Source organism: Pagrus major, chromosome 17 (genome assembly GCF_040436345.1).
Source record: "Pagrus major chromosome 17, Pma_NU_1.0".
Taxonomy (NCBI): domain Eukaryota; kingdom Metazoa; phylum Chordata; class Actinopteri; order Spariformes; family Sparidae; genus Pagrus; species Pagrus major.
In genome coordinates this window covers 31,625,308-31,766,745 of record NC_133231.1, presented here as the reverse complement: position 1 = coordinate 31,766,745, position 141,438 = coordinate 31,625,308, and the positions used below count along the sequence as shown (strand labels likewise).

At 43.6% G+C, this 141,438-nt stretch overlaps 11 protein-coding genes across 12 annotated transcripts in view; 5 read left to right on the top strand and 6 right to left on the bottom strand.

Moving 5' to 3' along the window:
* Positions 1-3,240: 3,240 nt before the first annotated feature.
* On the bottom strand, positions 3,241-9,748 carry LOC141011542 (uncharacterized). The gene is made up of 8 exons (XM_073484707.1): positions 9,731-9,748; positions 9,155-9,604; positions 8,570-8,651; positions 7,535-7,912; positions 6,536-6,892; positions 5,985-6,071; positions 5,050-5,100; positions 3,241-3,796 (listed from the first exon to the last, which is right to left on the bottom strand). The coding sequence occupies exons 1-8, from the start codon at positions 9,746-9,748 to the stop codon at positions 3,765-3,767; spliced, it is 1,455 nt and encodes a 484-aa protein (XP_073340808.1). The 3' UTR covers positions 3,241-3,764.
* A 435-nt stretch (positions 9,749-10,183) lies between these two features.
* Positions 10,184-14,269, top strand: LOC141011541 (sialic acid-binding Ig-like lectin 15). The gene is made up of 5 exons (XM_073484706.1): positions 10,184-10,381; positions 10,444-10,617; positions 10,673-10,769; positions 12,562-12,954; positions 13,845-14,269. Exons 1-5 carry the CDS (start codon positions 10,184-10,186, stop codon positions 14,267-14,269), a joined length of 1,287 nt encoding a protein of 428 aa, XP_073340807.1.
* Positions 14,270-37,330: 23,061 nt separating this feature from the next.
* On the top strand, positions 37,331-88,830 carry LOC141011895 (sodium bicarbonate cotransporter 3-like). Of its 2 annotated transcripts, none has more exons than XM_073485236.1 (25): positions 37,331-37,458; positions 55,162-55,243; positions 56,854-56,994; positions 57,085-57,223; positions 57,935-58,095; positions 59,400-59,588; positions 65,341-65,459; positions 69,143-69,300; positions 69,457-69,544; positions 70,715-70,861; positions 70,982-71,085; positions 72,201-72,375; positions 72,451-72,584; positions 80,558-80,803; positions 80,976-81,081; positions 82,164-82,325; positions 83,062-83,175; positions 84,468-84,629; positions 84,710-84,961; positions 85,419-85,487; positions 86,550-86,723; positions 86,813-86,944; positions 87,019-87,098; positions 87,233-87,340; positions 87,974-88,830. In XM_073485236.1, the coding sequence occupies exons 1-25, from the start codon at positions 37,414-37,416 to the stop codon at positions 88,053-88,055; spliced, it is 3,369 nt and encodes a 1,122-aa protein (XP_073341337.1). In that variant the 5' UTR covers positions 37,331-37,413; the 3' UTR covers positions 88,056-88,830. The 2 variants fall into 2 exon arrangements, with proteins under 2 accessions (XP_073341337.1, XP_073341336.1); XM_073485235.1 differs by lacking the exon at positions 37,331-37,458 and adding an exon at positions 49,414-49,676.
* LOC141011896 (complement C1q tumor necrosis factor-related protein 4-like) lies at positions 74,818-79,441 on the bottom strand. The gene is made up of 8 exons (XM_073485237.1): positions 79,288-79,441; positions 78,648-78,698; positions 77,747-77,875; positions 76,810-77,089; positions 76,593-76,681; positions 76,325-76,375; positions 75,615-75,743; positions 74,818-75,163 (listed from the first exon to the last, which is right to left on the bottom strand). The coding sequence occupies exons 1-8, from the start codon at positions 79,424-79,426 to the stop codon at positions 74,880-74,882; spliced, it is 1,152 nt and encodes a 383-aa protein (XP_073341338.1). The 5' UTR covers positions 79,427-79,441; the 3' UTR covers positions 74,818-74,879.
* Positions 88,831-89,254: 424 nt separating the features above from the next.
* On the bottom strand, positions 89,255-95,794 carry LOC141012350 (ectonucleotide pyrophosphatase/phosphodiesterase family member 7). Its single transcript, XM_073485812.1, has 5 exons — positions 95,551-95,794; positions 93,752-93,897; positions 91,754-92,377; positions 90,578-90,833; positions 89,255-89,766 (listed from the first exon to the last, which is right to left on the bottom strand). The coding sequence occupies exons 1-5, from the start codon at positions 95,792-95,794 to the stop codon at positions 89,693-89,695; spliced, it is 1,344 nt and encodes a 447-aa protein (XP_073341913.1). The 3' UTR covers positions 89,255-89,692.
* A 1,170-nt stretch (positions 95,795-96,964) lies between these two features.
* On the top strand, positions 96,965-99,287 carry mrps12 (mitochondrial ribosomal protein S12). The gene is made up of 3 exons (XM_073486108.1): positions 96,965-97,135; positions 98,149-98,199; positions 98,830-99,287. The coding sequence occupies exons 2-3, from the start codon at positions 98,151-98,153 to the stop codon at positions 99,210-99,212; spliced, it is 432 nt and encodes a 143-aa protein (XP_073342209.1). The 5' UTR covers positions 96,965-97,135; positions 98,149-98,150; the 3' UTR covers positions 99,213-99,287.
* Positions 99,288-101,009: 1,722 nt separating this feature from the next.
* On the top strand, positions 101,010-108,401 carry LOC141011437 (uncharacterized). The gene is made up of 10 exons (XM_073484596.1): positions 101,010-101,156; positions 101,985-102,126; positions 102,231-102,342; positions 103,151-103,836; positions 104,024-104,341; positions 104,556-104,685; positions 105,010-105,311; positions 105,981-106,070; positions 106,178-106,361; positions 106,873-108,401. The coding sequence occupies exons 3-10, from the start codon at positions 102,279-102,281 to the stop codon at positions 107,490-107,492; spliced, it is 2,394 nt and encodes a 797-aa protein (XP_073340697.1). The 5' UTR covers positions 101,010-101,156; positions 101,985-102,126; positions 102,231-102,278; the 3' UTR covers positions 107,493-108,401.
* Positions 108,402-111,956: 3,555 nt separating this feature from the next.
* tmem116 (transmembrane protein 116) lies at positions 111,957-123,161 on the top strand. The gene is made up of 11 exons (XM_073485727.1): positions 111,957-112,214; positions 114,684-114,730; positions 115,423-115,486; positions 116,390-116,521; positions 118,792-118,896; positions 119,792-119,841; positions 119,936-120,019; positions 120,132-120,267; positions 120,689-120,833; positions 120,924-121,003; positions 121,260-123,161. Exons 1-11 carry the CDS (start codon positions 112,113-112,115, stop codon positions 121,428-121,430), a joined length of 1,116 nt encoding a protein of 371 aa, XP_073341828.1. The 5' UTR covers positions 111,957-112,112; the 3' UTR covers positions 121,431-123,161.
* A 2,201-nt stretch (positions 123,162-125,362) lies between these two features.
* On the bottom strand, positions 125,363-127,541 carry LOC141011734 (uncharacterized). The gene is made up of 4 exons (XM_073484994.1): positions 127,406-127,541; positions 127,045-127,189; positions 125,632-125,740; positions 125,363-125,543 (listed from the first exon to the last, which is right to left on the bottom strand). The coding sequence occupies exons 1-4, from the start codon at positions 127,482-127,484 to the stop codon at positions 125,418-125,420; spliced, it is 459 nt and encodes a 152-aa protein (XP_073341095.1). The 5' UTR covers positions 127,485-127,541; the 3' UTR covers positions 125,363-125,417.
* A 2,441-nt stretch (positions 127,542-129,982) lies between these two features.
* On the bottom strand, positions 129,983-130,861 carry LOC141011733 (uncharacterized). Its single transcript, XM_073484993.1, has 4 exons — positions 130,650-130,861; positions 130,441-130,561; positions 130,265-130,373; positions 129,983-130,162 (listed from the first exon to the last, which is right to left on the bottom strand). Exons 1-4 carry the CDS (start codon positions 130,726-130,728, stop codon positions 130,037-130,039), a joined length of 435 nt encoding a protein of 144 aa, XP_073341094.1. The 5' UTR covers positions 130,729-130,861; the 3' UTR covers positions 129,983-130,036.
* A 6,406-nt stretch (positions 130,862-137,267) lies between these two features.
* The window catches only part of LOC141011540 (gamma-aminobutyric acid type B receptor subunit 2-like), an 11,651-nt gene continuing 7,480 nt past the window's right edge, over positions 137,268-141,438 (bottom strand). The window contains exons 14-19 of the mRNA XM_073484705.1: positions 140,893-141,000; positions 140,304-140,531; positions 139,240-139,353; positions 139,102-139,151; positions 138,636-138,674; positions 137,268-137,499 (exon numbers count right to left, since the gene is read on the bottom strand). Of these exons, the coding sequence (XP_073340806.1) occupies positions 137,307-137,499; positions 138,636-138,674; positions 139,102-139,151; positions 139,240-139,353; positions 140,304-140,531; positions 140,893-141,000 (732 nt within the window). The 3' untranslated portion in view covers positions 137,268-137,306. The remainder of the gene's footprint in view (positions 137,500-138,635; positions 138,675-139,101; positions 139,152-139,239; positions 139,354-140,303; positions 140,532-140,892; positions 141,001-141,438) is intronic.

The window sequence follows — 141,438 nt, the reverse complement described above, 5'->3', positions numbered from 1 at the left end:
CCATTTTCTGGAGCTTCACAGTAAAACAGAGTTGCAGCATTCTGCTAAACAACTGAAGCAGCTGGAGATGATTTAAAACGGGACGCCCTTCTTTAGGCTAACAAGTAAGACTCCACTGATCAACCACGGGGCCAAGTTAAACCCCAATTAGCTTGTTGGCTAATGCTAGCACAGAATTAAAATGAGCAAAAGTAATTCAAACACCCAAACTAACCCTCGATGTGCGGTCGAGCTCGTGCACCCACTTCAGACAGTGCTAACACTGTTAGCTCAGCAGCTACAGTGAAGACTTCATCTTAATAAATGATGTAAACATCATCTCCTCAGGTCAGGTTGATCTCTGTGATCACAGCAGACGAGCTGATGGAGACATCTGATGTTTAAATCATCTCCAGCTGCTTCAGCTGTTCAGCAGAACGCTGCAACTCTGTTTTACTGTGAAGCTCCAGAAATGTTCTGTGGACTACGAGACTTCACCTGACTTTATATCATCAGGAGGAGATGATGACTGAGCCTGACTTTATATCATCAGGAGGAGATGATGGCTGAGCCTGACTTTATATCATCAGGAGGAGATGATGGCTGAGCCTGACTTTATATCATCAGGAGGAGATGATGGCTGAGCCTGACTTTATATCATCAGGAGGAGATGATGACTGAGCCTGACTTTATATCATCAGGAGGAGATGATGGCTGAGCCTGACTTTATATCATCAGGAGGAGATGATGGCTGAGCCTGACTTTATATCATCAGGAGGAGATGATGGCTGAGCCTGACTTTATATCATCAGGAGGAGATGATGACTGAGCCTGACTTTATATCATCAGGAGGAGATGATGACTGAGCCTGACTTTATATCATCAGGAGGAGATGATGGCTGAGCCTGACTTTATATCATCAGGAGGAGATGATGGCTGAGCCTGACTTTATATCATCAGGAGGAGATGATGACTGAGCCTGACTTTATATCATCAGGAGGAGATGATGGCTGAGCCTGACTTTATATCATCAGGAGGAGATGATGGCTGAGCCTGACTTTATATCATCAGGAGGAGATGATGACTGAGCCTGACTTTATATCATCAGGAGGAGATGATGGCTGAGCCTGACTTTATATCATCAGGAGGAGATGATGACTGAGCCTGACTTTATATCATCAGGAGGAGATGATGGCTGAGCCTGACTTTATATCATCAGGAGGAGATGATGACTGAGCCTGACTTTATATCATCAGGAGGAGATGATGACTGAGCCTGACTTTATATCATCAGGAGGAGATGATGGCTGAGCCTGACTTTATATCATCAGGAGGAGATGATGGCTGAGCCTGACTTTATATCATCAGGAGGAGATGATGGCTGAGCCTGACTTTATATCATCAGGAGGAGATGATGACTGAGCCTGACTTTATATCATCAGGAGGAGATGATGACTGAGCCTGACTTTATATCATCAGGAGGAGATGATGGCTGAGCCTGACTTTATATCATCAGGAGGAGATGATGGGCTGAGCCTGACTTTATATCATCAGGAGGAGATGATGACTGAGCCTGATTTTATATCATCAGGAGGAGATGATGGCTGAGCCTGACTTTATATCATCAGGAGGAGATGATGGCTGAGCCTGACTTTATATCATCAGGAGGAGATGATGGCTGAGCCTGACTTTATATCATCAGGAGGAGATGATGGCTGAGCCTGACTTTATATCATCAGGAGGAGATGATGACTGAGCCTGACTTTATATCATCAGGAGGAGATGATGGCTGAGCCTGACTTTATATCATCAGGAGGAGATGATGACTGAGCCTGACTTTATATCATCAGGAGGAGATGATGGCTGAGCCTGACTTTATATCATCAGGAGGAGACGATGACTGAGCCTGACTTTATATCATCAGGAGGAGATGATGGCTGAGCCTGACTTTATATCATCAGGAGGAGATGATGGCTGAGCCTGACTTTATATCATCAGGAGGAGATGATGGCTGAGTTTATATTTTTAGGTGAACTGTTCCTTTAATAGTAAACTTTGTATAAAATATATCAGTTATTGGCGTTCAAACTTGAACCTCTGTAAAATAAACGCCTTAAGAAATCAAACTAAATGTAACAGTTTTCTGTAAACAGACACCCACTGAGTGTTTCATGATTCACCACACACAGTAAATCATCACGCATCATCTCCCGTTTCACTGAGCACCTCTTCAGGATCAGGAACAGACAGAAGTGAAGGCGAGTCTCTTGTTCTGATGAAAGGCTCAGTGGCCCTGACCATAAACCCAGAACAGACGAACGGGGGCCGAGCTGTCCACACGTGAATCCACCTTTAACCCATAAATGTAGATTTAATTAACTGAAGACGATCTTCTTCTCTTTAGTCACAGCACTGGAGACCAGTCCTGTGGTGTGATGGACAAACTGGGAACAAACCAGTGGACAGATGCTCTGATATCACTGGAGGTTAAGCTGACCTCTGGCTCCCCCTGCTGGGACATGAATACACACAGCAGGTAAAATCATAAAACCATAAAGACAAACAGGAAGTTAAAGTCTGTTTTGATTCGTTTGCTTTTAAGACAAAAGAGGGGAACAGAAAAATAAGTGCTGCTAAGGGCCGAACATTCAGACAGAACCAGTGGATTAAAGAGCATCAGTCCATTTTATATGTTGGTCAGATTGAAGTCTTCAGGACAAAGTCAGCTTCTCCAGTTTATTTCGTGTCGTCCTCTGACGGCAGGTTGGCCCGCAGTGACACCGTGTGATGACTTTCTTTCTTGCAAGCTTCATAAAGACTTGATAAAGATGTGTGATCTGGACCATGAGGCTGACGGGACAGTGATCAGCTTCTACTGTGAAACTGTCACTCATTTCTTCGGTCACCTCTCTAACATGGATTTCTGTCTCCAAAGACGTCTTATCGCTCGTACAAGATGACACTTAATGAAGAGGAAAGGAAATTATTATAATTGCTATTGTTGGTGATAAGGAGCCCAAACTCTTTATCACCTGGACGTACCTGCAAGATTTATGACATCACAACTAGTTTAGAGCCAATCACGGTCCAGTATGAAACGTACACAGGTGTGATGTGGAAACGTGAAGCCTCCAGGTCACAAACACAGACTGAACTTTACAGGGAAACTTTAAAAATCAACATTTACATTTCTGAAGATTCAGAGGTGAGATGTGAAAGACACAAATCAATATTCACAGCAGATCATTTTAGAGAGGATCTTTAATAACAGATGAGCTACAAGTGATGAACATCAGAACAAAAACAATAAAATAGGCAACAAATCCAAAATGAAACCAAACACGTTTCACAGCTGTAAAATCTTTGTCTTCAACTGCCACTGAACTGAACATCTGAATCTACTGAAACACAATAAAACATTCAGCACTGCTCCTGCTTCTTTCTAATAAATCATGTCGTTAGCACATCAGACGACACAAAGCTGACAGAAAATACAACAGTTATATTTTTACAGCGTCCACATGACCTGATGATGAAGGACTTTCTTAGTTGTTCCTGAAAAATAAAGAATAACAGACACCAGCTGATAAATCAGCGTCACTATATAAGACCTGCACGCCTTCATACATGTTATATAATCTCTATGAATCAATATCTGCAAACAATCTGACACAAGAAGATTCAAATAAAGACGAGATGTGTCAATGAACAGTGTCGATCTTTAACCTCCACTCGCTGACGGCTGCAGACAACTCAGAAGAAACAGATGATTTTTCGTACCTCTCTCTACTGAATGTTCACGAGAGAATAGACGACACCTGAAATAAAAAGAAGTTTATTAAAATAATAACAAATCTATTTTCTACAGGACCGAAACACAAAGACAGCTGGAATGAGATCAAACCCGTCACCTGTGGTTCCTCTGAAACATGAAGCCTTGTAACGTAACGACTCACAGGAAGTGAGCGGGACAAACTGTTTATGATCTGTTGTAGTTTTGATTCAGAGATTTGGGGAATTGAACTACACACTGGAGAGAAAGCTTTAAACGCTGGCTGTTGAATCTAAATCATATCCAACACTGACTGTAATAACGTTGAGCTGGTTGAACAGTCAGGACGGCAGCTCAGCCTCCAGGATGATGTGAGCTCAGCACGTTTCTGTAAAACCTCAGAGAAGTTGCAGCTTTACGTTTGTTTAGGCTCAGTTTTCTAATATCTCTCCTCACTCTGTGTTCATGCTCCTGTCAGGGTCAGAAAACATCATGGTTTGTTGGCCACGGACACGGACGGAGATGTGATATAAAAATAGTTGGTGTTGACGCCACAGAAGCGTCAAAGTGTCTCCGACTGTCTTTAAAAATATCCAGCGGTGTGACTCAAACTGTGGCCGCCTGTTTGTCACCTTGTTGGCTGTAATAACTCCACCGTCTCCTCCACCTGCTGATGCCACAGGTGGCTGATAATCATATAATGTGAACGTGATGTGACACGTTTGGTCCAGATGTGTCTGTGGTTTACAGACAGATCAAGTCCTGGAGGCTGAGCTGCTGATTCAGGCTTCATTTGTAATAATTTGGTGTGAGGACGTGATCAGCTGTGCAGAGCGTCATCATCCTGGAATAATGTGTGACAGAATAATACAGATGCAACTTATGATTATTTTCATTATCAGAAACAATTGATTTAATTTCACAGTTGAAGATTTCATCACACAGTCTGAGGTGACGTCTTCAAATGTCCGACAACAGACAAGCTGAAGGTCTGAGACACCAGAGATGGTCAATTAGTTTGCTGTTAATTCGTTTTCAGTTGATCAGATGGGGAACATTTTAATTTAATTTAATTTTAATTTGTTATACTATACCTCTAAATGAATCAATCATAATCAGGCTTCACAGTTCATGTGGCTGCTATGAAAAGATTTTAGCTCTGAGAACAAAATGGTTTCACTTCCTTTAATGACCCACAGAACAGGAAGTGGGACCAACGCTGTCGTCCATCTTGCAGCTCTCTGCTCTGTGTTACTCTGTGTGACCCGACCTGCTCAGTGAGTGCAGCTGTGAACTCACCTGCCTCCTCCAGGTGTGGAGAGTCGGAGCTTCTCAAACTCTCATGTTGAGCTGTGAAGAAAGAAAAGAGCCTGTGATGAAACCTGAGGCTGCTCACAGACCAGCTGCTGCCTCTCCTGTCTCTTTTCAGAGCGAGTCTGTGTCACCGAGCGGCTCGCTGATTTAAATCTGGACCGAAGGAGAAGTCAGATTATTGTGAACAGCAGCTTTTTGTTTAATGCCTTTTTTCTACAGGTGGGAAGTAACAGAGTACAACTACTTAGTTACTGTCCTTCAGTAGATGTCTCAGGTATCTGTACTGTACCTGAGTATCTCTGAGACTTTCCCTCTCTACATCTGAACACAAACATCTACTGACTCTACCTTTAACTTTAATAGTCTTTGAGTTATATTAATATGACGTGAGCTTCAGTCAGCTTTGACCACAGATGTCGCCTCTGGTCTGTGAGGAAATCTCTATCAGAATGGATTAAAACTATAAATAACTAAAAGTAGGGTGGCTCAATAAGTAAAGTCAGTCTGGTAATAGATTACTACTTCTATAAATGTAGTTAAAAGTAGAGTTTGGAGCAAAGAAATACAAGAAGTGTGATTTGACCGGTTGTTTCCAGAACAGCTGAAATGTTTTTTCATTCATTTAAAGACTTTAAAGTTTCTGTTCATAAGAAAGTTCATATTCAGTCTCATTCCCAACTCGCTCAGCACTGAAGCTTTGGGACCGCAGGACGCTCGGTCGTCACATTAAAGCGTCAGTATGTGACGAGCTGGGAATGAGACGTAAAAGTCGAGTTTAACTGGAGACCGGCAGCTGTTCACACCTCCCACCCTGACTCTGTTTCACACTGAACATGAAGCAGCAGATCCCTCAAAGTGAAGAGCAGGGGACAGTTTCATCAAGGCTCAGTTGAGACAGTATCTTGGAGATGAGGACTTACTGTTCAGACTGCCCGCAGTGTAAACCAGCTGAAGCTCACCGTCGCCCCCAGATGGAGAGTTGAAGCTCTGCAGTCGATGATTTTCTACTTCAACATGAAAACAGACACAAGAAGGAGTTTTTACAGCTGAGCGGAGTTTATTTATCTGTGGGGCTGGGAAGTAACTTAGTACTGGACTCAAGTACAATTATGAGATATGTGAGTATTTCATACATGCACCGACCAATCAGATGACCCCTTCATCGACACCATCCTTCATGTTTAAATGTGTGGATTTAAATTAATTTGAAGTTATGACCAATAATAATAACAGTGAATGTTACTGACTGATGTGTGACTGGCTCAGGTTCAGGTGCAGAGAGGACGACCTGGTCTCAGAGGGACAAACATCAATGTCTTTGGAAAAATGGAAAACAATTCTTCTCCAGCCGAGAAGGTCGAACACGATGAGGTCATAATAAAAACAAAACCAGCTGTTCTTCCTTTTGAAGGTTGAATCTGGTAATTAATCTCAGTGCTCCCTCCTGTGATGGTCACACTGAGCAGCTCACCTCGTCTTCTCCGGCAGCAGATGACCCCGGCACACAGCAGCAGCAGGACGAGGAGGCCACACACGGTCAGAGTTACGACCAGACTGTTACGGGTTGGAAAGCTCCTCTCCGCTCCACCCAGCACGCTCTCCACCCTGCAGGTGAACACCTCCCCCTCCACGTACGGCACCGAGCTCAGCAGCCTGTCCTGGCTCACCCGGCTGGTGTAGACATGTTCTGTCAACAGGCCTCTGGAAGCTGACAGCCAGGTGATGTTGGGCAGCGGGTGGCCCTCCACCTCACACTGCAGCCTGCGGGGGGCGCTGCCTGAGCTGTGGCTCGGCTCGGCCACAGAGAGGCTCAGGATCTGAGGTTTCACTGAGAAATCATCAGGGACAAAACTCAGTGTGTGATGAGACAGACGAGCAGAATCTGGGACGTAACGTTCAACATTTGTGAAGATATAATCTGATATTTCTACTTTTTTTCTGTGTTTACGTCTAAAACTACCGAACAGATTTCCACCAAACTCAGATGGAGGATGAGTCTCGGCCCAGAATAGTCCACATTTTAACTTTCAGTGCAGAAACAGATAAACAGACTGTGCCAGCAGATTATTACGACCCGGTCGTAGTAATTATTACTACTGCAAAGGAAGAAGTATAAAGAGATAAAGTCCGTACAGGGAGGAGGTCGGGGGGACAGTTGGGTCCAACACGTACAGAACTGTCACATACGTACGTAACTAAAGTTACATAAGTAATGTGGGTATTTTAACCAAAGCTAATATTTTGAGTGCTGAACCAAACTCAAGCATCAGAGTCGAACGGTACGACGGAGGTCCAGTCACCTGTCACCTGTAGGTTGCAACCTCGTGTTGTTTTGGGGACGTATCGATGTTTTACATTATTCTTTACTCTGGAAACGGCTGAAGAATTGTTATTTCAGTTGGAACCAGAACACAATGAACCCAGAGGAGATCCAGACGCTCTGAAACTGAAACAACTCTTCAGATCTTACCTGTCACAAGAAGATGTGTCTCTTTTTCGTAATACTGCGTCCAGCCATCCAGCTCCACTCGGCAGAAGTACTTCCCGGTATCAGTCACGTGTACCTTCCTCATGAGGAGTGACAGATCTCCCTGTCGAGGATCTCCCTTCAGGGAGTGTTTTAATCCAGAACCAGAACAGTCTTTGAGATCCTCCATGGAGTCATTTCTTACTGAACACTTGAAGAACGGGTAAGCGTCTGTTTCTCTAGCGAGCCATTTGACAGTGATCGGTCCGGAGTAGAGCTGCTGTCTGGGATGTGTGAAGGAGCAGCTGAGGACGGCGTCCTCTCCTCTGGAGACAGTGACGCCCGGAGAGACCTTCATATCCCAGGAATCTGAGAGAGACCCTGAAGAGGAGGATCATCAGGATGAGTTCATGACAGATCAGAGTTATTTAGCTCATTTTCTAAACGTCGTAGTCTCATACTGGGGGTGGGCGGATCGATCCAAATATCAATAGTATCGATACCAAGGTGAGTATTGGTATTGGATCGATACTAGCGTGATGAGATCGATATTTTTGTTGAAGTTTCTCTTCTATAAGTTCAGCAAATCACTCTCCACGTCTCACTCCGCTCACTCAGGTTCACTATTCACTAGTAATTTTAGCAGAGTGATTAAACTATTATCATATATTCAGACAGTTGAAATAAATCTTAATTGTTTTACTGGAACTCAAAAATATAAACTTATATTAAGATCTATAGCCTCAAACCTGAAGTATGAATATGGCAGAATATAACAACCCTTTTGTGTGTCTGCTGAGGGAACATTAGTTTTCCTATTTATGCTACATGCAGAGTTTCAAGTAAAAAGTATCGGTATCGGCAATACTGGCCCTGTAATTACTTGGTATCGGATCGATACCAAAATTTGCAGTATCGCCCTCCCCTACCTCATACTGTCCTGCTGTCGACTGTAAAGTGAGACTGTCTCTCTGTCGGTTCACTAACAAACCAGATGTTACACTTCAGTCAGTGTCTCGTCAGAAGAAATGATCTTACCTGTGATGATCGCCGACAGAATGAGACAGAAAGACTCGGTCTGCTGCCACATCCTGAGGCCGAAGTCCTGCAGCTCCACAGACTGAACCAGCAAACACAGGAAGTCTTGTGAGAGGAAGTCATGAGAAACTGGAAATGTCCAGTTACTCCGACAGAAGTGAGAGAAGGTTTTGAAAGAGGCTACGCTGACTAACAGGGAGGGTTAGTTTTTGTTTCTCACTTTCGTTTGTATTTTCCTTCCAGTGTTTCATGTTGAACTTGTGAGTTTGGTGGTAAAACACTTGACAGCACGACACCAGCAGATTTGAACTCAGCTGTCTTACATGAATGTGAGAGAAACAGACTCCTCCTGCTGCTCTGTAATCCACACAATCACAATCACAATCCTTTTATTGTCATTGCACAAGTGTACAACGAAATTTTAGCAGCATCCGAGTATTTCACACATAAATTAAAGTAAAAGTACAAGTAAGTAAAAAAATACTGCACATTGTTCTTGGGTAGTGTGTGTGTGTGTGTGTGTGTGTGTGTGTGTGTGTGTGTGTGTGTGTGTGTGTATGTGTGTGTGTGTGTATGTGTCAGTGCAGTGATGGCCTGTGGGAAGAAGCTGTTCCTGAGTCTGGTTGTTCTGGTTCTGATGGACCTGTAGCGCCTGCCAGAGGGCAACAGGTGGAGCAGGTGATGTGCAGGATGCCGCTGCCTCAGCTCTGCTCTGCGGAGGCAGCGGGATGAGTAGATGTCTTTGAGGGGAGGGGGGGGCAACCGATGATCCTCGGTGCTGTCCTGACCCCTCTGGACTCTTCCTGTCTGCCTGGTGCAGTGGGAGAACCACACCGAGATGCAGCAGGTCAAGATGCATTCGATGGTCGAGCGGTAGAAAGTCACCAGCAGCTTCTCGCAGACGTTTCTTCTCCTGAGCACTCTCAGGAAGTGCAGACGCTGCTGTGCCTTCCTGATGACAGCTGAGGTGTCTGCAGACCAGGAAACGTTTGCAGAGATCACGTTGCCCAGGAAGGTGAAGGTCAGAGAATCAGACTGTGACGTTAACGGTCACAGTCGCTGTTTCAGATCCATTTTACTCACATGAATTATGTCAGCAGGCTTCAGGCTGTGAACAAACGCATCATCTGTTTAGAAGATGGTTGATTGTCTCTGATCCACCGCAGCAGCAGAGCTCATGGTTTCACTCTCGTCTGTGTGTTGACTCCCACTGGTTCTGCTGTTGTGTATCTGCTCCAGCAGTCTGGACTCAGACAGGAAGTCACACGGAAACAACAACATAACATCTGGTTCATTTTATAATAAATCACTGCGTGTTGACGCAGCACAACAATCTCAAAAAGAGACGAATAGAAAGACGTCTTCTGATCCTTCGGGTGGGAACACTTTTTGTTGTTGTGTTAATAACACACCTGTAACTGCGGTCGCACCTGATTCTGTAATTACTGTGGGAACTCCTCGGTCTCACAACTCCAGCTGTCCGGCGGTGCTGCACTCAACACGCAGCTGGTGAAAAGATGAAGAGTTGAACATTTAACTGTTGTGTGACACATTAAAGTCTTTTTGACTGGCAGGCCCAGTCTGTCAGCACTTCAGCCGGCATCAGTACAAATAATGGCGCTCCACAGGGATGCGTCCTCAGCCCCGTCCTCTACACCCTGTTCACCTACGACTGTGGCCAGTCTGGTGTCATGGTGTGAGGACAACAACCTCACCCTCAACACGGACAAGACGAAGGAGATGATAGTGGACATGAGGAAGAAGAGGAGACCTCATCGGCCACTGTACCTCCGGGAGCTTGAAGTAGAGCGGGTGAGCAGCTTCAAATACCTCACATCAGTGAAGACCTCACCTGGTCACTCAACACCACACAGCTGGTAAAGAGGGCTCAACAGCAGCTGTATTTTCTGAGGAGGCTGAGGAAGTTTGGCATGTGGCCTGAGATCCTCAGCAACTTCTACAGCTGCATTGTTGAGAGCATCGTGAGCGGCTGTATCACTGTGTGGTACGGCAGCACTACTGCTGTGGACCGCAAACGCCTGCAGAGAGTGAGCGGTAAAGACTGCTGAGAAGATCCCCAGGACTCCACTGGCCTCTCTGCAGAGCATCTACCACCACCGAGTCCACAGGAGAGCCGCCTCCACCCTCAGGGACCCCACCCACCCCCAGCACTGTCCACACTTCCACCCTCAGGCCGGAGGTACAGACGTGTTCAATCCAACACCACCAGACCAAAGAGCTCTTTCTTCCCCTCAGACTCATAAACACACGCTGCCTTTTAAAAGAGCTTTATTTTCTGTATTTCTGTTGTATATATTTCTTCTTACATTGTTGCCACTCTGCGGACGGCAAAGGAAGAATTTCATGGTACAGGACGTTTCCTCACTTCACTGTGCATCCGATGATCAACACTGTGACTCTTAAAGCTGTGAAACGTCTGTTTGCTGGGATCAGAAGAGGCCTCGTTCAGTCCAACTCGACAGACACAAATAGACATGAGGGAACTAAAACAAGCTGGAAACACACACGCACACACACACACACACACACACACACACACACACACAGTGCAGTGAAGTACTGAGTCACACGAATGACACACACACACACACACACACACACACACACACACACAGATACATTCACCTCGCTGAATTGTTTCTTCAGCAGTCTCATCATGGACGTCCGGCTGGTCTGCAGCACGTTGAGTCTGCTGTTACCTGTGATAGGAGGTGAGCTCACACACACACACACACACACACACACACACACACACACACACACACACACACACACACACACACTGAAATAGCCTTAAAGTTACACTTGTTTTTAATACATCAATTAAAATCCATTCAAACGTGTTAAATATCAAACATAACTGTTGATATTGTTAAACTAATGAACAGAATAAGTCATCAGATCGTTGTTGGTTTTCAGACTGTGTTCATGTGATCATAAAATGGAGTGAGTTATACAGTGAGTTATAATCAGATCTGCTGCTGAGGTGCAGAGAAAAGTCCAGTTTGAGGATGTTAAAGATGAATAAAATGATCCTTTATTAGTCTCTTAACGAGGACACTTCTGTACTTAAGTAGAAATGTTTGGTACAAATACTTTTACTCCATTTCATCTCATTTCAGCCACATCAGCTTTAGTTACCAGTTACTTCTTCCTGTCCAGTGTAAACCCTGTATCTCCAGGTGTTGGTGTTGAATGTCTGTGATTAACTGAAGGATGAAGTCTGAGGTGTTAATGATTCACACCTACCAACAGTCCAGTAGATCTCCTCAGCTGTGACATAATCCATAACTGTGACCATTAAAGTGACGTCCACTGAAAGTGTCTTTGTCTCTGACAGGCTGAGGTCGTTAGTCTGAGAGTCTGAAAAAAGAAAAGAGACCTTTTTTTAATTGCTCTGAAGTCTTGTGACATGTGAGCAGTTGCAGTTGTTGCCTCATCTGGACGACTTTGGAAATAAAGTCTTACTGTTCGTTGTCTCTCCGACTCTGACTCACATTTCCACCATCGTCTTCCTGCAGCAACTCACCTCTGGCAAGACTTCAGAGCCAGACTTCTGCTTGAACGAGACAAAAAGCTCATTTCTGTGATGTTGTCAGACTTCAGCCTGTTAGTGATAAAATCACTTTTAGCGGACGTAACTTTATTGTTCACAGTTGCCCAAAAGGATAATGTTGTGCTTTAGCTGCCAGCTGAGGAGATCAACTGGACTGATCCAAAACGGTTGGTGAATATGAATCACGAACACACTCTAACATGTAAAAATAGAGCCCAGGGTGTAAAACACTGGAATCCCCCTTTAAGCTAAATAAACTCTTTAAAAACCCTGTTGGATTATCTGGACAATGCATCGTCACAGACATCAGAAACACTGACAGGGAACATTTTACTGAAACATCAGTACTTTTACTTTTCACACAAAAATAAATTAAAGCAAAGTTGTGAATTTAAACAATGCGGCTCTCCTTCAGCAGCTCTCGGCTCCGGAGATGACGGCTGGTCCACGACGGTGCAGCCGGAGGTACGAGCCATCGAGGGCTACCCGGTGGTGCTGCCCTGCACCTTCAGCCACCCGCAGCACTCCCAGCATACCTCCCTGCAGGTGCTGTGGCGTCTGGGCCACGGCCAGGGAGCCACCGTCCTGTACCGCTGCTCCAGCCGAGTCGGAGCCCCCACCTGCGAGCCGGGGCCCCAACAGGACCAGCGCTACCGGCTGGAGGGCAACCCGAGGGAGCACGACCTGTCGCTGCGCATCAACAGCGCCACCCTGCAGGACAACGGACGCTACTACTGCCGGGTGGAGGTTCAGGGGCGAGAACACGTCAGCTTCGAGGACAAGATGGGAACCAGACTGAGAGTGGAGGGTACGATTACACAGACAGAAATGACTAAAGCTGCGTTCACACTGAGGCTTCATGTATGTGGGAGGATTAAAGGTGCAACATGTGACAATCTTTGTTGACAACATTCAAAAACTAAAACTATCAACAGAATGTGAAGAAATAACAGTTTGATGATATAACATCTGTTTTAATGCAGAGATATCTACTGAAGCTAGCATGCTAACCAGCTAGCCACGGCTCATCACGGTCCAAGGCTACTGTGCTAAACACCAACAATCCTTCTACTGCTCCGAGCTCTCAGTCCAGACCGCTAGCTGCCCAGCTAACTGAGCTAACTCCCTAATGGCAACTACAGTTAGCGGTTACTCTGGTCACTTGCTGCCCCTCATTGGTTTGGAGTGTTAATTGGGGTCAATTCTTACATATTGCACCTTTAAAAGGCTGACCAACAGAATGAAGAAGAGGACTTACAGACAGATTTCAGCTTGTTTCTAACAGCGGTAAATTCATCTTTTCTCTGAAACATGTGTTTTATAGCAACGCCCTCCACAGTTTCTCAGCGCAACACTCTGTCTTAAAGGTGAAATATGTAAGAATTGGCCACCTGTTGAAATTCATACTCCAAACACAGCTGCTAACTGCTCATCTACTACTCATCCACTCACTGGTCCGTCTTTACACAGGTTCAGGTGTCATTAACTTGTGTTTGTCACAGAGATTATTTTCTGCATTAATCCAAATCCATTACAAATTTGCCGTTGTGCAGAGGGAACCGGGGCGATGCTAACTTCTGCATTAGCCAACAAATATATGAAAGTGAAATTGAGAGAATTAAAGTCACTGATGCATGAAAGTTACCACCGGGGGGCGACTGAGGCGTTTCCTCATGTGATTTCCTGTCTGTGCTGCAGCTCCTCCAAAGATTCTGGCTCTGTCGGTGGAGGGCAGTGAGCAGTCCGGGTACAGAGCCGTGTGTCGGGTCCAGGGCTCCCCGCTGCCGGACGTCCAGTGGCTCGGCCCGGACGACCTACTGGAGGGTTCTCCCGTTGGTCCCATGGCTCAGGGCTCGGTGGCTCAATACCACACCGTCAGCCAGCTGAGAGACGTGGAGCCGGGGCATCAGTACACCTGCAGCGCCTCCAATCCGCTGGGCAAAGAGGCGTCCACGCTGTACGTCCTGACCCCCCAACCACCGCTGTCAGTGACGGCGGCCTCGCCTCCTCTGCTGCTCCTCCTGTCTGTGTCTCTGGGTGCAAAGGTCCTCCTGCTGGTGGGGGTGGGCGTGTGGATGGTGCAGGGTGGAGCTCTGCAGGGAGTCAGCTGCTGGTGGAAGTAATTCTGAAATCATTTATTTCAAGTTCTGCTGTACAAACATTTAAAAATGGTTAATAACACTATAATATAGTTGTATGCAGATTGAAGTGTTTATTAATATATTTATTAACAACAACACGTCCCCTTGTGGACACATGTAAGTGCAGACTGCTGTATAAACAGATATTAAATCATAATTTATGAAAACACTGTTGCAAATATTGAACATTAAACATTTAACATGACCTTAAATCTGCTTACAACTACATCACACGGTGTTATTTACTGTTTATATATGTTTAAATAATTACCTTTACATTATTATCATTATTATTATTATTATTACCATGTTTATTATTAACAACGACCTGAAAGCTGTTTCAGAGGCTTTATTGTCCTGATGAACATCCAATAAAGTCCTGACGAAAACTTTGAAAACATTTCATTTCTTAAATTATTATTATAAAGATGTTTAATCAAAACAAATACTGTCTTTTGGAGAGACCAGTGTCATGAAGAATAAACGATTATGCAATTAGAAATGATTATAGAGTTTCTTCAGGAGCCACTACAGAGACTGTAGCGTTGCTTTGATTTACATGTTAAGTTTCCTGAGAAGAAAAGTTCAGAAGAAGAAATGTTGAGTTTAAAAGTTATTGGCTGCTTCAGTTATTGTAGCTATGAACATATAGGTGATCTCAGGATCTCAACTCACTTCATGAAACCAGAAACCAGAAGTTAGACTTTACACACAGTAAATATTTATTCCTAAAACATTTGGGACAGTTTCACTGCACTGGAATATGATAATAATAATATAATAATGTCATTTCATTCTTCACATTAAATTACTTGCTTTCAGCATGTTGAGCTGACCAGCTGTGTGTGGATTAAAAGTCTAACAAGAGCACTGAAATTAACTGGAATTAATAATTGAATAATATTGAAAAATAAATGATTATAAAAATGATTCACGAATTATGTCTGTAAATTGAAGCTTCTGTCTTAACACATTAAAAAACTTGAAACTCGTAAATGCTTAAAGCTGCGACAAGGAGCTTCATTTTGTGTTGATTCTGGCGCCTCCTGTGGACAAAAGCGGTGTTGAATCTGTAACAACAGTGGTGCAGATTTTGTTTTCGACTGTGTGATATGTCTGATGAAAGCAGCACAAATACAGATATTAATAATGTAATGTTTAAATGTTTGTTGAATCGGAGGGAATAAAAACACAACAACACTCCAGTTTCACACATAATTTAATGGTTCCTTCAGTTACATGAAACATTAAACTGAGTTTGTTGTATCACATTAATTTAAAGCTATTTTATAGATGTTCAAGCAGCTGTCGAGTAAAGACCTCAAAAATAATGCATATCAACAATCAGTTCATATCTACCACATTGAGGAACAACGCTGCCCGCAAAACCAAGAAGCATTAAGAAGCATTAAGAAGCATTAAGAAGCCTGGGTCTAAATATCCAGTTTAGATTGAGTCAAGACCAGAGTCTGACTTTGTGACATTTATTTAAACATATAAAATAGTATTATGTCATATAAATGTATAACTATAATGTATAAAGCTACAAAACACAGCTAAAAACAGGTTGTTGAAGACAAGCTGGCTGGTGAGCATCAGCTAGCCTTGGTTAAAGTTAGCTTATATTTTCCTTTTCTTCTAGTGTTGTTTCCTGAAACTGAAAAAAACTAAACAATTAACATTTGTCAAACATTTTAGCAATTACATTTCGTTATCCAATATAAAATGAAGCAGTTAATAAATCCAATCATGACATTTATTAATGAATAGCCCTTCCAAATGATTACTAGCCTAGCCTAGCCTAGCTTTAGCAAAGGAGCTCTTAGCATCAGGCCCCTCAAGGTTTGAAGATTCTTTCCAACAACCTAAAGACTTATTTGAGGCACAGTTTGGAAAAATCTTGACATTTACAATTCAGCTAACCAGTTTTAGACCTTTAAACCAATCTCAACTATTATTACTATTATCGGAGCACAAGCAAGCTAACTTGTGTGCTAGCTCCTGGTCAATGGACTCTCACATAGTTTCTGGGGTGACGGGGATGTTAAATCTGGTCACGGACAAACCTCATCAAACTACATGGCTAACAAAACTTTTCTGAAGGCGCGTTGCAACTGCAGCAACATCTTTTAAGCACCTTGTTTTTCGTTCCCACAGACAAACAGACCACACAACACATATACGTTTAACAGGAAACCGAAGAGTTGACCGAGGTTCATCCGGATACCAAGCTTGCTTAACTATTATAACTATCATTGGAGTACTGCTGTAGCTAGCTAGCTCAATAGGATCTCACATTGATTAGTTTCTGGGGTGATGGACGTTAAATCTGGTGTTACATTTCTTTTTAATTAGGAATGAGTACACGAACAAACCTCATCAGACCACATGGCTAACAAAACTTCCAGTGACCTTCAGGTTTCTGAACATTAGCTAACAATTGCTAACAACATGGCTGAACTCATTCCTCATTCTTTTTGGGCTTCTTGATATTTTCCATATATGGTTCTAGACTGTAATATTACTGAAATAACTTTAAAATGTTATTCTAATAATCTTATTATCAGAGAAAGAATTAGTAAATGCAAAATATTGGCACGAGGACATTGTAACCTGAGGGCACCACTTCATGTTTGCCTGCCTGGTTTTTGATGAGTTTTGTTCGTGTTTCCCATCCCGTCACTCTGCCGGACCGTCCCACTATATGGGTAAGAAGACGGGACCTTTGTAGCAGACAGGATGGGCTTTCTTGCAGCAGTCCTCGTCGCTCCAGGCAAACCTTCTGCTGCTTTCCAGACTCATGATAGCACACTGGCCTTCATGCTCTGTGCCAGGCTCGCCCTCTCCCCAGTTGGTTTCATTGGTCGGATCCTTGCTCAGCCAGTACCACTCCCCAGTCTGTGAGCTCCGACGCATGCCAAACCACACTTGCCACAGGCTGTCGTCCTTGGCCTGGATAATTTTGTCGTAGATATAGCTCTGGAGTTGTGCTGTGGGGAAGCTCACCAGCTCCAAGTTGTTGTCGCTGCAATACTTCAAGGATTCTCGCCAGCCGCCTGCCACTTCTCCAATTTTTAGGACCTCTGGAGACACGATGCAACCCCTGAAATCTTTTCAGATGAAACAGAACAGAAACAAACTGAAGTTAGAGCATTATTGATCAGAAACCAGTCACTTATAAACCTTTTTGTGCTGATGGAATTACAACAATTGGCCAACAGCTTGGCAGCTTAAATAGCTCATTTTGTCCAAAAAGACGGCATTACTCTTCAGTGGTAGTGCTCTACCTCCCTGTGTCCTCATTGGTCGTGAGGAACGTTACTGCTTACCTAACTTACTTTGCCTTCTCCGACTGAAATAAAGGACTTGTTGTTCCAGATATACAAATAATTTTGTGAAGTAGATCTGCTGCCTGACAGAGGTACAACCTCAACTATGGGGAGCTGGTTTTAGTGCTAAAACGTTGTGTGAAATATTCATAAACCAAAAACTCAGGAGTTTAAAAGTTAAGACAAACACACTCCTTATCATTCCCCTGCTCTGTAAAACTCAAACTGAAGGTGGAGGTCCTACCTGGGCTTTTACTGATGATGGGTGCTGGGTTCCCAAACAGAGCACCTTTCCTAATTCCCACAAAGTACACCGCCATTTTGGAGGTGCCAGTGTGCCAGATGACGTTCTTTCCCAAGGCCAGAGCAACAGCTGTCGAGACAAAGTCCGTCCCGACCAGCTGCTGCCACTCTGGACTCTCCAAAGGAAGACTTCCAACACGAACCCCATCAGTGAAATCCTTATGGACCAGGATCACGGCAAAGTTCTCAACGTCTTGGATGGAGTTAATTATGAAGCAAGAACCGAAGTCTTTCTCAGGGATCAGAGAGAAGAGTGCGCCTGGACGGTAGAGGACGGCTGTGCCAGCTGTCTCGACCACCGGTGAGTTTGGATTATAGGATATTACCTGGTTGGATCCGCTCTCTGACAGAAGCACACTTGTTTTGCCTTCAGCGTTCTTGGCCAGAAAAGGAGGGATGTAGAACTTGAACCGCTCGTCTTCAGCCGGAGGCAGCGAGGTGTACAGCTGCCCGCAGGTGCAGTTCTCCCTGATGGCGCATGAGTGACCGAAAAGAACCGCCACCGGCTCGTCGGCTTTCACAACTTGCGATGCATCTTCTGTTGTTACCGAGACCTGAGCGATCTGCAGGGGCTGAAGTGAAAACTCCTCGGGCTCTGCATGTTTAACAGTTATCTTGTTGTTTATGTCAGTATTAATGATAATGAGTTTGAATGGGCCTCTTTCAGTTACAGTGCGTGTTACCATATTTGTGGGGTGAGTGGTTCCTTCAATCACGGGTACCGGCGGGACGAGGTACTCTGTGCCCAGTTTGTCATCAGGTATTAAGAGTGTAGTCTGCACACTATCTTTTTTAAGGTAGACGACATGGACAGTGATTAAGTTGTCGCCGATGATTTGGACAGTTTTGGTAGATAAATCTGAGCTCATGAGCTCCAGTGTTGCCACAGGTGCGTATTCCCAAGTCTCTCCAGCACCCAGAGTCCTTGTTGGTTGGTTGGAATAGACTTTGATTTTGACCTCGGTGTTCGGAAACAAGGCAGTGATTCTGATCTTGTTTTCTGCTGCATCAGGATGATAAAAGGCAATGTTCTCTGGAAAAGCAACAATGAATTTCAGACCGGTGCTGTTTTCAGATGGAGTGACTGTGGATTCTGGGAAAAGAAAAACCTTCAGTCAGTTACCCAATAAAGATATTTCCTTCATCACAAGAACGGATATTCACACATTTTACCGAGATGATACTTAAAAAGTACATTATCTGCACTGGATACTCGTCAGTTGAGGTACCTATTAAATACTTGGTGCTTTAATGAAGGTACAGCAGAATTAAACACTATTGAAGACGATAAAATTATGTGGATAATTACTGGGAATATTTGAGGAGAGTAGACACAACGTTAAGACCACTGACAGGTGAATTTAATAACATTCATCACTTCGGTACAATGCAATGATCTGCTGGAAAACCTTCGACCCGACACAGTTGCAGACCAAGTAGACGCCCTCATGGCAGCAGCACTCCCTGATGGCAGTGCTGCCCCCAGCAGGACAAAGCTCCCTGCAACACCACAAAAACTGGCCAAAGTCCTCAAGGTGTCGACCTGGCCTCCAAATCCCAAGATCCCAATACAAGAAAATATCTGCTGGATGTGCTGGAAGAAGGAATCCAGGGAGGCCACACCTCGTAAGCCACAGGACTCAAAGGGTCCACCACCAACGGCCTGGTGCCAGAGACACCAGACACCTCCAGACTCCTGTTTCCATGTGTTGACGGATCAGAGCCGAGTCTCGACTCATCAGACTCATTCCACAACATCCAGTTGTTGCTCAGTTGGGTTGGGATCTTGGGAACTTGGAGGCCAAGTTGACACTTTGAGCTTTTTCCATGTTCCTTCTGGACACTCTTGAGCAGTTTTTGTTGTGTCATTGTCCTGCTGCAATCAAGAAGTGATGGCAGTGGCCTTTACGTCTGCCAGTCTGGCTCTACTCCGTTTGTTTTGGCACATCAGCCCAGCGCGGCGGGGATTTGCATCTCCAATACAACAGGGCTGCCTGCCTGAAGGTGAGTCTTTAACTGACAACGCTCTTGTCTTGAGTAGTGTCAACGAAGCGGCTGTAAACACTCTGCCTCCCAGCAGCAGTATCAAAGAAAGCTCCATTAATTCAGAGGCAAACACATTTCATTTCCTGTAAATAATAACAATAAACAATAAATAAACAATAAAACTCCTCCGTTATTAAGTTGTTAAAAAGCTTTTATTGTTAAGCATCGAAATCAGGAATGTTTCACCAATGAGTGAAATGCAGCAGATATATGAAAGGATGAACAGGGACACTGGAGATAAACGAAAAAACTTCTTTCTCTCAGGCTTCACAGCAAAATCACGAGTTGAGGCTCGTCAGCAGTAGAAAGGCCCGTCTGCTCTGCAGCTGTGTTTGAGTGGTGGTGCATAAATACCAGGTCTCAAAGTTTCCTGTCGTAACCTTGATTGTAATCAATGTTAATCACCTGTTAGTCCTTTTAGTGTTCCGGCTCATCGGTGTATAACTGTGAGTATTTGTGTAAGATTTGGGAAATTTGTGGCAACAACACTGTAATTATGGTTTGAAGTATTGTAAAAACAGGAACGTTTGAGAAGACGTAACTGTCAAATGTTCTTTCTTGTAAAATTATTCAAATGATTTGCAAAATACTTGCCAATCAATATTCTGTGAATCGACTCACTGATTAATCGACTAATCATTTCAGCTGTACACCACTTTGATTTATAGCAAAACATATTTTATAAACTCTTCCTATGTAACTACAGCTGTCTGAGGACTGTAGCAGAGTAAAACATCCTATATTTCTCCTCTGACATGCAGCAGAAAGAAGGATGAAATGTAAAGACTCAAATAAAGTACGAGTACCTCACGTGAAACACTTGAGTAAATGTACTTAGTTACTCTCCTCCTGGGTGTTTTACCTGCGTTCAGAGCTGCCAGCAGGAGCAGCAGCAGCTCAGGACACATGATGGCACCAGGATCAGCAGCGATGAGTCCGTCAGGATGAAGCCAGTGAAACCTGGAAACAACAGACGGGTTAAACAGAGATGTGTCAAGTCAAGACCATCGATGTTACTTTATACTTGTACTCATTCATCTGACAGCTTTAGTTACTTGTTACTTTTCAGATTACCCTTTTCACCCCCTTCCTCTCCTGGTTACTGCAGTCCCACCTGCAGAATCCTGTCAAGGTGTTTTAATAATGATATTATTGTCCAATTTATCTAATCTGTTCAAAAAGTATGACAGTGATTTGAATTTGCATTACAATTATTGATAATCATTGAAGTAAATGTGATAAAACAAAAAGCAAATATGTTTATTAAAGCTTATTTATTTCTTAATTTCTTCTCAATCAAAAAAATACTTTTAAACAGTGAAATCCTGACGGACTCAAGAAACTGAACTGAAAACTACAAATGAACACAGACGAGTCGAGTCTGAAGTCGTGGCTCAAATCAGCTCCAGTCTCAGGTGAAAATACTCCACTACAGGTAAAAGTACTGCGTTTAAAACCTTACTGAAGTAAAAGTACTGTCAAAATGTACTTCAAGTATGAAAAGTTCAAGTACTGATGCTTCAGTGTCTTTTATTAATATTCCTGCAACATCAACACATCTGGACATCAAACGCTTAAAAGTAACTAGTAACTAAAGCTGTCAGACAAATGAAGTGGAGATGTGGTGGAGTGGAAGAATAAAATACCTTGAACTTGTCCAAAAGTAGATTAACTGAGTAAATGTACTTAGTTACACGCCCCAGTCCTGATCAGATACAAACAGTCAAACTGAGTCGTGTTCTGGTGTTTGAGGTGAAGTCTTACCTGCTCGTCAGTCACCAGCAGCCGACTGTTTCCTTCTTCTTCTCCCCTTCAGACGTGGAAACAAACATTTGTCAGTCAAACACGAAGTGATTTGAAAGAAGTTTGCATGAGACTCACGTCAGCGCTCACGAGGAGGCTGAAGGCTTAAACATGTGCTGCCTGAAGGAGGAGGAAGCCCAGTAACAGGAGGCAGAGGTGGAGGAGGTGGAGGAGGTGGAGGAGGTGCTAGCAGCAGCAGGAGTGAATATTAGTGTATTAATAGTGACGTTACTAAAGGTCAGGAGACTCTGAGGTTCTGAGGTTCTGATGTTCTGATGTTCTGACCTGCTGCAGGTTGTTTGTTTGTCTCTGATCTGACCTGGAGTCAGTTTGACAGTCAAATCAGCTCGAGCTTCGCAGACTCTGACCTCGTGTCCTCTGATGGACTGAAACTGCCAGGATCAAAAATACATGAATAAACTAGAATGGCAGACAGTAGAGTGCATACCTCCACCACGGTCCAGTTACCTTAATCCACTTCAAATTTGACTCCATACTCCAGATTGTTTTCATCCAGATCCATGAATTATTTGACTCATGACTCATGTATCTCACAACGACAGAGGACATGAGAAACCATCCATGAATCTGTTCCTTTGACTGGATACGATATGATACGACACGATACGATACGATACGATACGACACGATACGATACGATACGATACGATACGATACGATACGATACGACGTTATCAATCCTGAGGGGAAAATCTTGTGCCAGAGTTTGCTCAGAAATTTCAGTAAGAAACGAATAAAAAATAAAACAGAACAAATTAATAAAAGAGACTTGAAAAGGAGTAAATGTTGACATTAAATAGAATAACAATAAAAAACAGCGACATTTAGAAAAATAAGTAAACCAGAATAAAACACAATTATGTGTCAGCTCCACCTGTTTGTTGTCGTTTCAGACACAAGATGGCGCCACAGACTCTGAATCAGTTTCACTCCGTCTGTGGACAAAACCTGAAAATGATCACTTATTATCAGAATTTATCATAAAACATATTAATAATAGAGAAATGTGGTATTTTCTCCTCTAGTGGTAACTGGCCAATAGTATGTGGACACCTGGATGTTGTGCCGATCCGGTCTGCTGGTTCCCTCCATCACTGCTGTTCAGTCACAGTCGCTGGTCCAGTTCATCAAAACACCTCGGGGACATGTTTTAGGTCATTCTGAGGAAAGTGGGACATTTTTAGTGAGGACACTTTCTGACAGACATGTTGGGGGACTGGGGACAGTTTTATAAAGTGAGGACAGTTTTATATAATTAGGACACTTCTGGAAAGTTTAGACATTTTTTTCAAAAGTGCACTAAAAACCAGTTTGTCTTCAGAGTTGACTTTTCAATAAATATTTTCAGTCTAACTCACATTTAATGTGAATAAATCAAATAACTGGATGTGATTTATCAAAACAGAGAATAAGTCATGTGAAATGTTTAATACTTAATAATAAATACTTTATGTTTATAGATGTATTTACTGAATAAACACACAAGCTTTATGCATAAAAAACAACGGTGTTTTTTGTGCAGCGACGTTATTTTATGAGACAAAATGTGACCAGAAACAAACAGCGAGCAGTGAAAGTACAGATATGGTATTAAAATATTACCCAAACTCCAATAATATAATATCAAACAGTGTTTATACAGTGTTTGAATGCTCACCCATATGAAAAGTACTCGAGTAAAAGTAGTAAAGTATCAGATATTAACTGTAACTGACCCATATATTTACACGTATGTATAAACTGTATACTGTGAGTCAGCTGATCATCACAATCACTGTTTTATCTGATTGATGATAAAATAGATTCATATGAAGATGCTCTGATGCAGCATGTAATCTGTAAAGTAACTAGTAACTAGAGTTATCAAATAAATGTAGTGGAGTAAAAAGTACAATATTTGCCTCCAAACTGTGGAGTGGAAGAATAAAGAAGTAGAAAATGGAAATACTCAAGTGAAGTACAAGTACCTCAGAATTGTACTTGCAAAAGAGTATAGCAGTGTCTACATACTTTTAGCCATTAATAACCTCGTTACTGTCGAGCAGAAGAGACGAGGTTTCTGGGTTTCTGGGCACTTACACACACACACACACACACACACACACACACACACACACACACACACACACACACACACATTGTCCTATTTCTATTATTGCTCTGACAGTCAGTTAGATAACAGTTACACAACTACACTCAGCAGAATGAACAGGGTTTCAGTGTGTGTGTGTGTGTGTGTGTGTGTGTGTGTGTGTGTGTGTGTGTGTGTGTGTGTGTTTTGTAATATCAGGACATTTTTTGACATTTTAGTGACTCTTTGTATTTTTGGATTAAGGTTGAATTCCAGGTAGGAGCTGAGAATTCTGGGTAAATATAGAATTTCAGATGACCGTGTGTGAGTGAGTGTGTGTGTGAGTGTGTGTGAGTGAGTGTGTGTGAGTGTGTGTATGTGTGTGAGTGAGTGTGTGTATGTGTGTGAGTGTGTGTGAGTGTGTGTGTGTGAGTGCGCGTGTGTGTGTGTGTGAGTGCGTGTGTGTGAGTGTGTGAGTGTGTGTGTGTGTGTGAGTGTGTGTGTGTGTGTGTGTGTGTGTGTGTGTGTGTGAGTGTGCGTGTTTGTGTGAGTGTGTGTGTGTGTGTGAGTGTGTGTGTGCGTGTGTTTGTGTGTGTGAGATTATTGTCTCTAAACACACTGATCACGTGCGTGTGTGTGTGTCTATATATATCCGCACACTGAATGTGTGTGTGTGTCTTAATCTTTAATCTGGCTCTAGATTAGATTTTGCAGAAGGTCTCTAACAATTACATCATTGTGTATCTTTAGCTCCGCCTCCTGGTGACATCACACATAATGAGGACAGACACACACACACACACACACACACACACACTTCATCTCTCTCCAGCAGCAGCAGCAGCATCATGGCGACCTTCGTCTCAGTGAGTACAAGAAAATGTGATTTTGTTTAAAGCTCTTCATGTGATTGATCCTGTGATTGATCCTGTGATTGATCCTGTGATTGATCCTGTGATTGATCCTGTGATTGATCAGTGGTTTTATTGGTGATAGCTGCTTTAATAACTGTTGATCTGTAGCGACATCATCAACGTTTCTATGAGTTTATATGTCGAGTTTCACAAGTTAAATTAAATTAAATGCAAGAAAACTTTCAGAAAATGTTAATGAATATATTTCACACTTTTACCTGCCTTCACTGGTGGAAAGTAACTAAGTACATTTACCCAAGTACTGTACTTAAGTATAATTTTAGGGGGGTTATTTCATACTTGTACTTCATTACATCTGAGAGTGTATGTTGTACATTTTATAAAATACGATGCATTTTAGATGAATTATTAAAGATGAAACTACTCAACAGTATAAAAAATACTTAAATGAGCTGAAAATTAAATCAGATACAACATGAAGAGAAACTCACAGTAATAATACTTAAATTAATCTAGTAATATAATATCACACAGTGTGTCATACTTTGGTCAAAGTGAAAGTCACTCATATGAAGAGTACTCGAGTAAAAGTATCTGATATTAAAAGTACAAAAAAAAAGTAAAAGATACACATATTTACATGTATGTTTGTATATTTTGCTGATGAAATTAATTTAAAAATGTTCTACTTTGGCTCTGATGTAATCTGTAAAGTAACTAGTAACTAAAGTTATGTATTAAAAGTAGCCGAGTACAAGTATAAAGTAGCAGAAAATGGAGATACGCAAGTAAAGTACAAATACCTAAAAACTGCACTTAAGCAAAGTACTTGAGTAAATGTACTTAGTTACATTCCATCACAGATATCACACGTACATTCTGCTGATTACTTTTACTTTAGCTACATTTTGCTGCTAATACTTCTGTACTTTTACTTGTAGTGGAGTATTTTTAACTTAAAGTAGTTTTACTCTTGAACACTTCTGGTTTAAAGTTCTCCGTCCATAATGTGAATCTGTTCAGATGATTTATTTCATGGTGTAATATAATTATATGAGTCATTTATGTTTGTAATTTAAGAGAATACTTTTACATTAAATGCAGTTTTTCTCCATAAACTGTATTTGATAAAACTACAGACTGTTGTTGAGTCAAAACAAAGATAAAAACATATGAATTATTATTTAGTGAGGACTCTGAATGATTTGGTTAAAGATTTAAAGACAAACTGAAGCCTGACAGTCAGCGAGGCTCCTCACAGCTGCTCCTGTTAACGAGGTGGGCGTCTAATTAAAGCAGAAGTAGGTCTGTGTCCGTGCCGGGCCCCCGGGGGACCGACCCAGACACCCGGCTCCATTTAGATCTGACGTCCTGAAGGACTGAAGCTGCTTCATCTGTCCGTCTGTCCTCGTGTTTATATTGAACACAGAAGTCACTTTGTTAGGGACTATTTTCAGCGGCGGATGAATCCACACACAAACTATCAGCAGACTTCTCTTTAATTAGACAAACAGGGAGAGTTCGCATTGTTAGCATGCTAAATGTTAGTGCCGCAGACATCATTTAGCATGCATGCATATGTAAGGGCACTCCCACACTCTGCAAGGACACACTTAGAAACGCCTGCAGCTCCTCCAGTTAGCTGAAGTGAAGAAGCCTCCAGAACAAGTCCAGTTGACTGCAGAACTTAGAGGTACCAGGACCTGGATGACTGAGAACCTTCATCAACATAGAAGAGAGTTGTTAAGATTAACGTGAGCGTGTTTACTGCGTGTTAATATGATGTAGTACAGGAGGTTTACTGAAGACAACATGACCTCTGGCTCAGTTTGTCTCCATTATTCATTTACAGTTCAGTTCCCTGACATGTAATGAGCATCACAACCTCATGGGGGCGCTACAGTCATGTGTAGACGTCTCATCCAGAGACTAGAGGAGAGAGCAGCAGGTCACAGACTGAACACCGCAGTTTACTTTAATATACATTTACTGCATATGAACTGTCTTCTTCTTCTTCTCCTCCTTCTTCTTCTCCCTCTTCTCCTCCTCCTCAGCTGGCGACGTGTCATCACTGTCCCCTGGTGTCGTCTCGTCGTGGTCTGGTCTACAGAGATTCTCTGTCGGTTCTGTCCAGGAACCTGAGAGCCCCCGGGGGCCTCCATCGACCCCCCATCACCGGGCAGCAGAGCCTCGGCCACAACAAACACCGCTGCAGACTCACCAGGTAACACACACACACACACACACACACACACACACACAGATGTAGTAATAGTTACAGTATTAGTAGTAATATTCACAGTATTAGTACACAGTTGTGTAGTTTTTCAGCAGTTACGTCACTTCCGGTCTGGACATGAACCAGGTTTAACCCCTTCAACACCGCCGCTCTCTCTCCTCTCTGCCTCACAGAGCTAAACTCCCAGAATCCATTGCTCTGGCTCGCTCCAGGCCGGCAGGCAGCATGAAGCACCTGGTCCTCGCTCACCTGAGGAAGCTGCTGACGACAGGCCCCGCCCAGCAGAGGAGCCTCCACCTGCTCGTCTGACACCTCCTCCACCCGGCTGCAGGAGAGCAGGCCGTGATGATGATGATGATGATGATGATGATGATGATGATGATGATGGTGATGATGATGATGGTGATGAGGTGCTGGACCAGCAGAGGGCGCCGCGGTGCCTCAGACAGACAGAGTGTTTCCTGTCTGCAGACTGAGGAGCTGAAACTGATCCTGGATCAGATGTGACTCAGAGCTCATCAGCCGACATCACGCTGGCAGAAGTACTCAGATCTTTTACTTTAGTAAAAGTAGTGATAGCACACTGTAAAAAATACTCAATTACAAGTTAAAGTACAAAAGTAATATCAGCTAAATGTAGAATGTGTCAGTGTTACATGGTGACGTCGTTGATGCTGACGTGTTCCAGCAGCTGGAGATGATTATAAACACATTAGTAAGCAGAAAATCAGCTTCATTTTATAAACTGATTCATTTAGAAAGTAACTAAAGCTGTCAGAGTAATGTAATGGAGTAAAAAGTACAACATTCATCACAGAAATGTAGTGAAGTAGAAGTGTGTCAAAACTGTGCTTAAATACAGTACTCGAGTACATGTACTTAGTTACATTCCCTCATGTGAACGTGGACATCAGACCGGACGAGAGTCTCACACCATGTTTGTGTTTCTGAGGGACGAGTGTGTTACAGTTATAACTAATAAATACTCTGATTACTCTGATGATCGTCGTGTATCTCAGCTTTGGTTTATTTCACCTCCACAGATCGATTTGAAACATTTTCTTTTTAGATCTTTTAACACAAAACAACCTGGGATGAAGATGAACTCTCGCTTCTCATCAGAACCAGAATCAAGTTTCCACATATGAGGCCTTTGTCCTGGTGTAAATGTAGCGGCGTGGAAGTAATGTAGCAGAAAATAATCAAGTTGAGTATAAGAACCTCAAAATTGTACTTAAGTACAGTACTTGAGTAATAAAGGTCACAATAAGCATAATGAGAGATCTCTATGAGGTGAACAGAGTTTATTATTAATATTATTATTGTAGTTACATCTTGATTTCTTTTTATCAATCATTGATCACTTTGGTCCTCCTGCTGACGAGTCTGTAACGAGGTGAGCGATCAATAAAGTTTTATCTCAAAGAAAAACAAACACAGAAAAAGATTCATAAATATAAGCAGAAAATTGTTTCTACCAATGAAATGAAATTGTTTTCCGCATGTCGAAAAAATATGAGAAGAAAGAAAGAAAGAAAGAAAGATTCAGATCAGGATCTTAGAAAATGGATCACCTGAAATTGTCCCTCAGGGCTTCTGTACATTACTTTATTTTAACATTTAAATGATAGTTCACTGTAAAACCGTTAGCTTCACATGTAACTGTGTTTTCATCAGTGATCAATAAAACAGCCGGACTGAACCACAGCTGCAGTAACGGGTCGGTCAGAAGCAGACAGCTCACACTGGATCAGGCCGGACGCTGCCACAGAGACTGAATCCTCTACAGGTGGGCAGACTCAGGTGTGACTCAGGTGTGACACATGAGGGAGGGGCAGGTAATCACACAGGAAGTGAGGTGACCTGAGACAAGACAACATGTGAGCAACAAAGTAAAACAGGAAACACCAGACAGGAAGCAGGAGAACAGAGAGCGCTGAGCTCGCTCAACGAGCTGGACTGACAGAACCAGTGAGGATGAAGAATCTGTGAGCTGTGCAAGAACTTATGAGCCAACATGTTTATTAATGTAAAGATTCATAAAGAAAACGTCTGACTGAATTAATCAAGCAGAATTAATGTCGGCAGCGTCGTAACACAACAGCTCAACTAAACTTTATGTTCAGAAAACTCATATCTGTTGTTTCAGACACGGTTTATTGTTTTGTTTGTGTTTATTAGAAGTCAAATTTCCATCATTTGTTGAATATTGATTTTTTGACATAAACTCAGTGTACAAAAAAGTCCTTTAGATCAAAAAATCAATTAAAGAAAGAACATGTTTGCATCAAGGACTTAAAGAGTTAAAGCACATATTGTCCCTCAAATATAAATTAAGAGGCTCATTAAAACTTAATGATAATAATAATAATAATAATAATAATAATAATAATAATAATAATTATAATTATAATAACAACGTATATGCATATCCTGCCATACACAAGTATAAAGGACATTATACACAGTCCTAACAGCGATTTAAAATAAAACGAGCTCTGCCGTCTGTATTGTGTTGAACATAATGATTCTGAAAGGAAAGAAGCTAAAACATGATGAAAGTGTGAAACAGTTAAGATCAAAATGAAGAATGAATCAGTTAAAAAGTGTTTGTAGAAGCTGAGGTGGAGACAGTTGAAGTATCATGATGACGATGTGAGCAGACCATCAGGGTTTTATTCAGTGTCTCCATGTGGAGGGACAGTTTCCTTCACGTCTCCAGGAGAGACTAGAATCAACCAAAGAGACGAAGAACAATAAAAACATAAATCTGGAGGAAACTCACTGTGAAACTACAGAGAGGTTCAAGGTGACGGTCTGCAGCACCACTCTGCTGATACGCTGCTGAAGAAGAAGAAAGAAACCGTCGGCAGAAACTTCACTTTTATTAATGTGAAGAGAAAAACTCAGCAGGATGTGAAGAGACTGAAGTCAAGTTCAAACTGACAGAGTTCATGTGAAGCTGAGGTGAAGGCAGGTCTTCATCTGCTGCACTTTGTCTTCAGCTCCGGATTCTTCAGCTCCGATGTAAAGAAACAAAGTTCTGTTCGGCTCATTCGTGGTCTTTGACCGCCATCTACTGGTACTATAACGGTACTGCACCAAAGTCTGAGCGTAGAAACCAGAACATGATAAACATGATGTGTCCGCTGTGAAGTCTGTGGCTCAGAGGACTGTGTGTGAACCACAGGGTTGCTGGTTTGATTCTCAGCTCCTCCTCTACATGTGTGGAGGTTTCTACAAGCGTTACTTTATTTTTTTCTAAAAAGCCTTTTTCTTCTGTGACTTGACCAAAGATCCCTGCAACCAGCTCAGTGGGTTAAAACTCTGAGGTGAACTTTTAGTATACAAGTGATCGTGAGTTCGATTCCCTCCCTGAGCAGTCGTGTTGCACCGACAGTAACGTGCGGCTCACACAGGTGTGTCAGTTATCACTTAATGAGTGCAACACAATGTTGGTTTAATGCTAACTGACTTCTCAGAGCTGCACCTGAACCACATGTCCGTCAGTCTGTCTGAAGAGTTTTCATTGGTTGACTTGTTTTAGTACTTTGTTTGATGAATCACTGAGCAGGTCGGTGTTGTCGTTGTTACACAGATCTTTAGTCTTTGAGCTCCCTCTGGTGGTATTTCAGCTGTTCTGCACCAGCGTCTCTTTCTAGAAACCAGAACATGCTGGGTTAATGGAGCAGCTGTGGCTCAGTGGCACATCAGCTGGACTACTGTTCTTAAAGTTGCTGGTTCAAATCCTCCAACAATTCTCTAAGCAGTAATGTTGTTGAGAATTACACTATATTAACCACATTTTTGTTGCACTACTCACCCGTGGCTGTGACATGTTAATATATTGAGTAGATTATTTTATAACAGTCACATGATGTCTGCTGATCAGCACTGATATGTTCTAACAGCTGTGAGATCAATGATTAACGTTGTTTATCGAACACACTCGAACACGGGGGACAGCCCTCCACTCCGAAACACCGCTGGTCCGACTTGCAACTTCAAATTACTTCCCAATAGGGTCAGGGTCAGGGTCAGGGTCAGGGTCAGGGTTAGGGTCAGAGTTAGGGTAAGGGTCAGGGTTAGGGTCAGGGTCAGGGTCAGGGTCAGGGTCAGGGTCAGGGTCAGGGTTAGGGTCAGGGTTAGGGTCAGGGTCAGGGTCAGGGTCAGGGTTAGGGTTAGGGTAAGGGTCAGAGTCAGGGTCAGAGTCAGGGTCAGGGTCAGGGTCAGGGTCAGGGGTTCCCCAATAGCCTTTTCGGAATAGCGGGGTCTTTAGAAAAAAAGGGAAACCCCGCCATTACGAAGAATGGAAGTCTATTTTCGGAGCAGCGGGGTTTCGGAAAGGCGGGGTGTAACCCGAACACGTTGTGAAGCAAAAACTGAAATGACATGTTCCAGCCTTTCAGAAAGAAAACATTTCTATTAAACTGCTGAAAGTTAACATGGAGTGTGTGACCTGCAGCTCAACTGGAGAGGAACTCTGGAATTGAACCAACAACTTTGCTTTCAGCAGGTAACAGACAGCAGCACTGAGCCACAGCCTCCACAGGGTGGTGCTGATGTTCATTCATGTTCTGGTTTCTACTCACAGACTTTGGTGCAGTACTGGTGTAGTACCAGTAGAGGGCAGTCAAAAACCCCAACTGAGCTGAACAGAACTTTGGTGCTTGTGAACGTAATGTGTGTGAAGTTGGACCCACTGTCGGAGTGAACGGAAACATCAGAACGAGTCGACACATGAAACAAAGAGCGTCTACCTCCGCCTGAGAGACGCTGATCACATGTGAACAGGAACATGAAGGTTTCCTGCAGCTGTGTGCTCCAGTCAGTCAGCTGGTGTCTCAATAAACAGACACAGTGAACACCTGTGAGACACAGTCTGCTCAGAGCCGGGCCCAAACAGCACCAGAGGACCAGGTGGGGATTGAACTCACAACCTCTTGCATCCTAAAAAGGAGCATTAAAACCTGATGTGTTACCACTGAGCTATTTACTAGAAGATCTTTGGACTGTTCAGCTTCACACTACATGAATAAAGTGTGACCCTTCAGAATAAAGTTCTGGAGCTGTGACCCTTCAGAATAAAGTTCTGGAGCTGTGACCCTTCAGAATAAAGTTCTGGAGCTGTGGTGTTTTCAGAGCAGCTGAGCAGGAGAACATGAAGCCCGTCGGACTCTGAGTCTGAACTTTAGTTTGTGTTTGAGTCTCTCAAGACATTTTCACATGTTTGTCTCTTTGTGAAGATTTGTGTCGGACTGATGCTGAATGTTGTGTGTTGTGAGTTCTCAGAAGTGTTGTGTGTCCTCAGCAGGAGGAAAGTGTTGTGTGTCCTCAGAAGTGTTGTGTGTCCTCAGCAGGAGGAAAGTGTTGTGTGTCTTCAGCAGGAGGAAAGTGTTGCGTGTCCTCAGAAATGTTGTGTGTCCTCAGCAGGAGGAAAGTGTTGTGTGTCTTCAGCAGGAGGAAAGTGTTGTGTGTCCTCAGCAGGAGGAAAGTGTTGTGTGTCCTCAGAAGTGTTGTGTGTCTTCAGCAGGAGGAAAGTGTTGTGTGTCTTCAGCAGGAGGAAAGTGTTGTGTGTCCTCAGCAGGAGGAAAGTGTTGTGAGTCCTCAGCAGTGTTGTGAGTCCTCAGCAGTGTGTTGTAGAGATAAAGTGTAACAGCTGTTCACAGTCACACTGATTCCTCTCGTCTTCACCTTCCTCCTTCAGTCTCGTCGTCTTCGTCTCTCTGCTTGTCGGCTGCCTTCAGCGCTGAAGATGGTCCAGTGGTTTAAGACGCCGCCCGGTGACGTGGAGACGCCGGATCGAACCTCGCCTCAGACGACTACAGGTAGGACACAAATGTGTGTCTGTGTGTTGTGTATGTGTTCAAAACAAAAACCCACAAAAAACTTAAAAACTTCAACTTGCGTCTAAAACTTGCGTCTAAAACTTGCGTCCGTTGCGTTCGCTGTTGGAATTTGCGTCGTGGAGCGACTGTGACAGAGTGGACCTGGGAGGAAAGAGTGAAGGTAAGTCCGGTGGAGCGAGCTAGCTTGATAAAAGCTAGCTAGCAAGACTGGTTTCGTTATTTACTTTATTTTAGTTTGAACTTGACTTCAGTCTGTCGCGTGTCAATGAGACGAACATGAAGTCTTCGAACATCAACTTTTCTCACTTCAGACGTTTTGATAAAGGTCGTACTGAATCATCATGTGACAAATTATTTTTAAAAATAAAACATCTACAGAGTCTCTATTGTCTCAAAAAACATTATTATGATGTGAATTAATAATTTCAAAATGTTTGTCCATGTTTGCATTTTAAGAGACAAAACGCTCGTGGCTGCATGTTGATGCTTATTTGGTTCTCATGGAGATAAATCTGCACGACTAAGCAGCTCAGACAGGAAACAAAGGGTGGTGAGTGTTTTGAAGCTGCTCAGGTGTCACATCAGCACAGGTCTCATGAAGTCTCTCGCTGGCAGCGTGTCGGACTCTCGGCTGTCCTCACGTCGGTGCTGTGGACCGAACAGTCAACAGGATGATGTTATGTAACTCACAGGAGGTCAAAGGTCGTCTGGAATATTAATTGAAAAGCCGTGTGAGGCCTCGACTCCTGCTGACACCTTTAATCTGCTCAGTTAATGAAAAGCAGACAGAGTGAAGCTGCTTTTACCTGCAGGTCAGCAGGTACACACACACACACACACACACACACACACACACACACACTTCATTACCTGGTAATTATGAGATATAAAATATTATTGTCAATTATAATAACAACTTTTTTATGGTTATTTTAGACAAAGACAGAGTAAATAATTCTGTTCTCGTGATTAAACGTCCCGTGTGAAGGATTTAGTGACATCTAGTGGTGAGCTGGCAGATTGAAACCAACTGAACACCCCTCGCCTCATCCTCCATCATACGGTGGCCACTAACAATGTCAAAAACAAGAGAAGAAGAAGATTGTGATGATGATGAAGAACGTAGAATAAGAGGAGGAGTAGGAGGATAAAGAAAAGGAAGAAGGAGAACAACAACAACAACAACAAAAGGAAAGGAGGAAGAGTAAGGAGAAGAAGAAGAAAAAGGAGAAGAAGAAGAAGAGTATAAAAACATCCTGATACAGACTGAACCTGGACCCGGCTCATACAGACTGAACCTGGACCCGGCTCATACAGACTGAACCTGGACCCGGCTCATACAGACTGAACCTGGACCCGGCTCATAGAGACTCAGACGGTACCCAGAGGCTCCGGAGCTGCTTTGTGGGAGCAACAAAGACTTCAGTGTAATGAAATAATCTGTCAGGATTACGGCCGACAGGAGCAACAGGAGGGAAACGCAGCACAAACATGAAGCTGCTGATCTCAGATAAGCTCTTCAAAAGGTCGCTGCCCTGTGAAACTGTGTCAGAGCTCATTCAAACATGATTTAGTCCTTTTTCAACAATCATAATTTTGTTTTCCATCGTCGGCTGAAACACCTCAGGGGTTCCCACAGGACGCGGTGCATTCAAGGCCTGTCTGAAAAATTACTTCCCTGCTCTCCAGGCTGGTTTTCATAGAAACATTAACACAATATTCATCTTTTACAAAATGTCTGTATTTGTTTGATTTTCCTTCAGTTTGTCTCGTCTGCGTCATCACGTCCACAAAGCCTTTCACAGTACTGTACTGTATTGTGTTAATGTGACTATAATTCATATTTTCAGAGCTTTATTGTGAGTTTGATCTCATTGTTAATTTGTTCAGACACAACTTTACTGCTCTGGCTCACGCTCAGCGCTCTCATAGCTTCGTTTCAGAATAAAAGCTGTAAAAATTCACCGACTGATGAGCAGCAAACAGCAGACGGACACAGTCAGAGACCAGCTGGTGAACATGGTGGAGCGTTCAGCAGCTAAACACAGATATTTCCCTCAGGAGCTGCTGGAGACCAGAAACACCTGACTTCCCATCAGCATGGCGGAGATAATGACTGAGTTCACAGTTGTAGGTGAACTGTTCCTTTAATTTCGTGGTCTCATCTTGTTTCTGCTGAAAAGATGAACATAGAGTAACTTAACGTCCACTGTGAATCTCGTCTCTGCTGACCTCCAGTGGTTGAACTCCTCACCTGGCTGCTGTGATGGGCAGGTGTACTCCAGGATGCTGTGACATCACTGGTGGGTGTGGTCAGAGATGACGGGTCACGGGTCAGCAGACGGTTTGTGATGTGGAAACTTCACTGAAAAATATTTCTCACTGTGAGATGTTTGTGTTCTGAGCAGCTCTGTCGTTGTAGTTCAACAGGTTTTCTCTTTATTGTGCTATAACAGCGTCCATGAACACAACTCTCACTGATTTCAGTCCTCATGTTGCTCTGCACTTTCTCTTTTCTTCTACATCCCTGGAGACTTTGTTAATGTAGCTGTGACTCACTGTGGACACATTAATAAGCTCTGCAGGAAATACATGCATTTAACATTGTGCTCAATATGATAATCTATACGAGTGGTTCTCAACTAAACAACAAGTAACAAGTTTGTTTTTTTTAATTTATTATATCATCACTTTGTACACATGAATTTTCCAGCACAAAGACAAATCCAGTACCCTATAAAGTCCTTTAAGTCTTTAGAGAAAGAAAAGTGAACACTATAAAGATGATCTTTAGGTAACACAGGTATGAGAACAGGTTTCTCCTGGAGATGTTGGCTTGATTGTAGCCACTGTGGCAGTGATATAGATAAAAATAACTTGACTTGACAATAAACTTGAAGAGCACAAAATCTTCAGAAATCCCAAAACTTTCCGGCTGTAATGATCTGCAGACAAGGTGCAGTTAAAGAGCCGCTCACTGGTGATTTTAAAGAAAACTGAATGTTTGTCCTCCTGCAGTACCAGCAGAACTTCGACCCACAGAACACATCAGGGTTCATGATCCAGGTATTTACTGCAAATTCTTGACAGAACATAATTTCCTTTTTCTGGGAAAATCCTTGCATGTGTGTTCTGGTGTGGTGCTGAAGACTGAAGACACCTTCTCCAAACGTGATTAACACAACCACCAAGTCATATATTTATGTGACCAGCTGTCAACTACAATGAATACCACACATTTATTTAAAGGAGCAGTCTGTAGTTTAGTTGAAGAAATGTTAATGAGCAGAGAAAGATCCTCATTGGCTGATTTTTTTTCTGTCTAAACAAACTAAATAAACAAACTCTCTTTGTTTTTATGACTGAATAAACTGAATAAACAAACTGACCTTAAAGGACAACACACTTTATACTGTTTTACTTTGTTTATATGTGGCGGACCCTGCCACCTCTCTAGCTTTAAACAGTGTTCTGGGACCTTATGTTCCTCTGAGAACAGCTTGTTTATTCACTGATGGAGAAAATGCATATTTTTGTATTATTAACTCATTAATGTTGTAGAAATTAAAGTTCAGAGTTTGAATTTCTTATTTAAAACTGCATATTGTCCTTTAAACTTAGTTAATTTAGTCACTTGGTTATTTAAAGAAAATAATCTTTCCTCTTTAAAATTATTAAAATGTTCTTGGTGATGTGAAACAATCTTAGGATTTAAGGATTCAAAGGTTTATTTACATATTGCCCATCATTCACCATCTTTGTTTCTTCATAACTGGTTTATTACTGATAATTAACAACAGTTACAGTAGAAAAAGGAAAATGAATACATATTATTCTTTTCTTTTTTCTTTCTCTGCTTTTATTTTGTAGCAGCATTTCAATCTCAGTTTTTTTTTTTGACGCAGTTTGATAGTTTTTAGTTTTTTAGGACACGTTTGTAGCTTCCTACCTCTCCTGCAAAAACTCTGTAACAACTGCATTTAAAAAGAAAAAGAATTTCCCCTTGTGGGATTAAAAATAGTACAATTAAATTAAACAATTAAATTAAATTATTTTTTTAATACGAAAACAATTAGACACGTTATCCTAAAATTAACTAAATGTAGGGACCACATACACAAACTATTTGTGCAGTGAGGTACAATGAGCAGAGACTGAGGGAGAGAAAACTTCTTATTTGAGAATACGAATTTGGAAAAATAAATATGACGGATAAAAAATGTCAAAATGTAAAATGTACATAGGTTTTATATTATTAATATTATAATTATCATTATATTTATAAAGAAATAAACACATGTGGGGCTACAGCGCTCAGCAGTCGCGCGGACACTGAAAAAACTCCCATGCTTAGTTACCGGCATAGCCCCGCCCCCTTACACTTTCCCGCTCGAGGATTGGTGGAAGTAGCAACATCGCTGCCATGTCAACGGGGAAGTGAGCTGTCAATCAAGAAGAGGCGGGCTGTATATATTCCGGGCAGTTGTGAAGTCGCGGCGGACGGAGCCGAGCAGCAGCGGCCGGTAGCTCCCTGATGAAGGATCACCTGCCCGCGGACACAAGGACGAGCTCTCACAACGCTTTCTGGAAATGGAGGACGACAATACCGAGCAGATGAGACCGCTGCTCACATCTGTAAGTCCACACTTTCCTCCCCAGTGAAGCTGTTAGCCGGCGGCTAGCGGCTCCTCAGAGGCTGAGAACCACCTCAGAACCGAGCTGAGGAGAAACCGGAGGCTTCCTGCCGACGCGGTGTCGGACGGCGGAGAAACACAAGACGCTGTAGTTGTTGTGGGAAATGTTCGGGGACGGATGAGTTCTCCGCCCGGCTGGAAAGAGCCGCGAGGAGGCGACTGCTTTTGTTTTTAAGAGACCACGCTTATGCCAGGAAGTGAAGTAACGATGCTTTCCCGTTTCTATGAAGAAGTGAACCTCACAGAACCCCTTTAAAAAACATGGTGATTCTCGGTTCTGATGCTCTCGACACATCTGTGTGAGTTCTGAAATACTTTGAAAAGTCAATTTGGACTCTTAAGCAGCTGCCCTTACATTCGGCATGAATCACATCCACCCAGCAGAAGTCTATTAGATATTATTTCAGCTCTTTTTGTTCGCATTGAAAACATTCATCTGACACTCTGCCTCATTCGTGCAGTTGCGGCGAATAGCTTGGCCGAAGTTAAATGCATGTTTTTTATTTAAGTCCGGGCTCATTGAACTCTTGTTTACACGCCGAACACAAGATGAGTCTGTCATTAATCACAACAACTTATTTTAGTTGTTGTATAATGCACCCAGCCTTGTCGGTAAGCATAAATGCGTAAAATTAGCAAGTTAACTAACGGAGTTTGGTTTGGACTGTCAGAACCATCACTTGTTTCTCCTGTGTCAGTGGTTGGTAAGAGCAGTGTTCAAGCAGACGCCCAAGGCTTGAGCTGCTTCATCATTAAACGCGTGTTTGAGGGAGGTAGTACATCTCAAGTTTGAAAGTCCCCTAAACAGTTAGCAGAGCACGTGCAGATGAGTGTGTTGTGACGGGATGGAGTGAGTCACCTCATCATCCTTTGCCTGGAGGAGAGTGAGCAGGGAAAAGCTGGGGTGAGGCTGATGGCCGGTGCAAGGGCCCTTGAGCAAGGCACAGAAACAAAAGCTGTTCTGATGATGCTGGCTGAGAGGTTCCTCACTGTCCTGCAGGATGCTCCTGTTACCATGGAGACCAGACATGAGTCACTGTTGTTCAATGAAAAAACTGGGATCAGATTTATTGATAACTTTACTGCCGACTGTCTCTGTGATGCTGCTTTTCATCCTCAGGATCAAACCGAAAGCTTGTTTCAATCAGTTTTCGACTTAGAATCGAAATCGTTCACTGGTTAAAAAGACAAATGTCTCATCAGCTGTTACTAATTATTAATTAATGTTAATTACAGAACTCAACATTTGTGAGGGAAGCAGCTCCACTCTGTAACATCACTGTTTCTGTAGTTTAAAAACTCCAGCAGAGTGAGACGTCTCTTTAATAGATGATCTCACATCAGTGTCTGGAGTCATTTTAACTACTTTGATTTACATTCATATCAGATCAATAATTTAAAGTCACAAACGTGTTGGTTTTGAATCTGGACCTACAGCAGTGGATCAAGAAGCTTGTAAAGAATGAGTTGTGCCAGAGTCGGGAGTCAATACGTCAGATAATCAATATTCAGGTCAATACACCTGATCAGACCCAGTATCAGAACAGACTCGATAGTAAAGGACTTTCAGTGAAATCGTAGTCAAACAAAACTCGATCATGACATCAGCAGAAATAATAATATCGTTATCTAAAGTTTCTATCAATACAAGTTCGAGCAGCAATGATCAGTCGAGCGAATGAAAATGAATCGCCTATTCTGACGATTCGACAATCAACGAATCATTTTAGACATTAAAAACAAACATCAAACATTTTCTGCCTCCAGTTTGTGAGGATTTTCTGCTTTTCTTCATCATTTCTGACAGTAGATGAAGTCTTTGTGTTTTGGCCTGTTGGTTGGACAAAAGAAGACATTTGCAGATGTCACTTCAGGCTCTGGGAAACTGTGATGAACATTAAACATTTTTTTTGGGTCATTTTAACGACTAAATTGATTAAACAGTTAATCTACAGTGAAAATAATCATTGCAGCCCTTCTATACATGTATGAAAGGGCCAATTTTTGCGGCTGGTGCCAATATAAGATTCTGATATCGATATATCGGCAGATATACGTCGATATACATACAACATAGAGGCAGATACATAAATATCAGTCGGCTGTAATGCTGGGGCTGCAGCTAACAATTATTTTTATTGTTGATTAATCTGTTAATTATCTTCAAATAACACAAAATAATGACTTCATTTTAAAAGCAGAGCTCCATCTGTTGCTGTTCAGACAGAATCCAGCCACACTGAACAACTAAAATGTGATTATATCAGCTTGTATGGAAGGTCTACGTGTATTAATGAAAAACAATTTCTCATACCAGTATTTTGGATTTTATTTTTGATGTATTTGACAAGCAAGTATTTGTAATTTGTGATAAATCATTATCATCCCCAAAGATTTTCAGTTTACTGTCATAGAGGAGTAAATATTCACATTAAACAGGCTGAGATCTGAGGAGATGTTTTCCCTTCAGAAATGACTCAAAATGATTAATCAGACGTATTCAGCCTGTGATGAGAGAACTTTATTTGGGAAGCACTTCTCTAGTTTGTACCTGTGTGTACCTGTGTGTACTGGTACTGTGTGTACCTGTGTGTACTGGTACTGTGTGTACCTGTGTGTACTGGTGCTGTGTGTACCTGTGTGTACTGGTGCTGTGTGTACCTGTGTGTACCTGTGTGTACTGGTACTGTGTGTACCTGTGTGTACTGGTATTGTGTGTACCTGTGTGTACTGGTGCCGTGTGTACCTGTGTGTACTGGTGCCGTGTGTACCTGTGTGTACTGGTACTGTGTGTACCTGTGTGTACTGGTACTGTGTGTACTGGTGCTGTGTGTACCTGTGTATACCTGTGTGTACTGGTACTGTGTATACCTGTGTGTACTGGTACTGTGTATACCTGTGTGTACTGGTACTGTGTGTACTGTGTATACCTGTGTGTACTGGTACTGTGTGTACCTGTGTGTACTGGTACTGTGTGTACCTGTGTGTACTGGTACTGTGTGTACCTGTGTGTACTGGTACTGTGTGTACCTGTGTGTACTGGTGCTGTGTGTACCTGTGTGTACTGGTGCTGTGTGTACCTGTGTGTACTGGTACTGTGTGTACCTGTGTGTACTGGTACTGTGTGTACCTGTGTGTACTGGTACTGTGTGTACCTGTGTGTACTGGTGCTGTGTGTACCTGTGTGTACTGGTGCTGTGTGTACCTGTGTGTACTGGTACTGTGTGTACCTGTGTGTACTGGTGCTCTGTGTACCTGTGTGTACTGGTGCTCTGTGTACCTGTGTGTACCTGTGTGTACTGGTGCTGTGTGTACCTGTGTGTACTGGTGCTGTGTGTACTGGTGCTGTGTGTACTGGTGCTGTGTGTACCTGTGTGTACCTGTGTGTACTGGTACTGGTGCTGTGTGTACCTGTGTGTACTGGTACTGTACTGTGTTCAGCAGAACAGCACTGAGCTCTCAGCTTGCTGAATGTGACTCTGCCTGTTTGTTGGTGTTGTTGCTGGTCTGCAGTCGCTCTTTATCACTAGCAGATGTGTTTTTGTAAGCGGGCAGGATTCCTCTGTAACACCGCTCACTTCCTGTGTGTAGTCGCTCCATGGAAACTGAGGTGCAGCTTTTCACTCTCTCCATTCAAATGAGCCTCGGCTCAGAACAATGTGAGCTGTGTGAAGCTGTGAAGCAGACACAGCGGCCGAGCGGCCCTGATGGAGCAGCTTATTGTTTGGTGCAGATGGAGGCGGAAGTGGCCGCTCTCTGAAGGCTTTCAGCTCCACAATAATACAGCGTTTATTAGGCTGTTTGATCAGAGCTGCAGTGTGAGGTCAGACGGGTCAGGACAGGTGGTCCGCAACTCAACAGGGTCTGAGGTCCGTCAAAGTCATTTACAGTGAGTGTCATAAAATCCTGCTTTCAAAGATTTCAAACATTTAAAGAGACAACAAGGTCTCAGTTCATCAGGTCTATTAATCTAAAACATATAGTAATGTCCTTTAAAAAAATGAATTATTATCATGTCTGTGCAGAGTGACATGAAACTGTGTCAAAGTTTTTCTTGTATAACTACATTTGTTTAACACACCTATGATCTACAGCCTGTTGTTTTGTGACATTATGTGGAAACCTGACTGGTTTTAAGTGTCATGCTGCCAAACTATCATGAACACAGAGACATTAGATACACAATGACAGAGGAACCCAACACAGGAGCTTTGTTTCCAACAAAACAATGGGTTTAAGTTATCAGGGTGGCATTTTGGATTCACACAGAATCACCAGGGGGATGTTCAAGAAGATCAATATCTGCAAAAGGTTAAAATTACTTTATTACATCTGCAGAGGTGGTTCAGTTTTCACCTGTGTCCCTTCGTTTATAGATTAGTTGGTTTGTCAGCATGATTACACAAAAAACACTGAACAGATTACCTCCTCCACTTGGATGGATGATGGGTCTCAGTCCAGAGCAGCAGTTATTGGTGACAGTTTCTACTTTTTCCAATGAGTTCGGTGTTTTAGATTGCTGCACAAATTCGATTTTTCAAGGATTTTTGGTGAAGCGTGAATAAAAATGTGATTTGTTGTCAAATCATGTTTTGAGATTAAAAGTATAAAAGATAATAATAAAGCTAATAAAAGAAATAACCTTATTTATGTCTTTTTATTTGTTTGAATCAACCGATGTGGCTATTTCAGGACCGACTGGAAATCAAGGAGACCGATAACAGATATTGTGGATATTCATTTGCAGTAAAAGTAAAAATACACTGTTCTCAAGTTCAGTTTTGAGGTTCTTTACTCGAGTATTTCCTTTTTCTGCTACTTCATTCTTCCTCTCCACTACTTTTGCTGGATGTATTTACTAACTAGGTATTTTGCAGATTTATATTCTTTAGTGTTTAAAGGCTATTGATTGTGACATGTTACCAGTCAGATAGCGTAGGATGTTGCATCAGAGCTAAAATTGGACTTTTTAAAATGTGTTTATTTTATCAGCAATCTTTTCCAATAATCAGAAAAATGTAGATTATCAGCCCGACACTCTCTCCCTGATCAGAAGCATGTGGACATACGGGGTTTTCACTGGCTACTGAAAAGTAACTGGTAACTAAATCTGTAGTGGAGTACAAGTATAATGTTACTCCTGCTGTGTCAGGGCAGGCTCTGTAGGCTTTCATTCTGTCGCGATGGTTTCTGGGTGAAGATCAGGTGTTCATCATGATAATCACTCACCTGTCTGATCCCACCCACAGCGTTTAAATGACAGCTGGTCTATGGAGACTGAAATAATGAGGAATGTGCTTTTTGTCAGAAAGCCTAAAATCACACTCACAGCTGCAAGTGTGTACAGTGTGTACAGTGTGTACTGGGTGTACAGTGTGTACTGGGTGTACAGTGTGTACTGGGTGTACTGTGTGTACAGTGTGTACTGGGTGTACAGTGTGTACTGTGTGTACTGTGTGTACAGGTTAGTGTTGTTGTGGCGTCCCAGGTGACTGGTGCTGACGTCAGTGGACTCGTCCTCTGGCGGCCCGACGCTCTCTGGTGGGCTGTTAGTCTGGATCCTGTCAGGATGGAGATGCAGTCTGCAGGGGACAGAAGAAGAAGAAGAAGAAGAGACTCATTATGTACGTGGAGGCGTCACACTGGGCGTGTTCACATCATCTGTGTGGTGGTGACCAAACAAAGTGAAAAGATGTCCGTCCTCAGCAGGCCTCCCACATTCATCATGCTAACCTGCCCTGACACAAATTGTTCATCAATCAGTATTTATTGAACAAAGACTGAGGTCAATTTTCATGTTTTTTTAGTGTCGTGTTATGATTTTTTGGAATATTTGTTAAATAAGAAATGATCCAATTGCTCATGCAACTGCAGTTTTGTCTGAAAAAATAGACTTTCCCTTGTTTTTACTGGCGCCTGGAAATAACCGGGACGCCACCGGATATCTCACTGTTTCAGGCGTTATTATCACCAAGCTCTGGTAAAACGTGTGCAGCAGTCTTTTCCACATGAGGTCAGTGTAAATCTGTGCTGTGATATGCTACAGTACACACAAACAGCTGATCTTCAAATAATTGAATAATCACAGAGTAGTTCCCAGTGACGATACCACAAATAGCATTTCTGCATTAAATGCTCGTACCATGTTTCATTTGACTCAGATAAATGGATCATAACAAGACCACAGTGTGTTTATAGATGTGAAGCAACAAACTCATACATCTAATTATTAGTCGATTACTCCAGTCGAAAAAAGTTAGTTGCCAACTGTTTTGACAGTCATTTGATCGTTTCAGTGAATTTTCAAACAACAATGTGAAACATTTTTTGGTTCCAGCTTTTTAAACGTGACGATTTGCTGCCTTTCTTTGACGTTTCTGACAGAAAATGAAGCGTCTTTGTGTTTTGGTCTGTTGGTTGGACAACAGAAGACATCTGAAGACGTCACTTTGGGCTCCGAGAAATCGTGACAAGCGTTTTTCACATATTTTTTTGTCATTTTATACACTCTTATTAATCACTAATAAAAAAACAATCTTTTACTGCAGCCCTTCTCATGAGTATCTGATCGGTACTGAGCATGTGCAGCTCTCAACAAAGATCAGAAGGAAGTAAAGAGGCTCACTCTTTGGTTACGTCCATCATCAGCTCTGGAAAACGTATTCTATATAAACCCTTATTATTGAACCCTAAGAAGGCCGTAACAGTGATACTGGTGTGTGTGTGTGTGTGTGTGTGTGTGTGCGTGTGTGTGCGTGTGTTACACTGGTCTGTTTGATGCATTGCTATGGATTATTCAGGATATTTTCTGCGTCTCTTCATTCAACCAGTCTCTGTGCTGAATCAGTTTTGTTAAAGTGTCGTGTTTAGTTTGAATTATCTGCAAATTTGTGCAGCTCTGATAAGCAGCTGAAGCCAAACAGTGAAGACAAACAGAGAAATCAGGACAAACAGAACAAAAATGACAAAAGAAAACCAAAACATGAGCAGAGAGGAAACAGACCGAGGGGTTTTTAACACTCCGTGACTGACCGCTGCCTCCAGGGACAGTAAAGCATTAAAGTGTCGGACATCTTTGTTAAAGACATCCACACCAGCAGGAGGAGCTGCACAGCGACAGCCAGCTGAGTGTTCATGGATCACACAGTTAATGGAGACAGAAATCAGCATGTCATGTAGCTCACTTCATACGTTTAGATCAAGACGCTGATCTGACATCATTTGTCAATTTTTCTGTTTTAGTCTTCAAAGTGTTTCAGCACAAAACGTTCTGCTCGACATCATAGAAGATTAACTAGAGGTAAATAAAATATAGCATAAACTTTAAGTAATTTTTTTAAACAACTTTTAAATTAACCACCAAATATTTGAATAATAGATCAATCGTTTTGAGTGAATATTTCCTGGTTTCTTTCCTCCTCTCTGACAGGTTCAGACATCGTACAGTTTTAGAAAGTAATGATCTTTCGATACTTTTGACGACTTTACTTCATGTTGTGACAATCTGAGCAGAGAATATTGAACAAAGAATATTTTGTTGAAAACGTCTTCGCAGCTTTAATATCAAACACAGACACAGTTTAAACTGAGTGCTGAGAGCCCGCCGCTGCGTCCTGATTGGTTAATCTCACAGCCAGTAAGTCTATTATCGACCAGTGGCTTGTGTGTGTGTGTGTGTGTGTGAGTGTGTGAGTGTGTGAGTGTGTGAGTGTGAGTGTGTGTGTGTGTGTGTTGTTGGCTGGTGTGAATTTTCCCACAGTTCCCGGGTCAGTAAACACTGCAGCAGTCCAGATGTGGTTTCTGCTCTCAGCTGGTTCTCCTAATATGGGAGCAACAGAGCCGACTGTCTCTGCTCCCCGGGGGGGCCTGAGAGCACAGCTGATATTATTGTAACCTGTGTGTGTGTGTGTGTGTGTGTGTGTGTGTGTGTGTGTGTGTGTGTGTGTGTGTGTGTGTGTTCGTGATATTTCAGTAACAGTCAGTTCTTATAGTATATATATATATAGAAGTTTAGCAGATATGTTGTCCAGTATGTGCCAATATTTTTATTTAATGGAATATAAAACAGAAAAGATGGTAGGTGGGTCGTAATTATCTAATTATCAGACCGATTATCAGGCTCATATTCAGAGTTTGATTATCGGTATCGGTGATTTTTCTCTCAGATTGCTGATAAAATAAACTCATTTAAAAAATGCTACTTTGGCTCTGATACAGCGTCCTCGCCCATCATCTGATTGGTCACACATCACAATTAATAATCTTAATCTGCAAAGTAACTAGTAACTAGATTTATTGGAGAGGAAGTAAAAAGTAGCAGAAATAGAAATACTAAAGTAAAGTAGCTGAAAATTGTCCTTTTTTAATTCCACCACCTCGAAACTTGGACACAGTTACATTTTTACTGTAAATGAACATCGGCCCCACATATCTGTTTTCAGTCTCCTTGATTTCTAATAATCAGTATCAGCCCTGAAAAAGCCGGATCGCTCGACCCCTAGTGTATGAATTCTAGTTTAAAACATTCAAATGAGTTTGTTTGTTTATGTGATTAAATGTTGTCCTGATACACTGATGATTTATTTGTTGCTGACAACTGTTGGTCTGTCGTGTTTTGTCCTTTTAGTCAGTTTATGTAGCAGAGCAGCGGTAACTATTATTATTATTATTATTATTAAAGTCTATTTAATTGTGATTAACGCTCAGATTTTTTTCTAAAACTAAGATAATTTCATAGCACATTATGTAAATGATTGTAAGCAAGAAATAGTAGTAAAAACATGTCTGTCTTCATTTAAATCACATGAAACCACTGCAGCAGTGATCACCTCAGCTGATTCACAGTACCCCTCTCACTCTCAGGCGCACCGGTGCGTTCAATGAAAATGTTGAGCCGGTTGCATGTGCGACCAAAAGAGAGTAAAAACAGTGTAATGACAGTGTCGGCACATTTTAAATTTTCAGCAGAAAATCAGATGATCTGTGTTTTTTAGAGACTGAAGTAATTAAGTAACTGCAGTAAGTCTCGCTGCTCTGCCACCGCTCTGCTGTAGGTGAACGTCGTCACAGCTTCACAGCGCTTCATGACTGCTCCAGAGACTCGTGTTTGGACAGTTTAACGCACTTCCTCCCAGTCTAATCACATCTACAAGCATGTTGATCAGGCTCAGAGTCAGAAATAAGAGTAACGTGAGCTAAAGATGATTCTCAAACTTCAGAACCAAATGTTGGGTAGCTGGGTTTACTGTAGTCAGCCATCACGGATACAGATTGATTATAATTGGTGTCTTTGTGGTTGTTTTAAATGTTCATCATCATACAGAAGGAGGTCACCACCACCGACACTGCTGTGTGTTGTGAGGTGTGAGTACACACTTAACTTCCTCCATCAGCCCACACTCTGCTCAGTTTCTCTGCTGTGGGTTTAGTGAACGCGTCGTCACTTTGAGGTTTGACTCTTGTTCTTTTCTTTTCTCAGCTGCACAGATTACTGTTGTTGTTCTGGAGTTTATTTGCCTGAAATCCCCCAAACTGGAGTCAGAGCTCTGCACATATTATCAAGTTATTATCATATTAACAAGTTCTGAACCTTCAAATTCCAACTGATTCCTCTTTTTTTGCCGCAGTGACATTTTAACTGAACCTCATCCTGTTACACTGAAGTCTGCAGAGCTCTTGCACAAATCCTTTCTCCTCCTGCAGAGTGTGTGTGTGTGTGTGTGTGTGTGTGTGTGTGTGTGTGTGTGTGTGTGTGTGTGTGTGGGTGTGGGTGTGGGTGTGTGTGTTTCAGTGTGTGTACAGTATACACAGTAATATGAACCTTACTGTTGTACAAGTTTGATGTATATTTTCAGACGAGCTGCCGTGTTTCTAAGTTTTCTTTTTTCTTTTTGATATATTTTCAGTTTTGATCGTTTTGCTCAGGTTTTGGTCTCCTCCACCTCCTGAGGGAAATGTGTGTCTCTTTAGCTGCTGGACGCTCCGCTGTGTTCACCAGCTCGTCTCTAGTCTCAGTCTGTCTGCTGTTTGCTGCTCAGGTCGTGTACACTGGCTTTTACAGCTTTTATTCTGAAAATGTCGCTATGAGAGCGCTGTGAGTGAAGCAGAACAGTGAAGTTGTGTCCAGACAGATTAACATTTAGCTGAAGCTCATTATAAAGTAGGCGTGTTGTGAGTCTTCATATCCTAAACTTTTGATTTCAAGGTCATGATGATTCTTTTCAGCGCTGACGGCCATTGTACGATTATCAAGTCTTTTAAAAGGCAGGATACATGGTGTCAACTGTGATTTAACCACCATATTATCGGGAATTTCAAATGTATATAATTTACTGCAATATTAACAGCAATATTTCACAGTCTGGTTGAACACAAAACCACAAAGAAGAGTCACTGGATGTCAGAGGGATTCTTTACAACAGCATCTTGCCTTTCCTCCAGGATGAGAATCTCTTTGCAGCGTGTTTTTATTTTTGGACATGTGGATAAAAGCTGATTATAGAAATCAGAGCTCATTTTGACTGATATTCGATCTGTAAAGCTGCTGGGAGCTGCAGATTCAGCTAACAATTCACAGTCTTCACAGTTTACACATCATCATTTCATATATTATTAAAAGATCAGAGGCTGACAGAGAACTGGAGCAGGGACCTCGACTAGATATATATTTAAACAACTGTTTTGCATATTAAACTTGGCCTACAATGATATGTAGGTAACTGGAGATAATTCCCTGAATATTTTCAGGTCCTCTCTTCTTTGCTCTTACTGTTAGCTGCTAAGTTGGCAGCAGTAGTATCTTGGCTAATGTTAGCACGTTAGCTTTACCCTGTGCAACATCTCCGGTGGTTTCTGAGGTGGAGGTTCTGTCAGAGACTTGATAAGTTACAAAACGATCCACTGTGGCCCACAGGAATGTCCGTACAGTACAGATAATAATACAGAAAACTGGCCAATATGTGTCAATAACATGCAGTGAGCTGAATAGTTGGCTGGTACAGTGATTTAGTATAATGTCATTAGCTTGCTCACGATGGAGGAATCATGGGTGGCCTATCAACAACAAGTTGACAAGTTTATCTTTGCTGATACCATTTTGGATTCATGTTAATGTTTTTGTAGAAACATGAAAATGAAACTTTCAAAATGTCACCGGGGTGGAAGACCAGGTGATAAAGTTATTATTATTATACAGGTTGTTATATACATGAGGCGCTGCAGAAATGAAGATGTTGATTGGACGTCCTCAGCAGATGTCCTCTCAGCAGACGTCCTCTCAGCAGAACTCTGGTCCTGAATATCTGTCAGATGACATTTAAAGTTTTGTCTGTTCCTGTTATGAGTCGAGGTCTGTTAGTTGTCAGAGGGTGTGTGTGTGTGTGTGTGTGTGTGTGCGTGTGTGTGTGTGTGTCTCTCTCTCTGAAGACAGTCGGCTGCTGTCTCGTCTTGTGTAACGCTCTCTGTGCTCATGTTGTGGCTTGTTGTTGTTTCTTATTAGAATTCCTCAGCTGAAGTTAATCGAGAGGCTTCCAGAGTATTTCACAGTGAAGTGGAAACTATTTCTTGTTTTTATCGTTTCCAGATGTAAAACTCCAAACTGCATACTTTAAAATGTTGAAACAAGCAGAGGCAGAGGATCGCAGACAGCTTCAGTCATTACTGTGTCACGCTGCAGACCGTCGTGCTCTTGACTTGTGAGTTACTGTCTCACTCAGGTCTGAAGTGTGTTCAGTCTGACCTGCTCTGGTTTTAATGTTCATCCACATTTCTGAGCAGGAACGCGTCGCCCGGCCCCGCCTCCTGTGTTTTCTCTTTTTTTCTTGCTGTGTTTGCAGACTTCCAGGCTCGCTGCTCGCTCTGACAGACGCTCAGTGAAGCAACACGCTGGGCTATAAATACACGAATCATACAGTCTCTGGCTGTATTTGCATACTGAACCTGGACGACTGGCAGACCTGGACGTTTCTGTTGATAGTGGGTCTGTGTTTGAGCTGCACAGCTGCTCGCTGTTTCACCACTTTCTCTCTCTTGTTTTGGACGTTTTCTGTTTCTGGACTCTGAGGAGAGTTGATTTGAGTCGACTGTGCATTGGTCGGAGCAGCTATGGCAGACTTTTGGGGAGGTATTGCCAGTCAGAGGGTGGCCAGAGCGATGTCACTGGTATGTATGAAAACACACTTTTTGTCTCATGTGATCAGAGTGTGGTCGGGGCGTAACACTAAGACTGAAACTAACTCGATTCTTGATAAACCCCCTCAGTTGTTTGGTCTTGTTGATCAGTGTTTCGTCCTCAAATGTTTTGTTCTGTCCAAAACCCAAAGATCCTCAGTTTACTGTCAGAGACGAGGAAAGAAACCAGAAAATATTGACATTTAACGGGCTGACAGCAGAGAATTTGGACTTTTCTTTTCTTTAAAGAAGAATAGATTGATTATCAAAATAGCTTGAGATTAATTTAATAGTAGACACTCAGATCTGATGAGAGCAGTTTTAAGCAGAACATGACTGACATGTTGTCCCTCATCATGACACATGAGGAAATCAGACAGTTAGACAGGAAGAGAGCTCGATGACAATGACGGCTGAGCCCTCCAGTGCCTCCACACACACAGTCACAGCTGTCAATATGATGAAAATATATTAATGCAGACATGATTTTTAAAATCCCAGAGCTGAGGGTGACGCCCCCGAATGTTCAGTTTACTGTCACAGAAGACCAAGAAAACCACCAGATATCATTTCATCTGTCGGTTTCACAGTCCGTACAGACCATCGACTCTGCAGACCTGCAGCAGGTGTCACAGTGTATGTGAGAATAATCATGAATGTACGAATCATAATCATTTTACTGCATTGACACTGTTTTTAGTAAACTTACAGACTTTCACTGAAGTAACATTGATTACTATTAGATTAATCAATAATCAATTAAATAAAAGTCCAAATGTTCTGACTTCAGGTTCTTAAATATGAATATTTTGAATATATTGTTTCTTTAGCAGTAAACTGAAGATCTTTGGGTTGAGGACAAAACAAGACATTTGAGGACGAAACACTGATCGACATTTTTCACATTTTGATGTCGTTTTACAGACTAAACAATACAATTGATTTAATCAAGAAAATAATCAACAGATTAATCAACAATGACTGGTCAACTGGTTGCTGCCCTCATGTTCGTCATCTTTTTTTATGAACTTCATGACGTTCAGACCAAACAACTATTCAAATAATTAAGAAAATAATCAGCTGATTCATCAGTAAGAGTGTTTCTACAGCTTAGTATTTAAGGATCTGAGTTCTTCTTCCACCGCTGAAGGGAAGTCAGTTGTGGTTAAATTATTTTAAGGCCACATGACTCGAAACTCTTCCAAGTACACATCATAAAGAGAGAGAACAGGCTGAACAGAACCAGCCGATCCGCTCCAGACGTTTCCTCCTTCTGAATGTGAAGACTGTAAATCTGAAAGCTGATCTTTGACTCGGAATCATCACCAGATTTTATTTTTAGACTCTTTAAACTGAATGTCAGCACCACGTTATCTCTGCTGCTCTGTTCCTTCTCCACTCACTGTCTCGCTCTCAGTAAACCATCTGACAACTCGCTGGAAAAGTAACAATACCAACCTCTGGAAATACTCTATTACATGTCAGAGTGCAGATACACAGTCTGTGATACGATTCAGGGACGATGCATTTTAAGATCAGGACGGTCCGGTGTAATTCTTCACATTATCTTAATATATGTCACTCCTCTCCATTATACATTAAATTAAAACTTTAAGTGGCAACACTGAGGACTCTCAGGTCTGTTCTGAAGTATATCTGACGCACTTCATTACAGAACAGACAATCCAAAATATGTTTGTGATTTTTAAGGCACAGGAAAAACTGGGAGACAAAGACACTTTAGGTTTGACTGTGGACTGTAAAAAGACAGAGCGCTCTGAAAGAATATGCTGGCCGCTGCTGCTTTTCTCCTCATCGAAAACCATTGAAAAATGTATGTGGAGACAGGCTCTTAATTTATATCGTCTGTGTAAATGACAATATTGGCTGACAGATGGATCTCACAATCTTTTTTTACTCCCCATCATCGGCATCAGCCTCAAATATCCAGCATCGTTCGGGCTCTACCAACGAGACTCTCGTCCGCTCACTTTGCCCTTTAACATTAAACGAGGGTGTCGTCATTGTGCAGAAATTAGCAGCTACGCTTCACTCAACAGATATTTTACAACAACTTTAACATCGGCTGCTTCATATTACATTTAGATCAGTCCGGGTCTGTGTATCCATGAACTCACATCTTTAATGTTGAAGTCGATTCCCTGCTCCCGTTTACAGCCAAAACAACTGTCAGTGTTTGACTGGCCGTCAGGTGGAGTTTCAGTTTCTGCTGCTGTTCTGTCAACAGACTGAACTACAAATCAAATCACACATCAGTTTGATTTGTTTTATTAGTCATCGAATCCCAACGATCAAATAATCACATGTTGTCTGTTTGGTCCGACACCTTCACCGACAGCTTTGACCGTTCCTGTCGTCCTATTGGTTCCCAAACAGGGCTGTGTGTTGGTGTTAGCATGTTAGCATCTGTCCGATTAGCACAAACATTTTTGACTTTCACACAAAAGTGATAAGAATAAATAAAGCAGAAGAAGAAGCAGCTCAGAGATCGAGTTTAAATACAAGGAGGGGTTTCAGATGAGAGGAGGAGCAGCCAGTTCAGACCGGAGCTCATTGTGTCTGTAGTTGCACACAGACAGACACGCACAGACAGACAGACACACACACACACACACACACACACACACACACACACACACACACACACACACACACAGACCAACGCCACTGACCAGAGCAGCTCACATTATGATCATTATGCCAACACAACAGTAAAGTTTGACAATCTTGGAGTGTAAAACGAAGCGTGTGTGCTGCTGAACTCAGATCAGTTCACACTCTGCTCACTACATACTGCAGAAGAAGTGAAGCGCATGCAGCGGAGGGATCAATCCTCCACTTCCTGTTGGTCAGCGCGGCGTTTGGTTGGTATGATAACAGATGTTGTGATGACAGGAAGGAAGGAATGTGTGTCCAACACAGTGTGAAATCTACATTTGAACTGGATGAACCGGAAGGATCCGTCACTCACAGCTCACATCAACACTGCGGTCATCACACATTGATGACATCATCAGAACGCGGTGGGCGGAGCTTCCTGTCGGGGTGAGACGGAGGTCACCAGGCAGAGATGAGCTGGACGTCCGACATGTTCTGGACAGTTTGATCTCCTTCTGATGAGACGCAGTTAACATCCAGCAGAGCAGGAAGTGTTCGGACCCTTTACTTAAAGGAACAGTTCACCCAACAGTGTAAACCCCGTCATCATCTCCTCCATCCATGTTAATAATTATAATACTGAATACTCAAAGACTCTTAACAAAGAGCAACAACAAAACAAAGACAACAATGCAAAGATGAAATAGTCCATGAGAAGGAGGATGAGCACAGAGTTTGTTAGTGATGGTAGGCAGTGTTGAAGAGGTGTGTTTAGGGACTTCTTGAAGGTGGACAGTGAGGGGGAGTGTCTGATGTGTTTTGGGAGGGTGGGAGCAGCAGTGGAGAAGACCCTGTCGTACCAGAAGCCTCCTGTGGTCATCATTGTTGTCTTTAACAACACTCAGTAAGTGTCTGAGAACTGATGATGTGAATTGTTGAAGGTTTGAAAGTGGAATTGGGTCTCATTGGTGCTGATATGACTGTAGTGGTTCATCGGCCTGAGCTCTCTGATGGCGTGTTGTGTGCTTCATAATGCTTCACACATTTTCAGTAGGAGACAGGTGAGGACCGCAGTCTAACTGCACTCCTTCAGAAAACAGCGGCTCAGTCCTGTGAGTTGAATATTTGGAAAAGGTGTTTTCAATTCTCATTAACTCATTTTGAAAACAGCAAAATTACCCCAAGAAAACGTAAAAACTGATGTGAAATCAAGATTTATTTATTGGTTTATTGTTTTTAATGCTGCTGTTTCCGTCCACCTTTTCTAAACCTTTTCCGAGTGCACATTAAAACACATTGATGGAAACACGGCTCCTGACCTGCTGGACAGAAAGACGTCGTCTGGATGGCAGCACGTGCGTTTGACAGTTACCCATCATGCCTTGGGAACGAACACACCCCCATACCCAGTGGTGGAATATAACTAATATAACTAACTTTAGTACAACTTTCTATTTTCTGCTACTTTATACTTTCACATTTTGGAGGAAAATATTCTACTTTTTACTCCACTACATTTATCTCATCGCTTTAGTTACTAGTTACCTTGCAGATTACAGATCAGAGCAGAGTTGTTTATATTTTAATACATTTTTACAATTGGATTAAACAACAACGAAAAATAAAATGCTTGACCCAAAGTATACAGTATATACATACATGTAATATATGTATCTTTCCGTGTACTTTTGATACTTAACTATATTTAATATCAGATACTTTCATACTTTTACTCGAGTACTATTCATATGAGTGACTTTCACTTTTACCAAAGTAATATTTTAACACAATATCTTTACTTTTATTCCAGTATGACTTTTGATTACTTTTAACAACAATACTCCACTCTACCATCACAAACACTGATCTGAACTTTGAGCTGGTGACAGTGTTATCGTCTCTTCTCTAAATTATTGATCTGGTATTGGTGCTGTTTTAATGTTTATTTGTCACCGAGGCGTTGTGTCAGTCCTGAAGCTCCACCAGCTGATCGACTCTGCAGGGAAGAACAAACTGTTTAGAGTGGAGCTGTTTCTTTAAGCCTTCCCCTGTGTGTGTGTGTGTGTGTGTGTGTGTGTGTCTGTCTGTCTGTGTGTGTTCTGTCAGCATGCTGCTGTACAAACAGACAGCAGGCTGTGAGCTCAGAGTTACCACAAGCGTGGAGCTGCACTTCCTGTGTGTGTGTGTGTGTGTGAGTGTGAGTGTGTGTGATCATCTCTACTCGATCACGTTTATTTGATTTAAGTTTTCCTCCTGTCGTCTCTCGGTCGTTCTGCCCCTGCTGACGGTCCTGATGTCCAGCTGTCGGAGCACTTCCTGTTGCCATCAGCAGTGACAGTGTGATGAGTCGTGGCGGTCCCACCGGCTGTGGGCGGAGCCTGATAGTAGTGTGTGCAGTGGGCAGCAGCTGCAGAGTGTAGGGACATTAACAGTTTAATGAAGGAGGATTATTACATTACGCCTTTTTATCCAAAGTGGCACACTGGGATCAACCCTGTGATTACTTCCTGTATTGGGTTGTTTTATGTCTTTATTACCAGGTGGAGCTGGACCTCTAATAACCAGCTGTAACACGACAACAAGAGAACTTTTCTTCTCTTGGTTAGAAGCAGAGAACAGCAGAGTGACTGTGGGAAACTTTAAATATCACACTTTTGTATCGATACTGTAAAGAATGAGTTTTGAGACCATTTTCAAATAATCAGAATGGATATGTGACGAAAATCAGTATTTGCCAGAATACTTCTCCTAAATGTCTTTATGTGGTCACGTCAGAAGAGAAGTTGATGTTGCATGATGATGATGATGATGATGATGATGATGATGACGATGATGATGATGATGTGTGTTGCTGCAGGGGAACGATGAGGAGGCGGTGTTGGACCAGGGGAAGACCAGCTCCACCCTCTACACCAACTTTGAAAAAGAAGAACTGGAGAGTGAGTCTGCTGTTTACACACACACACACACACACACACACACACACACACACACACACACACACACACTGTAACAGCTGAGCCTGTGTCTGTATTTACAGTCAAACAGAATGAATCAGAGCTTGTATTTATACACAGTCAAAAGTATGAAGAGCGTGCAGGTGAGTGTGTGGGACAGATGATATATTACATTATTATATTAACAACATTAAACAGCTTTATTTAATATTAAATGCAGGACGATTATCTTTGTGCTGAGAGCCTGCAGCCTCTTAATAAGACTGTCAGCTTGGTTTCATTAAAGTTCACCTGCAGCAGGTAACACAGTTACAGGTGCGTGACTGCTCCTGTGGTGGGAGAGGAGCAGGGAGGATCAGGGAGGAGCAGGGAGGATCAGGGAGGAGCAGAGAGGAGCAGAGAGGAGCAGGGAGGAGCAGAGAGTGGTGAGAGAGGAGCAGGGAGGATCAGGGAGGAGCAGAGAGGAGCAGAGAGGAGCAGAGAGTGGTGGGAGAGGAGCAGGGAGGGGCAGAGAGGAGCAGAGAGGAACAGAGAGGAGCAGAGAGGAGCAGAGAGTGGTGAGAGAGGAGCAGGGAGGATCAGGGAGGAGCAGAGAGGAGCAGAGAGTGGTGGGAGAGGAGCAGGGAGGAGCAGAGAGTGGTGAGAGAGGATCAGGGAGGAGCAGAGAGGAACAGAGAGGAGCAGGGAGGAGCAGAGAGGAGCAGGGAGGAGCAGAGAGGAACAGAGAGGAGCAGGGAGGAGCAGAGAGTGGTGAGAGAGGAGCAGGGAGGAGCAGAGTGATGGCTGTCAGACAGAGATTAACAGAAACACTGTACTTCTATTGGAGATGAAACAAAAAGATAATATCTCAGAAACTATAATTATTACATTGTTCCAATAAGTTGTAGATTGTTAAGTAATATTTTGTTCATGTTCCTACATTTAGAAATCTTTTCGATCAATATGGTCTGTGTTTATTTATTAAAATGTTATGAAGAAAGGTCTTTATTATTTAATTAATACTCGATATAACTTTTATAATTATATTTTTGTATTGACTTACAACCTTGTAGCTCAGGTTGAACAGATTTCAGAGTTTAAAGGATAAATGAAGGCAGGATATATAAATTGACTCAATTCAATTCAGAAAACTTTATTTGTCCCCGGGGGCAATTCAAGGTAAGGCATGTGGAGCAGTTGAACACAACACTTAACAGATATACAACACAACACAGAACAGTCAGCTAGTTAAAATAAAAATACAAAAATATAAAAGGTTTAAATAGAATAAAGGGATATAAGCAGTGTCTACATACATGTTTACAGTGAAATACAATTAAATTTTGGTAACAGATTATTAAACTAACTTCATGTCGGTGATTATCAAACAAAACTAAATTTGACTGTGAAGGTGAGAAAATCAGTAGAATCAGGAATATTAACAGTGATTCTTCTTTGTTGGTGATGTTTTTCCATTTTTTAAGAACTTTCAGCTGTTGTTCTCACTTTGGACAAAATGTCTTCCACATGAACGTCACATAATGATGATATCAGAGCGGATGGTGGTGGACGCTCCTGTTCGGCTGTTTGCTGACTGTGTTTCCCTCCGTCAGGTCACAGAGCGGTGTACGTCGGCGTTCACGTTCCTCTGGGTCGACAGAGTCGAAGGCGTCACCGTCACCGGGGACACCGACATCACCGGAAACGACGGGACCGCTCAGACCGGGAGGACGGACGAGAGTCCCCCACATACGGTCCGTCCAGACTCAGAGACAGTTTTTAATCACGCACACACTCCTGGATATCACATTAATAATCTGATGAAGAGTTTGTTGTCGCTGCAGACACGCCGTCTCAGAGGGTCCAGTTCATCCTCGGGACGGAGGACGGAGACGAGGAGCACATCTCCCACGATCTGTTCACAGAGCTGGATGAGATCACCTTCAGAGACGGAGACTTCCAGGAGTGGAAGGAGACGGCCAGGTGAGGACCAGTCTTTGTTTTCTTTTAATGATTTGAAAACTTTCTTTATCATATTTTTCTCAGTTTTATCTGATGGAGTCTTTATAATAAGCCACCTGATGCAGACTAACACACCTGCACGTTGTTCTCATTCTTTGTACAGGATACACCTTTGTTTATTCAGGATTTATCATCTGAGCCCTGAGGATGTTAGATCTTCCTGCAGGACTCTTTGCTCACAAATCCTCTGGATTTATTTTACACCTGTGAGGCTGAACTGGATTTTCACAGTCATGTTTGCTTTTTATCTTTTCATGCCGGGATTGTTTCAGACCACGAGTCAAACTGAGCTGAGGAGGAGAAACTTGATCCTAACTCTGAAACAAACATTATAGATTTCTGTGCAGCAGTCAGTCAGACTGAAGTTATTTAAAGGAACAGTTCACCCAAACAGTAAAACTCAGCCATCATCTCCTCCTGATGATATAAAGTCAGGCTCAGTCATCATCTCCTCCTGATGATATAAAGTCAGGCTCAGCCATCATCTCCTCCTGATGATATAAAGTCAGGCTCAGTCATCATCTCCTCCTGATGATATCTGAAGTGGGTGCATGCTAACACTTTTTGCTTAGCAGCTACAGTGAAGATTTCATCTTAAGAAAGGCTGTAAATAACATTTGTCAAATCAATATGGGACATATGTTGAGTTAAATCTCTCTCTGTTGTCTTCAGGTGGCTGAAGTTCGAGGAGGACGTAGAAGACGGAGGTGAACGTTGGAGTAAACCGTACGTGGCCACGCTGTCCCTTCACAGTCTGTTTGAGCTGCGCTCCTGCATCCTGAACGGCACCGTGCTGCTCGACATGAGGGCCAGCACCATCGATGAGATCGCAGGTCAGCAGGTTAACCAACGCTGAGCAGACGTGTGATCATGTTTTAGTGATGGTGTAGCTACTACTGACTGGAGGTCATGACATTAACATGGATGATTTATAGAGCTTCAACATGATGCATTGACAGGAAATACAACATGGAACATGATAATGAAAATTTGAAGGATGGGACCAAATTTAAAAGACAGTAGTGTTAAAACATGAATTTGTAGGTATTTAAAGTCTTTGTTGTATCTCAGAGAGAGCTATTTTGGAGAGAGCCTTGGAACAAAAATTAGAAAAATGTAGTTTTTCTAAAGCTACAGTGTGAGCTGTGTCAGAAAGATGAAGAGAAAACCTCCTGTCTCGTTTTTTAATATCAGAATAATCACAAAGCAAAACCTTTTGAACACGTGGAGAAGGGATGCAAACTTTTAGTAATTTCTGTAATCGATAGTCGGCTGCCTTAACGATCGATTATCGATTAATCATTAATAATATATGAAATATGTTGGATCTTTTTCCATTAGCAAACTGTTTAAAGCACTGACCTGATCTATGTTTGACGTAAATCAGTCGGCTACATGAGGAGATAAAAGAACAGATGAAGTGAACATGTAGTTACTGGAACAACAAACTAGATTACACAATATAATGACTTAATTTTCATCACGGAGCTTCTGTCAGTCGCAATCCTTCCAATACTGAAGCCACTGAATGGCTCAATCGATTAATGATCAATCATTAACATCCCTACTGTGGATCGACGGGTGCTCAGAACACAGACCTCCACCACTCTCCTCTTCACTTCACGGGGAAATTTAATAACAGCGTTTCGGTTCACAGATTTCTGTCGAGTCATATTTTAAGATTTGAAACGATCTGATGTGAGTCTGTGAACTGAAACCAGAGTTTTTGAAGTCCTGCTGCTGTTGTGATTACTTTTGTTAGACCACATGGTGATCGTTAAACACTTAGTTTGACATGTCAGGGTAGCTGAGCTTAGTTTAGTAATCTGAATAAAAATGATTATTGTTTAATGGTTTTACACAACGTGGCCTGTTTGACGCATGTTAAATGAAAGAGGACTGAGGACTGAGTCTTGGGGAACTCCACACATCATGTTGGTCTGAGTGGGTGTGAAGCTTCTGATTGAAACTCAAAAGTTCCTTCTCTGCAGGTTTCGTGTGAACCAGGTAACAGTTCTCAGTTCCACCACAGCAGATGAACCTGGATGATCCAGCATGTAGCTACAGACTGTTGCTGGTTTGTGTTTGATGGAACAAGTCTGTCAGCTCACCTCACATCGTCTCTCCTCACATGCAGACATGGTGATTGACAGCATGCTGGCGTCAGGTCAGCTGGAGGAGGACAGTCGGGAGAAGGTGAGGGAGGCCATGTTGAGGCGTCACCACCATCAGAACGAGAAGAAGCTGAGCAACCGGATCCCGCTGGTTCGATCCTTCGCCGACATAGGCAAGAAACACTCCGACCCCCATTTACTGGAACGCAACGGTGAGACCACAGAGCTCTTGTCATTCTGAAATTCACTTCTGAAATCTTCATCTGCAGATCTTCAGGAAGGTTTGGTTCTAATGTCCAGGTTCTGATTAATCACACAGATTTCATCCTGACGCAGAAAAAGAGGATACGTGTCTAAATTGGAAAGAAAAGCAATTTTATAATCATGACCTTTGAATGATGATGACAGAAAACTGTGGTTCTGTGTAAAACAAGACAGTTCAGTCCTCAGATAGCAACATGATGAAGTTGGTGTTATATCACTGAAGGTTCAGTGACTCTACAAGAAACTTGAGTTTGTCTCAGATTCCTACACACTGTCATCAGAGGCTCTGAATAACAAAAAGTTATCATGAGCTGTGTAACTAACTGAAGCTGGTTCAGCAGGAAAGAAATTTCCTTTAGATCAAACAAGATGAATAATGATTCTGAGCTTAGATGACTTTTGAAACTGTGTTATTCAGTCTTGTCTATAAAATCTGATCATTTTTTAGTTTTCTTAACACCACGAGCTGTTATCATGTCGAGATGTTTCATCTCTGTGGCTTTAACTCTGGTAACACGAGAGGCGTCTTTGCCAGCTGTTTTCATAAACCTGATCTGACCATCATCCAGGTGAAGCTCCTGGACCAGCTGGTGGTTCTCCCCCTGAGTTCTCCTCTTTCTGAGAGTCTCACTGATCCACACAGAGTTCTCCGTGTCCAGAGACGGAGCGAGTGCCCTCCACCCGTGCAGTCTTTTATAAAGATGTTGTTTATTCATGAGGTGGCAAACTATCTGCTAACAAGAAACCTAAGCTAGGTACAGGTTGATTCAATCGTTGCCTTGCAATAATTATAATAATTTAAACAACGCACAGAACTGCTCTTTTTAAAAACTGTATAGACTCCAACAAAAAAGGTGACTGATGACTGGAGGTATGTTTTCTGAGCTTATACATCCCAACACAAGTAGATAGAAAAAGTGTGATGTGAAAGTCTGTGAGATGGAACCACATAATTCTCAGGTCATGATGTTTGTATATTATGTTTCTGTGATTTTGATAAATCTCCTCTCAGATTTGAATGTTTCCTGTTGAATCAAAGCGTCTCACGTTGATGTGAGTTCTGCTGCTCTGTCTTTGAGAACTCCTTCAGTGTGTTTGGTTTCAGAGTTCACCTGGCCTGATTGGTTGAGGTAACAGAGTGACAAGACGACTGGTCTCTGATTGGTGGATGGCATCGTGTCGGCATGGTAACGCTGTTGTCATCTAGGACAGTCGTGTTTCTGTAGACTGACGTGTGATGTGACGGTCTGTGATTAGTTTTAATGACGCTGCTGCATGAGTGTGTCTCAGTTTGATGAGTTCCTGAACAAGAACTAATGTGACATGAAAAGTTACTAATTAATAATATAGTTTAATATTAGCTGGCAGTGTGGAGGCCTGTCTGTTGTCCTCAGCAGTCGTCTGGTCTGTTTCTGACCCGTCAGCACTAACCTGAACCGCCTGCCAAGTCAGCGAGCTAATAACCAGCTAACACCGCTGTTGAGTCGGTGTTTTAATATCCGGACTCATAAATCCTGTTTGTGAGTTTGAATTCTGCCGATGTACCCTGAAGCTCCGTCGTGTTGAAACCTGCAGAGAGCAGATATGAATCCAGACCATCCTGTGTGTGTGTGTGTGTGTGTGTGTGTGTGTGTGTGTGTGTGTGTGTGTGTGTGTGTGTGTGTGTGTGTGTGTGTGTGTGTGTGTGTGTGTGTGTGTGTGTGTGTGTGTGTGTGTGTGTGTGTGTGTGTGATATGTATTACATGTCTACCTGCACATCTGGCAGATGTTTGTGAACACAGTCTGTTCATTGAACCAGTAACCACAACATCACCAGACTCCCTTAACAAATGTAGTGATTTTAAGAGTTTTTCCATGACCAGAAACTTAACAAACGTAGTGAAACTCTGTCTCTGACAGATTCTGAATCATTGTCTCCTTCTTGTAAATTCAGCATTAAATGAAAACAGTAAGTTGTGTGTTTCCTTGTAAAAAGTGTCAGTTTGTGGCAGCATGGCTGCACCAGCCTGTCTGCTTCTGTGTCTAAAGTGCTAAAGTCTGACCTGCCAACATTTAGCAGCTGTTTGAACACACTGTTTACACTGATTTCACCATTTACACTCAATTTATGAAAGAAGAAACATTTTATTGATCTAAACATGTCACATTTTACAGATACACTAAACAGTCACCAGTATAGGCGACTTCTTTGTCCCCAGACTCCCTTAACAAATGTGCCAGTTTAGTGAGTTGTTGAGTTGGAGACACTTTATAAACTGTGTGAAACTCTGTCTCTGACTGATTCTGACTTATTTGTTCCTTCTTGTAAATTCAGCAAATGTTCTACATGAACTTCTTTCTGTCTTTGTGTAGAAACATGGAGTCTGTTTGTCTCAGTGATGGACGGGTTTGTTTCATACAGAGCAGGTAGTGACATCACATCACAGGTGTCACTCAGACGCAGGTTAATGCAGCTGTGATTCAGAGCTGATCACTGTGATCGATCACTCAGAGCTGATGGTGGTATCAGGTCTGATCAGGTTCTCAGTTACAAAATCTTCTCTGCTCTTTCTGATCAAACTCTGAGGTCATTTAAAACAGTGTCTCTGTTACAAACATATCTTTGACTTTTCTTGACAGACATGTATTTCTTGTTGCTAATCAGCTGACATGATGGTGTATCCATGACGACATATCAGCGCGGCTCTAATACATACGTGTTCTTATATGATTGACACGATCCATCGGTCTGATTGTCTGATGTGTCTTCAGTTTGCACGCCGACTTTAAAACCAGCATGAGCATCGTTCACTCGTCCAGCTGCTGTTTCTGTCCTTTCACCTTCTTCTTCTCCTCTTCCTCCTCTCCAGGGGAGGGTCTGTCCTCCTCTCACCTCTCCCCCCTGCATCGCTCCTTCAGTGACACCTCCACCCCTCCTTCCTCCCCTCGTATCTCCTACATGTCTGGACGCCTCCTCCCCAGCCCCGCCTCCTCGCCTCAGACCACTCCCACTCCGTTCCGACGTGGCCGCCTCCTGTCCGAGCCCTGCCCTCCCAGCCCCACCCCCTCCCTCCTCGAGGTTCCCCCGTCGGGCCACGCCTCCTCTGGCGCTCCACGCCGCTGCTCTGCTCCGGGGGGGCTGTGGGGAGGAGCAGGGATCCCCCAGGTGGTGGTTTACCCCCCAGAGGAGGAGGAGGAGGAGGAAGAGGAGGAAGAGGAAGTGCTCAGGACGGAGGACACACAGGAGGATCCTCACAGTCACTCAGGCAAATATGAGTCAGCACGACTCGGCATGGTGTGGCTTCATACTAAACACTAATCTGTTGTTCATAACGTAAAACAACAAACAACAACAACTCCCAGGAGACACTCTGCTCTCTGACAGAAAGCCTTTTTAAATCATGATGTAACGATGGTCAGGGCTCAGAAATCGTTTGGCCCAACCCTACTGAGAACAATATTTGTGCTTCTGGTTCGGTGGATTCTGTCTTTGTTCATCTTTTCCAGCACTTGTTTGAATAATGACCATCCTGAGTTAGTTAAATCGTCCACAGACCGGTTCTGTTCTGTTACCGCCGTGTTTCTGTCGCTCCTGGACGTCACATGATGTTCTCTCACAGTGAGGATCAGTCGTTTCGGATCGAGGTGGTCGCATGAGGCATTTTTATTCTGATTGGGATGTCACTGTGAGCATTAGTGAAATATTAGGGTCCATGTTAACACAACTAGTCTGGACAAACTAAAGAGCCTGTTATTGTCCGTCTGCGACTAATCAAGTCTTTACTAACTAAATCTGATGTTTTTAAGTGTCTGTGTTGTTCTACAGAGACGGGCCTCTTCAGATGTGCCAGTTTGTCCCAGTTTTACCTGACAGGACAAATTATTAGACAATAGACTAAGATTAAAAATACGATGTCTTTACATCTCGTCACATGGACACACTCAAACACTGCTCGCTGTGAAATGAAACCAGTCGTCAGGTTTGGACCTCCTGAAACTGAAACTTTGAGTCAATGATGCAAAAGAATTACAAATAAAATGAAGAAAAAGCTGATCGTCATCATCAACGGCCTCTCTGATCGCTACAGCAGAACTTTAATGAGCGACTGTGAAGTGAAGAAAAACATGCAGGAACACATGAGTGCTAATGAACTACCTTCTGTCACCGTTGGTGGCAGCGAGCGGGTCTCTGCTCCGGATCAGGAGGCAGGTTTTACGTTAGTTCCAGCTGACCGTCTCTCACCTTCAGAGGTGAAATAAAGTTGTCGAGCAGAGCTGACACATCATCATCTGGCTCGTTGTTATTGAGTTACAGCTGTTAATGAGCTGAAGCTGACGAGTTTTAAAGTCCAAATAAACAGGAAGCAGTGAGTGTGACGACTGATGAAGCAGAGCGACCTGCTGACGGGCGGCTGCAGAGAGAAAATCAAACTGACGAAAGAAAAACGATTATTATGATGTAAGTGTTTTCTACAGAATGACGACATCATCAGCGTTCTGATTGGCTCCCTATAAAACTCACTTTCACTGCGCTGCTCTGTCGAAATCTCCTGGAAGATGGAGGCTGACTGTCTGCTCACGTCTCCACCATAGCGTCCGGTGCTGCTGGTCGTTGTTACTCTGAGGTCAACAGAAATGATCCAGTTGTCTTTTTTGCAGCTGCACCAACAATAATAATATACTTTTATACGTGTTTATGCCAGTTTTTTAAGCGGGTGTCTGTTGCCAGGAGACGAGTCTACCTTTCTGTTTATTTTCGTCATCACGAACACGCTGGAAAACAGCAGAAAGCAGCAGTTCATAGATGTCATCAGCAAACATCCAGAGGACGGTTCACTTGTTTTAAGAAGTCTCAATCAACAAAATTCTGAATGAGACACATGGTATTGTCTGGAGCTGATGATGGGAGTAGTAAAGAGTGAGACATCTCGCTTCTTTCTCATCTCTGTTGAGATCCGCACATGCTCAGTACAGATCAGGCAGCTGGGCAGTGACATGGACGCCTCTGAAGATTTAATGGTGGTTACTTTTTAATATCTTTTAACAGAGACGGATTTAAAAGTATTTACCTGCCAGCATCCTGAACATGAAACGAGTCACGGATGTTGTGTTTCCGTCACAGCTGGTCGGAGCTGCAGCCGGTAGACACCTGTGATGATTGAACACATTAAAGACAAAAGACGGATGTTGGTGGGTGTTAGTGGGCTTTTTGTCCAGCGTCAGAGTCGTATAACAGGACGCTAAAGTGGAAAGTGTATAATTTCTACTGAACAGTTCAGAACCACATGAAGTCACAGTTACAGCGACTTTAACATCAGGTTTGGATATCGAGACTGTTGGACTGTAACAGGACACGAGGTGTGTGTGTGTGTGTGTGTGTGTGTGTGTGTGTGTGTGTGTGTGTGTGTGTGTGTGTGTGTGTGTGTGTGTGTGTGTGTGTGTGTGTGTGTGTGTGTGTGTGTGTGTGTGTGTGTGTGTGTGTGTGTGTGGTTCACGTGTTCAGCAGTCATGTGCTTTAAATCAGCAGCTTCAGCTCCACACTTTATAAATTCACTCAAACAAAGTGACAGTTGACCTGAGACGGCAGCAGGTGGTTCGTGGCCCGGAGGATGACTCGCGCTTCATGCCTGAAGACGCCTTCAGGATTCAGTCAGAAAAACGGATTCAGATCAGCTCGCAGCTTCTCCCGTTCCTTTTACAAACATCTTTCCATGTCTTCAGGTCTGCTGGCGTCCCCTCACTCGGCTCCAGGAAACCTCGACAACAGCAAGAACAGCGAGAGTCGTGTCAACGGCGGCAACGGCAGCAGCCGGGAGAACAGCACCGTGGACTTCAGTAAGGTAACGAGCGCTCATAACTCCTGCTGTGTACGATCCTCGGGTTTTTAAACATCCAGGAAGACGCGTTTGAGTAACGTAGTGAGTCTGAAGGTTGATTTAACAGTTTGGAAACAATTTATTTAGTTTATTAAAGTTTATTACAATGACGATTCTTCTGTCATCATCATGTAAAGTGAAGACGTGAGATGTTGTCTAACATGATTTTGAGTTTTCAGTTTAACCGGCCACAGCATGCAGAAATAATTAGTCTATCAGCGATCAGCCTTTCAAACAGAAATGATAAGTCGGCAACCATTTTTAAAATCAATAAATCATTAATTTTTAAAGTCTTCATGATTGTAGCTTCTTAAATGTGAACATTTTCCTGCTTTTCCTTGTCTAACATGTCAGTCGACTGAATGTCTTTGGATTTGGTATTTAAAGACGTCCTGCTGTTTTTTCATCATGAGTCCTTTTCTCAGGAACTCTTTGAGGAAATTTGCCACAAACGTCATCGTGGGCTCAAAGATGAGCTGATTTAGATTTGGAGGTCAAAGGTCACTGTGACCTCACACACTTTGACCGTAACTCAAGAATTCATGTGCTAAATTTCACACAAATGTCAAATAATTACATTTTATATCATAACTCAGGAACAGACGGCAGACACACTGACAGACACACACCGACAGACACTGACAGACACACTGACAGACACACACCGACAGACACTGACAGACACACTGACAGACACACACTGACAGACACTAACAGACACACTGACAGACACACTGACAGACACTGACAGACACTGACAGACACTGACAGACACACTGACAGACACACTGACAGACACTGACAGACACTGACAGACACTGACAGACACACTAACAGACACACTGACAGACACTGACAGACACTGACAGACACACTAACAGACACACTGACAGACACACTGACAGACACACTGACAGACACACTAACAGACACACAGACAGACACACCGACAGACACACCGACAGACACACCGACAGACACACCGACAGACACACCGACAGACACACTGACAGACACACTGACAGACACTAACAGACACACCGACAGACACACCGACAGACACACTGACAGACACTAACAGACACACCGACAGACACACTGACAGACACACCGACAGACACTAACAGACACACCGACAGACACACTGACAGACACTAACAGACACACCGACAGACACACAGCAGCAGTCTGATGTTGATCTTCAGGTGACTGTCTTTGCTCCATGTGACGAAGCTCTCTCTCAGTCCTCTGTACTCGTCTGTAAAAACAAGTCTTCGCTTCATGTATCAGTCCACACGGACATGGAGGTAAATTACAAACTGGTTGATGGCACTCGTACAGCAGCATGGTGGTAATACTAGTTTATCATCCTCCATCTTCTGCAGCCGGTGAGTCACTGCAGCAGTAAACGTAGCAGATTGACAGGATCACACTTTGCTGAAGGCTCTTCAACATCAGTCTCATTGAAGCACGAGATGACGTTCAGTCTTCTAACTAACACGATGTCACATCAGAATGATTATGGAATATGAAACAGTCATTTTATAACCAGGAGTCTCCATCTGGTTGAAAACCTGACCACGAGCATCGCTGTGGTTCCTGCAGCCACTTCCTCCGCTGGAGGTCGATCAGAACCAAATCTTTTTCAAAAAATCGAGTATTGAACAGTTACCATATGACATCAGGCTTTAACAGACAGACACGGAGGACTTAGTTTCTAAGAAGTACGCCAGCTTTCAGGTTTAAACTGGGAGAAAATGATGAGCCAAAGGATCTGAATTAAGCTGCATGTCGTCTTTAACAGTTGTTAACTGGTGCAACACCATAAATGTGTGGTCTCCCCTCAGAGTCCAGCACTCAGCGATGGTAGTTTGGCTGAACGAGCGAGCGACGGTAATATCGTCTGTCTCATTATTTGGCCTGGACATTATCATGATGGGCCCAATCCTCAGAAACAGAAACACTTTAATATTTCACATCATTTCACAATGAGCTGAAGTTACAGAACACAAAACATCCAATAAACTGAGTCATGTCAGAGTTCTGTAATTGGTCCGTGTGAACCTGATGCAGCCAATCAGAAGCTGTGTTTGTGTTTTGGAGGGATGACTCGTTTGTTTCTCAGCAGGACTGCGACTGCGTTTGTTTGCTGCCGGCGGCCGGCAGAAAGCCCGCTGTAAGTCTGTTCACCTGTCACTCACCGGCTGTCGACCAATCAGTGGCCTGTGTTGTGGTGATGCGCTGTGTCCTCGCTGTTTGTGTCGTTCAGTGAAGTCGGTGTGGCGCTGACTCTGCTGTGTTGTTTCAGTGTTTTGTGGTGAAGAGTTGGACTCCCGTTGTCTTGATTTAGTTTGAATGTTGGTGTTGAATCAAGATGTCTTCATTGATGCTGTAGCAGAGAGATGTGGGATTTTAGGGCAGACATCAGAACAATATATCAGCTGTTAACAAAATAATTTCACCACATGATCCATTTAGTCGCTGTCCTTGAGCTTTTGATCGTATGACATGATGATGATGGAGAAGACGTCCTTAATGTGCCCAAATACATCAGTTTAAGACCTTCATGGTCCGTCTTCACTGCTCAGATCTCATGTTAAAACTTCTCCAGTCCAGAGTTTTTGTATGACTTCAGTGTTGGTAAGAATAATGTTAAACCCCACACCTCCAAATGAGGCAGAACATGTTTTTACATTTTGTTAGCGTTCATCAAAAAGTGTAGCCGGATCAGCTCTGATCAAACTGTCTAAACTCGGCAGTGCTGATAAACTATAAACCCAGATTCTGTGACTAAACTGTCTTCAGAAACATATTTCAGTGTAGTTTAGCTGCGACGGAGGAAGATCATGAGCAGGAATTGGCGGCTATTCTGTTTCTGCACTGAGAAGTATGAGTAGAGCTTAAAAAGAGCTCATGTTTTGATTCTCACCTGTGAAGCACCTTCTCACTCTGGTTTGATAGGTGCTGTTGAGATGAAGATTACTAGCTTCATCTGCTGAGGAAGATCATGTGATGTGATCGAAAGCTACAGAACAGCTTCTAAAAGGATCTTCTCCATCAAAGGTCCCACATGATGCTGATTTCCAGATTCATACTTTTATTTAGGGTCTCTACTGGACAATGTTTACATGCTTTAGTGCTCAAAAACATTATTGCTACACTGTCCTTTACTGCAACACCTGTTCAGCCTGTGTGAAAAGCCCCCTCTCCTCTGATTGGTCAGCTCTCACAGGCCTGAGCAGGCACTGAGGGCGGAGACTGTATACTTGTGACATCACAACGTTAACCAAGTCATGACGGCTCGTTTAAAGGCCGTTTCTGAATACAGACTGTGTATTTCTCTGTGGATTAAGTGTATTTATACACATCCACCTGCTTTATAATGAAACAAGACAGGACATCTCACTTTGTACAATATGGGACCTTTAAAATAATGTGTGTCAAGGATCAGCTGATAATCACTTAAACTGAGACTCTGGGATCAGATCAGAGGAAACTCAACCTGCTGCTGTTACCTGAGAACAATGACTCACCTGAGCTGTGACAAGAGGATTTAACTGCTGCTAGCGCCCCCTACAGGCTGCAGTGTTCATGGTGAGGCTATGTGTGTGTGTGTGTGTGTGTGTGTGTGTGTGTGTGTGTGTCAGGTGGACATGAACTTCATGAAGAAGATCCCTCCTGGTGCTGAGGCCTCAAACGTCCTTGTGGGTGAAGTCGACTTCCTGGAGCGCCCGATCATCGCCTTCGTCCGACTCGCCCCCGCCATGCTGCTGACGGGCCTCACTGAGGTCCCAGTGCCCACCAGGTGAGCAACACACACACACACACACACACACACACGTTTGTGGATGATTAGTGATTCTCCTGGTTTTACTTTAACAGTAACCGTTTTAGGACTCGACATCTGACCAGTCTGAGTGGATTTGTTGCTGACTGTCTTCATGTTTTCTTGTCCGTCCAGGTTTCTCTTCCTGCTGCTCGGTCCGTTTGGAAAAGGTCCGCAGTACCATGAGATCGGACGCTCCATGGCCACTCTGATGACAGACGAGGTGAGACGACAGAGGGATCAGTTAAACCACAACACAAACAGGGACGCTAAGTTACTCATTAAAAAACAAACAGAGCCGGAGCTGAAGGTTTAATGTGATGACTTCACCGAGATAACGTGTTAGAAGTCTCAGTCAGATGCTGTTGGGGACAAAACACAAGTCAAATAAAGAATTACAGAAGTAACTGGATTTCAGCTCCTCTGCAGCTCGTTACAGCAGGAAAAGTGAAGATGAATCCACTTTTTAATCCTAAAAGTTTAAAAAACAAACTCTGTGCTCTCCTCGACTCCGGGTGTTTATTCCTCCTGAGCTGTCTGCAGGTTAACGCTAACAGAGCCGCTCGTTAATCCAAAACACGTCTGTTAGTTCAGTTAACCACAGAGAAAGACAGATTATGTTCTGATATGTGTATTAACATTTCTCCAGAAGGCACCAAACACAAACATGTCAGAGAGATGAAGATCAGTGATGAATTATCTGAGGTGAGGCTGAGCAGACGGCTCACAGCTACCTGTCACTCAGGGAGGCCACGCCCCTAATAATTCATAACTTTAAGCTTCATTATAATTGAAACCATTGAGTTGGATAAAAGTTGTCATGAAGGGATAAATTATCTACAGAAACCAGCTGTAAACGTTTATTTCTGCTGTAAAGTCGGACGTTTTAACACGGACTCGCTGTTAGAGCCTCATGTGGCCGTTAGAGGAACTGCAGTTTTTGGTACTTCTGTCTTGGCTTCATTTTTGAGCCTCGGACTTTGTCGTTTAATTGTGACGTATGTAAGAACTGTGACATTTCCACACCTCTAGGTGCTGTGGAGCACAGTCAGAAGAAACACGTCATTTAAAGGGGACCTGCAGTAAATTTACACATCAGAGTTTCATCAGTACTCTTTAAATAAACATGTGAAACACATGAAATGGTAAAAGTAGAATTTCAGCCAGGAAACACATGCAGGCAGTAACAGGCAGTAAGAGATCAGCAGGGTCCAGTCGGCCTGGTGTTGGCAGAGCTCCCTGTAATTTGCCCGGTCATCCTTTGTCGTTTTTGACATATAATTAATAATTATTTTGGTGCCATTTCAATACTTTATTTTCAACATCTTTGCATACATGACAGTGTTGCTGTGCAGGTTTCCAGGTGAGCTGCAGCTTCTTCTCTCTCTGGTAGATTTTCCACGATGTTGCCTACAAGGCGAAGGACAGGAACGACCTGCTGTCAGGGATCGATGAGTTCCTGGATCAGGTCACGGTGCTTCCTCCGGGTGAGTGGGACCCCAGCATCCGCATCGAGCCCCCGAAGAGCGTCCCGTCTCAGGTGAGCCCGCCACTCCTCCAGCAACACGAGACCTCCTCCTGTCAGACAGCGAGGATCTCTGATGCTTGTCCTGTCTGACCTGAGTTCAGCTCCGTGTCTTCGTCCTCTGTCCGTCTGCAGGAAAAGAGGAAAATGCCGTCCATGCCGAATGGCTCCGCCCATGGCTCTGACACCGTCAAGGAGGCGGAGCATCAGGCGGGACCGGAGCTGCAGAGGACGGGGAGGTCAGTCTGCAAACTGTCTTACTTTACAGGACTGTGAGAGGATGGCACGTATACAAGAGCAGCAACAACCCCGACAGACCAGAGCGACAGACTCTCCTGTACCTACTTTAGATGTTCCTCCTCTATTTTAGCCGTCAGCATCAACTGTCAGACATCAGTAGATTCAGGAGAGCCTGAAGTTTCAGTCCGGCTCTTTTAAAATCCCAATTTTCTTATTTGCTTTGCCTGAGAATCCATTTATTTACCAGAATTTAAAAGAAACTGCGTTCAAAATGTGTTTGTTTTACTGTGAGCGCAGACACAACCTCGGGAACTTGGATGTTTTAGACTTCATGATTTTCTGTCTACAGCTGAACTTTCCTCACAAGTTACAGACATTAATGATGATATTGTCTTCAGTGTTCTTCAGTGAAAAAAGGTGTAATCCTACATTTCATCCTTTGACCGTGTAGATGTTTCCAGAAAGGTTCAGAGAGTGAAAAAGAAAGTTTAGTAGATTTAAGCAATATTGTATTTTTTCAGAGAAACGTTTGATCCACTGAACACGAACAGGAGAAGTAGCTCGGCTACAACCAGAGTGAGAAACTATGTTGGATCCTGACGAATCAGTGCTGCAGAACATGATGATGTAATCACGTTCACTACAGAAACTCCACTTCACATGAGTTTTTAAAGCATATGCAGAATATTAGCAGTTTATAAGGTACTAAACGTTTTAGAGGAATAGTTATTATGAGCCACCAGCAGCTGTCTGCGTCTTTAAGGGTTAATTAAAAACATTTTATCAATTGTTGAAGTCATTTATCAATAAAAACACGGCTCACCCTCGGGTTGAAGCTTCTCTAATCATTATTAACTCACTTTGTAAACTGACGCTGAGCTGTGTTCAGGGAAATAATGACTCTGACTTCAGCTAATGTGTCAGGTATCAGAAAGATATTCAGGTTACTGAAACCAGAAAATGTTCACATTTAAGAAGCTGGAATCAGATTTATGACTTTATGACTCAAACTGATTCATTGATCCGGGTGAGAAATTGAAGGTTTCTGTGTCAGTTGTTCTGAATAAAAACAGAGAGTCATGATTGAGGAGAGAGTGGGTCCTCTGTCCGTCAGGATCTTTGGCGGTTTGGTGAACGACATTCGGAGGAAAGCTCCCTTCGTGTGGAGTGACATCAGAGACGCCGTCAACCTGCAGTGTTTGGCGTCCGTCCTCTTCCTGTACTGCGCCTGCATGTCGCCCGTCATCACGTTCGGAGGTCTGCTGGGAGAAGCCACCAAAGGAAACATAGTGAGCAGCAGCTGACGGATGATGATCCTCCTGAAGGTGCGACATGAACTAACCCGTCTTCTCTCTCTCTGGTAGAGTGCCATCGAGTCTCTGTTCGGGGCGTCTCTGACGGGCGTGGCCTACTCTCTGTTTGCTGGTCAGCCTCTCACCATCCTGGGCAGCACCGGTCCGGTTCTGGTCTTCGAGAAGATCCTCTTCAAGTTCTGCAGGTGAGTCTGGTTGTTTGACTCGTTACCCATAAATCCCTGGTAGCGGAGCCGCCGGTGCTCTCTGGCTGGTGTTTAAACTCACTCTGTCCTCGTCAGCTGTGATCTGAAGTGACCTGAGATGTTCTGGTCCAGATGTTTGCTCACTTTTATTTTGTCTACATTTGTGTGCTTCAGCATCTCGTTCGTCCGGTCGTCGACCTGCACAGGCTGCCACGTGTCCGGTTTTTATTCAGGTTCTGTATTTGACATCTAACAGCAGTAAATGTACACAGTGTGAAGTACTTTTACTGCTGATACTGAAACCCCACTCCTAGCGTTAGCAACATGCTACAGCTAGCAGCCTGGCTACTGTCCAAAACAGAAACCAACCACAAGAATCTCGGTCTAGAAACCTGATCTGAGTGCTGTGAACAGTCAGTAAAACAGCCGGTTGTATTAATCAGTCGGCAGGTTTTGGAGAAAGAACGGTGTTTTTGAAGCGTCTCAGGTCTCGGTGGTGAGAGGAGACGCATATCAACAGGGGAACTGACTTTGACACAACACCGGAGCGTGTCCATCAGTGAACGTCCGTCTGTTCACTCGTTTCAGCTCGGTTTCTATCTCTCTCCCTCTTCACCTCCTTCACGTCCTCCATCAGGCTCCACAGTTATTCACGTTGTTGCACTGTTACCTGGAGATGGTGACCGGGCAGAACGATGACAGACGCTTCCTTTATGTCATAATCAGACAGCCTGGTGTCAGACTGAAGATCATGTGTAATACGTGGATGGTGTCACTTCTCTGCAGACATCACACTGTGACCTCACACTGTGACCTCACACTGTGACATCACACTGTGACATCAGAAGAGAAGTGAGAAGTTAAATTAAAAACATCGTCTCTTGACAGTTTAAGTTGCGACACTACAGGTGAAAATACTTTTATGCTCTGGTCAGTTTTGGGATTTTGCTTCTGTAACTTCTTTCAGACTGGTGGACAGAAAACATTCAAAATCCACATTTAGGTGTTTATTGTAGTTCAGATCTCTTTATCCACATTAGCGTGTTTTTAATTGTATGTATCATTTGCATATTTAAGCATAAAATATCTGAAACTATATTTTTTATTGTAAGTAATCAGCTGAGGAAGTTTCATGTTGATCTATTAGTTTAATATTTGACCTCGTCCTCTGCACTGACTCCTTTAGATACACTTTTGAATGCAGGATTTTTAATGGAGTAATCGAGTATTTAATGGAGTAATGGAGTATTTTTACATCATTGTGTTGGTACTTTTATTTGAGTACAGAACCAGAATTCTTCTTCCACAGTCAGTCAGTGTCACTGCTGCTGTGTTGAGCTGTGACGCCCCCTGCAGGAATTAAAACGATAACCTCGGTGATGTCATTAATGTCCTCGATAATGAGATTGTGTGTTTTTTTTAAATGTAGTTAAGAGCTGAAAACAAACATGGAGGCTGTGTTATTCTGCGTGGAGCCAAAGAGGTCTGAGATTATCCAGATTTCTGGGTTTTGGATCAGCGCTGTAATTGGCTTCAGACGGATTGTGTTTTCTATTGTTTGACTCTTTTTGTCTGAGGATTAAAAATGTTTTTTATAATAACAAAATGTTTTGTAACACATAAAACCCTTATTTTTTAACCTACTCCATTTCCCACTAGATTATATCACACTGTTATACTTTATCTGCTCTTAAAAACTCAAAAATTTCCAGGAAAGTACGTCAGAGAGACGTCAGCGCCTGCAGTTATTATTTATATAACATATGACATAATGTGGAGGCAGCATCAGAAAGATCAGAATTACACAGTTAATGATGATTTCCAAACATCTAAATCTGTTACCAGCTCATTTAAAGTACAAAATATCAAAGATTTTATCAAATCTGCAGATTTTTCTTGACTTTTATAAACACAGTAATCAGATTCATAGATTCATGTATCGGTCACAGGTCACAGTACTGCAGTACTTTTACTCCATGAAGCTTAGAATACTGCAGTACTTTCACTCCATGAAGCTTAGAATACTGCAGTACTTTCACTCCATGAAGGTAAGAATACTGCAGTACTTTTACTACTGATATCTGACCCACATTTCTTTATACTCGGGAGGATTATGAATGCAGGACTTGTAATGGAGTATTTTAAGAAAATGATGTGTGGAACTGAACTGTCTGAAGACGTGAGCTCTGCTCTGCTGGGTGTCTGTCAAAGTGTCTAAAATGACACAGACGTGTCGAGTTTCATTTGTTTTATTCAAAACAAACATGCAGGTGAACGTTCAGGACATGTTGGTCCTCACATGGGGAACAGCAGGAAGCCGCTGAAGGTGCTGTGGTGGTTGCTGTTGTCCCAGATCTGAGTGTTTTGCCACAGCTTCAGGGAGAGCCTGTCGCCCGCCTCCAGCAGCAGGGCGGCGCCGTTGGACGCCGTGTCGCTGCCCTCGCCGGACGGCTGCTCATGGGCGATCAGCTGGATCTCGGTGTTGTTTTTGTAAAGAACGGCGCTCATGGGGAAGTCGGTGGGGCCGTTGGCTGTGAAGCGGATGTAGTAGACTCCACGAACAGGTGCTGTGAACACACCTGGAGGAGGAAGGGTCAGTAAACATACGGCAGGTGAGAGGGGACAAAATAAGTAAAGCACAAAGAAAAAGGCATCTGGCTAATATTTTAGCTGGGGCTGCACCGGTGGTCAAAATATGATCAAAATTACAATGTGGCAACATCCAGATCACAGGAGCTGCTCTGTTGTTTTAATACAAGCAAAATGTGGAGTAGAGTGTATACCTCTGCTAAGGCCCAATTCAAGCCTGTCATCATTAAATGTCCACAGTTTAATTATAAAGCTCTTCATGTGTTAAAAACGGTTAGCGGTTGCTAACAAGTGTCTGAATGAGACTACAGAGGTTGTCGGGGACATTAAACGTCCTCACAGCGAACACGGAGACTCAGTGTAAATCTAATATTTACATATGATCTACATGAACAGGTGTTACAGGCTGCAGAAACATGTTGGACGGTGTGTGTCACTGACCTGTCTCAGAGTTGTACGTCTGTCCGATGTTGGTCAGGACGTCTTTGTAGATGAGATTTTTACTTCCTGATGTCGTCTTCTGGAGGCCGTTACCTCCCAGAGACACTGAGAAGGCCACCTTCGGCACCTCTGAAGGAAAAATCAATGAGAGCAAATATTCACAGAGATCAACCAGGGACATGGTTTGGATTCTGTGTCCAGGTGTCAAAACTGTTTTTACATTAGTGGATCAAACAAATGAACTCACTCTTAAATGTAAATGTTTATACTTTACATTCACCTTCATCTCCCTCAAAGACAGATTCATTAATTAATGAAACTTAAACTGTCTGCATGCAGAGAAAGCAGGCTGTTGTACGTGTTGGGTCCCTTTTCAGGATTTGACTGAAGTCTGACTGAATGGATTGGGTCTGTTCAACTCATTAACAAAAATACACAGAGTAAAACAGTAGTTGCATTTATGGTATTATAGTAAGAACTAATATCCACAAGAGGGCGCTCCTCCCCCACAGGTAAACCCAGTTGATGGCACCAGAAAAGGCTCAGAGGAGCTCATTGTGTGCCTGAGTGCAGCCCTCTGATGACTCATTCATCCTAACGGCGTCTGTGTCGTCAGTGTCGGCTGGAACAGGTTTGTCTCTGTTAAGCTGCCACCACACTTGAATGAACATTAAGAGGGAAAATGACGGGACTGTGATGGAAACACTGACCTCTCATCACCTTCAGCTCCTGCTCTGTGGCCTCCAGTCTCTGTTTGACACCTGCAAACATAGAGACACAGAACCACCATCAGCTGATCGATCAGCACCACAGTCACGTTTTATCAGATTCTACTGGGAAACAACGTGACCTTCATTTAATCCTTCATGTCTTATATTTATCGTTATCTACATCAGTAATGAGAGCTCTGTGATGCTCGCACATTAACACAGATATGTTCAGAGGCAGTCCTCAGGTCCAGTTCACGTTTAGTCTTACTCAGATTTTCTGTCTGAAGCTGCTTCAGTGAGTCCTGAAGGTTCTTCAGCTGGACTTCTTCACTTTCCTCTGTGGGAGGCTCGTCCACCCTTTAACACAAAGAGACAGACAAAGTCCATCTTCAGGACTCACTGTGGACTTTCACGTGTGATGCATGTTGCTGTTGAAGGTGCTGTGGTGGTTGTTAGTAGTAGTATTAGTATCAGCAGTAGCTCACATGGAGAGGAGCAGGAAGCCGCTGAAGGTGCTGTGGTGGTTGCTGTTGTCCCAGATCTGAGTGTTGTGCCACAGCACCATCTTCAGCTGGTCGCCCGCCTCCAGCATCAGGGCGGCACCGTTGGACGCCGTGTCGCTGCCCTCACCGGACGGCTGCTCGTGGGCGATCAGCTGGATCTCAGCGTTGTTTTTGTAAAGAACGGCGCTCATGGGGAAGTCGGTGGGGCCGTTGGCTGTGAAGCGGATGTAGTAGACTCCACGGATCGGTGCTGTGAACACACCTGGAGGGAAGAGGAGGAGTGATGAGGAGCTGAGGGTGAAACATGAAACATAATGGAGTCATCGTTCTCTTACTGAATCTACCATTACCATGACCGAGACAGGTCAAGAGACGCTACTGATACTTCACATACGTCATTAACTGTTTCATCCACAGGTGTTTCTTCACATTTGTGTAGTATTATTATTAAAGGAGGCATCTCGTTAGCCTGTCTTCTCTTTAATGACAGGCCGGTGTTATAGCTCCTCCTGCTGTTTATCTCCAGCAACACCGGCCAAATTTCTGGAAACTGATTAGATTTTACACTAAATGTAAGTTGAGACACTTCAGCTGAAAGGACTTTATTTCATTCACTGATCAGTTTTAAGATTTTGGACTATTTTGCTTCCATAACGTGTCCTTCTTTCAGATTAGTGGACAGAAAATGTCCAAAATGTTTATTTCAGTTCAGATTTCTGTTCTGGACATTCATGCTAATGTGTGCATATTTAATTGCATGGCCTCATTTGCATATTTAACATAAAATACCAGAAACCTTGTAATTAAAAATAATAATAATTGTCTTAATGTGAGTAATAAACTGAGAAGCATCTCGGTGAGATTATATATTCACCTGTAGCGTCTCCCCTTTAATGGACACTTGATTATAGGGTCTCACCTGTCTCAGCGTTGTAAGCCCCGCCCACGTTGGTCAGGACGTCCCTGTAGACGAGGTCTTTGTTGCCGGTGGTCGTCTTCACGAGGCCGTTTCCACCCAGTGAGGCCGCGAACGCAATTTTAGGTGTTTCTGTACGAAAGAAAAGAAAAAGTCTAATCCTGTCACCGGAAGTGTTTGTGAGAACTTCGCTTAAAGGAGCAGCTGGAGAATTTTAATATTTACAGTATTAATGAGGTAATGATACTAACTTTGAATAAACAAGCTGATCTCAGAGGAAAATAAGGTCTCAGAACACTGTTTGAAGCTAGAGAGGTGGCAGGGTCCGCCACATGTAAACACAGTAAAACAGTATAAACTGTGTTGTCCTTTAAGGTCAGTTTGTTTATTCAGTTTATTCAGTCATAAAAACAAAGAGAGTTTGTTTGTTTAGTTTGTTTAGGCAGAAAAAAAATCAGCCAATGAGGATCTTTCTCTGCTCATTAACATTTCTTCAGCTAAGCTACAGACTGCTCCTTTAAAGTGCATCAGAGTCATGTAAAGTATCTGAGGCTGCGTCACATTAACGTTTAATTATGAAACATGTTTGAGATTAAAAACTTTGAGTTGTTGTTTATAATCAGCATACAAACATTTAATAACTGCTTTATGACACAATAACGCCATTTTTAACTGTTTGAGCTACAACATGCATCAACAATTATAACTTCTCCCATGAAGACATATTATATATATATATATATATATATATATTATTATTATTATTATTTATTTATATATATATATATATATATATATATATATATATATATATATATATATATATATATATATATTATTATGTATACATAATTATATTATTATTATAATTATCTGTGTTTTAAACATTACGTTCTGTATTTACCTTTCACTCTCTTCAGCTCCTTCTCAGCTGCATCCAGACGCTCTGTCATCGCTGAAAACAATTAAAGAGAAGTACTGTTGAAACTATCGTGAACAGTCATTGAGCCGCACACAGTCCAGTTATTTCAGGTGATATTTGTGGATTCCTGCAGTAAAAGTCTGATTCATAGGCGAGATTACGTGGAGGTTCATGTCTCTTGATGGACATGAAACGCTCCTGTTTGAATCATCAGAACAAAAGATGAACAACTGAGTTGGAAAACATCTGTGTCCTTCTCAGTCAACACTGGCCGACCAGCAGACAGCAGTTTCTCTCAGAAAGTTTTCCGCTTTCTAAGAAACAAAATGATGTTTTTTCTGATGGAAATAGTTTCTGTCAGCTACAAATCTGAAGTTGCAGAATAAAGAGCGTCAGTAACTTTTCTGTATGAAAGAAGTCGTAGTCCACAAAACATTCCTGGAGCTTCACAGTAAAACAGCGTTGCAGCGTTCAGCAGACGAGCTGTTTGGAGACGTCTGATGTTTTAGAACAAGTCTCAGCTGCTTCAGTTGGTCCTTTAAAACCTTCAGACTTTGTCTGTCGATGTGACAGGTCTGTCTGAAACACTCAGAGGTCGTCCAGGTGTGAGTGGAGACCTTACCTCGTCTCTCGGCCTTCAGCTCCTCCAGATCGGCCTGCACCCGCTTCAGGTCGGCCTGGCTGTCGACGGGCTGAGCCGAACCGAACCGAGCCAGGCAGGCCAGGGCCAACAGCAGCAGGACGGGGAGACACCGAGACATGATGAGGGACAGGAAGAGGACAGAGAGGCTGCTGGTTTTTATAGGGAGCCTCTGTGTGGTCGATGGCCTCAGTCTGTCCTGAGTCAGTGTTGACTCTGTACATCAGTGTTGACTCTGTACATCAGTGTAGACTCTGTACATCAGTGTAGACTCTGTACATCAGTGTAGACTCTGTACATCAGTGTAGACTCTGTACATCAGTGTAGACTGAAAACACTGATTACTGCTCCTGCAGACTGAAGCAGCTCAGATGAAGTAAAAGTAAATCTGCACCGTCGACTCTGATCTCAGAACAGTCTGTTTATTCTCTCCTGTGTGAAATAGTTTCTACTCCAACAGAGGAGGTTAAATAAAAGGTGACGAACAGCTGAGCTATGATTGAATGTACTGATTGGATTTCTAATCTTGTTGACTGGTTCTTTGATCAGATCAATCCTGATTGTTTGGACTGTTTTGTATTGAGTTCAGAGAACATTTCAACACGTGAGAGCTTTGCTTCATTTGTTTTTGTTTTTGTGTTAATAGTTGTGCACAGGAAGTGTTGTTAGTGTTGTGAAACGATACAGAGCTCCAGTCTGATTTCTCTGTTTTATAGAACATAACTTTACGTTCTCAAACATTTTCAGTGTCTGGAGCAACTTTTATGTCACAGCGACAGTTAAAACTGAAGTGAAATTAATGTCTGAGACAATCGAAGAGCTGACGGATGGTTTTGAAAGGATCAGCAGAGATAACAGTGTGTTTGTTACTGGTGTTAAAGATGTAATATGTTAAATGTTTGCATATATTTAGAGTTGTGGATTTCTGTGGTTTGAATATTGTTGGAAACATTTGGCATGATGTGAGAACACATCATGCCAAATGTTTCCTCGAGGTAGCGGTGAGTTTCATCTGGTCGTCAGAGTGTGAGGAAGGCAGTCGAAACATAACGTGAAGAAAACTTTAAACCACCTCGTCTGAGTCACAGAGAGAGATTTAATCAGCAGTGGAGGTTATTTAACAATGAAGACAACAACTCCCATGATCCCACGCTGTTTATGTCCTTTTTTTGTCTACAGTGGCCGACATGACATCCTGTGCATTTAAAACATTTTAAAACCAGACGTATGTTCCCGTCCTGTCTGTCCTCAGTGACTACGGTCTGTCCTACCTGTCCCTGCGGACCAGTATCGGCCTCTGGACGGCCTTCCTCTGCCTTGTGCTGGTCGCCACCGACGCCAGCTCTCTCGTCTGCTACATCACGCGCTTCACCGAGGAGGCCTTCGCCTCCCTCATCTGCATCATCTTCATCTACGAGGCTCTGGAGAAGCTGGTGCACCTGGGGGAGGTTTACCCCATCAACATGCACAACCAGCTGGACAACCTCACCTTCTACACGTAAGGCCCGACCAGCAGCGCCATGTGTTTCTCTGACTAACTGCTGCAGACTTTGTTTTCTAGCAGCTTCTCTGAAGGTCAGGGGCTCGTTCAAAAGCTTCAGTGACTCATTCGAACTTTAAAGTCGTGTTGTTTCATAGTGTACCCGCCTCGTGTTGCTGCTCTGCTGCAGGTGTCAGTGTTCTCCACCCACCAACGCCTCCGCTGAAGTCCAACAGATGTGGAGCAAGCAGAACCTGACGTCAGAAAACATCCAGTGGGACCAGCTGAGTGTGAAGGTCTGACATGAACCCTTCATCACACACACACACACACACACACACACACACAGCTCAAACACACTGTGTGTTCATGTGGAGGCTCGACTCACACAGTTCATTATGTCAGTGACGATATCAATTCAGTTTTTATCACAACCGGCTAACGTTAGTGTTGGTGAATACATGCGACAGCAACATAAGGAGCTAACGTTAGTGTTGGTGAATACATGCGACAGCAACATAAGGAGCTACGTTAGCTACGTTGACCACATAATGCAGAGTAATAATACATTTCCCCAACAAAACAAACAAGCTCATTCCCTGTCCAGCAGAGACACAGCTACCATGGCGTCCGTCTTCAGGTCTTCACTGCTTCAGTTGTCGCCATCGCTGAAAAGCTTCTCCGATGTTGACTCTCGTTTAACTTCTCGCGCTGTCTAACTTATTTCTTGGCAGCCTTCTCGAGTTCAGTCTCTCTTTTCCTTCTTTGTTCAGCAGTGTGAGCTGCTGTCGGCACCGCTGGTGATGAGAAGTGTGGCTGTAGTTTCTCTGCCGTTCTCGTCGTAAACAGTCCGTCACAGCTCCAGTGTAGAAAGCCGGTCACGTGCAATGACTGATGAGGAGTCAGAACAGGGTGGGGAGGGTGGTCAGGTAAGGGCAGATTGATTGACAGGTTGTCTGTCCATACAAAATTGTCGGGCCGGTTACAATGATTGGATGAAGTTTTTACAGCCCTGGAGCTGCCAGAGACAATGGATTTATTTCGGGGTTTTTTCAAATCATTTAATATTTTGATTGCTGTCAGGATGTTAAGAAATGTTATATATATACAAATATGATATAAAAAGCTTTTGAACCGAATTACAGACTCAAGCTTTAATCCAACAGATGCCTTCAGATTTGGAGACGGCTGCATGTTGTTTAATGGTGTTGTCGTCCAGTCGAGTGAGAAAATGTGACGAACCCTGTAAACAGAAGAACATTCAGTGTATTTATAGAGAGAAGTTGGAGGTTTTCCTGTTCACTTCAACACAGTCAGATCACAGCGGCCTCTGGTGGCTGTTAGAGGAGCTGCAGCTCATCTGTCTGTCTGTGTTCAGGACTGTGTGGATCTACACGGCGAGTTCGTCGGCTCGGCCTGCGGCCACGACGGCCCCTTCGTCCCCGACGTCCTGTTCTGGTCCGTCATCCTCTTCTTCACCACCTTCTTCCTCTCCTCCTTCCTAAAACAGTTCAAGACCAAGAGATACTTCCCCACCAGGGTGTGTATCCGCCACACACACATCCAGTTTGATGAGAAAGAAACTGATTTAAAACATCGTTTCAACTCTTATGTCACATTTGGATCTTTTGTCTGATGGTTTAGATGCTTGACTGAGGTTTTCCTTCCTATTATATACATTTATTCATGTTTTATCATACACATTTATCAGATGTTTAATGGAATGATTTCCAATTTATCACCTAAAATAAAGTTAATATGTTGGTTCAAGAGATCAGTTTAATTATTGGATTTTTGAATTTTACTAAACTTGGGGGGTAAACTACACGCAGCTGTTCAACATGTGACACCACGTATTCTTTTATTCTATGATATTTCACATCTGATTGATATATTCAATAAAAAAGACGGGAAATAACCGATTACTGTTGTTTAAATTGTTAACATCAGTCTCAGATGTTTTCTGTATCAGCTCCCAACAGTTCAGTGATTTTAAATTTTTATTTAGCTCAATATTCAAACTCAAACCTTTTTTATTTTCACAGCTCAAACTTTCAATCATTCAGATGCAGTAAATCCAACCTGACATGTGTTGTGTGTAGTAAGTTTCCAGCAGTTGAAGAAGACGAGGCATTAAATCTGAAACAGCGTTGAGATTGTCATTTTCTGCAGTACTTATAATTTTCTTGACACTGACAGTCGGTTAAATCACTCAGTCGGGTTTTGTTGGTAAATTATTGATGGAAAATGTTGATCAGATCATCTGGTGTCTGCAGGTTCGATCGACCATCAGTGACTTCGCCGTCTTTCTGACCATCATGATCATGGTGCTGGTGGATTATCTGGTGGGAGTGCCGACACCCAAACTCAACGTACCCGACCGCTTCGAGGTAACGCCGACTCCAGCGCTGGTTCTAAACTGTGAATGTGAGCTGGTGTCGACAGCGTACTGGAATTTCTAACCTCGATACGATACATTGAAATTTATCATGTGACCTGGGAGGCTGCTGGCGTCTCTGGACTTTCTCATTTCTAATTGAACTTTATATTTACATTGTTCGGTGCAGCACATCTTTAACTTTTCACTGATTATCACATCCGTTCACTCACCTTCCTGTTTAAACATGTTTCATTTTTAACTTTCATGGTAATTCTTGTCTCTGACGTTTGAATTCACACTTTTCTTTATGGAGTTCGTCACTGCTGAGACGTGAATTTCCCCTCGAGGTTAAATAAATAAATAAATAAATAAAATAAAGTATTAAAATCAGATTATGCAGGAACTGTTCTTGAATACATTTGTGGGGTTATGAGAGCAGATTGAGTTTCCTGCTGCTGAAGCCGTCAGATGTTGGGTTGTTGAAGCTGTGGGTCGGTGAGGTAACAGGTCGGAGGGCGGCGCTTTATCAGCTGCTGTGTTTGTGTTTTAGGGGAACATGATGTAACTCTGTGGACAGACGCTGTTTAAAACAGTTTCCAGGGTTAAAAAACGATGAGTGGAGACCTCGAACATCGGTCGGATCAATGAGAGAAACAATGAAGAGATCTTTAAAAGCCAATCAGGGAGTCACTGCAGGACAGAGTAACTGTAACCTGAAATCCTCCTTTAAACAAACGTCGTGGCTGTCTGAGATTTCATAATAATAATGTTACGATTGTTTTATGTCTGCGACCGTGTATCTGTGCTGCTGCTGTCTTAAACCAGGACTCTGTTAAAGAAGAGGTTTTTTAATCTCAGTGTAAAACGAATCCAGACTAAAAGCAGATTGAATGTGACAGAAACATCAGCAGCTGTGACGCTCAGTGATGATCTTTACACGCACATGTTGGCAGCAGCTTCACTGTGACACTGAGCTCGTCTGAGGGCTGAACCTTCACTTTCATATACATGTTATACTAATATTACCTTTCAGTACCACTCAGCACATACAGCACAATTATAATGCTACTATCTGATTAATACTCAAATCTAATTGTAGATTTTTTATATTTTTACTTTCGATAATATTGAATGCAGATATTCTGTCATTTTAAATATCAGCTGTTGTAAAAGTATTAATACTTTTACAACAGCTGATATTAAAATATTAATACTTTTACAACAGCTGATATTAAAGTATTAATACTTTGTGACGACTTGACTTCTCTGTCAGAATTGTAACGCTGCCGTTTGTCCGTCCAGCCGACGTCGAACACTCGGGGCTGGCTGATCTCTCCGCTCGGTACGAACCCCTGGTGGACGCTGCTGGCCGCCGCCGTCCCCGCTCTGCTCTGCACCATCCTCATCTTCATGGACCAGCAGATCACCGCCGTCATCGTCAACAGGAAGGAGAACAAACTGAAGGTCAGGACGACTGACGGGACCGTAGGTGAGCACAGACCGGCGGCTCAGTGATAAACCCTCCCTCTGTGTGTCGGTTGCAGAAAGGCTGTGGCTACCACCTGGACCTGCTGGTGGTGGCGGTGATGCTGGGCGTGTGCTCCATCATGGGCCTGCCGTGGTTCGTCGCAGCGACCGTGCTCTCCATCTCCCACGTCAACAGTCTGAAGGTGGAGTCGGAGTGCGCGGCGCCGGGCGAGCAGCCGAAGTTCCTGGGCATCAGAGAGCAGAGAGTCACCGGCTTCATGATCTTCGTCCTGATGGGCTGCTCCGTCTTCATGACCTCCGCCCTCAAGGTGAGCGCCACAGCCGACCTCACCTTTTAATTACTGTTCTCTTTAAGAAGAAGGAATGAAAGAAGAATTCAAGTTATTAAAAGTTTAAACTTTTCAGTGTTAACATGTCAAATAATTGTTGACCTGTGCTCAGACGTCAGATGAATAATTTTCACCAGACTCCATTAACAAATGTAGTGATTTTAAGAGTTGTTTCATGAGGAGAAACTTAACGAACTTTGTGAAACGGCTACGACAGATTCTGAATCATTGTCCCCTTCTTGTAAATTCAGCATTAAATGAAAACATGAAGTTGTTTGTTTCCTTATAAAAAAATCAAGGTCAAGAAACAAAGAAAAACTCATTAATTAGAGTGAAATGACTGACTGTGTCTCAGTGTCTCAGTGTCTCATGTCTCTGTGTCTCTGCGTGTGAACATGTTTCCCTCTAACTTGAAGTTTCTCCGTCTGTCCGTCAGTTCATCCCGATGCCGGTCCTGTACGGAGTCTTTCTCTACATGGGAGTGTCCTCGCTCAAAGGCATTCAGGTCTGTCTCAGTGTCCGTCTGTCTGTCCTGCTCCACCAGTCTGTGTTTACAGGGACAAGATGTCTTTAATCTGATTGAAATCATTCTGATTCCAACTTTACTGTTTTCATGGAGGCTAAGAAAGTGATGTGATGTGATAAAGGTTTGTGTTCACAGCCCGGAGACATGCGGAAAGTTCCTTCATCTGTCAGTCTGTCAGTACCTGCTTCATGTCATGTTTACTGAGCTGAGGTGAGCTGTTAAGACTGAAGTCACCAGTAAAGCTTCTGTCCTCCCGGGTATGAGCAGAAGCCTCAGACGACACCGCAGCAGCTCACGTTCACCGACCGTCGCTCTCCCATCAGAGCGTCCATCAGTCGGAGTCGTTTTCACTGTTAGTCTCGTCGCGATAGCAGCTGCCTTCAAACTCCTGCAGCCGGTCGTGATTTGGTCAGTTGTTCAGTTCTCACTTTGTTCATCTTGACAAACACTCGTTTGAACAACTTGTCGAGGCGTTCAACAGTCTTTAACTCCTTCAAGACTAAAGGTCGACCGATACGACTTTTTCATGGCCGATACTGATGATTAGAAATCAGACTGAAAACTGATATTTGGAGCCGATTTTCATTTGCAGCAAAAGTATCAAGTGAAGTTCTTATGTTTACTTTTTCTGCAGGTTCAGATCATTCAGTGTTTAAAGGGTGTTATTTTTGACTAATCAGTCAGATGGTGTTGTGGGCGGGACGCTGTGTGAGAGGAAGCTGCATCAGAGCAGAAGAAGCACATTTTTAAATTAGTTTATTTTATCTGCAATCTGACAGATAAAACAGGTCAGATACTGATAATCAGATAAATGCTGAATATCAGTCTGATAATCGTCCAGGATGAGCAGAAAGAAAATCAAACCAGAAGCGTTTACATAGTTAATATTATCAGTATCAATATCTCCGTCTGTTCATTCGCTCCGGTCAGACCCGTCTCTTCTCGTTGAGGCGTCAACATGAGCTGTTTGATTCTGATTATGAGGGTTCATGTAAACGTAGCTACCGTCTCTGACGTCGTGGCCGTCTGTCCGTCCTGCAGCTGTTCGACCGGATCAAACTGTTCGGCATGCCGGCCAAACACCAGCCGGACCTGATCTACCTGCGCTACGTCCCTCTGTGGAAGGTCCACGTCTTCACGGTGGTGCAGCTGTCCTGTCTCATCGTCCTCTGGACCATCAAGACCTCAGCAGCCGCTGTCGTCTTCCCCATGATGGTGAGACGGACCGAGACGACGGAGACAACACGTTTCACTTATTTAATACTTCAAGGCGGTAACTAGTGTCTTGTTGGCGTCCTCTGCAGGTTCTGGCTCTGGTGTTCATCCGGAAGCTTCTGGACTTCTGCTTCACCAAGAGAGAGCTGAGCTGGCTGGACGACCTGATCCCGGAGAGCAAGAAGAAGAAGGACGACGACAAGAAGAAGAAGGAGAAGGAGGTGAGTGGTCACACTGGGCTCTGACTCCGGCCCGACTCTGCCGCAGCCTCCTCGCTGATGTGTGTTTGTTTCAGGATGCTCGGCGGATGATGGAGGAGGTGGAGGACGACCCGACGTACGACATCAACTTCCCCATCAAAGACCTGAAACGACGGTGAGTCGATGGCATCACAACACCATGAGCCCTGTTAACAGACGCTGCAGCAGAGAGTAATGTGTGTGTGTGTGTGTGTGTGTGTGTGTGTGTGTGTGTGTGTGTGCGTGTGTGCGTGTGTGTGTGTGTTGCAGCGTGGACCCGTCGGAGGTGAACATCTCAGATGAAATGGCCAAAAGCGGCATTTGGAAATCCGTCTCCATGAACTCTGACAGCAACAAAGCTCTGAGACGCAGCAACAGGTAAAACCCACCGGAGGCTCTGTGACATCACCGGCTGAGCCTGTTTGTGATTGGTTCAGTCACTCAGGACTGAAGTGTACTGAAGTGTACTGAAGTGTACTGAAGTGAACTGAAGTGAACTGCACATGACTGAAAACTCACAAACACAGGTCGCACAACAGTTTCACAGTTAGAGGAGTGATAACGACTTCACGACGAGTGAAGGGAAACGATCCAACGCACGAACATGATGTCACCTTTGAACAGGTAGTTAGAGTGAGGAGTCGGATCAGAGCCGTTTGAACAGATCACAGATCCGATCAGAGTCACCGGACCAGAGAATACAGACTGAGACTCTTCAGACTACTTACTTACTGTGCAACTAATGATTCTTCTCTTCATCCATCAATCGTTGAGTCTGTAAAATGTCAGAACTCAACGTGACGTCATCAAACTGTCCAAAACCCAGAGAACAGCAGAAAACCTCACACTTAAAGGAGCAGTCTGTCAGAATGTCCAGAATTTTAGTTTAAAACATTCAAAAATTCATCAGTCAGATTAAATCACTGAGCTGTGTGTTTTGTAAAGTGGTTGTAAAGACGAGTCTGAGTGATGGATCAGGTGTCTCAGCTCAGTTGTCTTCATGTCTTCCAGCCAGGAGAAGCTGCCGAGCGTCCAGATAAACGTGGAGAACGAGGACGGCCGGAGAGTCGTGGACGCGGAGACCTCGCTATGATCCGCTGCTGTGACTGATGGGACACTGTAGCCCTGGAGGTGAAAGGTTGTGGGAGGACCAATCGGGCTTCACCTCACCATGCTGCGTTTTCTCGGACGACGTTTAATTTCTCATCGTTTTATGGTGAAACACGGAGGCTCCACCGCTCGGAGCAAATACGGCCGCCGCTGATGGAAACGGTTCCCTCAGGTCTCGTTGGTTGGTTTTTCCTGGGGCGGCCTGCTGCTGCGCTGTGATTGGCTCCTGAAGCATCGGACTCGGTGGACGTCTGATTTTCCAGACTGATAAATCTGAAAAACAGCTGAAGTTTAATTTTATTGTTTTAATTTTCAGTTTCTGCTTTCATGAAGCAGGAGAGGCTCCTGACCTCCGACAGGTTTTATTTAATCCAACGTGCTGATTCAAGTTGATCATGTGACTGTGAGCGTGTGTGTGTGAGTGTACGTGTGTGTGTGTGTGTGTGTGTGAGTGTACGTGTGTGTGAGTGTGTGTGTGTGTGTGTGTGTGTGTGTGTGTGTGTGTGTGTGTGTGTGTGTGTGTCACTGTTGTGCCTCACCTCGTTGCCTGCGCTGGCCGACTGATGGATGTCGTCATATTTTCTCCTTCAAGTTTCAATAAATTCAGTTTTCTGACGACGATCAGTCTCAGATTTGACACTTTGATCAATAAATCAGATTTTCGGTTGTTAAACATTCTGTGAGGACACGTTCGCTCAGGAGACACTTTTCTACTCTGTAATTTAATTAGGAATAAAGACGTGATGTCTGCAACACGGCTGCATGTTTCCTGACTCCTCTGTCCTCTCGTCTCCGTCAGTGTGGACGAAGCCTCCAGATATTAAAAGTTTCAGTGTTCATATAAACGTCCTGAATTAAAAAAATGACACTTTACAGTTAGAGAACATTATTTAACATTAGTTAATGCTGTAATAATAAGTGTTCACAGTTCATGTGTCAGTTCATGTTAACCAATGTTTTAATTTATACATTATTTTATAAAGATGCTGTTAACATTAAACAATAAGCGTTGATTGTTAATTAATAAAATAAGAGTTTACATGTTAACTGAGGCCCAAACTAAAGAATATATTGTTGATAAAAAGTTCACAGTTGAGACATTTCTGTTCGTACAAATGTTTATTTAATATTAATAATTATTATTAACTGGTTCGTCCTCCATCTCAGGACTTAACACACGGATTATTTTTTCTTTTTACAAAATCAAAACATGTAAATAAATCTTCACATTTATTTCAGAAATCTGCTCGAAGCCAAAAGTAAAAACTGCCGTTCATCAGATTCATCGACGGCATCTCAAACCTGAGAATCACTTCACAGCTAAATAACATAGAAAAGCACACGATCATAAGTTCTTATTGTTATTATAAATATTACAAACAACAGTTCACTGAAATATAATGTCCCAATAATATAAACTCATCATCATCTCCTGCCTCCATGATGGAAGTCAGGTGCACCCAGTTTACACAAGGTAATGAATGAATGTACATTGTTGTGTGAACTGTTCCTTTAAAGCCGGAACAGCAGATGTTTCAGATGAGGTGATGGATGCTGATCCGGGATCTGTTCTGATCCTGGGTCTGGTCTGATCCTGGTTCTGGTCTGATCCTGGGTCTGTTACAGCACGTTGAACATGAAGAGCAGCATCGACAGCAGCAGAGCGACGGACACTCGAGCTCCCTGTAATCCACCTGAAATGAAACATGGTACTGTGTAGTTACTCTGATCATATCAAGTACTCTGATACACTCAGTTAGTACTGACAGTAGTAATCAGAGTACTGAGACGTGTTCCAAGATGAACAAAAGTCCACTACAGACCATAATATTTTATTTTAAGCCCTTCACATTTTTAACAAACAATGATAAAACTCCAGCTCCCATCAAGTTCTGATTGGAGCTTCATGTTACTGTTGCAGCTGGTTCAGTCCAGTGGTTCCCAACCTCTGGGTCGGGCCCCTGCAAAGGGCCACCAGGTAAATCTGAGGCGGCGTCGTGTGATTAGAGAGGAAAAAAAGTTTCATCTGTTTTCAGACTTTTTTTTGACCTCTTTCAGTTACTAAAATGAAACCATGTGAGAAGTTTAGAGGTGAAATGTCAAAAAACTTTTTATCAGAGGCCACAAGCCAAAAAAAAAAGCAGTAGTTTAATCCCGGACCAGCACATTTCTTTTGTAAATAAAATCCAATCTGAAAAGTAATCTGAGTAACTGAAGCTTCTCAAGTCGATGTCGTGCAGTAAAAAGAAAATATTTCTCTATGAAACGTCGTACAGAAGAAATATAAAGTATCAGAATGGAAAGAGTCAAGTGAAGTACAAGTACCACAAAAAAGTTTTTTAGTATATGAGTAAATGTTACTTTCCACCTCTAGTTCCAGCCAACATTTGTCCAAAGAAACTTCTCAAATTTCTGATGTGAAGTGAAACGTTGATGGTCTGAGCGGTTCTGTCGGAGTTTAGAGGTGAAATGTCTGAAACATAATAAATAATAAGAAGTAATTACCAGATTCTGGTCCCTCTGTTCCAGCTGGTCCCTCTGGTCCCAGCAGCAGGTTCTCAGTGACGCTCAGTGATCCGTTGTGCGGCGCCGGCTCGATCTGCAGCAGTTTACACATCAGAGGGTAAATGTGGATGCTGTCGAACGGCTCAGACAGGAAGTTCTTCTTGAAGTCCGGCCCGAAGGCCCTGAAGATCATCTTCATGTCCATCTCTGCGTTGTGGTAGCCGTGATCGCCTTTGTTGACGTAGACGATGAATCTCTGGTGGGAAACAAAAAGATGAAGAATCACAAAGACGTCAGATGTCGTCAGTCTGCAGCTGATCTGACCTCTGACCTCACTGACGGCTCGCGTCACGTCGCCCTCGAATGGAGCTGGAAAGATTTTAGGACGACTTCAGTTTGTTTTTGCAAATTCAGACTGCTCAGATAAAAAAGGTCAGAGGTCAAAACTTTAATTAGAAAGTTTCTAGATGAGGCTCCTGATGTCACTTCCTGCTCTACATGAGACAAACCCGTCCATCACTGAGACAAACAGACTCCATGTTTCTACTCAAAGACAGAAAGAAGTTCATGGAGAACATTTGCTGAATTTACAAGAAGGAACAAATAAGACAGAATCAGTCAGAGACAGAGTTTCACACAGTTTATAAAGTGTCTCCAACTCAACAACTCACTAAACTGACACATTTGTTAAGGGAGTCTGGGGACAAAGAAGTCGCCTATACTGGTTACTGTTTAGTGTATCTGTAAAATGTGACATGTTTAGATCAATAAAATGTTTCTTCTTTCATAAATTGAGTGTAAATGGTGAAATCAGTGTAAACAGTGTGTTCAAACAGCTGCTGCAGGTTGAGAAACAGCTGATGTTTAAATTGTTTTCCCTCGTCTGAAGGAAAGTTTAATAATGTGAAACCTTTGTGGATCAAACATTTATAATAATATAAATATTATATATAACAAAGAGTCATAAATGATTTTGGGACTGCAGTACCGCGAGTGGCCACTGGATGAGGTTTGAAGCCAGGCTGATTAACAGACGATGGTTCAGATGTTGGTCACGTGCTGCAGTGACCTCTGAGTCCGTCGTGGGAAACAATCTTTAAGGAAAGAACCAGACTGAGACGATGAAGACTAAACGACATGAAACCATCTGATGGTCGGTCACTTTCAGTAACTCACAGAGTTCAGGTTGAATCCCAGATCTGCGACGACCACGATGGGAGGCAGCCGCTCGCTCTTGGCGAGATGGAAGCTTTCAGGTAGGTCGTTCTTCCTGTAGACCGTCACGTTGGGCACTTTGGACAGCGCGTCGAACACTTCCTGCTCCATCCCCTTCTTCGGCGTCAGGATGCCGAACCCGCCGTAGTCGAGGATCTCGAAGCTGGTGAACTTGAACAGATCCAGGTATTTGTTGATGATGACCTCGTCCACCTGGGGTCGCTTCTTGACCGTGGTCATGCCGTGGTCAGAGGTGAGGATGACGTTCAGGCTGTCGGTCAGATTGTAGCGAGTAATGGCCTCCCTCAGGTAGCCGATGGTGCGGTCGATCTGCCTGATGATCTTCTTCCTGTCCGGGTGGTCCGGTCCCTTGGCGTGGCCCACGTTGTCCGGCTCGCCGTAGTACAGCGTCACAAAGTGGAAGTCTTCCTCGGAGAACCAGCTCAGCACCTTGTCGATGTTCGCTCGCCACTCGGTCTCGTTGTCGTCCGGGAAGTCAAACTCCTCAAAAAGCGCTCGGTCGACAACCTGACCGCTGTAGTTGGCGCCGCCCCCGGGGAAGTGGAAGGAAGCGGTTTTCAGACCCTAAACAACAACAAGCAAACAGTAAACAACAACAAACAAACTGTAAACAACACTGACACACAGCAGCATCCATTCATCCCCCTTCAACCAAACCCAACCAAGTTCTGGTTCTGGGCTGGTGCTCATGCTGGTTCAGGGTCGGTTCAACCTGTGAACCTTTTAAGAGCCGGTCTGCTTTCTAACGAGCATGAGAGCCACCACAGACTCACCTCACTCAGTCACCACAGTCACATCACTCAGTCACCACAGACTCACCTCACTCAGTCACCAGACTCACCTCACTCAGTCACCACAGACTCACCTCACTCAGTCACCACAGAGTCACATCACTCAGTCACCACAGTCACATCACTCAGTCACCACAGTCACATCACTCAGTCACCACAGACTCACCTCACTCAGTCACCACAGACTCACCTCACTCAGTCACCACAGACTCACCTCACTCAGTCACCACAGAGTCACATCACTCAGTCACCACAGTCACATCACTCAGTCACCACAGACTCACCTCACTCAGTCACCACAGACTCACCTCACTCAGTCACCACAGACTCACCTCACTCAGTCACCACAGAGTCACATCACTCAGTCACCACAGTCACATCACTCAGTCACCACAGACTCACCTCACTCAGTCACCACAGACTCACCTCACTCAGTCACCACAGAGTCACATCACTCAGTCACCACAGTCACATCACTCAGTCACCACAGACTCACCTCACTCAGTCACCACAGACTCACCTCACTCAGTCACCACAGACTCACCTCACTCAGTCACCACAGAGTCACATCACTCAGTCACCACAGACTCACCTCACTCAGTCACCACAGTCACATCACTCAGTCACCACAGTCACCTCACTCAGTCACCACAGTCACCACAGACTCCCCTCACTCAGTCACCACAGACTCACCTCACTCAGTCACCACAGTCACCTCACTCAGTCACCACAGTCATCTCACTCAGTCACCACAGACTCACCTCACTCAGTCACCAGACTCACCTCACTCAGTCACCACAGTCACATCACTCAGTCACCACAGACTCACCTCACTCAGTCACCACAGACTCACCTCACTCAGTCACCACAGACTCCCCTCACTCAGTCACCACAGACTCACCTCACTCAGTCACCACAGTCACATCACTCAGTCACCACAGTCACCTCACTCAGTCACCACAGTCACATCACTCAGTCACCACAGACTCACCTCACTCAGTCACCACAGACTCACCTCACTCAGTCACCACAGAGTCACCTCACTCAGTCACCACAGACTCACCTCACTCAGTCACCACAGACTCACCTCACTCAGTCACCACAGACTCACCTCACTCAGTCACCACCTTCTCTATCGATGTCTCACCTGGTTCTGGGCTGTGATCCATAACGGCAGGACTCTTTTGTTCCACCACGATGATTTTTTCAGCGTCAGTTTGTGAGGAAGTTTCAGGTTCGTCTTGTCGTCAAACATCATGTTGTGGACGACTTCGTGATCCTCCACCCATCGGCCTTACGCACGGGGAACAGGACAGGACAGGACCGGGACCAGGACCAGGACAGAACAGAACAGGACAGGACAGGACAGGACAGGACAGGACAGGACAGGGACAGGAGAGGGACAGGGACAGGGACAGGGACAGGACAGGTTACACTTCAAAACTTTTAAGAGTCGCGCAGCAAAAAGCTCAGAAAACGTTCTGATCCACTTTGGCTTTTAGTTTCTTCTTTCCAATGTTTCTTTACTTTGTGTTATAATGTGCTTTCCTCTGACTGGTGTTTGAGAGCAGTGTTGTGTGACACTGACTTTATCTTTCTCCATATTCTCGTCCTCTTTATTGTTTTTCCCTCCACATGTTTCCTGGAAGGACAGGAACTCATTTACGACAGGACAATAAATTATATCTTATCATATCTGACTGTTTGTTTCATTATGCAACCCTGATACAAATGCTGCTGTAAAACTGTCAGGAGGAACTGCAGTGCAGGACGGGACATCTGGCCCGGCCCGACAACACCACGACTCCACTGTGAGGTCCAAAGTAAGATGAGTTGTTGTTCTGATTGTTTTACTGTAATAAACCACAGACGTGCAGTGACGCAGAGTTCACACCTGCCTGACTGTCAGAGGGGGAAATGGGCAACATGAGCTATAATTATTATTATTATCAGTTATTATCAGTGCGTAGTTACTTTGTGTCTCTTGGCTGTTAGTTTATGGAAGCAAATAAAGCCGTAAAGATTTTGATCTTGTGATCAAGATCACAAGATCACAAGATCAGACGAACGTCTAATCGTGAAATGTTACGACATTTTAATCACCACTTAAATTTTGATGTTAAAGTGAAATAACGCTGACGATGTAGAAATCTTCTCCTCTGTGAACCGTCTGTTCCCTGCGTGTCATAAAGTAAATTCATTATCAGATTAAATATTTTGGATCAAAACATCTTAAATTCAGATCCAATTCAGAGCTGAGCCTTCAGGACACCGACGACAACGAACAGTCAAATATTTCTGTTGTATTTAAATTTCACAGTCAGAAATTCAGTTGTTTATAATAATCAAATCTTTATGGACGTAATTTACTTCCAAAGAAACTTATTTTCAATAAATTAATTACAAACTGTATCTACAACTATTATTATTACTTTAACTACCACTTAATGTACTTCAGATAATATCCAGATGATTCTTCATAGTACACATGTGAAGTACTTTTCACGTACTTCTCTGTCGCTACCTGTCAGAGGGGAATATTGTACTCTGTACTCCATTTCTCTGGCAGCTTTAGTTACTTTACAGATTCATACTTCTACACACAAAACATCTGAAGAGTTCAAACATAAGATCTGAAGTTTTCTTTTATATTCAGTAACATTTTCAATGCAGTACTTTGACTTGTAACAGAGTATTTATACCTCATGCTATTAGTACTTTTACCGAAAATAACATTCTAAATGCAGTACTTTTATAGTATAGTGTTTGTACTTTCACTGCAGTAAAGGATCTGAATACTTGTAGTGTCATTAGTTGTGGTATTGTTACTGTTTATATCACTACAACTACACAAGTCATGATCATTTTCTTAGTAAAAGTAAGTACACACATGAATGAATGAATGAATAAATGAATGAATGAATGAATGAATGAATGGTGTGGTACCAGTGATGGTGGTGAAGTGGGACGGGGAGGTCATGGTCAGCATCGGGGGGGTGATGTATTTGGCCTTGACTCCGTCCTGCACCAGCTGATCCAGGTTCGGCGTGTCCACGTCCTGGTCGTAGTCCCACCTGAAGCCGTCGAAGGAGATGAGCAGCAGCTTGTTCCTCCCTGCCGCTGCCTTGCTCGTGGGCTTGCCAGCGGCACAGACCACCGCCACGACGACCAGGAAGAGCTCCAGCCTCATCTTCATCTTCACACCGACTGACTGCAGCTCAGAGAGGCTTCACCTGTCTGCACACCTGCAGGTTTAATATGTAACCACCGGGCTCTGATAGAGATCTGCTGACCGGAGGTGAAGGACGAGACCTTCGACTGGCAGCAGAGTTCAGATGGACTCTTATCAGGACTGATTTCATCCATCAGTAATCTGTGGACCTGCTGATACCTGCTCTGACTCACAGCTGTCGTCTGTAAATGTCACACAGCAATAAACACATGAGAACAGGAACATCGTCCAGGAGGCTGAAACACTCTGAAGTCAGTCTGAAGTGTTCTGATGAAAATGAGACTGGACTTTCAAACTGTCCACCTGAAGCAGTCTGAGGTGTTCGTCCAGACAAAAAGTCCTTTTCATTATCGAACACGACTGGAAAAATGTTTTAGCAAACATTAATAAAACACTCGTGGACACTGAGACAGTTCACACTTTACATTTAAAACTAAACTGTTGTTTCCTGTTTTATGAGTTCACAGGTTGAGTTGCTCTGCAGGTTTATCTGATCACAACATGATGACCTTAATAAACCGTATCAAATTAATGACTCATCAGACTGAAGGACATCAGCTGCAGAGGGAGGTTCTGGGGAGTCCAAGTGGGTCCAGCAGAACATGTGAACTGAGCAGCTGGAGGTCACGTGAGCGCTGGAGCTGTTTCCCACAACACATCTGACCTTGACAGAAAGTTTCCGGAGAACTTTTATGAGCTGTCACGTCTGGACGAGCTTCAGGACGATGCTCATGAATGATCTGATGTTTTCAACGACTCACTGAGCCCAGTCCACCCACACACACACACACACACACACACACACACACACACACACACACACACACACACACACACACACTGAAACTGAAACAAACTGCATGTTATTATGAAAACCTTCATGCTGGCAAACAGTGAAAAATATAGTTCAACAATTATACTGAATTGGTTTAATACGACACAACTATTTAAATTGTTAATGTGTAATTAACTGATTTGAAAATGAACAGGTCATGTGACCCATCGACTCAGAACCAAAGCCGAAATGTTAAATTCAAAAATTAAAACTTTCGTCTGATTAAATAAATGTCTCTTATTTTGGTAGGAGAGGAAATCCGGAAGCACGTCAGTGTCGACGTTATCACTTCCGGTGTTTTGAAGTTGTTGTCGCTCCCGTTGTGATGAAAACGTCCTTGGTTCGTGTTTCAGTCGAAACGCGATAAATATCTTGAACTTTCTGAATTATAAGTTGTGTTTTTTCTCCCGGACTCTCGCGGACACTCTGCCGGCGGCGGCTGCTGGTCTGCGGCCTCGGAACCGGTACGTAGAGCGGCAACATCCCACTTAACCTCCGTGTTGTGAGCTGTGACCCGGCTAACGTGGCTAACGTGGCTAACATTAGCTGCTAGCCGTGTTGTATGTGACGCTATAGCATGCATTAGCATTAGCACGTTGAGAAATGTTTCCTCTGAGCTGTTCGCTGAGCTCATGTTAGCTACATGTAGCTGCTACATGTAGCTGCTACATGTAGCTGCAGCTCGTAGCCTCCCTGTCTGGTTAAGTTTAGTATAGCGGAGATTACACCAGACTCCATTTACTTAATGTCGTATTTAAACATTCCTCGCTCTTCAGAAAGCTAGAGAGATTAGACAAAGTCAACTTGAGACATTATAAAAATCAGTAAGTGTCGCCTTTTATTTCGGCATAGCTGTGTTTCACTCAGCGCATCTGAAATCAAGTCATTTTCAGAGTTAAACACTATGAGACCTGCAACACGAGTCACATTACCTCCACGTCTAGAGGCGACATGTGGACTGTAGATGTGATTTATCAGATGAAACCATTTTGTACTTGATTGATTGTTAATTAAATGTTAGTTATATTCCACCGGCGTGTGTAGAGGTGGCAAAGTCACAATAATTAGGCAACTTTTAACCAGAGTTTGGTGCAACAGGACCTGCAGAAAGGATGAGTGACGGCTGGTGTGTGTTTCTGTGGATCTTGGGACCTGTTAGTGTTGAACAAAGACATATTAAAGTCTTACTCAGTACCTAGTTTAAGGCAATCAGTGTACTTCTGTCAAGACAAACGATTTATTTATTGATGCCTTAATGAATTAATCCTTCTGAAAGCAGAAAACCAAGTCTTTAGGAGGATTTTACAGCATGTGTCTTTAGTGCTTTCACAGTTTGTCTGTTGATCTCTTGAACAGTCTCACAAAGTGAAACAGATCATGGATGAGCATCTTTGTTAATAACTTTTTGTTGGTCAATGTTTCCCGGTGCGTGTCATCACAAACCCTGAACTTCAGGATCTCCTCTGGTTTGTTTCAGGAATGTCTCTGTTGTGGAGCCTGAGGCCGGCGCTGACATCACTGTTTCAAGGTGAGGTTGCACACCTGCACACTGTCGGTCTGCCTCAGGTGCATGCTGGTCTGTGGAGAGGGTGGTGTTTTGTCTCTTTACCTTCTTCAGGGGAATTTGTTTGTTAACCGGCCAAATCATCAAGAAAAAGTCAATTGTTGTGGACGTTTTGATTCCCCCCCGACCCGACTGACACACAGGTTTTATATGAGTATAATATGAACAGGCCAGTGCTCATAAAGGGGAAGTTGTCTGTGCATATCAACAATTATATGTCATGTTAAAGCAGCAGACTGCACATATTATCAATCATCACCAGTTTCTTTACAGTTAGCAGGAGACATTTTGAGGAACCTGGTTCTGGCAGTAGTCCCATTGATTGTTTTTTCTTCAGCCTGTTTCACGTGACTCACAGTTGAAGCACTTTAACAGCTTTGATCTGCATGAAACTCTCGTGGTTCAATGATCAGAGCTAAATTATAACAAAGGTGTCACAGCATTTCAGCAAAAAACATCCTGACCCAGGCTTCAAACATGTGCAGGGATCAATCAATGACTGTAATCAAGATTACATTTTTATTTTGTGCATTTTATATTAGAATCTCGTCTCTTTACATTTTTAACATGTAAATAACTTTTCCCTGTCTGCAGCCTCCCAGCATGCCTCTGCCTGGACGGCTCCCATCCTCTCCAGGACGATGGCCACCCTCAACCAGATGCACCGCCAGGGGAAGCCCAAACCGCCTCCTAAAACTGTCGGCGCCACGTTTGGCCGTCCCCAGCTGAAGGCGGTGATCCTGAAGACCATGATCCGAAAACCCAAGAAGCCCAACTCTGCCAACAGGAAGTGCGCTCGAGTGCGGCTGTCTAACGGGAAGGAGGCGGTGGTGTTCATCCCCGGGGAGGGACACAATCTGCAGGAGCACAACGTGGTGCTGGTGGAGGGCGGCAGGACTCAGGATCTGCCCGGAGTCAAACTCAAAGTGGTCAGAGGCAAATATGACTGCGCCCACGTGGTGAAGAAGAAACAGTAGAGTGAGAGGAGGACGCTGGAGCGATGGAAGTGTGTGTGTGTCAGCTGTTTAATAAATTACATGTGCTCTTTATTACATCATCATCTCATAAGTGACGTCAGATCTTTATTATAGATGCAGATACAGACATCAGACACTACATGGCCAAAAGTATGTGGACACCTGACTAGTCCATCCAGATGTGACAGTGTAACATGCCTCCACTCTGCTGGTTTCAATCTTCTCAGCAGATGTTGAACCTGCTGCAGGGATTTGATCCTGTTCAGACACAAGAACATCACAGGCTCTGTTCAGACTCCTTTTTTGGCATCCAGATTGTGTCCAGTTGATTTTAGGAAGTCTGGACAAAAAACACATAAAATGTGAGTTTTGCAAATCGGATCCAAAGTAAATTTCAGGTGGTTTGAAATGTGAATAAAATCAGAATTCTCCAGACACCAACAGATAACAGATAATAGTGTGGACTGTCTGTCAGAGATCTGATTTAAGAAACAGCTGATTTGCCTGCAGCCTGAACAAAGCCTTCACACGTTCGTATCGCTGGGTGACTTTATTTCATTATATAATACTTGATTTCAGTGGCATGAAAAATGAATGTGTGATAATCTTTCTAAGAAAATCGCAATAAAAACAATTGATTAAGCAGACTTACACATGGTAATGTATACTGGTATAATACATCTAATATTCTTACTAATATTGAGATATTGATATCACCAGATCTCTCAGCCCGACAATAGCCGTGTTTCCATAAAGCATTTAGAAGAATATTGCATTAGAAATTTTATGGAAACGGCAAAATTTGGAAAGAAAAAAACTTCCTTTAATTTGCAGAAGAGTTTGTACGCTTGCTTGAGGTGGTTTTTGTCTTTTGTGAATCAGAGTTACAGATTTGCCAAATAAACTCTGACATAGTGAACATTCAGCTCACATGACATGATCTGTCATTGCATTTCTTGGTCGTCTCCGGACAGCATGCAACGTGGCGATGCCAGCTGACATGCAACGTGGCGATGCCAGCTGACATGCAACTTGCCCTATTGAAAGTAATTCCGTCTCCATTTTGTCTCCTGGGTTGTTTACCTCTAGACTGTTTACTTCCACATCCACGTGTGACGTAGCCACGGAGCCTACACCGCGTCATCCTCTGACCAAATTGTGCTTTATGTAGCCCAGTTTATGAACACACACCAGATTCACATTTAGATTTTTTTGTGAACTTTCAAAACTTTGCTTAAAATGTGCTTGACATTTTATGTAAACATGGCTCTGAAGTATCAAAAAGACGCTGTTTCAGTTATCCAAGAACAAAATACAGGAACTGAAACATGAACCCCAACTGCATGTCAAAACTTGGTAGATCTTTAGACATGAGAGTTTTGTCAGCTCGGTTTGTAATGAAGGAAAAAGAAACAAAACATCCAGAGAAAATATGGATGAACAGCAGCTGCAGAGCTGTTGCAGTTCATCTTCCGGCCAGCAGCGGCAGCACTGAGCGCAGCACTGAGCGCAGCGCTGCGCAGCTGATGAGCGAAGAAGACAAGTTTACGTTGAACCCACCTGCTGTCTGTCAGAGTAACTTCTGTTTTAGTTACTTTACCTGCTGCTGACACCGACCAGAACCGTCCTGACGGGCCGCTGAGGGGTTCACCTTTCCTTCCGGTGGGTTCGGATTTTTAACATCGAGTTTAAAAATGACGTAATTCGCGTTCAACGGCAGAAAGACGCGTTTCGCCGGAGCAGCCGTCCAGGACACTGTGACGTATGATTCCTGCATCTGAGCTAATGCTAAGCACCATTAGCATTAGCATTAGCATTAGCATCGCGTCAAGGCAAAGTCAAAGCCGCCGTCTCCTCCTGGCGCCTCCTCATCCGGGAGAGGAGCTCGTTCACCCGGACCGGACCGGACCGGACCGGGCCGCCCTCCCGCCGCGGGAGACTGAGGTAACGCGTCCGTGTGCTCGGGGACGTTAACGTTTAAGACGAACAAGCTAGCATAACTAGCATAACTAGCATAACTGTTAGCATGTTAAACATCTCTTTACATCTCACCGCGCTTCTCTTCTCTGATTGGAGGAAACGCATCAGTCAACGCGCCGCACACACACACGCGATCACTGAATGAACATTATGTGATGAAAGGATGATTCAGCGTCAGTGATGAGCTTCATGTGATCATTGTAATTACACATAACCTCATAAATAATCCAGGAAAGTTAACAGTCTCATCCGGACCGGACCGGACCGGCCAGTACATAGATATGAGATCGATGCTGTGATATGAGACTGTGTCCTTGTCAAGAAGTCCAATAGGATTCTGATCAGAAATCCTACTTGAGTTCAGAACCAGTCCTGTAGGATTATATCATTTATACTGTAGGAGTTTCTATATTATAATAATAATAATAATAATAATAATAATAATAATAATGATGCTAGTTGTTGTTATTTTACAGGTTCCCATGTGACCTGGAAAACCTTGTGTTCTCCTGAAACATTATTTAAACTACACAACACAGTATAGTGTTGGTAGTAAACTGTATATTATAATAATGGAGATTTTTAAATGGAAACCAGTTATTTGTTTTTAACGAGGTCATATTATGCTAATTTTAAGGCTCATCCTTTCACGTGGGCGTCCCAGTAGAACAGGTTTACACACCTGTAAACGTTTCTCATGTGGTGCGTTGCTGCACACTGTGTCTCCTGTTAACATCCTGAAACCCTAAAGTTCAGCTTGTGTCCGTCCTTTACCTCCCAACATGACGACAGCCCAGCACAGAGCCAGCGGCATAAAGAAATGGCTTTCCTAGTTTGGTGTGGATGAACTTTGACCTCCACTCGATGAAACATCTCTGAGATGTGACCTGGATCAGACCTGGATCAGACCTGGATCAGACCTGGATCAGACCCGGTGTGAGTCTTAAATGTAGAAATGAGCTCAGTGTCTTCAGGCGGAGCTTCAGCCCTGATCAGGTGCTGACTGATCTGTATTTGTGTCCTTTGTCTTTGTCTCAGAGGCCTCGAGGAGACCCTCCACCCTCAGAAGGAGCAGAGCATGAGGAGATGAATGGGGTGAAGGTGGAAGCAGAACAAAGAGGAGAGGACTGTCAGCAGCTTCCTGCTGAAGGTCAGGGACTATTTCTTTGACTACGCCCACATTAAAATGATCCCCGTCCACACTGAAACAGCCAAACAACAGCTTGAGATTAATAGTCTGCAAGTCTGTCAAGTGAAATTCAGCAGGTCAAATACAAAATGTAGAAAACACATTTTCTAACAAGCACCAACTGGGTGTGTAGACAGTTTTGTAGATTACATTTTAAACTTTTATATCAATTAATCATTTTTTTAATAAACCCCGATAACAGATGACGAGCACTTTAAACATCAGCACTTCATTCCTCTTTACAATCACTGAGCATGTGAAGAAGTTCACCGGGTTCACCTGAATAAAAAAGTTAGGCACACAGCAGTAAACACTGTGGAGCCCTGGTCTGGTACGTAAATCCCAAGTTTAACTGTATTTTTATTAAAGCTGCAACTAAAGATTATTTTATTGTTGATTAATCTGTTATTTTCTGGATTAATCGATCAGATGTCAGAAAATGATTAAAAATAAATAAATCAAATCAGTGTTTCCCAAGATGACGTCCTCAAATGTCTTGATTGGTCCACAACCCACAGATCTTCAGTTCACTTCATCTTCAGTTCCCAAAAATGTGCTGGTCGGTGGATTTCGTTACCTTTGAACAGAGCCTTGCTAGCTCTTTCCACCTGTTTCCAGTATTTATGCTAAGCTAAGCTAACCAGCTGTTGGCTGTAGCTTCATGTTTACTGTCTGAGCACCTCACCTGCAGAGAGAGAAAGAGATGATGGGTTTCTCAAAATGACACAGATTATCTTCATGATGTTAATGTCAGTATTATGTCCTGCAGGAGACGGGAGCGTCCCCGACACAGAGACACCGTCCACGCCAGAGAGCAGCCGTCAGTCAAAACGCCACCATCACTGTTCAGTATGCAGCAGGCAGTTTTCTCGTCCGTCTCGGCTGGCGGACCACATGGCCACACACTCTGGCGACAAACCGCACAGCTGCTCCGTCTGCGGGAAGCGCTTCACAAAAAAGATAAACGTGGTGGTGCACCAGCGGGTCCACACCGGCGAGAAGCCGTACTCCTGCCCGGACTGCGGGGCCAGCTACGCCCAGCTGGGCTGCCTGCGGCGGCACCGGCTCCGGCACGCCGCTGAGAAGCCCCACCACTGCTCAGCGTGCGGCCGCGGCTTTATTCAGCGGCGGCATCTCGTCCAACACGAACGGACTCACACCGGAGAGAGGCCGTTCTCCTGCCCGCTGTGCCCCAAACGCTTCGCCTCCAGGACGGGCCTCAGCGACCACCAGAAAACCCACGGAGAGAAGAACCTCTACTCCTGCACATTCTGTGAGAAAGCGTTCTCCACGCCGTCGTCCTTCAGGGACCACGTGAGGCTCCACACGGGCGAGAAGCCTCACCGCTGCTCGCTGTGCTGCAAGAGCTTCAACCGGCCGGGCCTGCTGAGGAAACACCTGCAGAGGCATGCCGAGGAAAACACTGTGGTCCAAGCTAAAGGGGCAGCCAGCAAGGTGAGTGACGATGGAGTCATTGGAGAGAACTTCAAGGAATAAGTCACCCAAAAAGTCAAAGTTGAATGCATTTATTGACTTTGTGAAGGTGGTGAGTTCAAACTCAGTGTTTAGTTGCCTTTCAACAAAAAGACGCGGCTTGTTTGTTTCTTAACCTAAAGATTAAATCTTTGTCTTCACGCATCAGGAGGAAACGCTTCATCGCTGCCTCCTGTGCCTCAAAGATTTCTCCACCGTGGAGAAGCTGCAGCAGCACCTACAGCTCCACCAGAGGGCGCTGCAGTTCATGTGCGACATTTGCGGCCGAGGTTTCAGCCGAGCCTCCCGGCTGAGGGAACACGAGAGGTCTCACACCGGAGAGAGACCGTTCCAGTGTGACGTCTGCAAGAAACGATTCTCCATGCAGAGAGTGTTCAGGAAGCACCAGGAGATCCACCACAGGGAGGGACGCAGCACCGCCACGACGCCCGACCACAGCTCCACGCTGTCAGACTCCGACAACAAGGTCAACAATTTGCTGCTTCCAGACCCTTAAATACTCTTTGATGTTTTATCGCTGTGAGTTGAATCTCTTTGGTTTTTGGACTGTTGCTCCAAACTAACAAGATGATCCACATTTACACAAATGTTGTGTGTTACCAGTTTAACTTCAGTCACTGCTAACTGAAATAAACTCTCTCTCATAGTTGAACTTATGACGCTGCTGTTGGTTGTTACAGACGCCAGACGAGCAGCTCGGTGGCGGCAGCGTCTCTGCAGGCAGCGGCGGTCCGAACGGGCTGCAGGAGCTGAAGGTCGACAGCAGAAATGATGATGATGATGAAGAGGAAATGGTGCATTCACTGACTGGTCAGAACACTCAACATACATCAGTTCATATCTCTAACCTGACTGAAACACTGTAGAGCTGCTCCTGTATATCAGCAGCTCACAGAACTGAACCAGAACCAGAACTGCAGTTGTCAATATGAGCAGATTTATTGTTATGAGCTTTTCTGAGCCCGGTTGGCTCCATGTTGGTGCTGGTTCTGGTGTTGATGAGACGATGTAGTTCACTGAGCGCTTTAACACAAAACTACATGAGGTTTGACTTTAATTACCACAAACAGATCTTGATCTTTGTATCCTGTCTGAGTCGTCCTGATCCTGAACTTCCTGCGTTGATATTTCCAGACGGCGGCTCCGACGGCGTGAAGAAGCTCCACGGCTGCTCCGTCTGTGGGAAGAGCTACACGAGGCCGTCCAGGCTCAAAGAGCACTTCAAGATCCACACGACGGAGAAGCTGCACCGCTGCTCGGTGTGCGCCAAGGCTTTCACCACCACGACCAACCTGAGAGCGCACGAGAAGATCCACATGGCCAACAAACCTCACCCCTGCAGCATCTGCCCCAGGAGCTTCCTGAGGCCCTGCCTGCTCCGCAAGCACATGAGGATCCACATCAGGGACGGACTCATCGCAGCCCCCGCAGACAAGGTGAAGCCTCGGCACGCTGGTTCTGCTTCATAATAAGTCAGGACAGGTTTCACAAAGTTAGAACAAAGATATAAACAAGTGTTTTACAGAACAACACATAATATACGTAGTAAAAGTGAACTGATCCCAGAGCTGTGCAGGAGAACTGAGCTCATTGTCAGCGGATGTTTGTCAAACTGCTGCAGAACAAAGTTCCTCTTTCTCTGCCGCCCCTTCAGCTGTTAGATCATAAAACTGATCCCATATGATCACATATTGATCTAACGTTGGTGCAGATTGATCCTAAGAAGCAGATGTCAGTCTAAGCGTTGTCAGGGTGCTTCGTGCCAAGTGACAAGATATAAGTTTGACCTGCTGTGAGATCGTTGATCTGCTGAGTCTCACTTTTATGACACAACTTAGATTTTGTGTTGTGAAAGTCTTTCAACATGGAGTATGGTGAAAGCATTTGGATGAGGGCTGCAACTAACTGCACCTAAAAACAGAAGTTCGTCACAGAGCTCAACGTGACGTCTTCAAAGTGCAGAAATCAAACAGAACATCTCAAATGTTTCACATCGATTATCAAAATATTTGTCGACTAATTTTCTTCCGAGTTCTCGCTGCAGCTCCGATGTGGACGCAGTTCTGTTTGAGTGGAGACTGATGAGGTGATGTGGTCTGTTTCAGGAGTTCTGGCTCAACATGAAGACTGAAGAAGAAGAGGAGGAGGAGGAGGAAGAGGAGGAGGAGGAGGAGGAGGAAGGCCCTCATGAGCAGGTACTAACTTCAGCCTTTTGATCATTATCATGTGATATCACCAGCAGAGCTTCTAAAAAGACCTTGAGGTGTGAGGGTGTTTATCATCTGTCTCGTGATGTCTCCAGGACTCAGACGACCTTTCTGTCCCCGCCGAGTCCTTCATCACCAAGTCTGGACCTCCACCTGGTAACCATGGTAACCACGATAGCTTGCTGTTGAGGGAGGTTCGAGAAGAAAACGAGGAGGGAGACGTCAGCGGTTTGATCAACTCTGATGGCGAGGAAGAGGACTGGAGGCCGGCGCTCATCGGTCCGTCTTCGTCAGAATTGACTTTTAATCACTAACGAAGCAATTTGTTGATGAGTATTCTGAATATATATCTAATGAAGACAACAGATGTTACATTCAATTAAAACTGAAGAATGAAGCAGTGTCACATGAACTGAAACAGTTCAGCAGCGCTCCTCTAATACTCCTGTGCTGACTTCATACTGCAGTGAGATCAACATACACATGGTTTTTTTAGTTACCTCCTATTGTTATTTATTTTAATTTTTATGTTCACTCACTTTTTCAACTTTCCACTTTGTCTTCCTGCTGCTGCAACAGTTGAATTTCCCCTCTGGGAACCAAAAACAGACGATCTTCTCTTATATATTCACGTTCTTCTTCAGAATCAGAAATAACTTAAGAGCTTCTAGATTATTTACACGATATCATCACGTGTGTATTATTAACATGATATCAATGTATATGTTGACACGTTGAGTACAAATTCACAAAGATGAAGTAAATCTTTCTCATGTCACTGTTCTGACAGAACAAGATGGCCGCTCAGAGATTCAGACCGTCACCGCCGGCGAGAAGAGGAAGCACAGCTGTCCTGTCTGCGGTCGAGACTGTTTCAAGGCGTCGGCGCTGCAGAAACACCTGAGGATCCACTCGGGCGAGCGTCCGTTCCAGTGCCCCACCTGCAGGAAGAGCTTCACCCAGCAGGTCCACATGACGGAGCACCAGAGGATCCACACCGGGGAGAAGCCCTACACCTGCACCGACTGCGGCAAGAGCTTCACCTTCTCCAGCGCCCTGCGGCGACACCAGCGGCTGCACACCGACGCCCGGCCGTACCAGTGCTCCATCTGCGACAAGACCTTCAAACAACAGAGCTCGCTCAAGAGCCACCAGCTGACGCACTCTGGAGTCCGCTACCAGTGTCCGCTCTGCAGCAAGAGCTTCAGCCGGGCCCTCGAGCTCACCTACCACGTGGACGTGCACTCCGACACCCGGCCCTACTTCTGCAACATCTGCAAGAAGAACCTGAGCGGCGCCAGGATCTTCCGCAACCACATGAAGAAACACGAGTCACCAAAGTCACCGCTGTCGCTGATGCCGCAAGCTGGACCGGGAAACACCGAGACCATCTCAGAGGTCCGACACTGACGAAAGCCAGCAGTCTCCAAAAGACCTGTGGTTTCTCAGCAGCCAATCATGTGTGGAACAGGTGATCAGTGATGTCACTAGAGAAGTTTTAGGCTTATGGATCAGTGGACGTTCACTGAGTATCATTCGGACCTAATCACTAGAATAAACGTTGGCAAAGTACGTCTCTGCAAAACCACAGATGAGTTTAAACTTTATATATCATGAGGTCCATCTTCTGTTTCTCTCTCGTCACAGCGCTGTGGTTCTGCTCTGGTTAGGGTCAGAAAAACATCATGTTTTGGTCGTCACAAACTCAGTGCAAAGTGTCTGGAGGTCTCAGCACCGTCGGGCTAATCAAATGTTGGAGCACAGACTCAAACGGAGGTCTTATCGCCTGCAACTCCGCCAGCGTCCCTCCACCTGCTGACATGAGCGTCAGGTCATAAACACGTCATGTGAAGGTGACACGTCGGAGCACGTCGGTACAGTACGTTGTCTATGACTCGTTTAGATGTGAACGTTTCTGTGGTTTGTAGAGACGTAAGCTGTGAACTTCTCATCCTGCTGACTGAGCTGATCATTCACAATGTTTTAACTGAGTTTATTCAGCTGCAGACAAACACCAGTGTGAGTCCAGTGTTTGCTGACAGCACTCTCCTCCCATCTGAAGGTCAAAGGTCAGCCTCCGAGCCTGCAGGGGCACAGTGCCTTGCTCAAGGACACTTTAAAAGGTTGATCAGTTAATCCAAAGATGGTTTATGTTTACCCATGAGGCCGTTCTGCTGCTACTGAGTGTGTTCGTGTCTGTATCAGTACAGATGCAACTGAAGTATCACTTAACTTATTTATAGTAGAAATCAGTGAAACTGTGAAGCCGTCATCATGTTTCTCCTCATCACTGTTCAATAAAAAGACTGAAACTCTAAACGCTCCATCAGAAAGTCTTTTAAACATCTGGAGAAGAAAAGTCATCAGCTGTAAACGTCTAATGTCTTAGTTAACCATGTGACAGTAGCTCTTAAAATGATGATTTAACCGTCCAGGCCGAGTTTATTTCTTAGTTTGCACATTTTGGATGGAGTCCTGATAGAAGCAGGTGCAGAGTTTTAAATATGTGGATATTGTATTTTAATTATCGTTAAATTCAAAGTTGCTAGAGAGGAACTCAGTATTCTGTAATAACAGGTCTGGAAAGGAATGAAAGATTTTGTACTTTATGTTTTGATAATTGCCTGTTGGATGAACATCATGTTCATGTTTACAGCAGCTCCACTCTGTCAGTATATTTCCTTGTTCCTCCCCTTCAGATCAATCTGAGCCCAAACTAGTTTCAGTGAAGCTCAGACGGTCGTCGACACTGAGAGGTGAAATGGCACAAAAAGGAGTTCAGCTGGACCGAGAGACTTTCTCTTGTCCGATCTGTTTGGATCTACTGAAGGATCCGGTGACTACTCCCTGTGGACACAGCTACTGCAGCAACTGTATTAAAGACCACTGGGACAAAGAGGATGAGAAGAGGATCCACAGCTGCCCTCAGTGCAGGAAGAGCTTCACACCGAGGCCTGAGATGCTGAAAAGCACCATGTTAGCAGCTTTAGTGGAGGAGCTGAAGAAGACTGGACTCCAACCTGCTCCTGCTGATCACTGCTATGCTGGAGCTGAAGATGTGGCCTGTGATGTCTGCACTGGGAGGAAACTGAGAGCAGTTAAGTCCTGTCTGCAGTGTGTGGCCTCTTACTGTGAGCAACACCTGCAGCCTCATTATGATGTGGCTCCATTAAAGAAACACAAGCTGGTGGAGCCGTCCAAGAAGCTCCAGGAGAACATCTGCTCTCGTCATGATGAGGTGATGAAGATGTTCTGCCGTACTGATCAGCAGTGTATCTGTATTTTGTGCTCCATGGACGAACATAAAGGCCACGACACAGTGTCAGCTGCAGCAGAGAGGACTGAGAGGCAGAGAGAGCTGGAGGGGAGTCGACAAAACATCCGGCAGAGAATCCAGGACAGAGAGGAAGATGTGAAGGTGCTTCAACAGGAGGTGGAGGCCATCAATGGCTCTGCTGATGAAGCAGCGGAGCACAGTGAGAAGATCTTCACCCAGCTGATCCGTCTCATGGAGAAAAGACGCTGTGATGTGAAGCAGCAGGTCAGATCCCAGCAGGAAACTGAAGTGAGTCGAGTCAAAGAGCTTCAGGAGAAGCTGGAGCAGGAGATCACTGAGCTGAAGAGGAAAGACGCTGAGCTGAAGAAGCTCTCACACACAGAGGATCACAACCAGTTTCTACACAACTACCCCTCACTGTCAGCACTCAGTGAGTCTACACACTCATCCAGCATCAATATCCGTCCTCTGAAGTACTTTGAGGATGTGACAGCAGCTGTGTCAGAGGTCAGAGACAAACTACAGGACGTCCTGAGAGACACATGGACAAACATCTCACTGACAGTGACTCAAGTGGATGTTTTACTGTCTCCTCAGCCTGAGACCAGAGCTGGACTCTATTATTATTAATATTCACGTGACCTCACAATGGATCCAAACACAGCTTACAGACATCTGTTACTGTTCGGTGGGAACAGAAAAGCAAGAAGAGTCACAGAGTCGTTCTAGTCACCCAGACAGGTTCGCTTCATGTCATCAGGTCCTGAGTGCAGAGTCGGACTGGACGGTGCTGCTGGGAGGTGGAGTGGGATGATGGAAATTATGGAGTTGGTGTCGGAGTCGCCTGGAAGAGCATCAGCAGAGATGATAAATGATAAATCTTGGGCGTTAGATTGTAGCAGAAACCTGCTGCATTCATTTCATCACAACAACGTCCAAACTCCCGTCTCAGGTCCTGTGTCCTCCAGAGTTGGAGTGTACCTGGATCACAGAGCAGGTATTCTGTCCTTCTACAGCGTCTCTGACACCATCACTCTCCTCCACAGAGTCCAGACCACATTCACTGGACCTCTCTACGCTGGACTTTGTGTTCCTCACAGAAGCTCTGCTGAGTTCTGTTCAGTGCCACCAGCACCTCCCTCCTGAACTCTGAGGTTTCATGTGTCTTATTGAAGCTGGTTGCTAACGAGCGGCTGAATGTATCTTGCAGAAATGTAAAGTGTGTACCGGGTCGTGTAGGGAGCTCAGTGTAGGTGATGTGAAAGTCACGTGACCGTGATGTCGTTTGCTGATGACTTGTTACTTCTGCTGAAGTTTTGTTTTACGCTTCATAAATATTGTAAATCATAAAAGTGGCGTCATAAACCAGAGCTGTGCTAACAGCACTTCTTTATGTACAGAAGAAAGAAACATGAAGGATGAAAACAACGTGCTTCTTCATTAATGTTGCAGTACTTTAGTCCAGTTACACTGAGCATCCTGTTTGTAAAAGTACTTTGAACCCGTTTTACAGATCGACTCGTGTTTGATTTTGCTGTTTTTATTTGCCAATTGATGCTTAATTACTTCTTGTAATGTGCTGATATATATTGTATTATATTATATTATATTATATTATATTATATTATAATATATTATATTATGTTATATTGTATTATGCTGTTAATTAAGTGGAAAACTTAATAATAATAAAAACTTCAATAAAGACGTTTTTGTGTCGTTGTGAACTTGAGGTCAGTTAATTAAATTAAACGACTCAGCAGTTAACACAATAACATCTGAGTCAATCAGTCAGCAGACATAAAACTAATGATCACCTATTCTGGACCACAGAACCTCAGTTATAGTTCTAGTAAAGAACCCAAAGCTTCAAATACACTGAAACCATCAGCTGGAGGTGGAGACCATGTGGTGAGAACAACATCTGATCACATGTTGATCCCAGCCTGGTGTTGGTTCTGTTTCCTCAGCAGGGTTCGGTTCCCTCATGTTGAGTGTTTGGATCAGAGAACCACTGAAGCCTTTTACTTCCTCCGTCACACCAGCAGGTGGCGCCAGCAGTCAGCAGCCAGGTGAAGCAAACTAACAGTTTCCAGCAGCAGTTTTCCTCCTCATCACATCTGAATAAACACCAGGCAGGAACACACAGTAATGTAAAGGAAGAGGTACTCAAGTACTCAAGTACTCAAGTACTCAAGTACTCCTACACTATGAAACACTTAAAAACAGAACCTGAGCTGCAGAGAAGGAGAGATCTTAACTGTTAGTCCCCAAAACACAGATCCTACATTTCCCATGACGCACCTGGACAGTTTTCTTTCGGATTCTTTACTTATCGATTCTGGTTCTGGTCCGATTCTGGTCTGATTCTGGTTTGATTCTGGTCTGATTCTGGTTCTGGTCCGATTCTGGTTCTGGTCCGATTCTGGTCCAATTCTGGTCTGATTCTGGTTCTGGTCTGATCCACTGCCTCTCTGTCCTGCTCCTCGGGGGGCGTGGCCTGTGTGGGCGGAGTCAGTGTGAATAACTCCGCCTCCTGTGAGCGGCAGGATAAAGGTCCTGCTGTCAACCTGCGGGACCATCAGCTGCTCTCAGCCTGCGGGACCATCAGCTGCTCTCAGCCTGCGGGACCATCAGCTGCTCTCAACCTGCGGGACCATCAGCTGCTCTCAGCCTGCGGGACCATCAGCTGCTCTCAGCTCCAGCCTGCGGGACCATCGGACTTCAGCTTCATTTTCATCTCCTGTGTTTGAATGCAGCTCACAGTTTCCAGCATGCGGGCTGCAGAGGGGCTGCAGGAGGCTTTTACCAACACCTCAGAGAAAAACACCACCGGAGCTCACGACTGGACTGAGGTGAGAGTTCAGACTTTCATAATGACTGTAAATACTGCTGCTGGTTTAATGTTTAATAATACATCAGACATCATTTATATATTATTATATATTATATTGTTTTGTGTATTAATATTGTGAATCTGAAAACTAAGCGCAGCTGTCAGGTGAATCAGTGGAGTGAGAAGAACAACCTGTACCTGAGGGAAGATACTTTACTTGAGTAAATGTACTTAGTTACTTTCCACCGCTGCTTTAAGTATCAAAGGTGAAATCCGTTTCATTCTGCAGGATTATTGTTCACTGTTCAGTTTAGATGTTAGACGCTGGAGCTGCTGGAGGTGTAAAAAGATCAATAAAAAAAGATCCATAAAGTTTTGAGAGATTGTTAATTAAATAGGATGAAAGGAAAAACAAAGCGTATTTCTGTCGCTCACAGTGTTTGTTTTTCAAACATCATTAAGCCTGAAAAAACAAAAAATCTCAAATAGAATAGAATAAAATAAAATATTTATGAAGAAGTGCTGAGAGACATGTGGCTTAGAGCAACATCATCATAACTTCTTCATATCTGTTTAAATGTAAAATCTTCGGTCCATAAAGTCACTTGTAACCAGAGCTGTTCAACAAACGCTCCTCAGATCTGCACACGAGGAAACGAAGAGAATAAAGTTACATTCAAAACTTTAAATGCAAATGAAGGAGGTGAAAATCTTTGTTTCATGAGCTGAAGGAGCGTTTTTCATTTCGAGATCTCACTTCTGCTGCTGCGGCCAACGAAATGTCAAAAATGACTCGACTAACGAGAAGCTGCAGGGACGTCTTCAGACTGTAGGGATGTCTTCAGACTGCAGGGACATCTTCAGACTGCAGGGACGTCTTCAGACCGTAGAGACGTCTTCAGACTGTAGGGACGTCTTCAGACTGTAGGGACGTCTTCAGACTGTAAGGACGTCTTCAGACTGCAGAGACGTCTTCAGACTGCAGAGACGTCTTTAGACCGTAGAGACGTCTTCAGACTGCAGAGACGTCTTTAGACCGTAGGGACGTCTTCAGACTGTAGAGACGTCTTCAGACTGCAGAGACGTCTTCAGACTGCAGGGACGTCTTCAGACCGTAGAGACGTCTTCAGACTGCAGAGACGTCTTCAGACCGCAGAGACGTCTTCAGACCGCAGAGACGTCTTCAGACCGTAGAGACGTCTTCAGACTGTAGAGACGTCTTCAGACCGCAGAGAAGTCTTCAGACTGCAGAGACGTCTTCAGACTGCAGGGACGTCTTCAGACCGTAGAGACGTCTTCAGACTGCAGAGACGTCTTCAGACCGCAGAGACGTCTTCAGACTGCAGAGACGTCTTCAGACCGCAGGGACGTCTTCAGACCGTAGAGACGTCTTCAGACTGTAGAGACGTCTTCAGACTATAAGGACGTCTTCAGACTGTAGGGTAGTCTTCAGACTGCAGGGACGTCTTCAGGCTGCAGGGACGTCTTCAGACTGCAGAGACGTCTTCAGACCGCAGAGACGTCTTCAGACCGTAGAGACGTCTTCAGACTGTAGAGACGTCTTCAGACTGCAGGGACGTCTTCAGACTGTGTTAAAACACTCAAAAACTCAAAGTGAAGATCAGATTTGGGATTTTATGAAGTTTATGAAATGATTATAAAATATTCGGTTTTAATCTGATTTCTAACAACAGTTAGTCGTCTCAGTGCTTCACTCATCAGCTCGGACGTCTTCAGTTCAGAGGTGATTGACACTTGAGACAGATGAGTTGCTGTTTCCTGAATGAGTGAAGCGTCTCTTCAGACTCGACTCTCAGGGGTTTTTGTCTCTGCTTCTTCTCTATTTGAACACTTTCACTCTCAAACATCTGCAGCTGATATAAATCTGAACTGATATTCTGTTTTTCTTAACGTCAGCGAATCCATTCGGCCTCAGACACAGAGCAGCAAATGGGGATTAATCCGCCGCTGAAAGTAGTTCCCCCACAAACTGACTGTTTCCTGTTTGTTTGGTAGAAGCTACAGAGAGCAGCTGTTTGAGGAACATTGTTAAAGATTAACTACGTGTTTGTTTTAAAGGTTTATATCTGCAGTGGGAATCAACAGGTCAGGAAGTCAGAATGTCAAAAAATACAAACTCAGTCATCATCTCCTCCCAACATGTTGATGTAAAGTCAACATTTCTGGAGCTTCACAGTAAAACAGAGTTGCAGCATTCTGCTAAACAGCTCAAGAAGCTGGAGACTTGATTACTTGATTGATTTTCTATCAAATAGTTAAAAATAAAGCGCTGGTTTCTGGGACATCGCCTCTGTTTTCTGCAGTTAAATCAGACTTCCTTCATGCAACACTTCCTTCTTCACTCTGTCAGAGTTAATTTGTTTTCACTTCCTTTTACTTTGAAGCTTTCTCAGTTCATGTCTGGAGCCACATGAGTGAACGTCACTGTGTGTGTTTAATGTTAAACCGACCTGTCTGCTGTCTGCAGGTGTACGAGGCGGTCCGGTGGATCCAGCTCGGCATGGCTCTGCTCAGGTCAGCGTCTCACTGCTTTGTTCTCCTCAGGGTTAAAGAGTCCGGTTCATGACTGACACACAAAGTCCTGCAGCACTGTTCATCTCCTTCTGATTTCTGACTTTATAGAAATATTATTTAGTAGGAAAGAAAATATAAAATCTACTGTCAAGGAGATAAAGTTAATAAACATGATATTAATTTATAGAGGTACTGTCTTAAATGTGGATTTATGGATCCACTGATTAAAGCTTTTTAGGATGGTTAATAAAATTTAGATTTAATTTGAATCCTCCATTTTGTATATTTCAAAATATTGAAGTTGAGTTGGATCATCCTTTTTGGACCGGAACATAAAAACATTGACTTAAAACTTGAACTTCAATAAAATCTTTACAGAAAAACATTATTTTTATGTATTTTGGTGTTTGTCTCGTCCACAGAGACTCTTCAGCACCAGAAACTTTTATTTCTGCTTCATTTACGCTGCAGTGATAAACAGGAAGGAGGTGAAAGGTCACAGCACTCAGACAATAGGGGGAGGACAAGTTCAGTCGGCATGAAGTAATCTGATTACAGAGTATTCTGAGAAGCAGCAGCAGCATAAAGTTCATCATCAGATCAAATGTTTACTGATGACGTCATCAGCATTTGACTTGTATATCTCAGATGTTTGACGTCTTTCATTAACACCCGTCTGATTCCCTCTTCAGTATCCTGGGCTCCGGCTCCATCATCGTCTGTGTGATGTTGCAGAGACTCAGCCGGACGCCCGAGGTCAGTCGCTTCTGTCATTCTTTGTTTTTAAGTTCCTGCAGCTCAGACTGTGCGAGAGTCAAACGAGGGTCTGTGAACGTGGAGAAAAGATCTGTTGTAAAACACGTTAGTACAGATTTCACTCTGTGACATCATCGGCCGATGTTTACAGCCAAAATTCATATTTATAACGTGTTTATATTCAAACAACAAGTCACAAAGATTCAGAAAGAACAAACAAACTGCTTTAGTGATCGTGTTCGCGATCTGTCCACTATTTTCCTTTTTGTTTCCATCCGTCGAAGTGTTTGCAGGTGATTTATTTCCTGGTTTCTTTGTTCTTTGAGAGTTTTTCCTCACTTGAACCGACGGTCTGAGGACAGAGGGAGTCGGTCACTGTGTAGATTGTAAAGCCCACTGAGGTGATGTCATGTGATGCTGGGCTGCATAAATAAAATTGATTTGATTGGTTTGAAATGAACGGAAGGCAAATGTTCATTTTCCGTGTGTGTGACCGCGGCCTGATCCACTTTTTAACCCGAAAGTTTAAAAACCAAACTCTGAGCTCTCCTCGACTCCGGGTGTTTATTCCTCCAGAAGCTTAACCGCACAGCAAGCCATATTACTTATCTGGTATTTATATTAAATATTCTCCAGAAGTCTGGAAGTAAAAGTCAAGACAGATCATGGTTTGACTTGTTTTGCTTTGCAAAACTGAATGTGAAAAAAACACAAAATTTACTGCAACGTCCAGCAGGAGGGAAAGTCTCACTGTGTCCTTTCGAGGCAAAGTGAAATAAAATCAAAGCTGACGGGATCGAACGAGACATACGCAGGATTACAAGTTAATAAACATGTTCGTGCTCATCAGTACCTCACTAACACCGGCCCGACCCATCACTGTGTGTGTTTGTGTGTTTGCAGCTGCAGCCTCTGTTCCTGCTCAGCGTGTCGGACCTGCTGCTCGCTCTCTGCTGGGTGATCGGAGCTGCTCTGTTCTCTTCACACTGCAGCAGCCTCAACAAACACTGTCACCACCTGCACACTGTGGAGCAGGTACACAACACTGCACCGCACACACACACACACACACACACACACACACACACACACACACACACACTCGACAGGTTCAACACCTGAATCATCTTCTTCCTCTGAGCTCCATTAAAACACATCAATGAGCCACACAGTTGTTCCTTCAGCACCGAATGTGTATTTTAATATCTGCTGAGCAGTTGTGAAGGTTTTGGAGGGAGGTCTGGTCTTTTGGTTTGATGGGAGGATATAGTTGTGTGTCATCGGCGTAAGAATGGAAGTGAATGTTGTGTTTCCGTGTGACACCACCCAGAGGGAGCATGTAGATGGAGAACAGGATGGAGCCTTTTAAAAGATCTTCAGTAGGAACCAGTGAGCCACAGACAGACAGTGAGACGGTCCTGAGAGACGGACTGACATGTTGTTGGTTTGAGATCTGATGATGAGATAGATGTAAAATAACTGTGTTATTCAGCTGCTATTTGATGAAGTCCTACATGAACACAATATTTTGTGTCATTTTGTCGTGATGCACGTTGCCTGGACGAGTCTAACTTACTAATTAAGTCGATAATTTAATTAAATCCTTTGAATGTGAAACCGATTGTTGCGGTCAGGCTTCACACAGACACATGATCCACTGTCAAAAAGGTATTTTTATGCTCATTTATTGGGAGGAAACTTTTGTGCTTTTTGACTAATGTATGAAGATATTATGGGATTTCCCTCTCACCATAACAAGCCAATATTTGTTTCCTTAAAAATCAACCAAAACAAGGAACCACATTCATCTGAGTCTGCCCACACGTCGTCCTGACCCAGAGAGACAGTTCACAACTGGAAAGTCTCAACTTCCTCCTGACAAATGCCACCGAAATAGAAAGCTTCAGTGTGTTTAACCACAAAATCAGCTCCAAATCAAACAGCGGGCTTTACCTATATGAAACCTGATTTTAATAAATGCTGCAGGAACGAATCACAATCAAACATGAACACAGCAGTAAAACAGACGTCTGCATGCTCCTGATCTAGAATCAGACCCGTGACAGTCGGACCGAAGCTTCTGTCTGTCAGCCGCCATCTTGTCTGCTCATGATCAAAGAGCAAAGCGTGGTGATAACGTGCGGTGCTGCAGTGACGTGGCACCGGAGGAGCAGAAAAGCAGGTCGATTTTTATGACTCAGTTTGAATGATTTCATCATCGTGGTTTCACGACTGACACAGACTGTGAGCTTCGATTGTACAGATTTCAGGGAGATGAAGCGTTTGAAAAAGACGAGCAGACGTCAGACAGATTTGAACGACTCGGACAGACACAGCGAGCTGTCAGTCACAGCCGCAGCTGCTGATCACAGTCATTACATTTAGTCCCTCCCACCAGCTCAGTGATTGGAGGATCAACGTTGTGACTTTCTTCCTATTGGACCAAAAACAGAAGATGACATGACTCCCTGCACTCGGTGATCAGGAAATTGTTTTGTGTTGAGCTCACAGAAAGTTCAGATCAGCAGTTTGGATGTTGTCGCCATTAAAGCATTGATAACTTCCACTGATCGATCAGCTGATCTTTAACAGACCAGCTCAGTGGATGTGACTCTCAGCTCCCAGCTGATGTCGGGAGTTGAAGCCGGGTCACCTGGATGAAAACCAGGAGTCCTGACCGCCGGACCAGAAGGGACATGTTTTCAGAACTTTATTGGGTTTTCGAATAAAAAACACTTTAAAGCTCAAGAAGATGTGAAGATATATTGTAAATGTAAATAAACTCTAACAGCTGTGACTGGCTGGTCTGCTGGTCCAGATCCCTCGGTTCAGCTCTCAGTGTGTATGTCGTGTCATGTGATCTGTGGGAGCTGTCACAGTCAAGGTTCTGACTAAAGGAACAGTCCACCTTGTTTCACCTCCCGGTAGAGAAGCAGGTAAGTGAAGTGTGTATCTGGAAGCAGCCCAGTCATTGAAAAGCTGATGGCAGAGGAAAAATCAGATCTACTGTCTGAGGAGATCCGGTTCTGTCCTGTCCCGGTATTCTGAGCGGTTTTCCCCAGATGACCCGCCCCAGAACTGATCCTGAAGTGGGTCAGTCGTATGAAACAGGGCAGCGGAACCAGGACAGACTGCAGACTGGATCTAAACAGAAAAACACCATCAAACATTCCTGACCTACATTAATTGTTCTGACGCACGGACCCGAGGTCGGCAGCGTCTGTGTGCACACAAACAAGCTCCATGTCCACGGTGATTGTTTGATAACTGGTTCTAACAAACTGCAATCTGTTTGGTTCTGACAGATCCTCTACATGGCCTCCTTCTTCTACACTCTCAACTATGTGTGGAACCTGTACACAGCAATCAGAGAGAAGTACTACAGCTGCAGTAACGGGTACTCTGTCCAGGTACACGCACACACCACACATCACCTGCGGTCCTGGTGTCACAGGAAGTTAAGAGTCGGACTATTTCTTATTCAGTAAGTTCAGTTTTAATGTTTCGTCTGTTAAAGGAACAGTTCACCCAAAAAGTAAAACTCAGTCATCATCTCCTCCTGATGATATAAAGTCAGGCTCAGTCATCATCTCCTCCTGATGATATAAAGTCAGGCTCAGCCATCATCTCCTCCTGATGATATAAAGTCAGGCTCAGCCATCATCTCCTCCTGATGATATAAAGTCAGGCTCAGTCATCATCTCCTCCTGATGATATAAAGTCAGGCTCAGCCATCATCTCCTCCTGATGATATAAAGTCAGGCTCAGCCATCATCTCCTCCTGATGATATAAAGTCAGGCTCAGCCATCATCTCCTCCTGATGATATAAAGTCAGGCTCAGTCATCATCTCCTCCTGATGATATAAAGTCAGGCTCAGCCATCATCTCCTCCTGATGATATAAAGTCAGGCTCAGCCATCATCTCCTCCTGATGATATAAAGTCAGGTTCGTGGGTCAGGTTTGGGTGAACTGTTCCTTTAAGAGATGGACTCAGGTGTTGATTCCAGTCTGAACATGAGATCTGCTGACAATAATTCAAACGTAACAATGGACTGATCATTTATTAAAGTTTATTTCTGCATTTGACTTTTTCTGCGTTCTTCTGATAATTCTTCAAATCGTTCATCAGTTTTTATAGATTTCACTCCACAATTATTATTTTCTGTTTATTTCCATAAGAATAACTTGAAACTTGCAGCGTGTTGACGGTTTTAATTTAAGATTTCTTGGAGCGTTTTCTGTTGTTGCTTCATTTTTGGGTGGACTGCTCCTTTAAATAAACGTTTTCCATCGTTTTGTCCAGTTCTCCAACAGAGTGAGCACCGCCGGCAAAATCCGGGCGCTGCTCTCAGGGTGAGTACAAACGTGTTCTGACTGGGTCCAGTTCACATGACGCCTGACACAGATGTGTTGACGGGACGGTCAGTGATTCAACATGTGTTTGCAGACTGATTCCTGTGATGCTGATGACGCCTGTGTTCATACAAGGAAACATCAGCCAATGTCAGGCCAACTCCAGCGAGCCGTACAGGTGAGGAGAGAGCACGAGGTCTTCACACGTTATCCAGACGCAACACACAAAATATAAAGTCTAATGAAACCGATCCAAACGTCTGATGTCACCGTTTGCCTCGTACCAACAGGTGTCTGCTGATGCACACCGGAGCGCTGTTTCATACCTCAGAGCAACACCATCCAATCCCATTCTGCAGGTGGCTGCGCACCTACCGCATCGCCATCTTCCTCACCACCTTCTTACTCACGCTCCTCAGCATCATAGTGAGTGACATGAAACATGAGAACACTTGACATGATGTGGATGTGATAGAAATAATGTGCTGTAACAACACGTGACATGTGAGGACTTTAAGTGGCAGGACTTCACTTGACCTGAAAGGACATCAGAGGACACAATGTGCTATAATAAGACATGACATGACATAAACAGACCATATATAACACGATGTGAGGACTTGTCTTCATGTGAAAGGACATTAAAGGACATAATGCACTGAAAACATGCTATAACGAGACGTGACAGAAACGGATGTAATGTGACATCACTTTAACTTGACTTAAAAGACATAATGTATCATAACAGGACTTGACGTAACTGGACATTACGTGACGTGACATTGAATAAAGACGTGCTGATGTTGCTGATTTATTTGAGCTGTGTGAATCTCCTCTCCTGCGTCAGGTGCTCATGGTGAAGGCCCGTCGTATTTACAGGCGGGTGGTGACATCATACGGTTACCTAGGCAACGAGCAGCGGACGTCCTTCCGCGTGATGGACCGACGGATGCTGCTGTACCCGCTGATCTTCGTCCTCTGTTGGGGTCCAGGTTTGTGTCTTCGTCCTGATTCGATCCTTCGTGCGTGGAAGCAGCTCAGGTCTGTTTCTGGGTCTGACTCTTTCTGTGTCGTCTCCTCAGCTGTTGCTCTGGCTTTTCTCCTGGAGGTGAAGCCCTCAGCGGGGCAGGGCGGTGCCGTGGTCGCTCTCTACATATCACAGGTCAGTCAGCAGCAGGACTGTGGGCCTGCAGGGGTTCATCACCCTCTGTAGACCCGACACAAAACACACGCTGCGTTACAAGAATCAAGACAATCTCCTTCAGCTTTTCTCTGTGTGTGAACAAGTTTGGGCCTTTAAAAGACATCAGTGTCAAACATACAGCTTCTTTGGGCTGAAGTTCATATTTGTGACTTAAATGTGTGTGTATAGAGAGTGAGGACATGTTGCAGGACCACATTGTGTCTTCTGTCCTCAGGCGTTCACCTCGGCCTCTCAGGGTTTCCTCAACTGTCTGGTCTACGGATGGACTCGTGCACGTCTCCGCCGAGCCGGCATGAGGGTTTTATCTCGAGACGTGGACACTCAGACGCCTCTGCTGAGGGCGCAGAAGACGAGAGGCTACCAAACACTGCGCACCGTCGGCTGACAGACAGACAAGAAGGGACAAAGAAGAAGGGACAAACTGAAAGTGGAAGTGAGCAGGTGCTTTCTGTCATCTGCAGCAAAGACTCTAGAGAAAAGTCTGAACTTTGACTTTCAGTGAGAGGGACAACACCGTGCTTGTGTCTCTGCTGCGGACGGTGACGTCCACCTCTGATCCTGAACCACTGAGGTGAGAGAAAAGGGAAGAAGAAGACAGAGGGGGAGTTTACACCAAGAGGAAGTGCGACGAAGAAAACAGGATTTGAAAAAAGGCGAAGCTGCATTTAATCTGCAGCATCAAACCTCACAGGTGGACTGAAGTTATTTATAGAGTTAACACCAGAGAGTGACTTCAACTTTTTATATTAACTGGTCAAGTGACAAAACTGTCAAGTCTGATACTCATAAGCTTCTTTTATCCTAAAAGTTGAGGGAAGTTTGACGTCTTAAATTCAAGACATCTAAAATAAGAAAGATGGTCTGTAGAGTCTGCAGCCATGATGATATAAAGTCAGGCTCAGCCATCATCTCCTCCTGATGATATAAAGTCAGGCTCAGTCATCATCTCCTCCTGATGATATAAAGTCAGGCTCAGCCATCATCTCCTGCTGATGATATAAAGTCAGGCTCAGCCATCATCTCCTCCTGATGATATAAAGTCAGGCTCAGCCATCATCTCCTCCTGATGATATAAAGTCAGGCTCAGCCATCATCTCCTCCTGATGATATAAAGTCAGGCTCAGTCATCATCTCCTCCTGATGATATAAAGTCAGGCTCAGTCATCATCTCCTCCTGATGATATAAAGTCAGGCTCATCTCCAGCTGCTTCAGCTGTTCAGCAGAATGCTGCAACTCTGTTTTACTGTGAAGCTCCAGAAATGTTCTGTGGACTACGAGACTTCACCTGACTTTATATCATCAGGAGGAGATGAAGGCTGAGTTTCACTGTTTGGGTGAACTGTTCCTTTAAAGCTCCTCTTGTTTAATCATGATGGTTGAAGCTGTATCACTGTACAGACTTTGTACGCCTGAGGAAAGTGTTTGATTGGTTGAAGCTCTGCAGCTCCGCGCTGACTGGACTCCACATTCACACTGTGCATCAGGAGCAGTTTGTCTCTTTGCTGCAGTGTGTGTCTGATGTCAGTGAACAGCAGAGTTGTGTTTTGAGAAACTGAATGAGCGTCAGAAGCTGCAGATATGACGAGTCACTGATGGCTCCTGAATGAATGTGTGACCTCAGAGTGTTTCAGAGTTTTCCCCTCGTCGTCGTCCTGCGTTGCTGCTGTTTAACCGTGCAGAAACTCAGAGCGTCCGTCACACCACATGACCACCGCCTCACTCAGAGACGCCGCCTGACGCAGGAGCCTGAGCTCGTTATGTGATGTGGTGCTCCCTCCTGATCCTCCTCCACCTCCCCCACAGTCACACTGTGGGCATTTAGCCAGAATCTGCAGCAGAACAATGACCTTCCTCTTCAGTCAGACCTCAGCTTATCCAAAAATACTGAAGTTGATCATGTCGCTGCAGGAAGCCGTCACTGCAGATTAATCAAAACCGAGAGCAGTGAAATGAAATGTCGACCCTTTCATGTGGTGAGAGTTTTCATACGTGACATAAAGAGGACGACTTTCCTCCTGTTTTAGTTCACATTCTTTAGTTTTTGTGTCCTTGGTTGTATTTTATGTCCAAAAGTCTTAATTTCACATTCATGATAAAAAATACAAATTAAAAAGATTACTGACTCTTATCTTATTTTACTTTCAAGCATCTGTGGTCTCTGCTCCAGTCCTCAGCTGAGGTTCTGGTCTCTGTTCCAGTCCTCAGCTGAGGTTCTGGTCTCTGTTCAGTCCTCAACATAATGATAATGATAATAATCACAATATCTTTATATAAGAAGAAGTAGACGGTCCAGTAATGAGCCTTTTGTCAACAGTCATTGTGCCGTTTGATGGTCGGAGGAGCACAGCTGATCATCATTGAACAGGAAATCAAAAAGAAACGATCAAACACTTTGTTTACATGTTGAAAAGGAGCGAGCAGAAGTTTAAACTTATTTCATCTTCTTCTCCATAAATCACTGCATGATGATTAACCAGCTTCTCATTGGTCGAAACCTTTATTCCTAAACTTGTCTAAATATAATATTGATCACCTTTTATCTTTCTCCAAAATATAAATTGATCAGGTATCTTTTTGTATATGAGTATATTATTATATATAATATACAGCACATATATGTAATATAATATACAATATATATAATATACAATACAATGATTATACCTTATTTTTATATACATAGAATGGAATAAATATAAGAAGGAGAAAATTAGAATAATTATTTAATAACCAAATAAATAAATAAATGAGTCCAGGACCAGGAAATGTTCTGTTGGTTCTGTTAATACGTCTCTTTCCAGAACCTGCTGTCCAACCAGGACAATCCATGTGTGTGTGACAGGAGGACGTGCTGCCCTCTGGTGGCTGATAAACAAACTAAATAATCAAACTCTCTTTGTTTTCATGACTGAATAAACTGAATAAACAAACTGACCTTAAAGGACAACACACTTTATACTGTTTTACTGTGTTTATATGTGGCGGACCCTGCCACCTTTCTGGCTCCAAACAGTGTTCTGGACCTTATTCTCCTCTGAGAGCAGCTGGTTTATTCACTGATGGAATAAAGTTTGTATTAATCCCTCATTAATGTTGTAACTATTAAAATTCTGAGTTTGGATTTCTTCTACAGAACTACGTAGTGCTCCTTTAAAGAGGTTAAACACTCATTATTAAACATATTTGATCAGCTGTGTCTGGATTGCATCACTTTTCAGTCTCGGGTTCACGTCACGTGTTCGTCAGTTCATGTGAGTTACATAACGTCTGCTGTAACGTGACATAATCTCTGTCATCACAATCCATCGCACACCTACAACCAGCCGTCTGTTCTCGTGCACAAACACTCCTGATCGGAGGTGAATGAAGCTCCACGTCACAAACAGGAAGAAACAAACGAGAGGCTCTGTTCACACACGGTCAAACATCCTGCAGATCCTCTCAGTCAGGGACGCTGGTGACCAGAGTTTCACCTCGAGATCGTTAAATAGTTCACAGCTGACTGTGATTTATTAAAGAGGTGCAGAAGTTCAGTAAAATGTAGTTAAAGTATTCAAAGTAAAAGTAGTGGAGTCAGTGAAATGTCCCTGCAGGCTGTGACTGTTGTGACTCATTCGTTTGATTCACATGTTATTTGCATTAATTGTTGGGTCGTTTAATTTAATGAGACGAAACAATATCTGTTGTCTTTTTTGTAATCAAAGTCTTTTTTTTTTAAGATGTCCTCGTTATAAAAAACATAATATAATCACAATAAGTAATTAAGGAACAATTGATCAGTGAAAAACAAAATCAAACTAAAATACTGTAACTGCAACGTTAATGGAGTCTTCAAATCAGAAGGAATGTTTTCATTTCTGTTTCTTTCTTTCTTCTTTATGTACATTAAAAAGAAATTCGACTGAACTTCATAAAACTCAACATTTTGAAAAGTCTGCCATCAACTTCAACCATTAACAGAAAAACCATTCAAACTGACGATCTGTCGACAAATGTAGAAAAATAAATGAACGATAGCAGCGAACTCTTTCCTGTGACGACTTCACAATAAAACTATATTTATATATTTACGGGGCAAAAATAGAAATGATGAGATTAAAAAGTCATAAATATGAAACAAAAGGTCATAATTATGAGATAAAAAGACAAATGTATGGAATAGAGAGTAGTTTTAATAGACATATCTATGATATAGAGTGATAATTCAGAGTTAAGTATCAGATAAAAGTAGAAGGTAAGAAGTCAAAATGTATTTTATATGAGACCCTTTCACAGACTCTCGTCCCTCCAGTAGAGTAAAAATGACACAGCGCCTCTTTGAGTTCTCACATTTATTATGTGATCAGCAGAGAAAGTTCACAAACTTCATGTTTACTGATTCATCATGCGAATAGACGCCCAGTGACAGTTATCGAAGAGGAAATCGTAGTTGGAGCCGCCGGTCGCCACAAAATCAGCGACGGTCTTCCTCCCCAGGAAGTTCCCTTCTTTAACAACCTGTGAGGAGAAACAGAGCAGCAGAGTTTGAGCCTTCATGTGATCTGTGATGAAACAGATCTACTTCTGGAAAAACATGAAGATTTACCCTCCAGCTTGGACTCATGTGTCGAGCAGCGGTCACCACCGTGTCAGAGGAGACGCCGTAGCCTCCTCCTTTATGGATGAGCCACTGAGCGCCGTTAGCCAGCGTCACTCTGAGGAACAAACGTTTTCAGTTTCCTGATGAGTCGGTCAGTTAAAGCTCAGCCAGCACTGGAACAGCTCTCATCAAGGTGTGGGAGGTGTGAGAGGTGAGGGAGGTGTGAGAGGTGAGGGAGGTGAGGGAGGTGAGGGAGGTGTGGGAGGTGTGGGAGGTGTGAGAGGTGAGGGAGGTGAGGGAGGTGTGAGAGGTGAGGGAGGTGTGGGAGGTGAGGGAGGTGTGGGAGGTGTGAGAGGTGAGGGAGGTGAGGGAGGTGTGGGAGGTGTGAGAGGTGAGGGAGGTGTGAGAGGTGAGGGAGGTGAGGGAGGTGTGGGAGGTGTGAGAGGTGAGGGAGGTGAGGGAGGTGTGAGAGGTGAGGGAGGTGTGGGAGGTGAGGGAGGTGTGGGAGGTGTGAGAGGTGAGGGAGGTGAGGGAGGTGTGGGAGGTGAGGGAGGTGTGAGAGGTGAGGGAGGTGAGGGAGGTGAGGGAGGTGTGGGAGGTGTGAGAGGTGTGGGAGGTGAGGGAGGTGTGGGAGGTGAGGGAGGTGAGGGAGGTGTGGGAGGTGTGAGAGGTGTGGGAGGTGAGGGAGGTGTGAGAGGTGTGAGAGGTGTGAGAGGTGAGGGAGGTGTGGGAGGTGAGGGAGGTGAGGGAGGTGTGGGAGGTGTGAGAGGTGTGGGAGGTGAGGGAGGTGTGGGAGGTGAGGGAGGTGAGGGAGGTGTGGGAGGTGTGAGAGGTGTGGGAGGTGAGGGAGGTGTGGGAGGTGAGGGAGGTGAGGGAGGTGTGGGAGGTGTGAGAGGTGTGGGAGGTGAGGGAGGTGTGGGAGGTGAGGGAGGTGTGAGAGGTGAGGGAGCTGTGGGAGGTGAGGGAGCTGTGCCGTGCCGTGTTGTGTTGTGTTGTGTTGTGTTGTGTTGTGTTGTGTTGTATTGTGCCGTGCCGTGTTGTGCCGTGTTGTGGGGATTTTCACTGCAGTTAGCATGCTAACCAGTTGGCAGGGCAAAGCTAATGTGCTCACCCTGATACACCAACACTCCCCGTTTGGACGGCGAGATGAATGGCTAACCGAGCCAACAAGCTAAGAGCAGCGACAGTTAGCGACAGTTAGCGACAGTTAGCAGCAGTTAGCGGTTACCCTGGCGATATGCTGCCCCCTGTGTTCTGAGTATGAAATCGACAGGTGGCCAGATCTTACATATTGGATATAAACTTCTGAACTTCTACCTTACTAAGGACAGAAAACCTCACTTATCATCTCCCACCTGTGAGGAGTCTGAACCTGGGTCAGAACCACAGGTGCTGCAGGTGGTAGGTGTGCAGACTGACCTGACTCCAGAGTGGCTGATTGGTCCCGCCACAAAGGTGGTTCCCTCCAGCGGCCTCTTCATCCTCTCAGCCTTGTACACCGGAGAGTTGTAGAGCGCCCTCAGGGCCGGCCCAGACAGGTCGTAGTTGTGGTTGGGAGTACCGCCTGTCAGAGGAACACGTCAGTCACATGTATGTCACCTGTGCTGTCTACATGCAGGACGTCCACAGAGTGACTCACACAGAGGCAAAGATCAGGAAGCAGCACAAAGTACAGACTGCTGTCTGCAGTTTAAACTTCTGAAGAGACATAAAAAGTATGTTTGCCTCTGAAATCTTGAAATATACTCCGACCTCGAGTAAACGTCCAGAAGTGACTCACCGCCTCCAGTCGACGCCTCCACGGTCACAGCCAGCAGAGTCAGAGCCACAGCAGACAGCAGCATGGTGCAGGAAAACATGTTGGATTATAATCTGGCTCGTCTCACAGCTCGGACAGAATTTATAGCGTCCCGACTCTCCTCCCTGTCTGGACCCACTCAGTGTTTACGTCCTCTTGCTCTGGTTAATGAATAACATCACCTGGCAGGCTGCAGCCGAGGTTTCCACACAGCAAAAAGCCCAGATTTCATCACATCGGGAAAACTCACCTCAGCAAACTTTGACTTTAATTTGGGGTTTAAGGACATCTTTGCCTTTAGGTGCCTCCCCACATTTCCCAGAATTGCATTTCGTAACTCTTAAACAAAGAGATTCTGTTTGCAGCAGCCAGGTCCAGTGAGATGATGACAGTACCGCGTCTGCTGGATGTGTAAACTGGCTGAAGCTTTATACTGAGGCCTTTGTACCGTTACAACAGGAGACTTTAGATAGATAGATAGATAGATAGACTTTATTTGTCATTGTACAAAATACAACAAAATTTCAGGCGCACTCAAGTACTGGACTCAAAATACATGAATAAAAGTAGATAAAATAGATAATATACCCTAAAATACAATAAATAATGCTTTCATTCATCATCCATTTGTCCTCAGTCATACTCACATTCATGCCAGCTTATTTACCCTGCATACCTTGCCAGCGTATGCAAATCATATGTTACATGAAGGTAAAAGTGCATTTGTGATAATAAGTTATTGCATATTAGTGTTGATGTATGTTTGGGGTGTGTGTTTTTAGTTCTGAGTTCATTATGGTGACGGCTTTGGGGTTCAAACAGGTGATGGGCAGAGTGGAATGAGTCCTTTAGGATGTTGTGAATTTCTGCAGGCAACGGGAGGTGAAGATGTCGTCCAGGGAAGGTGGCTGTTGGTTTATGATGTTCTGGGCAGTTTTTATGACCCTCTGCAGGGACTTTTTGTCTGCTGCGGAGCTGCCACCACAGAAGGACTTCCGGTAGAAGGAGTCCAAAAGCTGTTGTGACAGGTTCACCTTCTTTAGCAGTCTTAGAAAGTACAGTCGCTGTTGTGCCTTCTTGACAAGTGCTGTGGTGTTCGAGGTCCTCTGAGATGTGTGTTCCCAGGAATTTGAAGCTGGCCACCCTCTCCACCCTCTCCACCCTCTCCCCGTTAATGTTCAGTGCTGAGTGGACATCCTGCTTCTTCCTGAAGTCAGTAATGAGCTCTTTTGTTTTTTGGTGTTGAGTGTGAGATTGTGCTCTGTGCTCCACGCTGTCAGCCTCTGCACCTCCTCTCTGTAGGCAGACTCATCGCCTTTGGTGATCAGCCTCACCACAGTCGAATCATCTGCGAATTTGACTATGTTGTTGGTGTTGTGGGATGGAAGTGCATCAGTGCTCCTCAGTGTTGGACTCTCTGATCGAGGAACGAGCTCACAAAGTCAGTTCCTTCTTTTAAAGACCCTCGTCCAATGAAAATCAAGTTTTTAACCATGTTAACCTCCAAATAATGTAATATTGTACATGATATGTCTTGTATAGACATATCATGAGCAAAATAACCGGTCAGCACCACGGCTGAACATTTCTGCTTTAGAAAAAAACCAGATTCAGACAGTCTGGTTTCATACGTCACAGACCAAACAACCAATCAACTTCCATCTCATTAACATAACGTTGACCAGGAGTCAAAGGTGACTCGTTTTAAAGTGACGTAATGTAAGTTCACGAGTAACTGATGTGAGTTACTGTGTCACTCACCTGAACGCACTTATTTTAACCCAAAGTGTCTTTTCCTGAACCAAACCACAACCGCAAACTGACAACTGACAGTCATTATATATGATATATGTGTGTGTGTGTGTGTGTGTGTGTGTGACAGAGTGACATATTTATATGTAATTTGTTGTATTATAATTACACAAAATGTGTAAATAGACACTCAGGCCTCCAGAGTCGGCATGTTGGAGACTCATTGTTCTGGGTCTGTCATGTGTCTGCTGCTGTGCTTCACACAGAGGAAAGCCGTGTGTTAGCCACGCTGTTAGTGTGTCTGCTGGCTGTAATGTATCGGGAATATGCTGAAATATTTCTGTACCATTTAAATTGTGTAAGATTTGAAGTTTAAGGGTTTATAATTGACCGGAGGATTTCTGTTATTCATCTCTTGTCAGAATAAACGGAGATCTGTTGTGACAGCATGTCCAACATGTTGAAACTGGTGAACCCATCCTGAGGGAGCAGTGGGCCGGTTCACACCCAGGGACCGACTCCAGATCTGAGGCAGCGCCTTTGGTGCAGGACACTGACACTGTTCTGATGGCGAGGGAGGACGAGGACCTGGAGGAAACCCAAGCAAGCACCAGACAGACATGCATCCCTTTTTTATTGCATTGTATTTAGTCTCCTTCCTCCTGATTCACTGTCTTTGCACCAGTGTGTTGTGTCCTGTTGTGTTTGTGCAGCACGTTGTAACTCCAGCTTCAACAGGTGCAATAGAAATAAAGTTATCAGAGACTCTCTCGTCCCTCCGGTGGAATAAAAATGACACAACGCCTCTTTGAGTTTTCACATTTATTATCTGATCAGCAGATCAACTTCAGCTTGTCATGTTTACTGATTCATCATGCGAATAGACGCCCAGTGACAGTTATCGAAGAGGAAATTGTAGTTGGAGCCGCCGGTCGCCACAAAGTCACCGACGGTCTTCCTCCCCAGGAAGTTCCCTTCTTTAACAACCTGTGAGGAGAGAAACAGCAGGACAAGCAGAAGAGTTGGAGCCATTGATAATGTTTCTTTGATTATATAAATGTATTTTTGGAGAATAAAAGAAAGCGTTACCCTCCAGTCGGAGCCCATGTTTCGAGCGCTGGTCACCACCGTCTGAGAGGAGATGCCGAAGTCAGCTCCTTTATGGATGAGCCACATAGAGTCGTCACCAAGCGTCACTCTGCAACAAACAAGACTCATCACATGCTGACACACACATGATGTCAGCTCAGAGTGAGTGGACCGACCTGACCCCAGAGTGGCTCAGTGGGCCCAGGATGACAGAACTGGAGCCCAGCGGCTGTTTCATCCGCTCAGCTCTGTGAACCGGGGAGTTGTAGAGTCGCGTCAGCTCGGCACCTGACAGGTCTGAAACAGCAGCACATCAGGTTCATGTAACCAGGAACGTCTCAGAGAGGTTTTAACCCACGTTACTACAGACGAGCACGGGACTCACTGCCTTCGGACCAGGCCTCCACAGAAACAGGCAGCAGAGTCAGAACCAGAGCACAGACGAGCCTCCTGGATGAACACATGTTGGATTATGATCTGATCCCAGAGACACAGACAGGTGAGCTTTTATAGAGTCCTGTTTGGACCCAGTCATCATTCACGCCCCGTCTGACCCAGTTCCCGTCAGTGTTTGTCGCCTGGCAGGCTGCATCTGTTATTTCCACACTTTTGGCTGAAAACACGCCAGATTTCCTGACGTCAGCGGCCACATCTGCACCACGAGACTCTCAGTGGACTTTCCCTGCGGAGACTGTGTTTGTGTCCCGTAAGACCCGGAGCCACAGTCCCTCACCTGAACCCACTCATTCCAACCCAAAGTGTCTTTTCCTGAACCAAACTACAACCGCACACTGACAACTGACATCATCATATATGATGTGTGTGTGTGTGTGTGTGTGTGTGTGTGTGTGTGTGTGTGCGTGTTTGTGTGTGTGCGTGTTTGTGTGTGTGTGTGTGTGTGTGTGTGTGTGTGTGTGTGTGTGTGTGTGTGTGTGCGTGTTTGTGTGTGTGTGTGTGTTTGCTGGCTGTAATGTTTCCTTAGGCATCCAGGCAGGCAGTGAATGAATGAATCTGTCAATACATAAATTAATAAATGAATACAGTTTATTTTAATTTCATTTCAATTAATGAATAGATGGATGAATGAATGAATGAATGACTGAATCAATACATGAATGAATGAATGAATGAATGACTGAATCAATACATGAATGAATAAATGGATGAATAAATGAATAAATGAATGAATTAATGAAATAATGGATAAATGAATGAATAAATGAATAAATAAATGGATGAATGAATGAATGAATGAATGAATGAATGAATGAACGGATAAATGAATGAATAAATGGATGAATGAATGAATGAATGAATGAATGAATGAATAAATAAATTAACGAATGAATAAATGAATGAATGAATGGATAAATGCATGAATGAATAAATGGATAAATGAATGAATAAATGGATGAATAAATGAATGAATGAATGAATGAATTAATTAATAAATGGTTAAATTAATGAATAAATAAATGGATGGATGAATGAATGAATGGATGAATGAATGAATGAATGAATGAATGAATGAATGAATGAATGAATGAATGGATAAATGCATGAATAAATAAATGAATAAATGGGTAAATGAATGACTAAATGGATAAATTAATGAATAAATGAATGAATGAATGAATGAATAAATGAATGAATAAATGAGTGAATGAATAAATGAATGAATAATGAATGAATAAATGAATGAATAAATGAATGAATAATGAATGAATAATGAATGATTAAATGAAAGAATGAATGAATAAATGAATGAATGAATGAATGAATGAATGGGTAAATGGATAAATGAATGAATGGATAAATAAATGGATAAATGGATAAATAAATGAATAAATGAAAGAATGAATGGATGGATAAATGAATGAATAAATACAGAAGTAAATAAACCAGTCCAGCCCTCATCATGGTCAGAACTCATGATGGAGGATTTGGCTTCAGAGCTCTCTGGAGGGTCACAGCAGCGTCCTTGAGCTCATTACGATGCTACTGGTGGTCTTTTCTTTGAACTTATCTTGAAGTTGCACCGGTCTTCTCTTGCTCTCTGCCTGTTGTGCTTGGAGCTGACTAAAGGACGCTGCCAGATCATTCTGGAGCTTCTCAATCACCTTCTTGTGCTCTCCAAGGTCAGCTGTCATTTCACTGATTGTGACTTTCAGCTTTGTGTTTGTCTGCTGGAGCTCGCTCTGTGACTCCTTCAGATCGGCCACTTGTGTGTTCATTAACTCCATTTCTACATAAAGACTGTTGTTCTCGGCCTGCTCCTTCTCAATGGCCTCCTCAAGTCTGCTGTGAGCTTCTGCATCGTCCTGAAGCAGGTTTTGATGGATCTGACTCTTGTTTAGGGCGGCCTTGAGTTCATCTCGCAGCCGATTGTTCTCAGAGGCCAGGTGTTGGTTTTCCTGAGTCTGAATCTGAAGCTCGTCTTCAAATTCTTCTGGATACTCAGACTGCAGGAACTCTAAGATGTCCTCCACAGCTTCATCCATCAATTTCTCCTTCACTTCTTCTAAAGGCTGATTAGCTTCCTTGCTGATGTCCTCCTCCATCTCCTCCCCTATCTCCTCCTCTATCTCCTCCTCAGTCTCCTCCTCTATCTCCTCCTCAGTCTCCTCTTGAGAAGAAATGTTCTCAGAGAGATGACTCTTTGGGGTCCACGGAGAGTCCAGGGGAGGCAGGGAGAAAAGTCCTCCTGATCTGTGTTCCTCCATTTTGTCATCTTGAAGAAACAGAACTTGTTTGTTCTGACTGGAGGGCTGATCCTGAACCTGGTCCTCAACCTCGTCTGTAAACTCCCGAACCTCCTCTCTGATGTTGTTCTCTAGAGCTTCCTGAAGACCAGAAGATTCCTCTGATGTCTCAGATATGTCGCTCTGTGAAACACAAAAATCATCATTTTCACAACCCTTTAACCCAGATGTATCACCTGCAACATCTGGATCTCTTACAGTTTTGATGTGTGTGTAAAACATGAGTGTCACTAATTTCTGTCTTACCTCCTCAAAGGGAGTGTAGCAGTAGTCTTCTCTGCTGGAGACAGAGGGCTGATCCTGAACATCATCCAGGAGCTCGTCTTCAACTTCTTCTGAAGGTTCACAAGTTTCCTCGCTGATGTCCTCCTCCATCTCCTCCTCTATCTCCTCCTCTATCTCCTCTTCAAGCTCCTCTTCAAGCTCCTCCTCAGTCTCCTCCACAATGGGCGTCAGGGAGAAAAATCGTTGTGATCTGCGTTTCTTCATTTTCCGATCTCGAAGAAATGAAGTGTCTTTGTTCTGACTAGAGGACTGATCCTGAACCTCCTCTCTGATGTTGTTCTCTAGAGCTTCCTGAAGACCAGAAGATTCCTCTGATCTGACCGTAAGTGCCTTGATTGGGGCACACTGAGCCTCGTCAAGCGCTGCTGTTTCTTCGAGCTGACTAGAGGACGCTGCCAGACCATTCTGGAGCTTCTCAATCACCTTCTTGTGCTCTCCAAGGTCAGCTGTCATTTCACTGATTGTGACTTTCAGCTTTGTGTTTGTCTGCCGGAGCTCGCTCTGTGACTCCTTCAGATCGGCCACTTGTGTGGTCATTAACTCCATTTCTACATAAAGACTGTTGTTCTTGGCCTGCTCCTTCTCAATGGCCTCCTCAAGTCTGCTGTGAGCTTCTGCATGGTCCTGAAGCTGGTTTTGATGGAGCTGACACTTGTTTAGGGCGGCCTTGAGTTCATCTCGCAGCCGATTGTTCTCGGAGGCCAGGTGTTGGTTTTCCTGAGTCAGAAGGTCCATTTCTTCTGCTTCCTTCTGCTGCTGGCAGACAGCAGCTCTGTAGTCAATCTGGAGTTCACAGTTTTTCACTCTCTCTTCTTTGAGGTCCTCCTGCAGTGAGGAAACAACGTTGTCCTTCGCCTCAATTTTGCTTTGGACATCTTCAATGATGGACAACATGAGTTTGCTGTTCCTCCGACTTTCCTGCTCATGGATGAGTTCCTTCAGTGACTTGATTAAGGCACAATCAGCTTCGTCATGCTCTGCTGTGTCTTTGTGCTGACTAGAAGATGCCTCCAGATCCTCTCCCTTCTGCACTGAAGCTTCTTCCTGTTGAGCTTTGGTTCTTTCTTCAATCTCCAAGGTCTCTTCAACAGCAGAGGGCTGATCCTGAACCTCGTCCATGAGCTCTTCTTCAACCTCGTCTGTAAACTCCCGAACCTCCTCTCTGATGTCGTCCTCTAGAGCTTCCTGAAGACCAGAAGATTCCTCTGATGTCTCAGATATGTCACTCTGTGAAACACAAAAATCATAATTTTCACAACCCTTTAACCCAGATGTATCAGCTGCAACATCTGGATCTCTTACAGTTTTGATGTGTGTGTAAAACATGAGTGTCACTAATTTCTGTCTTACCTCATCAAAGGGAGTGTAGCAGTAGTCTTCTTTGCTGGAGACAGAGGGCTGATCCTGAACATCATCCAGGAGCTCGTCTTCAACTTCTTCTGAAGGCTCAGATGGCAGGAACTCTAAGTTGTCCTCTGCATTTGCCTCCATTAATTTCTTCACTTCTCCTGAAAGCTCACAAACTTCCTCTCTGATGTACTTCAGCATCTCTCTTGTCGTCTCCTCCACAATGGGCGACAGGGAGAAAAATCGCTGTGATCTGTGTTTCTCCATTTTATGATCTTGGAGAAATGAAATTTCTCCTTTCGGACCCTTTGGGGTCCACAGAGAGTCCAGGTGAGGCAGGGAGAAAAGTCCTCCTGATCTGAGTCTGTTCATTTTTCTTCCTCTTTCCTTCCGTTTCTTAAAGGAAAGACAGAATCTTCCTGTCCTTCTGGTTTTTACGTAGCTGGGATCAAACCTGGCTTTCGCTTTTCCTTGACTAGATGTACGAAGTGTAACACCTCAACTGATGTGATGTGTTTCTCACCAGCAGTAGACAGGAGAGTGAGAGAGATCTCAGTAATAGACATCTTTAAAGCAGCGTTCACATTCTGGAATACAAATCAAAGCGCCAGTTCAAGACTCCAACAACAACATTCTGTCCTCTGCCTCCCATCAGGTTACAGCCGTGCTCATAGTGCTGGTGTCATTCATCCAGTCACATATAAAATCCAAACCATCTGCAGATCAAATGAGATGTGTGAGAAAGTGAGTTTATTGTAAGTCCTCTTCCGCACAGTGCAGCTCCTGCATGGAGGCCAATGTTTTAAATATGAAACAGTAAAAGATGATTAATAGACTTTACAAATGAAAAAGTCAACGCATCTGTGTACAGTGCTGATCATTGCCATGTTATTGTCAGGCAGCAGCACCTGTAGACGTCAGTAGGTGTCAGTGTTGCTACACGAGTGAATCTGAGGGAAATCTCGCGAGAACACGTCACATAACGAGAGTCTCTGTGTACAAGATGGCGGCAGACGACCGTGTGTAGCGATATAGTGAATCTTAAGTGATATTTCTGTATGTTTCAGGTGAGCTGGTGGTGTTATAATGTGCTCTGGGGCTATGATAATGTTCACACTGTACTTTCGTGCTGCTGTTTCCCGTTCTGTCATCTTAATGGCTGTGTGTGCAGTTTAGGTTAGCATGTTAGCGGCTAACGCGGTAATCTGAGCGCGGGGCGGCGGCCATGACAATGAGGGAGCCCGCTGACATTTACATTTTATATGACTGTTAAGTAAGAAATATGACGTTTTAAATGTTATTCACGTGCAAATGTAAGATACATGTTAACCATAGAAGAGTTTGACATTTGTGTAGAAGATGGAGGCAGACGACGCTGCCTGACGTCATATTTCTGTATGAACTCTTGATTCATGTGCAGCAGCAGACTGAGCCGCTGCCACTCAAACATTATTATATCATTTTAATATTAGAGCAAATTTGCATCATCTGAAAAAATCAGCTGTGAGACACCCTCAAAACAATCAGTCAGTACAACCAGAGGAGGAGGCAGAACCGGTCCTGTTCTGGAGCCAGGACCGGCGCTTTACCCGCCCGGAGTCCATACAGAGTATTATTGAGTATCTGATATTAAATGTACTCGAGTATTAAAAGTATATATGTACTGTGTACTACGGGTCGACTGATTATCAGAATCACTGATCACAATCTGATTGATGATAAATTAATTTAAAAATATGCTGCTTTGGCTCTGATGCAGCATGTAATCTGTAAAGTAACAAGTAACTAAAGTTATCAGATAAATGTAATGGAGTGGAAGAATAACAGCTCAGAGTGTTTGTTCATTACAAATACTTCATTACTGTCCTTCAGTCCATGTCTCAGGTATCTGTCCTGTACCTGAGTCTCTCTGAGACTTTCCCTCTCTACACCTGAACACAAACACCTGAACTTTCTCCTCCTCACAGCTTCAAACAGCCTCGTTACTTTACTGTACATGTCTGTACTCCATTACTTTTACTGGAGTAAAGAAGTTGTAGTATAAGTGTATTTCACTTTTTACTCCACATACTTGATAGTTGTAGTTACCAGTTACTTTACAGATTCTGAGAGTAAATGTACTCAACAAACACTGAGCTGTTATTCTTCCACTCCACTACATTTATCTGATAAGTTACTAGTTACTTTACAGATTACATGCTGCATCAGAGCCAAAGTAGCACATTTTTAAATTCATTTATTTTATCATCAATCAGATAAAAAAGTGATTCTGATAATCAGTCGACCCGTAGTTTACAGCATATACATACTTTTAATACTCGAGTATATTTAATATTAAATACTCAATAACACTATTTATAGAGGATTTTCTAATTGTAAAAATTCCCACAGACTTGGCAGCTTCTCGTAACACATCGCTCCAAATAATCCAACAGTTTTATCATAGAAAAAGTTTTAATGGCAAAACATGAACTGTAACATCTGTATTCTTTATATTTTCATTTTTCTTACAAAGTCATCAGATAATCTGACAGATTCAAACCAGCATTTCAACGTGTTTCTGTTGTGTGTGTGTTGTTATATCCAATAATAAATATATAATCCTCCAGTTCAGCGCAGGTGACGGTTCCAGCAGCCGTCTGATTGGTTCAGCAGTAACGTGGCCCCGGCTGCGCGGCGTCAGACGTACAGGAAGCTGTCGTGGAGGTCGTCAGCAGGTCGTGGTGAACGAAGGCTTCCCGGCTGCCGAACAGACTGGAGCTGCTGGCGCTGACGCCTCCGACAGCGGGCAGGTAGGAGTGATGGAGGATGGGCAGCTGCACAGACAGACGGCGCCACACGCTGAGAGAGACGACAGGAAGGAGATGAAGCTACAGAAACTACAACCACAGTGAGACTCGTGTCTGCTTCAACTGCTGCCAGAGTTACTTTATTACTGTAAATACAGTAAATATAAATAATCCAAGTTAATATCAGATCAAGTTTAAGTGTTTCCAGTAAAAGTACTCTTCCATCCAAACGTCAAACTCTTCGGTTAATGATTTATCTAAATTCTTAATAATCTGACCATCGGACTCTGAATGAACAAAGTTTGTGAGTGTGTTAATCGTCGTCTCTCTGAATTAGCCTTCGTCTTTCCTTTAGATGATTCATTTCAGCATAATTTGTTTTTATCGTCTTTATCTGACACTGGCAGTCATGAAAAAAACAGGAATGAAGGGCACTGACCAAAGTCTCAACTATTCCATCGTTAGATTGATTTACATAAGAGCCAAGTTTCCATTTGAATTTGGAGCAAATTTCATCAAAATTTCCAGAAAATCATGAAAAGAAAATGGACTAAAGGCAACAACTGTAATTAAACTGAAACATCTAAATGTTTCTTTGAATGAAATGTCACCAAACTGTCTGTATCAATATTTTTCACGGTGCTGTATCAAAGTTAGGAACCACTTTTTTAAGATCTTTTAACACTTCTTTAAAGGTATTTAAGAATTGGCCACCTGTCGAATTCATACTCACAACACAGGGGGCAGTATATCACCATCGCTAACTGCTGCTGACTGTCGCTGCTGTTAGCTTGTTGGCTCAGTTAGCCATTCATCACAGGGAGCTCGGAGCACCAGGGGAGTGTTGGTGTTTCAGTGCGAGCACATTAGCTTTGCTTTGCTAACTGGTTAGCATGCTAACTTCAGTGAATATCCCCACAACACAGTTCACAGACATCATCACTTCAAAACAGTTATTTCTTCAGCCTGTTGATTTTTTTTTAATACATTTTTTAAATGTTTTCCTTTAACAAAGATATCGTGTGTAACTGTAATTACTGACTTTTACCTTTTGGCTGAACTGTTTCTTTAAGCTTCAGTCTAGTTTTATATCACTGTCTCTTGTAGAGCTACCTGAGGCCGCGACAATAGAAACACAGAAACAAAGGATGGTTCCAGTGTTGTGAATGTTTGGGTGTTTGGACTCACTGGTCAGGAGAGTTGATGCCGTCTGGACTTGTCGGTTTCCTCTCAGGACACACCTGAGCTACATGAGTCGATGTCACACATCTGACGTCACCTGCCAGAGAAAAAATACAGTCGTCAGAGGGAAATGTTGATTCTGAAGGAAGAGTTTGTTAGTTAATGATGTGCAAATATCTCCTGAGCTGTTAACAACTGTTGGGTCAGGACGTCGTCTCATTTAGTAGATTTTTGCTAGCAGTTTCCCCCTGCGTCCACTCTCTGTGCTAAGCTAGGCTAAACTCCTCCTTATGCTTGTTTGTCGTTCTTGTGTTTGAGAGATGAGATCCGGTCAGTGTCGGGGTGAAGGTCTTTGAGGTGTTTTTGATAAAAGAGAACAACGTTAGTTCACTCTTTGGTTTCAGTGTCTCTGTTTAACTTCATGCGTTTGTTACCGTCGTGTTTCTCTCTCTTCAGTTCAGGAGCAGCTGACTCAGATGTTTCAGAGAGCTGCATGGTGATGGTTTCTATTTCCACATCGAGCTGCAGAGACGATAACACACAGCGCTGCGGTGTTAATTCATCTGACATCACACCAGCCTCGTCTTCATTAACGTTTCTGTGTCCTCACCTGTGCAGTTTGACTCTTCAGCTCCTGGTTCAACAGGCTCAGCTGCTCATCATCTTCATCTTCATCCCCCTCTGCAGCTTCACTCTGCAGCTCGCTGTTGTCCAGCCGCAGAAACTGCAAAGAAATAAAAACACAGGAAAAATCCTCTGAGAGTCCCTGTTTAGACCCAGTATCACAGGTGTGAACGGCCCCAAGACGCATCGAGGACACATGTGAGATCAGATCACATTCACCTGACCACCTGCTCAAGTGACCTCTGTGAAGAAGAAGAATCAGAAGGAGCAGGAGGAGACAGACCGTATCACCACACTCCCTTAACAAATGTAGTGATTTTAAGAGTTGTTTCACGAGGAGAAACTTAAACTTTGTGAAACAGCTACGACAGATTCTGAATCATTGTCTCCTTCTTGTAAATTCAGCATTAAATGAAAACAGTAAGTTGTGTGTTTCCTTGTAAAAAGTGTCAGTTTGTGGCAGCATGGCTGCACCAGCCTGTCTGCTTCTGTGTCTAAAGTGCTAAAGTCTGACCTGCCAACATTTAGCAGCTGTTTGAACACACTGTTTACACTGATTTCACCATTTACACTCAATTTATGAAAGAAGAAACATTTTATTGATCTAAACATGTCACATTTTACAGAGACACTAAACAGTAACCAGTATAGGCGACTTCTTTGTCCCCAGACTCCCTTAACAAATGTGTCAGTTTAGTGAGTTGTTGAGTTGGAGACACTTTATAAACTGTGTGAAACTCTGTCTCTGACTGATTCTGACTTATTTGTTCCTTCTTGTAAATTCAGCAAATGTTCTACATGAACTTCTCTCTGTCTTTGTGTGAAAACATGGAGTCTGTTTGTCCCAGTGATGGACGGCTTTATTTCATATAGAGCAGGAAGTGACATCAGACCAGGACAAATGTTAATGTCAGCTGACGGACTGAGAGCTGAACTCTGGGATCAGATCAATCAGGACGGATGTTAAAGGTGTGATCAGGACCTGAGGGGGTCGACCTCACAGTCTGCTGTCTGAGTATGGACACTGACAGAATGAAAACAGAGCGTCACACTGACCTTTGGTCCAAACACTGAGCTCAGGATGAACATGTTACAGCAGAGGATGAGGACGCTGGTCAGACAGAACTGAACAGAGGGATTGTGGGTCGTCAGCAGTGATCCCGACACTCCTGAAACACTGAACACCATCACAGCAAACACACTGAGCGTGAGGTGTTCGCTGCTCACATGATCCGCCTGCACAGCCCTGATGCTCCAGGCCAGGAAACATCCCAGACCCTGAAGGAAACACAGCATTTTATTTTAATGCAAACACACGAGGTGCAGCTCTACATCTCATTTCTGATTATGTCAGTATTTGAACAATATTAGTTCATTCTTAAACACAAACCGACATAAACAGATTATTGACAGACCTCTTTAATGTGCAACCAAGAGCAGGACATTTTACAGTGTTAAATAAAGTCACTGCTGAGAGAAAAGACGAGCGTGATGTTTCCTCACTGATGGTAAAGATCTAAGAATGAAAACATTTTCATTTTCTGGTGTGAAATTAAAATTGAGTCCTGAATTCTTGACGACTTTGAGAGCAACTGGCCGTGTAACTTTAGATGAGGTGTGGTGTGGTGTCAGTCCTGACCATGAGAGGTCCTTTGCATCCGCAGACGGCCGTGAGCCACAGCTCCATGTTGACGCTGCTGCAGTGTTCAGAGTACGGACGCACAACGGCGTCCTGAGCAGCGTCGCTCTGAAACAAACAACAGGAAACACACAGGTCACCTGAGAGACGACAACAAGTTCAATAAACACATCAGAGCCTTCACTTCCTGTCGCCCCTCCTGTGGTGCTTGTACTCCAGTTTCCATTCTCTGTAACTGAATACTTCTACTCCACAAATAAAGTACTTTTTACTACACAAGATCTTAATCTTACTGTATAAAATCCATGTGCAGAGCTTGCCTGAGAAAAGTCATGTTTTTAAGTTTTCTTCAGTATCAGTAATCCAGTGACAGTCGTCTGTACATCCACAGGTTCACTGCTAACAGGAAGTGCTAACAGCTGATTCTGCATAGTTTTAATGAAGTTTTTGATAATGACTGAACTTCGATTTGTGGGAGAACTGTTCCTTTAACAACGCCTACAAAGCTTGTCTGTGTGTTTATGGGAGCACTTTGTTTGCACCTTT

Bases quoted from the DNA above. Each gene is read 5' to 3' on its own strand.
- LOC141011542 (XM_073484707.1), bottom strand. The intron at 7,913-8,569 runs GTAAGATCATTT...CCTCCTCTTCAG, and splicing joins TCTGTCGGCGATCATCACAG to GGTCTCTCTCAGATTCCTGG. The intron at 6,072-6,535 runs GTGAGCTGCTCA...TTCATGTTGAAG, and splicing joins CTGCTGCCGGAGAAGACGAG to TAGAAAATCATCGACTGCAG.
- LOC141011541 (XM_073484706.1), top strand. From the start codon at position 10,184: ATGGCGCTCCACAGGGATGCGTCCTCAGCCCCGTCCTCTACACCCTGT. The intron at 10,618-10,672 runs GTGAGCGGTAAA...GCCTCTCTGCAG, and splicing joins ACCGCAAACGCCTGCAGAGA to AGCATCTACCACCACCGAGT. The intron at 10,770-12,561 runs GTACAGACGTGT...GCTCTCCTTCAG, and splicing joins CTTCCACCCTCAGGCCGGAG to CAGCTCTCGGCTCCGGAGAT.
- LOC141011895 (XM_073485235.1), top strand. From the start codon at position 49,620: ATGGCAGACTTTTGGGGAGGTATTGCCAGTCAGAGGGTGGCCAGAGCG. The intron at 59,589-65,340 runs GTGAGACCACAG...CCATGTCTTCAG, and splicing joins CCATTTACTGGAACGCAACG to GTCTGCTGGCGTCCCCTCAC. The intron at 85,488-86,549 runs GTCTGTCTCAGT...TCCGTCCTGCAG, and splicing joins CCTCGCTCAAAGGCATTCAG to CTGTTCGACCGGATCAAACT.
- LOC141011896 (XM_073485237.1), bottom strand. From the start codon at position 79,426: ATGTCTCGGTGTCTCCCCGTCCTGCTGCTGTTGGCCCTGGCCTGCCTG. The intron at 77,876-78,647 runs GTAAATACAGAA...TCTTTCGTACAG, and splicing joins GGAGCTGAAGAGAGTGAAAG to AAACACCTAAAATTGCGTTC. The intron at 77,090-77,746 runs GTGAGACCCTAT...TCTTCCCTCCAG, and splicing joins GGCTTACAACGCTGAGACAG to GTGTGTTCACAGCACCGATC.
- LOC141012350 (XM_073485812.1), bottom strand. From the start codon at position 95,794: ATGAGGCTGGAGCTCTTCCTGGTCGTCGTGGCGGTGGTCTGTGCCGCT. The intron at 90,834-91,753 runs GTGAGTTACTGA...GTTTCCCACCAG, and splicing joins TGGGATTCAACCTGAACTCT to AGATTCATCGTCTACGTCAA. The intron at 89,767-90,577 runs GTAATTACTTCT...GTTTCATTTCAG, and splicing joins AACAGAGGGACCAGAATCTG to GTGGATTACAGGGAGCTCGA.
- mrps12 (XM_073486108.1), top strand. From the start codon at position 98,151: ATGTCTCTGTTGTGGAGCCTGAGGCCGGCGCTGACATCACTGTTTCAA. The intron at 98,200-98,829 runs GTGAGGTTGCAC...CCCTGTCTGCAG, and splicing joins GCTGACATCACTGTTTCAAG to CCTCCCAGCATGCCTCTGCC.
- LOC141011437 (XM_073484596.1), top strand. From the start codon at position 102,279: ATGAATGGGGTGAAGGTGGAAGCAGAACAAAGAGGAGAGGACTGTCAG. The intron at 103,837-104,023 runs GTGAGTGACGAT...TTCACGCATCAG, and splicing joins CTAAAGGGGCAGCCAGCAAG to GAGGAAACGCTTCATCGCTG. The intron at 106,071-106,177 runs GTACTAACTTCA...TGATGTCTCCAG, and splicing joins AGGAAGGCCCTCATGAGCAG to GACTCAGACGACCTTTCTGT.
- tmem116 (XM_073485727.1), top strand. From the start codon at position 112,113: ATGCAGCTCACAGTTTCCAGCATGCGGGCTGCAGAGGGGCTGCAGGAG. The intron at 116,522-118,791 runs GTACACAACACT...TGGTTCTGACAG, and splicing joins ACCTGCACACTGTGGAGCAG to ATCCTCTACATGGCCTCCTT. The intron at 120,268-120,688 runs GTGAGTGACATG...CTCCTGCGTCAG, and splicing joins TCACGCTCCTCAGCATCATA to GTGCTCATGGTGAAGGCCCG.
- LOC141011734 (XM_073484994.1), bottom strand. From the start codon at position 127,484: ATGTTTTCCTGCACCATGCTGCTGTCTGCTGTGGCTCTGACTCTGCTG. The intron at 127,190-127,405 runs GTGAGTCACTTC...TTCCTCTGACAG, and splicing joins GGAGGCGTCGACTGGAGGCG to GCGGTACTCCCAACCACAAC. The intron at 125,741-127,044 runs GTCAGTCTGCAC...TTTGTTCCTCAG, and splicing joins ATCAGCCACTCTGGAGTCAG to AGTGACGCTGGCTAACGGCG.
- LOC141011733 (XM_073484993.1), bottom strand. From the start codon at position 130,728: ATGTGTTCATCCAGGAGGCTCGTCTGTGCTCTGGTTCTGACTCTGCTG. The intron at 130,562-130,649 runs GTGAGTCCCGTG...CTGCTGTTTCAG, and splicing joins GGAGGCCTGGTCCGAAGGCA to ACCTGTCAGGTGCCGAGCTG. The intron at 130,374-130,440 runs GTCGGTCCACTC...TGTTTGTTGCAG, and splicing joins CTGAGCCACTCTGGGGTCAG to AGTGACGCTTGGTGACGACT.